The sequence below is a fragment of the Tympanuchus pallidicinctus genome, unplaced genomic scaffold (genome assembly GCF_026119805.1).
Source record: "Tympanuchus pallidicinctus isolate F22 unplaced genomic scaffold, pur_lepc_1.0 scaffold34, whole genome shotgun sequence".
NCBI classification, from domain to species: Eukaryota; Metazoa; Chordata; class Aves; order Galliformes; family Phasianidae; genus Tympanuchus; species Tympanuchus pallidicinctus.
In genome coordinates, this window is record NW_026294752.1 from 52,723 (window position 1) to 179,828 (window position 127,106).

At 40.0% G+C, this 127,106-nt stretch overlaps 1 protein-coding gene across 2 annotated transcripts; it reads right to left on the minus strand.

Annotated features, from left to right (window-relative positions):
• Positions 1-5,878: 5,878 nt before the first annotated feature.
• Positions 5,879-108,980, minus strand: AMPH (amphiphysin). 2 transcript variants are annotated; one of them, XM_052698970.1, is made up of 22 exons: positions 108,830-108,980; positions 65,551-65,631; positions 54,052-54,106; positions 47,879-47,973; positions 45,349-45,444; positions 43,935-44,042; positions 43,477-43,562; positions 41,625-41,700; positions 40,527-40,609; positions 37,610-37,748; positions 36,032-36,160; positions 33,166-33,273; positions 29,978-30,001; positions 28,436-28,459; positions 25,801-25,833; positions 24,409-24,459; positions 22,056-22,172; positions 16,694-16,750; positions 12,492-12,641; positions 11,242-11,499; positions 9,510-9,611; positions 5,879-6,938 (listed from the first exon to the last, which is right to left on the minus strand). In XM_052698970.1, exons 1-22 carry the CDS (start codon positions 108,896-108,898, stop codon positions 6,831-6,833), a joined length of 2,049 nt encoding a protein of 682 aa, XP_052554930.1. In that variant the 5' UTR covers positions 108,899-108,980; the 3' UTR covers positions 5,879-6,830. The 2 variants fall into 2 exon arrangements, with proteins under 2 accessions (XP_052554930.1, XP_052554931.1); XM_052698971.1 differs by lacking the exons at positions 16,694-16,750; positions 22,056-22,172.
• Between the last annotated feature and the right edge of the window lie 18,126 nt (positions 108,981-127,106).

The following is a 127,106-nucleotide window of genomic DNA, read 5'->3' on the forward strand; positions in this document are numbered from 1 at the left end:
TCCCTTATCCCACTGGGAAAGGGTGGTGCTTAGCCACAGGCTGTGTTAAACCATTATGCTGTGTTTGGAAAGTGATGGGGGAGAGAAGTGATGAGGAGGCGGCAGCTAGAGACATGCCCCTGTGCTCGGACATCAGTGCCCTGCTGGGTGTGGAAGCCTGATGTGCCTCTGCTGCTGCTGCTCCTCAGGAGACAGAAGCAGTGCTCCCAGCAATAAGTGCCCTGGGACTGAAAGAGCAAGAGGAGGCAGGCTCCCGAGGCCTCTGATAGAAACATGAGATTTACCAGCTGCTGGTGCTTCAGGCCTCTTTGAAAGTTTCAGGTTTTGACAGTGAGAGAAAGGGGACACACAGGCACACACAAGTGCTGAGAGGGGCACGTGACATGCCATGTCATCATGGCAAGAAACCTAAGGAGTACATGAAACCTACCTAAGCACATCCCTACACCCACCTTTACCTCCTTTTCTGTCCTTTTGAGGACACTCACAAGGACTGACTTGTTGGCTGCAGGCACTCAGCATGAAAAGACTGCTAACGCTCATTTAGTTCTGGTGTTTTAGCTGAAAGTCAAACACCACAGCACTGCGAATGCAGGGGAACAGAACTTATCCCAGTGAGGCCAGAGCTAAGCACAGGTAAATGAATGGAGAGAGATGGAGGCAGAGGATCATAGAATCATAGAAACGTTGAAAGGGACCTCGAGGATCATCAAGCTCCAGCCCCCCTGTCACAGGCAGGGCCAGCAGCCTCCATATCTCATACTAGACCAGGTTGCAAACAGGAGCAGATATGTAAGAAAATTGTGAGCGATGTTGGCTTAATAGGATCAAAGTAGTGCCAAGGATGTAGAGCATGAGACCACTTAAAGGTTTTAAAATCTTCTCATTTTTAGTAATTTGGCTGTTTATTTAAACAAGATGAACTGGGAAGTTGTTTTAAACAGAGGTAGCATAGAAAATTTCTTTCTTAACGTTGTCTTTTTGAATTAGCCAAATATCTCATAACATAGTACAGATCTTCCATGAGCACCTGCTCCAGTTTGAGCTATATTGTAAGTTTTAACATGTGTGAAACACAAAGATGAGTTAGAGCAAGAGTTAGAGAACAGCTCGGTAATGAGCTGCTCCATCTTCCTTTGCCAGCATGCTGAAGTAGCCAGTTGCTCTGTACATAAGACTCATTTCATTTGCCCTGTGTCTGCAGCTGTGAGCCAACTTTAGATAATGAGAGGTCATTGCAAAAAAAATCCTATCTGAAGACTGAATCAGATGGTATCTCCAATCGCTAAACACAAATTCTAGTGTCTGCCACCCCCTGCTGGAGTAAAGGAGTAAACTTTTTGAGCAGCTGTGCAATGAGTGCTGGCAGATGCTGAGAATTCCCATAGCATGCTGACGTTTTCAAGCAGAACAACAGTGCACCAATCCCTTTTATTTTGAAGAGCACTTTTCTAAATGGACAGGAGTATGATGCTCATTGCTGCACCAGGAGATACTCAAAGACTCAGGATTTTTATAGCTTCTCCAGTAAAACGTTTATCATACGTAGACTTTATTTTAAGTGTTCTGAACCCCTGTGAATGACTACAGGCAGTTTCTACTTTGTTATTTCTCTACAGGACCTGTGGGGTCACAGCATTTTGTCAGGTCTGGGGTCTGTCAGGTTTTGGCCACTGAGAGAATTTAGTATCACCTTCACATTCAGCAATGTGATCTTGACACACAGGTTATTCAAGATTACATGGTTATGATGGTTTCTTGTTTTGCTTTTCTTTCTTTTTTTTTTCATTCACTGATACACAGCAAACTGAATGCCAGAGCAGCACCAGAAGGGAGAGGCTCCAGTTTGTTTTCTGCTCTAAAGCCGTGCTCAGGATACATCTGGGACTTCTGTGCTTGTTGTTAGCTACAGAGAGGCAGTGCTTTGTTCCACAAGAGCCACCCAGCTTCACGTTGGGCCTATTTTTCTGACAGCTCATGGAGAACTTTTGAACCCTGTGCTATTAGGACCAGCAGTGCCCAGCAGTGTAGATGCGTGCCTTGCTTGAGCACATGGCAGATGCTGGCCTGGCACAATGGTACTTCAGCACACACACACCAGGATGGAGGAGCTTGATGCTCTCTGGCACATGTGAGTCTGACTCCTGCAGGCCGTATTTCCTATGGCTGCATGCTGCTTTGCTCTGCTCTGTACTCATTGCCTGCAGCTGGGCAGAAGTCCTGTCTGTGTGTGGAGTTGTACTTCCATTATTTTCTAAGCATTTTCTCTCAGCAAAATTTCTGTTAACTGCTACTAAGCACACTGTGCTATGAAGCACAATTGACTTTTGATTGATTTCAGCTTTGCTAGAATAATGCTAATTATGAAGTCTTCCTGTCAATTTACAGGAGGAAGTGTTTGGAAAGTGCTGTGGTTTTCCCCATGTGATGCTGATGGGTCAAAGACATCCATACAAGAGTAACACAGGTCTGTTTGAAATGTTGCTGGAGGCAGCTACATGCAAAGACAGCATCGGAGCTAAAATCAGTGGGTGCAGATCTGAGAGAGGAATGCTTGAAAAGTGGCTATCTTCTCAAGTATCTATGCATTTGGGGAGATGCTCAGTTTTAAATCACCCCCCACTTTGTATTCTCTGATTCTAGGTGTGGACTGAGATCACATTACCTCAAATTCCTCCCCCTGAATGACAACGAAGCTTTACTCTCAAAAAGCAGCTGGCTTCAGCCCCACGGGCTGCCTGCAGTCTCTGATCTGCAGCAAACATTCTGCTGCCAGAGAGCACATCAGAGCCAGCTCTGCTCATTACAGCAGATAGAAAAACATCTCCATGCTCTTTTGCACTGCTTTCAGAAATGTGACCTTAGTTAACTAGGCCAACTACTTTTTGTAGACAGGAATTGGCTTATCAAATGGTGAGTCATCACCTGTGACGTATTGTTTCAAATAAAGAAGATCTTTTAAATCTGTTTTGCAAACTGACAATAAAATCCTATTTGAGCTTTTGTACACTGGAATGGCTGCTTGTGCTCTGCCTGCCCAGTCCTGCAAACTGCACCTACACCCACCACCTCATCCACTTACCCATCATAGCAACATTGTTCAATGTCTTTTTTCCTCGAGTCAGAAAGATACTTACACACGTTCATTAAGCAAGAGCGTAATGAGACTATGATTTACTTAGTGCTTTCCTGGTGCTAGGGCATCAGTAACCAGAGCAGCGTGCAAACAAGTCCCATGCAGTTTGAGCAGGATGGTACCCACAGCACGCTTTCTCTTCTGGAGGCAGGGGCAGATGCATCCAGGTGTGAGGTAGGGAAAGGGTGGAACAAGGAGCAGGGGGGAAGGAGAGGAGGGGGAGAATGAGGAATTGGACAAAAGTGCCATTCATCTTGCACACTTTCCATTATTCGTGAAAGGTTGCAAACTGGAGAGACAAGCTGCAAATACACAATTGATCAGTTCACTCCCATGAGACGCTCCTCCATCTTCAGTTACTCTGTCTTACTTCCAAGGCCCAGCGTCCATAGCCCACAGGATCAGGACATCGGGGCCCTAAATATTCTGAGTGTTCATTCAGTGTACCAATAGAAATGATAGCTGCTGTGGGTTAGCAGTGTGTGCTGTCCTAGGCATAAATAGGTCTCTAGAGAAATCAATGCACAACGGGCTATTGCTTTACAATCACCTGGAAAGCATAAAATTTGGTAATTCACCAAGTGCAATACAGTGCGTTAAACTGAGAAATGCAAGAGTGGGAAATAGTTCTGGGCTAATAGGGCTCTGGGGAGGAGGGCATCACTTGAATGTAACAGCAACAAACAAACAAACAAACAAAAGAATAAAATAGAAAAATGTGCCTTGCTTTCCCATGAATAAGCTTATATAAATGACTAAGAAATACATTTATTTTATGCTGTGCATCTCAGGAGCTGCAGAAATAAATGTGTCTGAGAGAGAAGTCTGATTGTCTTATGAAACACGAGTAAGAAGAAATCAAATATGAGAAACAGCTCTAAATTCCAAATGATAAATCTTTCTATTTATCAGCTCCATATTTCAGAGTGAAAATTAGGACAAATAATATTTTGGCTAGTCTATCAATGTCCTTCCTTTTGCATCTATCATCTTGTTATACAAATTTTTGCAGGGACTTTTAAGGATAACATTAATAATTCTCCTCATCCTTCCCACAAGAAGCCTATTTGCTTTGTGGATCCAAGGTGTGGATGTGAGATGTAAGATGTACTTCATGCCAGCACGGTGTCATGTCCACGGTGACCCGCAGCACACCGATCACACATGCATCATGTGCAATAGCATGGCTGCAGGGACATCATCTGTACATCTTTGTACCTTCAGCAAATAATGGCAGTGCTTGCAGCGAGAGGCAGACATAAGATGGCTCTTGAAATTGTATTTTTCTTTATACTGAAGACATTTTTAGAAACACAGAATAGGAGTAAGAAGTATTGCTGAAGAGCATATCAGAGGGAAGCATGAAAATTATTTGCTGTAGATTAGGCACCTTTCCCTTCTATGTACAATCTCATGCATACCTCAAACCCCCTATCAGTGCATTTGGCACATACACCTATACCAAGGTTTTAGGAGTATCAAGGTCAAGAGTGTTAAATTCGACTTGGGTACTTCTAGCAAGAAGAGGGCACAAAGATAACAGCACACAGATATCACTGGATAAAGAGATTCCTTGGGGATCTCACACCATTCTCTGCTTCTTTAGCAATATGGCTGTAATGACAGACCTGCTTGATCGAGAAGTGACTGTGCAGATTGCACAGGGAAATGGAGGCTCCTTGTGGGTCATCTGCAGTGATCTGTAGAACAGCTATTGCTGAAAAGCAAATGTTGAGATCTAGGTAAGCAGGAAACTGTGGCCTGGAGGTTATCAGAGTTGCACCATACATGAGGTTTAACAGGTCATTATGACAACAGGGTGCACCGGAGTCTGCAATTTACTGTAATGTCAGAAACAAATGAAAAGTTGTTCCCCTGGAGAAATTCTTGGTCCTGAATCACTATCGATTTCCAAGCCTGTTAAAGGTTTGAAAAGAAAACCAAAGAGCTCTCCACATCACCCTGAGACTCCAGTTGCTCACTGTAACATTTTAAAGCCAAAATCCCAGCTACCGCAGTCGAGCCACTCCACTTCTCCACCATCAAAATTCCTCTTGAAAACTCCTGGATTCAGTAAATACCAAGAAAGCAACTTCCCTCCTCTTTCAGAGGAACAATGAAATTCTGTTTCTTCAACTGAAGTCTGACAAATTAGACTAGAAAGAACTACGCACAAAAAAAAAAGCTCACAACCAAAATATCACAAAAAATAACTGAACTGCCAGGAAAATGTGGGTGTTCCTAAATGGTTGTAGCTTCCATGCATCAGCAAACAGAGCAGAGCAGACCGATGGAGAATTTTCTTTTCACACAAGATGAATGGACGAGCAAGAAACAAATAAGAGGTCGCAGTCTGAGTGACAGCTGGGCACAGACAAGTTCCCTTGTTGCTGCTGGTGGCCAGAGCCCATTTCCAGGAGGAGCAGCCAGGAGATGTGCTGAGCTGGGAATCAGACCTGTTGGAATCTCGAGGTTGAAAGCAAGAGTTTAGATGGTGCACCAGTTGTGTGCTGTATTTCTTTGGGAAAAGAGGCATTAAATTAAAATTAGATTTCCTAATAGAACACATGAACCATGTGAAATTCATTGTGACAAAACTTCAAAAGCATCACAGATGAAACATCTTTGGATCAAAGGTTTATTTGTAATGACACAGCACTGGAAAACGTAAGTTACAGATGACTTTTTGATACAGGATACATTATATATCTTAATTTAAAAGGATTTGTGAAGGTACGCTGCATAAATACTTATTGTGAAAATATGTTTATTTCTCAGAGATTAATTTTGTTGTGTTTTTTTTTTTTTTTTTTTATTCAGCCAATTAAATAAAAAACTATAGATGAGCATCATAACAGTTCCCCTTCCAGATTATCTCACTGTAACTACTGCAGCTGGAAGAGGAAACCGAGCCATGCCTTCTCAAAGGTTTAGCAGCTTTGAAAATGATGTTATTCATCATCTCAGAATGAAAAATTCACATTACTAACACGGATACTGTTCAGTGTTTTGGCAATGGAGCAGCTAGTTTTGCTTTGGAACAAAACTGTTTCCTGTAATGCCAGACAGTGAGAGAGCAATGCATGTACCGATGACACTACACAGTCAAAGAACTACCATGAAATTGTTAAAATGCATATATACCCATATGCACTTATATATACACATCCAAGTTCCTGTGTGTATATACTATGCATGTCCAAAAGTAACACTGAAAAACGTTGCAGCAGTTAATTATCTTTTTTAAACACATGAAACTTATAATAGTTTGACCTCATTACTACAGGATTACTAATTAAATTTTCTGCAGTGCAACTCAATACAATACACTTAGTGCAGAGAAGTTAAGGTTTTGGTATCAAGGAGGCTAATTTTGGATTTCATGGGAAAAGACCAAATACAGGATCACCATAGCTCTGACAAAGCACAAACAAACCTGTTGCCACGTACATGTGAACAAATAAAGGACATTTCTGTTTTTATTTGATTTTTTTTTTCACGCACTGCTTCAGAAGTTGCTAGCTTAACTGTTTGCACTCATGCTCATTTTGATATGCTTCAGCAATCTTTGTCTGGCACCAATCTGTAAACCATTAACAGCCTGAACTACAAAAAAAGTGGGCTCCTGTGTTTCAAAGAGGTGAAGAACCCACTGACCGAGCTTCAAACCACATTCGTGTGCCTGTGAGAAGAACTATTCCAGGTGGCGTGTGAAGTTCTCTGGGAAAAGTCCTTTATAACTGTTTGCATCTCTGTACTGAAGCCACTCAGATTCCTTAATGCCTGTCAACCAGCCAGCCTCCTGAAAGAGAAAAGACAGAGCATCCTCAGTGTCAGCTCTCTCCCATTTCTTTGTACATACTCCAAGCTCAGAGAAGTTTTAGAGCCATACGGCTAAAAGAAGTGGTGATTTGTTACACAGCATACTCTGATTTTGCACAGACTGTTTTCTCTGTTCTGCCATGGTTTTGTGAGACTGTGAGCACATTAGATGGCCTTTAACCCACCTAACCTCCAACTGAACTGAAAATTGGATAATCAGCCTCTGGAGTCATCCAGTGTCACAGCAAATCTGCATTTGTGCAAATGCGTGTGGAGATGTTTTCAAAGTTCTCACAGCAGTATTGGGATACTTACACAGTAAGAGCATAGCAGTGTGCTAGAATCGTTACAGAATGCCTCAGATGAGGGGAAAAAAATCAATGTTTTCATCTGATTATTTTTTTTTTTCTGAGAGTTCTTCTCTCTCATTCCTGTACTGACAGTCAGAAGAAATAACAGTTCTTGTTTTCTCTGCCATCATAATTTCTAGAAACTAAAAGTCAGTTGATATTCAACTACCTTCTTCAAAAATTCTTGGAAACTTTAGCCTAAGCCAGATCTTGACATGCAACACTGCAATCCAAACCCTCAGCAGCACCATCAATCAAAAGGAAGATTTCTTATTGGAAAGTATTGGGTTCTCTTGAGTGCTATCCATTTCACCTGGAATAAAATCCATTCAGTATTTTTTGCAGTGATCAGCCTGTTTTCATCTCACCAAATGACTCTGTGCTTTGTTCCTTTTAAGAACAGGAGTCAGAGTAAAGTGATGATTAACAGGGAATTTCTAATGCTGATTCATTATTATTCTACTGAAAGTGCAAAAAGAGATGGAGTAACTGGCAGCACGTTTTTGAAGCTCACCTTTTGGAAAACCTGAGACAGAGGAACTGAAGTTTTCTACTATGGACAGAGTAGATTCTACTCAGGACTGAAGTTTTAATGGATAATAACTTCAACTCAATAATTATGGAAAAAAATTGAAGTCACTGGGTGGGATTGGTTGGCTTTGAACAGGGAGCACAGGCTGACAGCACCAGCCATATCAGAATGATGGTTTTTAGACAGATCAGTTTTGCAGGACAAAAAAAGAACCAAGATCAAATACTCTCTGTAAATCAGCAAAGTATCTGGTAAAAGAGAAAAATTAAGTTTTATGGTGATGTTAAACACAAAGGGCAAATATGCACTGAGTAATAAAGATGTGAGCAGAATGATCTCAGCAACACGAATACATGGAGCTTTATTTTCTCCATCACTGCACACGATTTACTCCAATTAATGCTAATGGGCTTTTTGGATGCACACCACAAGAGAAAAATAATCAATGGATTCACCAAGTAAAGGTTATATATATTTAATACAAAACATTATAAGAAAAAATAACTGAAGACAACCTGTTTTTATATCCTTAAAGTAGGTTCTGCAAATACTGACAATAAAATCAGTTGAGCAGCCCAAGAGGTGTCACGCAGCACAGTTTGAATAAGAGAATCTGTCCCTACAAAAATAATGAAGTGTCCTAGTGAAAAGGAAAATAAAAATAATCTTTTATTCAGAAACAGTAATAAAAAGGAATCAAAAACCAAAACAATTACTTGTCTCTTGTATTAAGAGAGAGTTCAGCTTAGATAATGAACAGTTTCTGGCTCTCCAAATATGCACTAGACAGTGTCTGGGCATATTTTAAGAAATGCTCTTCGTTCAGAGCAGAGCACCTGCTATCTCACTGTGCAGGATTCAGACCCCAGCCTCCCAGCCCCTTGTTCACTGGGATATTTTTCATCAACACTTGCTGCCACTGCAGCCACGAAGTGGCTCTTACTAATTGTACAAGGCGGTCTTAAAGGAGTAGTCAAAAATTAATTCACTTGACTGCAAATCAATATAGCATGTGGAATTAAGTTGTTTAAAAATCAACCTGAAACACGCTGTTAAAACAAAATAAAGTATCTTAAATGACATTGAGCTGTTGGGTTCTTGCATCAAAGACAAAGTGGTTGCTGGTGCAGCTCAAGAGCACTGCTGTGTGAGGCTCAGGTTCCAAGAGGCACACAGGACATGTAGGAACACCTCTGTGCCATTTGGCTGCAGGACAGAACTGTTTGTGCGCAGTCTCAGTGCTCTCTCTGGGCAAATGTATATTTCTCCAGATCTCCATGTAAAACTGAACATGTGGGGAATATACGATTAATTCTGACCCAGTGTTACAACAAAATGATAGAAGGATGCACAATTTGTAAGCCATCTTCTGTATTAAGCCTACATATGTATGTAAGCCTGTATAAAACTCACTACAAAGTAACATAAAAGTGCCTAGAAAAATGTACTGAAGTTGGATCCTGTTGGCAGTACATACCTGGGACTTTAGCTTAGTTAACTGTGCTGTTTGGTCACAAATTAAATCAAGTAAAAGGGCAAAATAAGAATGTTGGTGTTTTCTAACAGTAAAGAAGTTTTGAATCAACATTTCAAATTAACTATAAGCAGTGAGAAGAAGACCGAGACAAAGGGAAACATTAACAAAAGAAATAAATAATCATGTTGTTACCTGATCAGCTGTGGTCTCAGAAGGAATTACTAGTACAATATCCCCTCGTTTTAAATTAAGCTCATCACTGTTAGCTGCCTCAAAATCATGCAGAACTTCAACCTAAAGGAAGTACCAAATATATAGAAATGATCAAAACAGAGACATTGTGAAAAAAGAAAAAATGTACTCTTTCACTTGTTTCTTTATGGAAATATATGGCCATAAATACGTACATTCAAGTTGTTAATGTTCACATCAAAGTTTCTACTTATAGCTTATGAAACAGGTACAGCTTCAGTAAATCTTCCTGAAACTACTGAAAGAAACCAAACATCCTTTCCCAAGGTTGCAGAATCCCACAGGTGCTGCCTTTTGGACAAGTCCTGTTACATTATTCCTACCGTGCAAGGAAGTTGCTTTCATTTCCTACTATCATTACTAGACCTGGGGAGAGGGATGGCAGGATTTTGCTAATAAGCTTGGAAAAGAATCACAGGAAATGTTATTTCAGACCCTTGCTTATGCTGTCTGCTAGATACTATTATTGGTGTAAACATCCCTGGAAATTAGAGCGAGGGTACAACACCAGTTTCAATATAAGATAAAAGAAGTTAATAATGGGAACCATAACTCCTGTTTGTCCTGGAAAGAACTCCCATTTACTGGCAGATAGGAATGCCAAAAATATCTCTCTTTCAAAGAGGTGATTATTAAAACATTTGTGGAGTTAGTACACTGTCGTGAACAGATCAGTGTAACTAAATAGCTCTTCCTCCTGTAGAGAGATACTATCCTAGTTTTCTCAAAGGCACACACAGTTCCATGGTAACTCTGCAATAATGAAATAACACAGCATCGAGAACCAGATGGCAGTCATATATTCTGCCACTTTTTATTTATGTTTGACTCAAGGAAGCGTGACAAAAAACAGAAGATGAACTGTGGCAGCAGGGCTGCACCAAAACTGCACAATACCAGTCACTGTAACCTTAACGTTATTCTCACTGTTTGCTGAAAATCTCAACCAATGAAACTGGATCAGAAAGAATGGCATATTTATGGACTGCCATGGGACTAATTAGTCTGAAGTATGCAAATTATAGTAGGAAGCATATAAAGTTCATCTATCCTCGAGGAGCATTTCTCCCGCTCATCGATTCTGAAGTGAAAAGAACCTTGTGAACCAGGAATCTCTGTGGGTCTTACTAGCCAAGGAGAGGATTTCCCACAAGCTTCATTAAACTTTTCTGTCTGAATACCCTGTTTGTAAGTATAGTAATACTAAGGACATAAAATGACACTTCAACTTCATTACAGAGGATTGTTGAAGTCCCATAGATTTCAATAGGGCTGGAACTTCCTCTACAGATTCTCAGGCCAGAAAAATGCCTTTTTGGTATTGGTAGCAAATGATCGTATGATATTGCTGTCTAAATTGCTGGCAGTGGAATTTTACTTAAAAGATTCACTGTCAGTACTGATTTGTCGAGATGAAAGGAGACCTCTAATGATTCTTACAGCTACAGAGGGATGTAACCAACAAAATCCAAATGCAGAAAATACATTTCTCAAAATTCATGTATGGAGAAAAAACAACCTAAGGTTGGGTGAGTGTACACGCATGCAAACATATGGCTGTGAAACTAGGCGTCCTTTGGCCTCAAGAAACCATCGTCATGACTCAATTTTCAGACACATCCACAGAAGCTAGATGTGAAAAGATGTCTAAAAGAAAAACAAACAAGCAGACCTTAAAGAGAAAGCCCGGTGGCATGTCAGAAGCTGTGTCTCCTGCTGATGAAGGCTGATCTCGAGAAGGTGCAGTCTGGATTTCTTCAGCTGGTTTCTGCTCACTTCCAACTTGGGAAGTTTCACTGTCAGTGCCCTGAGTGCCCATCTCTGCTGCAGCATCTTTGGACTCGTTCATGATCACATCATGTTCTTCTCCTTCCCCTTCATTGTTCGATGCTGGCTCTATTACGACTGAAGGGATGCTGCTGACCTTTTCCTAGGAAAAGAAATAAAATACAACAAAAGCACCACAAGAGTATTTCGTACTTTATTTCAAGATGAAAAACATGTTTCTTTACTTCTGCTGAAGGTCGGATTCTTGCATCAAGACAGAGAACAATAATTGTGCAGAAAAGTAAAAGTTCTAAGAGCTTAGAGGAACACAAGGTGCAAAAGCAGAAGTGACCTGGACCTCTTTCAGGGCTGTCCCAGTGTCCAGGTGTGAAATCCATCATACACTAGAGCACCTTCAGGACTGAGGGAAATTGTTGCCTAGAGCCATGGGACACACTACTGTACAAGACTTACTATGGGATGTTTAAGGGAGAAACCAAAAGCAGTGGGTGGATTGAGGTGATTTGGGGAGGAACAAGTGTGGGACAACAAAGGCACAGATAACAGCATAAATGGGCTGCTTGCATGTAAGTAGTGGATAGTTCAAATGAATATCTGGCCACGTCCTGCACCTGATGAGTGTGGTCTGTCCTATCTTCTCATTAAGTTGCTTGCTAATTCTTTTCCAGGGTGAGGGCTGTCTTTTGTTCTTGCCCGTGTGTGCACTAGGGTCAGATCATGGATTGGAGGCCTGTGTGCCCATCTGCCAGCTACATGAGAGATCCAGGTGCCAGCCACTGGAGACATTCAGGTGAGCGGACTTGAGCGACATCAGCATATATATACAAATATATATATTCTCACTAGTAGATCTCTACCCTGCTCAGCCAGAGAGGAGAACATCATGAGGCTTCTGGTAATGCTTGTGTTTGTGTGAGAACCCTGTGTGCCTGTCTATGACTTCCACGGCTGTCTGTGTATGCACAAATATCATGTCTGTGTGTGCTCTGTGTGTGCATCATCTGAGAATACATGCTCATCCTCACTGCTTGTTGGACCCTGGGGGCATGGAGCTGCATCAGCCTTGCCTGTACTGGGAGCTGCTGGACCTGGCTGGATTCCTCTAATGCTCCCCCACACAACAACATGAGGTACCTGAGAAACATCACCCTCCTTTTCTTCTCCCTGAGGTTTGTCACCTTCAGCAGCAGCCTCCTGTTCAGTGGGAGCAGCACCCTCACCAGCTCCTGCTGCCACCACCACACTGTCTTCCGCTGCCACCGCCCCATCTGCAGCACTCACCACCTGCAGAATAAAAGGAGAAACCTTTCAGGACACGAGCTGTGAATATCAGCTGGAGATATCCTGTATTCTGTGATCTCCTTAGTTGCTGCCGGCCCCTGGCTTTGGTTTCACTGGGGTTTCTCCTGACCCAAGGGGGAAAGCAGCACTGGAAGCTGCCATCCTATACCTGAAGCACCATGTAGGGAGCACAGGGGTAGGCTTGCACAACAAAGCTGATTTACAGGCAGGAGAGGGACATTTACAAAACCTTCCTGTGAACACGCAGTAGAGTTTCAGATGGGCATTGCTAGTGCAGGAAAAATTTCTCAAGGCTCATGTGTTTTCATTGTCTCTTCTTTCTCACAACGGGCTCCATCCACTGCTCTCTGTAACAGTTATGGGACTGCATTCTCAGGGCTGATTTGCCTCCAAGCTGTTCGGTGTGAGAAATTCCCTGCAGGTTCAAGGTGAGTTGAAGCTTGGCAAACTGTCCCGAGGTCCACTGTGCTACATGAAGTCTGATCTTAGGAACAGGCTACAAGTCTTCTCCAGCTGCTGTCTCCAATCTCTAGACCTGGACTGCCTTCAAGAGCATTGCCTTAGTTAGACTCCTTTTGAACAGAGATGTGCAACTTGGGCTATATTAGCTGAAGCAAATATTACTCTACAGCTAGATAAAGGTTAGAAATATTCAGATGTCATCAGGTATTAGAAAATGTTAGCCTATAGCTAGGCCAATTTAAAAAAAGAAAGAAACGTAAATAAAGACCCAAGCAGATTTGATATGACTGAATAATTCGTCATTAGTCTGTGTTGAAAAGTCAGTATGCATTTTATTTCAGTTATTGAAAGGTGGATAGAAGAGTACCTTCCTAAAGGCCATTGTTAAATCCTTCCTCCAGCAGAGACAATTTATGTATCACCCTAACATTTGTGTTGGTATACACTGGTATTTGTTTACAGTGATATACTTGAGTTTATTGTAGATTAATCCTAAGGCTTGGATGGTGAAGGTAAATAAAAAACCCACGTTCTGTCAATTCAATTTACTTCAGGAAGTTTTTAACACTAAAGAAAAGCTATTTTCTAGGTACCAATGTCAAGCTAAGTTTAGCAGAAATTCAGCTAACAGCCTGATGCTCTGTTTTCTAGTTTGATTTTCCACCTATGAATGAGACTAATGCAGCTATCTGAGCTCAACTTGAACTGCCTGCATTTGTTCACGATCATTCTTCAGTCATTTTGTTTTAGCTATATCTACCCCTAGTGACTGATATTATCTGATGTGATAAATAAATTCTTCTGCAGTCCTTGAAAGCAGAAAATACTCCAGTGTTTTGCAGCAATCACTGGAGAAATTTTAGCTTCAACTAAAAATTCTGCTAGGGAAGGATGCTCTGTCACAAACAGAAGTAATATCAAAAGACATGGATGAATGTTGACAATTTCTCCTGTGACTTGTAAGGCATGCAAATCTGTCTCACAGAGTATTACCAATTTAGCAATCTTGACCCAGGCTAGTATTCAAATAAATGGTGGATGTGAAAGCCTTGGAAGAGACCAGTATGAAAGAAGGGGAACAGAATGCATATCAGATTGATTTTATAACATGTGCTTCTAACAGCATGCTGCAGAAATTGATCTTGCTGTCTGTTGTGATTAGGATCAACATTTGTTTTCTACTTATTGGATTTGTATGGCCAATTTTCTTTTACTGCAGAGGAGAATTGTAATTTACATGAGTCAGCTCTCAAACAGTCAGCACTGAAAGGGTGATGCTCTCAACAGCTGTAGCCGTAACTCACTGCATGTACAACGCATTCACATATGCAGAACTGGGTATTTCCTGTGTCTTAGAAATCCAAACCAAAGCAAGATAGGTAATTAAAAAATGACTTTTACAAAAGCATGTGTCCTAGTGCTGAATGAATCTCACTATTAGTATCAAATATCTTTGATTAAGAAGAAGAAAAAAAAACTAAACTAAAAAGAGGGAGGCTCAATTCCACTGAAATCAGAACAGCAAGAATCCCACACCCAGGTACAGCGGGCCACGTGCTTGCAGGTATTTCCTGTCTTCGTTTTGAGAACCTGTTTTCTGTAACATTACACAGACTAAGAGTATCCTAAACTAGCTATCTACAGAAGTGTTACTGAAATTTGCACAGCCACGCAGAAGAAGAAACGAGGGTCATCCACTATAATGAAGGCCGTGATAAAAGAGCCACACGACTTTTAGTTGCAGTAAAAGTGAATGCTTCTTTACCCAGGATGCAGCTGGTTGGATTATCCTCTAATTAACACCACTGTCAGCTCAGTGCAATGCCACAGATTCAGCAGCAGCAAGAGTGAGGCCATGAAGAGGAGGAGAGCTACCAAGTCTGCAGTTGGAGGTCTGGGAGGAGCTCACTGAGCTCTCCCTGTGTTCCAGAGCTGAAGATCTTGCTCCACGGCTTGATTTAGAAAAAGACTGGGTAATTTTTATGACAGTTAGTCATAATTATAGCTAAGCCATCTAATATAAGATCAAGAACTAATTATCATGCTTTAGTGAGCACACCAATTGCTTGAAAAGTCTTGGAAGGCTTTTGGAGTAATACTGAAGAACTGCTTACGAACGTTGCATCAGAAGGACAGTCCTCCACTGGAACCAGGATATCATCTTAGCAAACAGCTTGATCCCTGACAGCATCTCTTCTGCATTCAGTAATACTGCCCCTCTAAACAGGTTTAACTTACCAGATAAAAGTTACTTTGTGAGGGCACGTTGTTTGGAAAGCAGAGGAAAGATGCATTTCAAAGGCTTAGCCTTTGTGCTCAGGGGTTAGCAAGGCGTTCCTTGGCCCAGACTTGGTAGTGATAAAACAATGCTAGAGAAGCAGTGCAACTCATTTGCAGCACATCAACACCTGTAGCTATAGAAACTGGGTTTGATCTACCTCTCCCATCCTGTAAATTCTATTTAGTATAATTCCCCTGGCTTCTACACAGCAGGCTGTTGAGGAGTACGGCACCAGTGAGGTAGGGCTACGGGTCACAGCAAGAAAGCAGCCCATGGCAGTGGGACCTCATCCTGGCTCAGCCATGCTGCCCAGCAGGGACAGCTGCTGGCTGCAAATCTTACTTCCCTGCAACACGGGGTACCCTGGGTAGCCACAGAGCATGGACATATCCCGGATTGCAGAAGGGCTGATGCCTGTTTACATCAGTGTAACAAACCCAAGCTTGGACAGCTGAGCCTACCATGAAACCAAAACGAGCAGAACACAGTTTATAATCTGTTTGTATATGTTGTGGCACTAAGAGAAATAACATAATCAAACAGTTGGTCAGCTCTTTGATACAGATTCTAAGCAATTATCAATGAGGAGTAACAATTTCTTTCTCATTCCCTACTTCTCTTCCTGCGTTTAATATGTAGCTCTTCTTCCTGTGCTGCTCTCCATGCCCACTTGAAAACATTACAGTTTCAATTCTGTACAAAAGGATTCATAGTGTCTTGCTTTACATAAGCAAAACACAACCATACAACCCTTAGATTTCAACATGCCCACCTAAAGAGAAATTAAGTATGTCACCGAGTTTTTCAGTTGCTTTGTCATTTACCCAATTCAATGCCAGATTTGTATTTTAGAAAATGAACTTGTAGCATGATTATTTTCAGCTGTGCTAGGAGAAACAAATGATGAATCAAAATTCCTTTTCTTTTTTTAGAGATGTTTAGAGGAAGGCTAGACAAACAAATTCAAGGAAAATGTAAAAGCTACTGTGAATCTACGCAGCATATTCTCTCTTTACCACAAATATCAATTGAAACAGCATTATGCCACTTTCTGTTCATGGATCTGTATTGTTTTCTGTCCCAAAATATTTATCAGTCTGTACTGCTGCAACAGGCAGTTTCTAAGGTAGGTCTTGCAGTGAATGAGAAATGTTCTGGTACCACAGCTGGGTCACAGTCATATTGTATTGTCTGCATATTGATAACATGCAAATAACATATATATATTTTTGCCATGCTCCTCTTGAAGATATTAAGGCAAAACCATATTCCTGAGGCTGTTCATATGTACCTCGCTCTCTTTCTCAGCAATTCCAGTTGTCTCCTTATCCCCTGCCCCGATACTCTCCTGTATAAAGAGGAAATATGGTCATCATCTTACTCATGCTGAGGGAATGACTGCAGAGAAATTGGCATTAATCAAGCTTAGTGGAAGAATGGCATGTATGGGATGCAATGAAATGAATGGTGGGAACTAAATGGGATAATACAGAGTGAGTGGAAAGATTCTCGCTGCTATATATCTGAAATAAAAGTAGCTATAAGATAAAAACAGAACAAAACAAGAACACAGCAAAAATCCACGAGAAATAAAGCCTGTTAATTATATAATGATCACCACACTGGAAGTGCTAATGTCAATTTTATTTACTTTTGCTATCAGTATTCTCATAATAGCAGCAAACTGGATGAATTTTTTTATTAAGCAACAATCCAGAACACTGCTGACCTTACAGTTTTTTTCCAGCTACCTCAAATTTCTCCCACCCAAGACTCAGAATGTTTCCATCATAACCTGCTGCTGCCCCTGTAACTCACCAGTTTCCAGGAAAACTTTCTAAAACACTTCTTCCACACACGTTGGGCTGAAACACATTTAAGGGGATTGTTCAAAGAGGTGGGTCACAAGGTTCATCAGTTTCTGCAGAATCACTTTTCTCTAGGTCCATACTCAGTTGTACATGCACTGGGTGCCTGACATTTAAAACATTAGACATGTGTCAGTGGCTTTCTAAATCTGGCACCCACGAAGATGTTCAAGGGATCAATTGCTCTGAACAGTAATGGGCTCACCCCAAACAGCACTTTTGTAGCACAGATGATATCTAACACAAGGTCCTTTTCTACAGAAGCTGTAAAACTGCATGAGTTCCAGGTTTTGGAAGAGGAAAAAACGTACAATCTCCTAAATTCTGTGGCACAGTTGTGCCCTCGCTGGTTTCCAATTCTACTGCAGCATTTTGGGATTCAGTCAGCAACGTCCCTTCTGCTTGAGCTTGGATTCAGTTTTGGCTATTGCTCAGCCTAGATCAAGAGGTTCAGGTCTAGTTTAGGTCAACAAACAGTCAAAATGGCTGTAATTCATGTCTCGTTTGGAACACTTAGAAGTGCTTTTCTCTTCTGTTCAGTCTTGGCTTCCTGCAGATTGCAGGATATTTCTAAAGATGCTTTTCAAAGGAAAAGTAAATCTAAGCCCCCTTATAGAAATCTCTTTCTCTAATAAATGTTGAGGCTGCTGTGCCAACATGCATATGTCAGGTTTTTCAAAAGCCCTGTTAGGGTGAAGTCAAGTCATGCAAATCTATTTGAGTGCAGGTAGATCAGATTGCCATCTTTAGCAATTGTGATCAGGCCTCAAGTGCTCAGTCTCCAACTCACTGCCTCCACACACCTGCCACACCAAAATTCCTACAAGTTTCATCTGAAATGCTTGCATGTTATTTTGTTTAATAGAAGGATGCTGAGTTATAGCCAAACTTCACATCACTCATGTGTTTTCTAATCTAATCTTCCTGCAGTCACCTCATAAGACCCAGACATGTCCAGATGCCAGAGCAAAGCATTTGCTGACAGCAGTGTTACCATGGAAACCCCTCATAGCTTTACCCTGTTAAAATTGCAGTGTTACATAACCTTTTCTTTCATATATATAGGATTAATTCTTCTTTCAAGCTGCCAAACCGTGCTGTGAAGACCTGATTTTTACATTAATTTTAAAAGAGACTGTAGAGGGTCTTAAACAGAAAAAAATCCCACGAGCTTCAACTGCAAAATATAATTATTTCTTACTCTAGCAAAGCATGCATGCTTGCTACAGCATATTGCTCTTTTTTTTTTTTTTTAACGGGAGATGTAAACAAATATTTCTATTGCCTCATAAAAGCTATGTGTCTAATGGCAATGGCAAGTTGGTACACAAACCCTTTTCTGACTTTCAATATTAAAAAGTGCTGAATTTCTTCAATAAGCTGCATTTAGAAGTCAATTTGCCTTCAGAAACAAGCACTGTTCTATGTCAGGAATGTGTTTGTCCCTACCCTTCTCTTATCAGTAACCTGGAAACTCTCTCCCATAAGAATTCCATCAACCAAGCTTACAGCTTGGGCCTCTTTACAAAATTTGATGCATTCATACATGTACTTTTAAATGAGGGCTCTTTTCAAGCATCACTGGAAGCAGATTTTTGGGGGAAAGAGAAAGGTAAGGAGAGTTGGCTTTACTTCTTAAGGATTATTTTGTATTAGTAAAATTAGCAGCACTGATCTTTTGATTAGTTAGGAGTTGGGATGGTAAGGATGACCGACTTTTAGAAGGGAAGCACGGTAGTGCAATTCTTATTTTTATGCCACATGAGGCGTAAACGTAAGTAAATAGGATTACTGAAATAATGCCTAAGTAATGCTGCAATTCCACAAACAGAGTGCAATCTGCTTCTGCTGACTTAGAACAGAACACTATTCTACATCAGTTCTCTCCCATTTTTGAAAGAAATATTTTATCTTTAAGTGGCCTCATACTCCAACGCTATACCTGTGCTTGGCTCCATGCTCAGCTTTCAGACACAGCTGATCACTCTTCTAGATCTGAACATTTTAAAACTGCTCTCCCAGATTATATTATCTGCAATTTGGGTGCCATGGATTGTACCTACGGTGGGATTCAACCATAATTAGACATCTCTAAGCTGAAGGCTCTTTCTTGGCCTCTGTCATTGTTCAGTGTCTGAGAGAGCTTCCAGCTGTAGTTTCATATGTGCCTACACACAGCTTTGAAAATCACTGTGTTTAGCTGAGTGCCTGACTGATTTAATGAGAAAATATTAAAATCCAGGCAAGAATCAGACCCAAAGCACAAAAAGGTTCTTTCCAAACCAATGAGCATACTGGAAGTCAAAAAAGCTGATCTCTGAGTAATGCTGTGAACTCTGGGTGCAATATTTCACAGACAGGAGAACGAAATAACAAGACTTCCTATGATTTCTCTTTGTTCTGTACACCTGTCATCTTTGCCTGACTGTGAAAAATTGATGTGGTGAGAGGGATGTTATTATTTGAAACTGAAATCAATCAGTGGTTAATAAACTGCATCTTTTAGACTGCATCCTTTGGATTTTATATACTATGGAAATAAGGAAACAAAACAGTTTCTGTGGGCAAAAGTCCATGCAAGGACTTTTTACCATGGTTCACTTCAGCTTTTCTGGTGCACGTGGTGATTCTGTTCCTTTAACTGTGAAAAATTTTGTTCCCTGCAACCAAAATAAGAATCAATGGTTGTCAGCATCTAATAGAAATTTTATTTGTTCTGTGACACCGATGGATCAAGACAAGAACATGTAATAAGATTCCATGCAGCAATTAAGATGAGCCCTTGGAATGAAGTGTTTGGCAATACACTTCAGGCAGATTATGAAACTGTAAATAACAGAACCCAAAACTCCTGAGCAGGGAATTGTACCCTATTCTCTGGCCTATCCTCTCCTCAGTTTAAATGAAAGCCCTATCAGAAAATTTACTCAAAGCTCCTGCAACGGCTAATGAATGCCATACATTCTACGAATGAATGTGGTTTGACAGTAAATTCACCACAGAACAATTGTGCTGATTAGGGGCTGTCACCACAGACTTGAAATTACTAAAATCAATAAAGGATTCCTATCAGAAAGATATTAATATTTCACCACTCCACTTTTAAGTAACTCATCACTCGTAAAGTGAATGAATGCTGAACTGCTGCTGAGAAATGACATGCTTGCCTATTTTGCAACTCAGTGAAATTTCCTTAGCTTTGATCACAGTTGCTGTTAATCCTGATGTTCAGGACTCTCCTTTGCAAGTCCTGGAAAGCAATTCCTGAAATAATAGCCCCTCAGAGCCAAATGAAGAATAATTCTACTTCTGAATTTTTAAGAAATCAACACTGAGCTTATTTTCCTAGACATCTCTTCCAAATTGGTAAAGACAACTTTGTATTCTAAAGCTAACAAAAAAATGAAAATAAACCTAGTCAGAACTGCCTAACTTCTATTTAACGCCTATGATCTTCTTCCTGGATTGCCACTGACTTGCCCATCTCTCACACTGTCTTTCTCTCCCTGCTCCCAATAGCTCTGCAGCCATTTGGAGCATGAAAGAACATGGACTGAGAATGCCTCAGTGATGGTCAGGCAGCAAAAGGGGTCACAGGACAGGGCCAGTGACACAGTGAGTGACAGGACCAGACAGGATGAGTGGTGCTGCACCCCAGCCTGCCATCTAATTAGCACCTCAGACACTGAAGATTTTAGAACTCTGTCTTAGTACAAGAAAAGGAATCAGCTTTCTTTTAGAAAAAAATATTTCCATCACAATTTTTCTTTCCTTCATTAAATCCTTGCAGAAAAAACAGACTCAAACCATACAGAAACAACCTTTTAAGCTTCTTTGATATCCGTTCTTCACTTTATTTACTGCCACTCAGTAGAGTGAGTACCAGAAGAGACCTCCTGACCAATGACTGATGTCCCATCCTTTCTCTACTCACCATCCTTTCTTTCTTCTTTATTCCAAACCAACAAATGTACTCTGTCTAGCCGTGAAGGATTTCTGACAACAGTCTGTTGGAACAATGTGCTTCAGATAGACAGTTTCATTGTTTGCTTTACTATAGAGTTGACAAGTTATTACAGTGATTTATACCAACTCAAAAGAAAACACTCATAGGGGAAAAGCCTGATTCACATTTGATACCAGTTTTTAATCCAGTGACACAGTTGGAAGTATCCAGGCAAACTCATCTATCTGTCTTTGAGAAGTTCTTTAAACTACAGCTGTGCTCCAGAGCCTTCTGCTGAAGACAGTTTGTGTGGTATCATGAGTGGCTTTTGCACTGGTCCAACACCACCAGCAAACAACCAACCTGACACGGGTTGAGTAGAGCTTCAGACCATTTCCAAGCCACTCCTCGCTTCTGTCTGTATGCTTTCCTAATGCTGTTCCCCTCTGTTAATAGATGTCGCAGTCAGGCTTGCGGTGCCTGAGCCATTGCCCCTAGCAGGAATGTGAAACACAATCAGCTCCACAGAAAGATCCATGCAATGCTATTTATCTGCATATCTGATAAGCCTTTTGTTGATGCTCTTCACTGACCTCTGACTGCCTGTAAGACCATTCAGGTGAACTTCCAGCTAAAATGCCAGTCTTAAAAGCAATGACATTTTGGGACCAACAGGAGCAAATGTTGCTGGAGAGGCATGCTGTGACACAGCTGGATGCTGACAAAACCAGCCATAATGAGGGACGGAGAGGATGGCTGAAATACAGCAGGCACATTTACTGTGATGAGAGATGGCTCAGATGAGGCTGGGAGATGGACATGGGGGACAGATCACTCACCACAGCCTGTTCTGTTGGCTCATCTGGCTCAGCAGGGATGGCCTCCTTTTCCACAACAGCAGCAGCAGGGGTTTCCTCGACCCTGAGTTCCCCAGGTGGAGCTTCTTCAGCCTCAGTCTTTTGTTTTATTGATTTTTAAGTAAACAGTGGAAAATTTGTTGAGGAGCACATGATGGTGGGGAGGGAAAAAGGGAATGGGAGCTCTGCCTGGCATTACAGTGCTGCTGCACTCCTAGCAGACTCAGTGCCAATGGCTTTGCCAGGAAGAGGACAGCCTTACATTACTAATTAACATCTACAGAGCATCTTCATTCTCAGTGTCCTGTACATAAACTAAGTCAGTCCTACATCCCTCCCTTGCAAGGAAAGGGAGTGCTAGCTTCCTGAGTTACTGAAAGCAGCAGCAGAAATGGGGGAGAAGTAATCAGTTTGCTCAGAAATGCTCTGGAAAGTGAGGGCAAAGTGAGGAGTGTCCCAAATTATGATTTCAAATATGATTTTTTAGAATTATCCCCTATCCCCCTAATTCCATTAGTTCTCAGACAAAAAGATCCCTTCTCTGTTGAAAGTAAGAAACATTTTGCAGACTGTTTTCACATAGGCAAGTAGTAACTGCATGAATTCTGACAATGAAAATCATAGTATTATAGAATGGTTTGAATTGGAAGGAACCTTAAAGACCATCCAGTTCTAATCCCCCTGCTATGGACCACCCATTAGATCAGGATGTTCAGGACCCAGAGGCATTCAGAGCTTCTCTGGGCAGCCTGTTCCAGTACCTCACCACCTTCTGAGTAAAAAAAAGTCATCCCTAGTTTCTTTTTAATGCTTATTTCATCCTGAGATCTCAATCACCTACAAAAAATCACCTACATTTATCAGCCATGCTTCTGGAATTCCCACCCTCTAACATTCAGGCCTATGCTTATTCTTTAGGAAGTGTATGTAGTAAACACCATCAGTCCCGCAAGATGTTTGGTCCCGTAGCAAAATAGCTCCCAGCAAAAGTACTATTTCTGCTCGGGGCAAAAACTTGCAAACACATGCACAACTAAAGGAGAGAGCTGCAAGCTGTGCTCAGCGTATTCCATTTATAAAGATGGCTGACTCAACCAGATAAAATAACCCCAGTAGATTAATTTGCCATGAACAAATTGCTCAGCATAATATGAACCTCAAAAGCTATCCAGCTGCTTTGCAGTTGATAAGATGCAGCTGGTTAGATGGTCTTCTGTAATAAAGAGACATCTTCCATGAAATTCTTAAAAATACTAAAATCTTCTCCCTGATATTTTTCAGAAAACAACAACAAAACAAAATCAAACAGAAAAACCCACCACCAAAACAAAACATAACCTTTCAATTCTTTCCTCATATATTTCTTTAGCAGGCTTATTTTTAATGAGGCATAGAGAAGTCTGCCTAAGCACCACCTTCAGGATTTGGCAAAGAATAAAGAAACATTCATTATATTATACCACACTGTGCAGAAGTCTGTCTTGTGTGACAATACCAGTTCCATGGAATTTCACAAAGAAAAAACATGATTGTAATGAGAAACAAAAGACAGATTTATCCCAGGAAAGATGGCTAATGAGTTTCCTGGGGCTTAATACTGGAAGAAACTTTGAGGCTTAAAATCAGAGGTAACATGTTACAATGCAGATTGCACTGATGTGCTTTGAGTCACTTATGGACAAGCAGTCTTTAGACTACTTGCCACATTTGAACTACAAATAAAAATACTCAAAATGCTCTCACAGTATTCAGTAACCGAAGTCTCATTAAAAAATAGTATCACTCTTCTGCTCTTCAGTGACGGCAGCGTTCACCCAGCAGTGCTGCCACTCCATATCCTTAATTCAGGCTAACTGAGGACAGCAAGAGGAACTAAGAAACCACCAAAGTATGATCACTTTCAACAATACTCCCACCCCTTCAAAGATGGTACCTACTAAAATGTGGAAGATAGATAAAGCTGCAGTAATATTAGAGGTATGCATACCGACATTACACGTGAGCACTTCCTTGCTGTACACTGGACCACAGTACTCATTCTTGCTGCTTCTTAAGTGCAATAAATAAGCAAACTGACTGTTCCTTAAAAATTGAAACTATCTAGGGCATCCTGTTTTTCCTTTTTTGCAGTGCTATCCTTGTGAAAGACTTTCAGAAAGTAAAGGTTTACAGCTCAATGGTATACCCACCTATTCTTTCAGGTCAAGATTTAATGAATTAGAGGATGGAAAACACCCATGTTTTTGTACGAAGGAGCAAGCACTTTTCTACAAAGAATAAAACAGTACCCTTTTTTTTTAACACATTTAGAAAGGAAGCAAAATCCACCACTTACCAGAGTCTCTGTCACATTCTCATTTGACTGCGCTGTAAATGCTGCCGTATCCTACATATAGAAAATAAAAACAACGACATGGGATGTATCTAGTAAAGACCTGATTTTTTATGGCTTACTCAGGCATAACCATCAGTAACTGAGCTCAGATGGAAAAACGATAATCTAAATAGGTATGAATATCAACATTAAAGACCTTCTTTTTTCAAACGAGTTCCACGATTCTAAAATGTTTTAAGTTATTCAAATCAGTGAAGAATCCTTCGCTGAATACAAGCAAATTGCAAGGACTTTGCTTCAGGCACACTGCAGTTCTAAACAGCAAATGCCAGAGTTTTATTTTGCCAGACTGCACGTGCATGGGGAGTGCACCAGCTCTAAGTTACTTACACATCCTCTGGATTCTGGGCTTTTATTTGAATAGTGCATATACTGCTAAGTAGAGATGTGAAGCTTTATATGCATTCATAAGGCACAGAAGCTGAGAACAGATTTTCCAACGTCTTATTCAGAAACAATTCATTTGGAAGATGCTTTTGTTTGTTCCTACTGTGAGGGTGGGAAGGATCAGATTTTTGTTTCACTCCCAGGTGAACACTTTCCCTTAGAGAAAGTGGTGGCAGCTTTATATTTTAGCCCTTGTGTCTGAATACTTTACTAATGTAAAAGGCCTGTAGCAAAATCAACAAGCACTAAAGACTCATTTTCAGCCTTGCAGACACCCAGCTTTTTTTGTGTGCAAATCTCAAAAATGGTGTGCAGAGCATGCTGTGGGTAAGCCAGTCTCTGAAAGGCTGCTGGAATTTAAGAAGGCCCCACATTATCTGCATTATCACTTGGGATGGGGACCCTGGTATTTGAGAGCATAAACGTGTACTGCGCTGCTGCAGTGCCTTGTGCAGATTCTCAGCATTATGACAGCAGTAAATAAACAGTTCAGATTTAATTCCCAGACTAAAACGTCCTCTAAAACAAAATTGCAGAACCAAATAAAACTCATTTCACAAATACATGAATACATAGAGTCACTGAACAGGTGTGAAAGCTATGAGGAAGCCATGCTTTACAGGATTTTGATTGTTAGAAAAATCCCAAAATGAGAGTAACAAAAATACTAAGCCAGTTCTTTCACATAGTAAATAAGACAGTCCTGCTAAGCTAGTGGGAGTTTTCCAATTAAATTCAGTTAGGCCAAGAGGGCCAAGAACATTAGCAACCTTTTAGGAACATCCAGGAAGACTTTTTGAGGGCAGACAAGTTCAGGATTTGTGTCAGCATGACATTATTGTGCATCTGGTCTGCAGAACAGAGTTCTCAAAACTGGGCAGCCAGTCTTAACCTCTTCCCAACAAAAAAGAAAAAAAAACCTCTCAAAACTTGCTTGTTTCTTACCTGTGCAAATCCATTAAATGCCGTGCTGGATGCCTAAGTAGAAGTGAAGATCAGAACAAGTTATCGTTTGTTTACTAAACGAGAACATGGATAAAACATTCCTATTTGCAAAATAAAAACAGGCCAGACATAAAACAAAATAAATAAATAACAAAAGGAAGGGCAAGGCAGAAAGATACTTGATGACAGTGCTATTCAATAACAGATTTCACAGGCTTAAAGAGAACACCAAAACGAATAAAAAAGCGGAGCGGCTTAAGTATTTTTATAAAAAGAAAAAAGACTGGAGATGCATTTAAAATTATACATATAAAGTACAAAAGCTGTGAGACACCGTGTGCCTTCACAGTGTGAAGCTTCATTCACCTTTTTGAGATGCATTTTTGTCAGCCTGCTTCATTACACGGCTGAAGGGCACCACACTACACAGTTGCGTGACAATTTTTTGAACAAGAATTGCAAGGGCTTAGGAGGGGTAGCAGGAAACACACAGATGGATTGGTTTTAAACGACAAGGTTATGCATGACCTAAGGAACTCTTTGTCTAGACTAGGCTACACACTGGGGTAGGTACCTCTTCTTTATCAGCCTCAATTTCTTGGTACAACAATCCATATCTCCGGTTAGCAATTTCATCTTCAGATAAATCTGAGTTGTTGGTCTCATTGTCTTTAGGACTAGTTGAACTCTCGGTGCTAGCATTTCGGGAATTTCCCATTTGAAACAGAGCCAAGGGTCTAACTATCTCATTGCTAAATCCAGCATTGCCAACACTTGCCTGCTCCCCAGGCAAACCTTGTTTTATTGGTTCCTCCTGAATTTTATTGCTTGTGCTTACACTTACTTCTCCCCAGATGTTATCAGTCCCTCCCAGGTCCTGTGTAGACCACTTATCACTAATGCCTAACCAAGCATTTTCCATGTTACCTTCCTCTGAGTCTTGCTGCTTGGGGAAAAAGGGCCAATTGTCCAGTCCATTGGCTTGGCCATCTGACATATTAGAAAACCCCCAGGAATCGTTAGTAACTGTTGGATCCCAGTTTGCCAGCCAGGGGTCTGTTTCCAAGGTTTCAGGAACACCACTGCTATGAGGATGCTCTTCAGTGGCTGCTGCTGCTGCCCTACCTGTCATTTGGTCTTCTCTATTATCTAGGCAAGGATTACCACAGATTGTGCTAGCAGCATGAGGTGTTTTGGGCATCAATTCTTGTGGGCACTCTTTGTCAGCAGCAGCTTGACTTTCATTGGTAGCACTACCATTTGGGAGAATGCTGATGCTACTGTCTTCAGCTTCTTTACCAGACTCTTCTGCAGTGAATAATTCAGCATCGCAAAGAATGTTCCCAGTATTTGTATGGTTCTTTTCTGCGTGGTCAGTGACCATCACATTTATACCCTCTGTGGATGTATTCTGTCCAGTAACATTGTCAGCTTGGTTTAGGCCATCCTCAAATATTGTTTCATGGTCCTGATTCCAGATAGCAAAGACTCTCTCAGGTTCATTGCCAGTGCTTTCTGTAGTTTTACTGCTGTCCACTACTACTTTGTTCCCATCTTCCAACCCTGTGCTCAGTAATGGTTTTTCTGAATTTGTCTCCTCAATGACATTTACTCCTTTGAATTCTTTTTCCCTAGGGATTTCTAGATTATCAACACTAGCTCTTCCAGCTTCCCCACTGCTCACTTCCAACTCTACCTCAGTGCTGACTTCTGAAGTTTCACACTCTGCCTTAGCTAAGCATTTAGGAAGCTCTGCCTCATTATTTCCTTCCATATCACCACCTCGCTCTTCCATTTCCTCTGTACCTTCTACCTCTGTGTAGTTAACAGCTCCATTCTCTACCTTTTCACTTGGCTTGACACCTGCCCACAGAGATTCTTCTTCCTCATGCTTTTCCTCTTCCTTTTGCACATCACATGGGAGGGGTTTATCCAGTAAGCTATCGGTTCCCAGGACGGGTGTCTCAAAACCAGTTATGTTCTCTAAACGCTGACTGTTTGCCACATCTTCCCATGGGACATTCTTAGCATCCAACAGGTGCTCCAGCGAAGTCCTCTGGTTTTCATTTTCTGAAGCAGACCCTGGTGCAGCATCCTCCTGCTGACCTACAGCAGGCCAAACACTAGCAGGTAGAGTACCCATGGATTCGCTTGAGGTTTGCTCTGCCCCAGGGAAAAGCAAAGAACCACCTGTAGTAATTTTCTGGCTGACACTGGGTGTGCTAACATCTAGGCCCCAGTTGAGTGAACCTAGATCAGTTTGGGATCTGTTAACATCTTCTGATGACCCACTGTTTGGGATTTCCTCCATGACCAGGTTACACAGGGAAAGACTTTTTGAAGAATCAGGCTTTAAGCAGACAGAAAAGCAAAGAAAAAACACAAGATGAAAAAGATAAAGGCGGACTTGATGAGAAAACACAAGATTTATATTTTACTAGAGCAATTTTAATCTAAAGAATGAAAGTGACTAAATTAAGCAGTTAAAGGAAAAGCTATGTGGCTTGCAACATTTGGAGGCAGTAGATTGCAATCTAGAAGAGCAGCACTGATAGAACAAAAAACTATATATTAAATCACATTGATTAAAGCATGCATATAGAGCAGTTGCAATGTTGGGTGGAAGTTTGCTTACCGGCTGCACCAATTCACTTGTTGTCTGTATAGAAAAAAAACATTTAAAACACAGAAAACAAGAATACATTTTTTGTTGCTGTTGTTACTCAAGCAGCAGTTCATTAATTATCTGTTCTCTAATTAGCAGCAGTTACCAAACTGGCGTAGGGAAGCAGCAAAGAGTTCTTTCCTGCCCCTCCAGTGAAGGTAAAGACAGACTCCTGAATTTAAGCCTTCTAACCACCAGACTACATTAGAAAAGAAGTTCTACAGATACACTGAAGATTTATCACACCTTGCCTTCCTGTGACTCACTGACTTTTTTATCACAGGTACCCTCAATAGAAAGGAGGAATCATTCCATTGGACAGTGAAGAAAGAAGGAGGCAACACCAGTGGTGTCAGTGGACAGCTTTGATACTCCATCACTGTGCCATGAAGAAGCATTTATAGCCTCACACACACTATGGGATCAAACCAGACAGCCAGCTAACTACACCACCACTCTGAAGAAATACAGATACTGCAAGGAAGATCAACAACTATTCTGCATTCAAAATTATGAGAAAAACTGTAAAGGTTGAAGCCTTAGCTTCAAATATTGAGCTGTGAAGCTTTATAGTTCCTTGTTTGGTTTTAACTAGAGGAAATAGGAAAATAATTATAATGTAGAATATATATATAATATTAACTATAAGTAGTCAAGTAAACTATAAGTAAACTATACGTAAGCTATAAGTAAACCTGTGAAAGGAAGAAATTGACAGAGATATGTAATATTAATTTAAAGTTATACATTTGAAACACTTCTGGGTTATTTTAGCTGGTCTAGATTTTGGCAACCTTGAAATTTTGGTTAGACTGCACACATGACTCTTTTCTTCAGACTTCTTTTAAACCATCCCAATAGAAAGAGATGAGCACTTAATACACATCACATCTGCTGTATGTTCACAAGATAGTGCTGCAAATCTGAATGCATGAGAAGCATCCACAGATTTCTGTGCTACATGAGTTTGCAAAAAGTCAAAAAAGGGTCCTTAAGGCTTTCTGTCAAGTCAACCCAACTATTTTCATGACACAAAGGCAAAAGAAAGCTCACAAAAATTATCTGTTTTCTTCCTGCAGATTATTGTATTTGATGAGGCACCAGGAGGTGGAAGGAAGTATTTCTGCAGTTTCCTAAAGCAGCAGCAACTCCAGTCCACTGTATGCAAACTATGAAAAGAACAAGTCAAATTCTCTCTTCACTCCCAAACTGTGAAAAAACAGTTTTCCATTGGGTTAAAATCCTAGTGGTTAAAGGAACTACGTCTTCAGATAATTAAGAGAGGTAGCTAGCATACAGTCCTACACCCTAAAAACTATATAAGAATTTTGTTAGTCTAGATTTCAAACATGATTTAGGTTTTGCAGACCAAGCAACAGCGATTCTTTTTTTCTGCCTGTTTTAATAGATCCCAGGTGGCTTCATATACTTTAAAGTACTCGTTACAGTCTGTAAACTCTTTATCAGATGCACAAAAACATCCCAGTTCACAATGATAAATGTCAGTCTTACCGTCCACAGGTCCCATGGCAATGTCTGAAAAAAGGAAAAGAAAAAAGATGCTTAGAAAAATGCTGCTCATATATATTCTGTGTTTGATATGCTACATAAATAACGTGAGAGAAGAACATATAAATACACTTATCTATAATATATATATTTTATATTTGAGTGCACGTTTGCAGAATATGATTTTTGGTTAAGTAGGATGAGCAGTATGTGATGGATTGTGGTATTCTCCACTTCAAAGCAGTAGTTGTTTTCCAGTGGAAAAAACCTCATTCCATTGGGTATTTGAATAATAAATACATTCTGAACTGGTGGTTCTGTATGATGCTCAACAGGTGCAGGAGTGCCCGCAAGGTGTAAGCTTTAAGAAGATTTCATAGGTCAGCATTTTTAGGCAGTAAAGGAAACATTCTGCTATCCACTGAGAACAACTTATTCAAGTTCTTATATTCAAACACAAGGAAGGAAAACTGCATACTTTTTGGGGAGAGAAAACAAGAGTATTGATCAATGTTTTCATTTTCTTGTCCAGTCTGTTAAATATTCAGTATTAATGACTTTTCAACAGAAGAGCTGAATGGACAGATGAAAGCAGAAAACAGGCATCAGGTCTGTTTTTGAATGGTCTGAGATACTTTGAAACACATCTATTACATTTACATCTAAGTTAAAGTCCATGAAAGATAAAAACTAGTGATATTCATGAAATAAAATGTAAAATTGTTCCTGAAACATTTCCATGTGTTAAATGTCACATCTAACACTCGTTAAGAGAAAGGATTGCTGCATATACCTTGTTTTCTTGACTGTTTTTTTTAATGACTACAGATTGGCTCTCTGAACAACCTCTGCTTTCACTTTCACAAATAAAGGACACAGTAATAAATCATTACTCAGATTTACAACAAATTAACATCAACATCCATTTCTCGTTCAGTTTAAGTCCAGGTGTGTGCTTCCTCTGTGTTGATGTAATTCATAAGTGTACCTGCTTACTCTGGCATAACCTTGTGAGATGAACATTCAAACTTCAAGGCAAAAGAATAGCTCTTTTCTGATAGCCTTAACTGTTGCAAACCCCAGACATCCTACTGACTCTCAGGGAAGGAAACTGCTCATTTTCATTTCTTCACTTTTCTTTCAGTGCTCTCAAGACAAGAGGGAGGGAATATACTGAAGGAAAGGTGAAACAGACCATAGCTAGCAAAAGGAGGTGAGTGTCAGCCACGTTTAGAAAGGACACTTCTGAGGCATTCATAGAACCAGAAAGCAGTGAGGAAGGGCAGGCTAAGGCTCTCTCACTGTGATCTGATCACAGTAGCAGAGTAGTGGAGGGAAGTAGTTAAATGATCAATAGGGAAGTCAAGCCTGCCCTCCAAAGGCATCATGGCACAGACAACTCCTGCCTTCAGTTCACTGCTTCAGCACAGTTTTCTGAAGGGAAAATAACCACAAATGAGGTAAAACCAGCACACATATAGAAAGAACACTCCAGGCTGACTTTATCTCCCTGCACAGGGGTCTCCAAACAGTGCAGTCACAGACGTCAATCTGCCTGTGATCCCACTGCAATGATGCTGTCATATCCAGTGGGACTGAAACTAGATGGTAGGGCTATCCTCTCCTTGTTAAGGATGTGGTGCTCTGACTCATCCATGCATGCTTGTGGTTGTTAACCACTTTTTCTCATGTGTGTTTGTTGAAATGAAAGGTGAAAGAAGAGATGGAAGGTGCTCAGTGAATGCCTCCTGTGTACCCAGATGAAATCTTGTAATGTACTTTTCCACATTTAATTACATTCAGTATTTCAAGGCACAGATGAACTTAATGTAATTTTTTTTTTCATTAAAACAATAAACTGCAATCTCTATAGTATGATGTCAAGACAAACTGCCACAACAGTTAATTTTCTGGGAGGTTTAATTATTCCACTGCTCTCATCAGGTTTATTCAAGATAAGCTGAAATGGCAGAGTTAGCAAAGGCAAAGCTAGAATTTTCAGTCACTGCTGAGTACCAAGAGATCATGTTCTTTCTTTTCTTGTTTCCAGAAAACAAGAAAAATAACAAGATGCACAAAGCCTCTATTATAACTAAATACAGCAAAGAACAATGAGAAACTTCCATTGATGTTTGGAGTGCTGACAGAGCACTGTTTTTCTAACAGTGCATAACCCATGGGAGATCAGTACAGATCTCATTATATAACTAGGACTGTATACCAAATAAGAAATTAATTAACCGAGATCAAGGGCTTCCTCAGCCTTAAAGCTCCTTGTCTGCTCACTCCTTTCCTAGTGCTGCATTACTGAACAGCTTATTAGTCTTCTCATGTCTTGCAGTACAAGCTGGGTTAGTGATAGCCACAGGGATAATAGGTTTTGCTAACAGTGTGTTAATATTGCTTCCTTGTATGTGTACAACGCAGAGCTCCAGCTCTGCTGGCCAGGGAAACTGCCATAATATCAGCCCTAAGGATAGTGATTGTGAGTTCTAGATCTTAAAATAGCAGATGCCAGGTGCTTTAGGGCAAATCAAAGCAACTTTCATATGTGCTTCTTCTTCTTTTTCTTTTTTTCTTTTTTTGTATTGCAGAGAGAAACTACCATGGCAAGTATTATTGTAGAACACATAATTCTTTAACACAGCATCCTTCACTGGAACACGCTATTTCATTCTTTCACTTTCCATGAGATTAGGTCTGAAATAGATTTATGGAAGCAAAACACTCAGATCATATCCCTTGTTTGGTAAAACTTGGTAAAGAAACTCCATCACAGCAAGAAATTGCATGTTGATTCCATAAGACCTAGGTCCCCTGACATCTCTTTCCAGATATGAAATATCAAAGCTGGGTCAGACAAAAATCTCAGGAAAAAAGGCATCAGAGGATTATAATATTAGCATGAATAATTGTTCTAAGGATGGAGAGTAGCAGCATGCCAAAGACAAGGCTGATGTACCAGCAACCATTCTCACTGGCAGGCATCTTATTTCATCACCTATCTCCTTTCAGTACATTATCAAGTACAGGGTTAGTGAAGGACAAGATGGCTGACAAGAGCTCCTCAGAAGGTCAAGTGGTTCAGACACCATAGGCATACTGCTCTTTAGTACATGATGCAAACCTTTGCTAACAAACACAGGGCTTTGCATTTTTATGCTGTGCCTGTCTCAAAAGCAAAGAGATACCTGAGACATGGGTGAATGAGTTACTCCTGTTGATACAACCTCTGGTTTGAAAGGGTCGAAGTCCAGATCTAGCAAAGTTTCCTCTTTCTTAGTTTCAGGAATTTCATTCTGTTAGAAAAGAAAAAAAAAAAAAAAAACCCTCTCAAAAGTGGTCCCAGGAAATACGATATTGAAAGGTCCAAGAAAAACAAAAAGCAAGCAAACAAACAAAAAAACAAACAAATTTTCAAGCAAGGATGGGAAGAAGCTCTGAAGACTTTCCTGAACTTTTAACCTTATTTCTTATGAGCTTCATTTTTATGATGCCTTTGTTTTCTGCATAGAGGACCCTTGCCTTTTCAGGCTAAACAAATTTTAGCCCTCCTGAAAAAGTGCCAAGTGTTCACTGTTTGACTGTGGAGGCCATTTTAAGTGCTCTGAGTCAGACACCAAAATTAAAAAGCTGCATAAATTGTATCCAGTGTCCTTACATTTTAATACCTGAATATCTTCACAATTATAAATACTACTCATAAGTCAATACAGGAGGACTTAAATGCATTTGAATTAAATTTCAGTTCTGAACACAAATAAGAATTCAAATTTATTGGTGCAATTAGCACTAAACTGTAAGAAACATCTTATGTAACTAAATAAATCTTGGTACCTTCATCTGCTCTTACAAAACTCGATTACACAATAGAACCTTTTTTGTTTACAATTAATGAATTAACCAAGGCCTCTGAGGTCAGTGTAAATACCTATATTGGTTCAATGGACTACAGGTCTTTCCCTCTGCAAATAAGCAAATAATTTACCACGCATCAATGCAAAATATTACTTTTAATCAGGGTGAAACTATAGCTGAGATGTAATTATCACTAATGATAAATACTCTGGGCACACATCTTAGTAATAAGGCTAATTCTGCCCACTGTTGTTCAGTGTTTATTAAACAGTGAGAGAAGCTTGCCTTTGACGTATAGAATATGCAGGCCGTAATGAGCTAGAGTGCAATTATGGAAAGTGTTCAGATTGGAAATGGTATCAGTGGATACACTTTGTACACATACATCCATATGTAATCTCACAAGAGAAAGGTAACCAGAATCAGATCAAAAGGGCACACAGTCCAATCTCCTGCCCCTGACTACGGCTGAAGCGTGAAGCACTGGAAGGCTGCAAGAACAGATCAATCTATAAGAACAGCAGTGCCAAGAAATTCTCCTGTGTCTTTCATCCCATGTGTTCAGATTTCATCACAGCCGTCCTTGAGGCATTAGAATCATAGATCTGTTTTAGCTGGAGGGGACCTTAAAGATCACCCAGTCCAACTCCCCTGCAATGAGCAGAGACATCTACAGCTAGATTATGTTGCTTAGAGCCCCATCCAGCCTGACCTTGAATGTGTCCAAGGACAAGGCATCCACCACATGTCTGGGCAACCTGTTCCAGTGCCTCACCACCATTACCATTAAAACCTTTCTCCTTATATTCAATCTAAATCTCCCCCCTTTTAGTTTGAAACCATTTCCCCTTGTCCTGTCACAACAGACCCTGATGCAGAATCTGCCCCCTTCTTTCTTCTAGCCACCCTTCAGATACTGAAAGGCTGCTCTCATGTCTCCCCAGAGCTCTTCTTCAGAACAAACAGCTCCAACTCTCTCAGTCTGTCCTCACAGGGAGGTGTTCCATCCCTTGGGTCATTTTCATGGCCCCAGTGATGTTGAGGCTTATGTTGCCAACACTGGAACACCTAACACAATGATGAAACCAGACTACAGCCCCTTCCACAAGGGCCCAGCAGTGGCTGTGTATGTGCTTCTCAGTATGGCAGCTGCCATTAATTTGTTAATTGTGTGGGAATTTATTTATAAATAACTCTCTGTTCTTCCAAATATGTACCTGTGGAATAGATGGCAGTGCCTTTTTGTCCTCTCCAAATCACAAGCTCAAATTCTCTGAAATTTTTCTTTCATTGCTATGCCTACATTTTCGTGTGTTATCAAAAGAATTAGTACAAAAACAATAATTCCTGTGAAAATAAAGATTTGTAAACATTCAGCATAACATGAGTTCTAGATCTGCATATTTCTTCCTTGTCTATCAGACATAGGCTAAGATTTCTAGTTGTAATTACCATAACATAAATGGTCCATTATTAAACAACCAACAGTTACCATATCTGCATGAAGGCTGAACAACTAAATGCAAATTATACATATTTATTTTACACAACTCTGGGTCTTGTTTGTTCTATGCAATCATTTTAAATGTCCTAGTTTAAAAATAATAAAATAAAAGTAATTCTGACCACTTTTTAGTTGCGTAACTAACGTTCCTATTAATCAAAACAAATGATGTATGTAGTTGGCATAGCCTTTTACATCTGCAAAGGGTTGATTTAAAGAGCAAAGCTTTTTTTTTTTTTTTTTAAAAAAAAAAAGCACACCCCAAATATGTTTAATAATTTTTATGGAAGAAACAGAAACAGCCGAGAACATGTTTGGGATTTTAAAAAAAAGGCATCTTAGGTTAACTTTCCCTTTGTGATGAAACCTGAATTTAGTTAAACATCAACCGTAGCTGCAATTCATAACATTTTTAGTCAAATATCTCACCAGGAAATCTCATTTCTCATTTGAAAAATCTTTTTTTTTTTTCCCATATGCTAGCAATTCTATGCCTTTAGAATGGTTATTCAAGACTTCAAAGATAAAATACTACGTTTGTGAACCTTTGAAGACAGTACAAAGGGTCATTGCGTCCCTGCCTTCTTCCAGAACTCTTTGCCTCCCTCTCTGTTGAGGGCAGCCGTATACCCTTAGTATTGGAGAACTTCAGGTGACTGCAAGGTTGGACCCACACACCATCCTCTGAAGCTTACCTGTGATGGAGTTGTCACGTTGATTTCTGGGACAAAGTTGTCATCAAAGAGGTTAATGATGTTCTCCTGTTGCAACTCCTTTGTGGGTGTGAGCTTAGGCAGTGGTGGAACTGGGGGACCTTTCCTCAGCTAGGCAGACAACAAAAATATCACAGACTGGTTCAGGGATAAATGAGAGATTTAAGACAAGTCTTATAGTCTTAAGACAGCTTGAGTTAGATTTTTGTCTCTGCTGCTTCCCCTTAAATGTAGTAAAAAACACATGGCATCAAAGGAACTTTTTGGCTGCTCATCATCAAGTGCCTTGAAGGAAACACTGCATGAAAAGCAAACCAACTCTATTTTTCAAACTCAACTTTTAAGAATTCACACAAAACATTTATTAGATGAAATTTTTCTGCTCTGATGGGAATACAATGCTGTGCACTTTATTTCCTATGCAGCACACTGTTGGATGAGCAATACTGCACAGAACCAGGTCTTTTCAGCTTTTTTGCTTCTTAAAATCATTTCAGAATATCTTTGGGATTTTCTCCCTGCCTGCCTGTTGCTATCTTTCAAAGCCTACTTAATGCTAAGAATATACCACTCCTGTGAACTGCTGCACCTCAAAGTGCTTAGGTCACTAATTCCCTCTACTCTCCAGAGATTCGTGTAACTATGACAAATGTATTGCATGGATTAATACTGATCACTGGATATTTTTAAAATGATATTAAAAAAAAAAAAAGAAAGAAAATCTAAAAAAATTCCTCAGATGATGCAACATCAGTAAGACCAAATCTGAGTTTTATTCAATAAATGTTTGGTTGTGGTGTGCAAGACCAAAGAAAACAGGTGTGCTCCCATGTTTTCTAAATGCACAAAAATCAACACAGAAGCTACACCCAATTTTGAAAACATCAGCAACATCAAGTCTCATCTTCGATGTTTCCACAGGATATCACATACAGTTCTCATGGTACAGAGGATGCCCTTCATCAATTTCACTGATACTGAGAAGAACAGAAATGACTCCTGCATCATCAAACTTCTCAATTTAGTATTGGTAACAACTAATAAGCCTCTAATTATCAGTAATTATATCACAGCAGTATTTAAACTAGCTCTGTTATTTACTGTTTCAGAGGGAAATCCATGTTGGCAGACTAGTAATACTCCCTGGCTAGGTGTTTTTTTTTCCCTTTAATAAGTATGAATTTGAACAAGACTGATGGGGTATGTATTGAAATGCATTGAAATTCATGGGAGTTTGGAAATGGATTTTTCAAGTTATCGTTTCTGGGTCTTTAGAGACTATGCAAGTTTTTGAAATGTGTTTTGCTTAGGCACAACAAACGCCTCCAGTTCACCTGCTACCTTAAATTTTCCTCATTCTCCTTTATTAAAAAAAACCCCTTTTCTACCCATGCTTGAGACACAGAGATGAACACCCACCCAATGACCCATATAGAGCACAGTGGAGCAAGTGGTCTCCCCACTGTATGTCAGTCCATGCCTAGACTGAAAACATCACTGCATACATTATCTCAGCTTACTTCACAACAGGCCAGTCTCCTTTGCTGAGTTTCCACTTACCTGTGTGGGTGACTTAGGCCGGGCTGGTGCTGGAGATGCTGGTGCCAGCATGTGATTGGGACTAGCAGTAGGGCTAGGAAGGGGAGAGACCTCCTCTGGTGGTGATGGTGTTTTTGCAATGCGGAGTGGACCTGAATCACTGGGCAAGAATCAAAGTAATAGTCAGGATATACATATCATGCTAATTTATTACCTTGACAATTTGAATAGTTGAAAGCCAGTGACCACAAAAGGCAATATACAGTGGAGATGAACCAAATCATTATATAATCACTAAAACTAAAACTGCAATTATATGTAATCAAAATTCAGTGATCTATAGTTTCAAACGACATTTTAATTTTTGAGGGACCTTTATTTTTGGAACATCTGCTGCATCTGTTTACCTGATCGTTATAACTTCATGGAAACTCAATTCCTGCATTTTTCTTTTTTTTTTTCCTTTTCCTGAATTTGAAATGATGTTTTATGTATAAGTTTGTAACCATCATAAAATGGGAGCTGGAATTACTGCCTTCATTTCACACAGTTCTCAAAATAAAAGGCTTTAAAGATAAAAAATCCCAGAAGATGATACGCCAGTGAATAATGCAAATAACATTAAAAGCTCAGCAACTTCAGGAAGGTTTCAATAAACCAAAACACAAACAAGATTATGATATAGCTGTAACTATTTAGATGGGCAACTCACCACAACTATAAACAAGCAGTAGTCAAGAGACTTCAGCAGAGCTCTGCTGATACTAAGAAAAGATCTGATGAAGTCCTGTCCTGTAAAAGGATTTGTTCTTTCTGTGAAAGGACCTGGTGCAAACACTGGGACATACTCAGCTACTTAGAAATGCTGAAAGCTTACAACTCAGGGAGGCTATAATCTACAGCATTCAACAGTCACAGTACTTGGTAAGAGAAGAGCGAGTCCTACACATATTTAGCAAGATCAGAAGCACTACGTGATGGAGGGAACCACACCATAAACATGTTCCTAACACAGGTGCAAGAAAAGATAATTCCTTGGAAAGTTCACACTCACCACCTCTTTCTGTGGAAATATTAAAGAAGAAAAAATAAGCAGTTATTAAGAAATTTCTTTCCTAGGTTCAATATTTGTCTTCAAGATAGAATATTCAGTAGCATATAAATTTTTAAGCTGGTACTCTATTTTTATATGGTACTCTAAAGGAAAGATAATGCACTTGTCTAGTATCTATTTCTCACATATTTAAAAAGGAAAACTCTTTCATCTCAAAAAGGCTCATTCCTGAGTAATGTTGTAAGCACTATAAAAATAATAAAACTCAAAATTTGTCTTGAATTCCAAGTAAGGCTCTGTGAACAGTATACCAAAAATACTACACTGTGTATGAGCTGTTAATCTTACAGAAGTCTGAAGCAAAAAAAGCAAACGCAACAAACCACCACTTAGAGCTGATGACCTATAGCTACAACTTTCTCACTTGGGATGCAGCAGAGCTCAAATAAAAGAGTAACACAGTAAGTAAAAATATTTTTAAAAAGCATTTTTAAATAAGGACATCACAAAGCATTAAACTACGCCTTGTCTTTTGCAGCTAGAATCCTATTATTTTTCTCTCACTTATGGGAAGAAAAATTCAGTAGTAACAAGAATGTGTGCATGCTGGGCACAGCCTAAGAGACACATGTGGCCAAATACTTGTTTATTACTAAAACTACTTTAAGTTTTCCAATAGTATATTATTTATTATCCCATAACAGTGTTTTATGAATGCCCTATGGGAAATGTAGCCATCCTACAGGGACTGGAAATGGTGCTAAATGAGTTGTCAGCTCAGGGAGTGTGTATGATCACAGATTAACACTGCACTAATCCAACACGAAAATTTTGGACACATTCTTAATATCATAGTTCTAAATTTTGCAGTAGTTTGGAAGCTCAAATATTTTTTGTCCTTTTAAAATGAGATCAAAAGAAATATGGAAATGTCAGCCATACGTTTGAGGCAGATGTTGTGCTGTTGGATAGTCTTAATTGTTGCTAATGTGAGCCTGGCTTCAGGGCAAATTCACAGTAGCCATAACATTGTTCTGACTGCTTCTGGATGAGCTAGGGTTGGCTTGAAATTTGGGACTTATGCATTTGCTCTAATTATCACTATGTTTTGACAAGCGCCACTTTTATAATTACAATCTTTTCTGCCTATCATTATTGCAGTACTGAGATCAAATTCTGGCAGAAAGGCTTTGTTCTTCGCAAGTTAAAAAATCAGAAATAGTGCACTGGCTTCCAATGACCTTCAGAAAACACTGATTTTAAGCTTTCTTGGTTTTGTTTTTATTTTAAGGCAAGATTGCTCTTGGAAGCCATTAAAAATATGGCATTTTGTGACATTCATTTTACTTTGGCTTTCCAGCTTTTATGATATACTCAGATCATATTTCCTGACTTTTCGCCATGAGCAGAGGAGATAGAGCATTACATGGAAAGGTCAAGATTCTCACCTAATCACATGCCTTTAGGTCCTAAAAACACATCTAATACTTCAAGGCCTTAAAAATATTCTGACAGTTAAACTCAGAATATTACTCAGAATAAACTCACTGAAGACTAAACACTTAAGAGTAAATGAGCTACATACTAAGCTGGTGCAAACTGGTATTCTGTGCTACAATGAAATGGGGTAAATTGCAACAGCAGGAAGTATTGCCCTTTTTCTTTTTTAGAATGGAAAATAAGTAGGCAATGAAGAAAGTTCTGCAGCTTCACTTATGTTGGAAGCAGCAACAACCAAGGGTACTTTCATCTACCCTCTTGAAAGAAGAAACCCAGTAACTGGGTTGTATGGCAAACACTATATATTATGCAGGTGCTTACTTCAGTGCTGAAATCCACAAATCTTACTGCAATGCAATTCACTAAAATAAGAAACAAAGTCACCTTGGTGCCCCTTGAATGGTGAAGGCCTTGTCTGCATGCTGATCTCCCAGCTTCGTCATCACTTCATACAGTTTGTGACATAGCTGAGAAAATAAAACACTTGTCAGAGTTTAGGTGAAGCACTATGGCTGTGATTAAAAACATAGCTGACAAATCTGGTCTGGTTACTGCTCTGATTTCCTTAAAATTGTAAATAGTTCCTTCCAAAAAATAAGCAGCGCTATACGTAACAAAAGTGGAAACCTTTAGAAATACATAGAAGTGTTCTCAAAGATAATGGTTTTTCAAAAAAGCTGATGTTCAGAGAACAAGTCTATAAATGTGACTTAGTGCTGTCAGCTTTCTGATAGAGAAACGTGTAGCAGAGATGATTCCTGCTCTCCCCTCAAAAGTCTGATCTCAACTCGCATGGGACTTTGGGTCAAACAATTTTTCCATGCTACGTGGCTTCCTAACTAAGTTAATTGGTTACTATAGGTAATACACTACCAATTAGTAAGGTATTTAATGCATTCAAAAGATCCTCATTGAAATTGCTGTATTTGCCTGATAGTGACAGATATAATGTTGTATTTCTGACGATGTATGTAATGGTCCTGAAGGGTATAATTGACACATTTCTCATGCACGGATGAAAGCAATGAGATGCTTAGCAATTGGGCATGGAAAAATGCTGTAGGCAAAGTGTGCTAGGAAGAATGGAGAAGATGTTAAAATAAAATTGTATTTTAATGTTGCAGCAATAGCATTATCGTTGCTACTATATTATGGACCATTTTCTGAGATTGCGTGGGTTCTTAAGGAGAGTACAAAAAAGGCAAGTAGGAACCAATACGAAGAATATAGTACAAATCTGGACTAGGGCAACTTTTGATCTGTGCTGCTGCTGGTTTTTTATTGCTGTGTTACGTTTGTTTGCTGTCATGGGAAAGGCTGGATGTTGTGTTGAGGGACATGGTTTAGTAGGAGCTATTGGGAATAGGTGAACGGTTGGACTGGATGAGCTTTTAGGTCTTTTCCAACCTTGGTGATTCTATGATTCTATGATTCTATGCATAGCACATACTCCATTATACATGAGACATTCATTTTACTTACTAAAGCTATTTCCTTGTGAAACTTGGCTTCAAGGCTGGATACATTTTTGAAGGTGTTCACATAAAAGCCAACTCGCCTATGGAGGATGGCACAGGGAAAGGAGAAAGAGAATAAAGAATGGGGATAGCAGAGACACAAAAGAAAGTGAATGATTTTTTTTCCAGACCGCAGGCAGAATCCTTGACTACTATTGTCAGCAAAGCATAACACTGGGTTGAACATCAAAACTTCCAACTTATTTGTGCCTTACTATTTCTGTTTGTGTTTCACACTGCACAGAGCAATCAAGTTGCAAGTAGCCCACAGCAGGGGACTTCAGTTTGTTTAAGTGCATCGAGGTGATGCTGGGTGTGTTCTGGGACAGCTATAGGGTACACTGCCCAGGGGTAAATGTCTCATGCTCAGTCCACCCTAATGAAACCAATCCTGAAATATATGCAAATGAAAGAAATTAATTGCTAATACAGACATTTTCCCACATGCATTCAAAAATCTGCCTTCTCAGAGTGAGTGTTTGTATGTCCCCCATACATTTTAAAAGTAAGAGATGCTGTCTTAGGTTATGGATTATTCTTTCTCCTATTTAAAACTTATAAGCACAATTTCTCCAAGTTTTTACTAGTCCAAATTGTCTTTGGCATAAGAATAAGCTTGCAGTATGTCAACACAATGAATCTTTTTCTTCCTGAGTTACTGTGATATCTAAAAATAGGACCATGAAAGCATTTGCTACCTAAAGCACAGTTTCTAAACTATGCATATTACTCAAATTAAATTTTATCTTTCTCTGAGACAAGTTAGTGAGCAACAGATATTGAAATAAGAGGGCCCTTACTAAATAAATAATAGTTACTAAATAACATGCAGTTTTATTGTTCACAAGCCCATAAAACAAGCATCTCAAAGTGCAAAGAAGTTTTTCAGCCTGAACTAGGCAGAAACACAGTAGGAGAACTCTCTAGTCATCACAAATTGAACAGGAATTAATTTAGAAGGCAGAGAAATAAAAGTATACTTCAGCAATTCACCAGATACTTTCATTCCAGACTGCCATTTGTTAAACAAAGCAGTGCACTAATGAGATGCTTATTTCCATACTGTCTTTGTCCTCCTGCTCATTTTGTGTGCAATTTCTGTATAAATGCAGTCCATAGGTACACATCCCAAACGAATGATCAATCCCATCCAGTGCCTTTACATCAAGAACATATTCAGTGTAAAACTATGAAGTGAGTATTCTGAAGTAATTATAATTAAATTTTATTTTTCCTTTCTTACATTGCTTTGGTAGTTTATAGGAGACTGAAAACAGTTGCCATTCAATCTTTACACCTTTGTAAATCTCTTTGCTTTGACACATTTTACAGAGAAAATGACCTATAAAAAGACCGACTGCAAATCTTCTGGAACAGTGTGTGACTGCTCTATATGGTTGCTCTTAAGAGTGGGTATATTTGATCCTTTATCAACTAATGGCTCTTTTTTTGTTGTTTCTTGAAAGGATCAGGTATCTAGCATCACGGTTTCTGAGAAGGGTGATGGAAGCAGTGGGTTTTGAGTCGTGATGCCATTTTGTGCTCTCTGCCACAGTTCTTTATCCAGAGAAAATGAAACATTTTTGCACCTCATAACAAAACGCGACGAAAAATTTTAAGTACTGAGATATACTGAAAGAAATAAGCATAAATACATTTACAATAAATACAGTAATTTTCAATCATTATAAGGCATTTTCCCTGTAACAATTTCAAAAGATGACAGATAGGATTTCAAAGACTTTCTAGCAACCTGTTAAAATCCCCTCATTCCATTTCTTAGTCTCCCTTTAGCCTCAAAGGCAATATCTGCTTACCGTGACCACAGAGATGGCAATTCTTCTTGCAAATCAGTGTTAAACTCTTCAAACACTTTCTGTGCTTTTTGAAACTCTTCTTCTGCCTAAAAAAAAAACAAAACAAAACCTGGAAAAACTGTTCCTGTCACAAGGTGGGATATTTTATTTTTATTTTTTCATTTTTTTGTGACTCAATTTGAATTTTTATTGACAAAGTACGTGACTTAGTCGTAAACCACAAAGGCCAACACAGGGCTTGCTGTCTCCTAAATCACATCAAAAGATAAAGCTAGAGCTCAAACAGGACTCACTCCTAAAATCGGCTGTATTCCCTCCCCATCCACCAAAATACTTAAAATGCTTCTATCCTTAAGGGTAACCTCTAATTCTGAAAGAGGAAAAAGAAGAGAAACTTTGTGAAAAGTCTCTGCACAGAACTGGAGTTCTCAAAGTCATCAGCCAGCATCCTTTCCTACCTTGGTAATCCTGCCTTCGTCTTTTCTTTTGGAGCTCTGCAGGGCTTCTAGATGATGCCTTGCACTGTCGTAGTCCACCAGCTTTCTGCTTCGCTTTGCAATACGTGTCTGTACAGAGGTAAGAATGAAAGTCAGTGCAACTTACTTCTTTAAGTTATTTTATCTATGTAGTCATTTAACATGTTTGTACCCTCCTTCATCTGCCATTCAATACCAGCTTACTATAATGTCACTGAAGAACACTGGCATGCAAAAAGAGAGAAACTAACAGTCTTATTTTAAATAAGAAATATGTATGCAGATGGTTTGAAAGGCTGTTCTGTGGGTGTGGTGAGGTAACAATGTTATGCAAGATTTATCTCATTCTCCAGAATAAGTGGACCTGTTAAACTCATGGTAACACTGTCCTTTTACCTTACATATAGTGTGCAAATTTAATGAATAGTTAACACAGTGTTTTTAGAGTAGGAAAAATGCTTAAAATGTAGTTCTCAATACAGTTGCTATGATACAGCAGTTAGATACAATATAGCAGGAACTTTTAACATATAATAGGAATTTTAATTTAACTGCTGTAATTCTCTTGCAAATAAGCAAATGTCCTCCATTATAAGCTGACTTTACAAAGTTCTATAGTACAAGTGAATTCTACAGGCTGAGAAGACACTAAGCATAGTTTGATGTAGCAGCAAGTGTGAAACTGAGCATCAGTAATACAGGGATCTTTTTTTTCCTGATGTAAATGGCAAAGGAGATGGCTGTAGGATAACTGATTGATTCTAAATCCCCACAAAGAATTTCCAGTTTTGTCCATACAGTGACATGAAATGCTTCTGCCTCACACTTTTAATGAGCCTTTATCCTCATTTAACAACCATCTCCTTGAACTGCACACTGGGAATGATTGGTTTGAAGCTGGAATCCGCATTAACAGAGTCTCCTCACATGTACCACAAAATCTTACTGCAACTAATCACAAGCCAGGAACCATAATGTAGTTAAGAGAAAGATACTTAGATACCCACAGGTGTATCCAGTCAATAACAAAAGGCCTGCTTTTCAGCTTATAATTTGTCTGGCATTTTAACAACTGAAGAACGTGATTTGTCCTTGTGAAAGTCAGGGAGAATTGTCTCATAGCAAATAAAAATGGAGCAGGGAAAAAACATTCTAAATTTTTGTTTGTACAAAGCCTAATTTACATACAAGTACTACAGCATGAAAATTATCTTGGAAAATCAGTGCAGCCTGATGCCAAAGATCAGCTAACACAACAAGACTGTGTTCACTGCAGAAACAAATGACCCTCCCCATGTTTTGTGTGTGTGTAAAATCTAATTCTATGTTTATTTGATGACGCTACAGGGACTGGTGGTATTTACAAATTCTCCTTTGTAGGTAAGCATTACTGTACTTTGATATCAGGGAATTGTCCTAGATATGTATCCAAAGTCAACAACGACCCATCCACAAGTTTTTGATGGAAGTCCTCCCAAAGTTCATCACATTTCTGTAAAGACAGATCGAAAGAGAAAAAAAAATGCACTTAATAGTTTAGCTCACTTCAAAACCAGGGGAGATACACACATAAATGGTAAATATTAATAGTTCTGAAGTTTTAAAGTGTTCTTTCTATGGCAATTCTTCAGAATGCAGCTATAAATTAAATAAAAAATTGCACCTTCGTATTGCAAGCTTTAATTGATAACAAAAAAGAAGTGTTAGTTCAAAAATTAGGGTTTCTTTCCCTCTTTTTTTTTTTTTCAGATAGTAAATGTTTTCTGAAAATAAGAGTATCATGTATTCAAGGTCTTCCTCAGGATTTCAGATTCCTTAGGATTACCACTGCTGAATCTGAAGTGGCTGCAGCATTGACTGTGCTCACTGATCATAAATTTTCCTTACAGAGAAAGGAAGGACAGCTACAAAGTAAATAAAGGAAAAACAAAAAAAGAGATTCTGATCAACAAGTTTTTGTAAGCTCAGTTTGGGGTTTGAAATTTGGGTTGTCCTGTATGGAGCAGGGAGATGGACTCAGTGATCCTTGGGGGTCCCTTTCAACTTAGGATACTCTATGATTTTTAAAATGAAACTTGTGGAGATTCACCCTAAGGAAGGTCCATTCTTCTACCCCATAACTTTTGTGCCATTAAGGTGCATCTGATGAAATCTCTGGTTTACAGGCTAAACTCTACCTCCCACTGCTAGAAAACTGGGATTACAGATCTGAAACTTACCAATAAGCAGAACAAACAAATCAATCCCAGAAGCTATAGCAATTTTTCCCAGTCCTCTCTGCAGCTTCTGGGCAGTTCCCCTTGGTAGCTTTCAGTTTATTAAGAACATGTTAATGCAGCTGATGTGACAAGGAGCCCAGGGACTGTTGGGTGCAATTCCTTGCCCAAAGCAAAATCCTATTACATAGTTACAAAGGTCTCCAGGTCCTGGATTCTCAGTTAAGCAAGTCATTAGCATGTGTTAAACATCTTGTTCCCCTTCTCTCTTTGCACATTTCAAAATGACTGAATTTCCCTTTGATGGCAGGGAGGCTAAAGGGGGCAATTATCCTCAAGTCAAGTCCAAAAACTATTCCCTGGTGTTTACTTTATTGTGAGCCACTACAGGGCACACTGCAAATGCTGCGTGATGTCAGCATTCTGTTTATTCATTTTCTACCCTAATAGAGTCTCTAAGGGATTATCCCAATCTATTAATCATACTTATAAAATACCTCATTTATTTAAGGCAACATTCATGGTGGTCTACAGAGCAGCACAGCATTAGATTGTAGAAAGCAACGGCAAGTGCTGTGCTTTTGCATCTTATTGATATGCATGTTAGACATATTAGGATCATGGAGGTTTTCTAAAAGCTAATGGGACCAAAAACATGGCTCAAGAGCCCTTTAAGCCATCATCTTTCCTGCCAGGCACTTTGATGGAACCCTCTTTGAATAATCATTTATATCTCACAAATAATCCATTCTTATTCCAGGTTGAGAGATGCATAAATTTACACTTGTGACCATACTGGGAGAAAACCAGAGGCAACAATTTTGTAATATTGCCCGCATGAGTCCCTTGTTAAGATGATACATCCGTCATTTATCCTTATGCTTATTAGAGACAACACAAAATTTTGGTCTTTGCATGTGCAATTACAAATTTCCAAGTGCAAAATCTAATAGTCTGCAGGCACACAGTGAAGAGCTACAGCAAGATGCAGCAGCAAATCATCCAGCCATTTAACCTAAGAGGACATAAATGGCGTGGTATCTCTTTTTACACGTTTGGACTTTGAGTGCTTTTAAAATAAAAAATATGTCATGTTTTCAGCAGCAGGGAAAGGTAGAAGAAGGCAGCCACAGAGAAGAAAGCAAACGTTCAGCTGATTTGGGAAGACTGCTTTATCTTCCAGTTTCTTGTTTATCATATTATCCAGCAGGCCTTGCACACCTGAACATCACCTGATTTAAAGTTACGTTGGTAATGTTTAGCACTTTCTTGTCACCACCAGCACTTCTGCTGGCAGAATTCCCTCAGAATTAAGGATTTTTACTTAAGCAATCGAGAGTACTTCAAGTTAGACTCTGCCATGTCTTCTAGAAAAGAAGCATTTCTCTAATCACTGGAGGAAGCTAGACAAGGCTATAGAGAGTGGCACAAACTGGTCCATCAGATGCTCTGAGGACCAATTCTGGTCAAAGTAATGCTGATCTCAGAAGGAGCTTATGCCAACTACTTTGTAAAACAGGCAATGCAAATAGGGCTCCTAGTCAGCAGGAGGTACACTTCACAAGACCAATAATTTCTATGCTTAGAAAATTTGATTTCTCACACAATATAGAAGTAAGGGAAATTTCAGCTGTATTCTTCTCCTTGATAGCTCAGACGAATCGATTTGCAGTCGAAATACTACTTCTTTCATCTTTCTACATATCTTACCTCACCAATCATTTTCACATCTTCTCGTCCGTACCAGTCTGGCTCATACACTTCATGGAGAGACTCGGTAAGCTTTTTTGAGGCATCTTGCATCCCTGTAATTAAACAGAAAAATGAATATGTAGGTGCAAACTACAGGAAATAGTTGATAAATAGCTTCATTTTAATCTATGTGTACTCACTATTGCCTCTGGCTTGTTTAGAATGCAATTTTCAAGAGCTGAAACAAAGCCTTTATGATCAATCAGCTCACCCAGGCTAGTGAGAAATCTCCTTCATACCAGAATTATCCCATATTAATGCATGAAAAAAATCCTATTAGATTAGGAATTTCATTTGCTGTTCTACAATAAATCTATTGGAACATGAAAACAACACAGAGGGTTGTCCTGTCCCTAAAGACATTTAATACCTACTTAAAAGACCACAGAGAAGCCAAACAAATAGCAGCATGTCTGATTATTCTCAGCTCTTCCATCCTACAGGATAGTTTCCTAGCTTATCCACAATGAGTCCATGCCTGCTTGCGTGCAAGATGAAGCATTTCCAGGGTTAGGTGATTAAATGGTAGAGATTCATGGGAACTGCTGTATCTGATTTCATATGAGACACTAAGTTCAGGATCAGTAACTTCAAAATGACATTTTTTTTTCACCTTCTTTGCAAAATCTAAACAGTGGCTACTATACATTTTTCACAGAATCACAGAACATCAGGGTTTGGAAGGGACCTCAAAAGATCATCTAGTCCAGTCCCCCTGCTGGAGCAGGAACACCAAGATTAGGTCATCCAGGAACGTGTCCAGCTGGGTTTTGAATGTCTCCATTCAAAGACCCCACAACCTCTCTGGGCAGCCTGTAAATTTTCATCTTGGCATTACCTATAACCAAAAACTAATTACTCAAAGTCTGTATGGTGCAGCACATCTGTGCTTTCTTGAAAATATCTCTAGTGTGATTCATACAATTGCTCGCTCAGGTTGGGAAAGAACTTAAAGATCATCAAGTCCAACTGCAACAGCAGTTTTTTAATCCGATTTTCAGATTAAACTGCTAAGTGGCAAGATTTAGCATCAATAGCTCTGCTTTCTTCATGAATAAATATTTAGGAGCAGAAGATAATTCACTTTGGACTTGTATGTCTAGAGGAGCAGTTTTGACACTGTCAGTTGCTATTCCAACAAGCACTCCAAAAGACACATTCAAGATATGAGAGGAAAGTAAATGCAAGACTGCACACTTCCTAATGTAGAAATGGTAGGAAAAAAGAGTATGGGAAAAGTTGCAAGTAAACAGCTGTCCCTCAAGAGAGGGGAGGGGAGAGAATACTTACAACGAAAGGGAACCGTGAGTTCAGACGGTACAGATTTTAACCGCTTGATCAAATGGTGCTCTGCCAAACTGGAATATCTAATTTTTTTCAGGGGTTTTGGTGGGGGTGCTTCTGAATGACAGAACTTAGCTTGAAGAATGTACAGCATGAGGGTTTAAGACACATTTCTCCCTTCTCTTCTTTGTGGTAAACATTAAGAATAATTTGTCACGTGCTCAGAAAGAATTACTGAATAGAGGTGGTTTTTTTGGTTTGCATGTTTGTTTGTTTTTTTTCTCTTTGGTATGGCAGATTACACTAAAATACAGATGACATATTTTTTTGCAGGGAGCACTCAAAATTTTTTCTTTAATGTCACTAGGAATTAACCAATTCAGGAGGTAAGGCCAAACCAGCACAGTATCGCCATACTTAGGAGGGCTGTGCTCTGTCCACTCAGGGCAAACACACAAACTAGGAAGGTCTGCACATCCCTGCTCACACCTGATCCTTTCTGATGCCTGAACTTCTGCCCTTCAGGACGCTGCACTCTAAATCTGCAGCTTACATTCTGGTGGCAGCCTGCTAGCACAGCTTTCCCCTAATCTCTTCTGCAATCTGCATTCAGCTCAGTCATGGGTTTGCCTTGCGTAGAGCACCTGTACATACACAGACGTTGTTAAATACTTCATTATTTGTTCAATACTACAGAACTGGAGCATGTATCTCTTAAGAGAGCAAGTAAAAGACAGTTAACAGCCCTTTCTTGAGGGACATCAGCTTACACCAACTTCTATATTTCCTTCACTTCTGGGAATTTGCAGTCTTTCAGTCAAGCATATTCCCTGCAAAAAGCATCAGACAAACCCAGCTGCACTGTGAAGAAGATGCACATAATAACATTTGGCTCCCTTGGTCAGAAAGCTTCAGTATGAAATTCCCAAAGGACAAAACCACCCAGGCTACTATTTTCCTACTAAATCTATACTATGCTTACTGCTGTATCTCAAAGGAATGCAGGGATAAGTACTAACTCAGTGCCTTCTCATTCTGTTTTGGTGCCTACAGGTATAAACCTACAATGTTCAAAGATTTTTTCATTTTGGCTGACTTTCACATTGAATATTTCTTACACACAGATACCTTTTATGTATTAATCACCACTAAAGTTAAGAGGATTAGTGTCATCCATAGACTGCAGGCTGTCTCTCTCTGCTGTTTTCAGCTGCTGTCACTGACAAAGATAAATTGTTTAGAGCAAGTCATGAAGGCACTATGAAATGTGAAAATATTTTTTACTGCTGGTGAACATTTGGAATTTTATACTTAATATCAACTGTTTCATTAAGTACCACTTCTTGATAATTAAATCACTTAATAACCAGAAATAATTGAATCATTCAGGAAGAAATGATGCTAAATAATTCCATTACTGAAGTTTGAGACACTCGTGTGAAATATTCTCTCTTTCTTTGGGAAAGAGCCTCTGTTCCTGGACTCCTAGAGGCACGATATGCAGTAGGGATGCTCAGAGGATGTATGTATAGGTGTTCCCATCACAGTGCCCTAGGGGTGGAAGAGAACAGGTGACTTTCCTATCACAGTTCCAAGGTACTCAAGCTCCCATGAAAACTGAGATTGGCCTGGAACCCATGCTAATTTCAGGACCTATATACTGTGTTATCTCCTCATGTCCTGGCAGGGAAATCTAGGCAGAATTAAGGAGAAAATTCCATTTTCCTAACTAAACAAAGCACCTTATTCTGGCTTTATATTTTAATATTTTATTGTTTGAGTGGAGAAGAGAACTTCATGTAAGGTTCTCCAAGGAAATGGTCTTGCCACATGAGTTGCGTTCATTTTTGCCCATTTCTTATTATAATTTTTTCTAGAACAACTCAATCACTTCATAATTCATTGCTAAACGTCGCAGAAAGATGATGAATTGTTTTACTGCTTCTCAGGAAAAAAAAGTGATTTTAAGATTTATTTGTCTGAAGGATATCTGTGATTCTGTCAGCCACAGACTGACAACTAGGCAGTAAAATTGCTTACAGCCCTTCAGAATCTCCACTTCTCTTCCTATGAACCTGTTACTACTTTGCACTACATCAAGCTACTTGAAAAATACTCTATTTTATGAAGCAGGATTCCTTTCCCCCTCTGTCAGCTTGTTCCCTTCAGGCAAATCCCGGGATATATCTACTCATCTGTGCTTGTACTGGCAAAGAGCTTATGGTAGAAACTGGGAGGCTGATTTAGGGTTTCTTTAACTACAGGCCTGTAAAACCTTTTAAATCTCCTACAGCTCTAAAAAGCACAAAAAAGTATCATGGTAGAGAATCCAGATGCACGTTGCCAAGGAGATAGGAAGAGGCAAAGACTGAGGCATGAGATGGCTACAGCTATGGGAGGTAGCACACGGCTTTGTCAGTACAAACACAACTGATGCGCAGCAGACATGAAACTACCATGCAGGTTAAATAAAGTAGCACATATAAACCATTCAGATTCACAACAGCTTCATTATATGCTTCCACTGGGTCCCTAAGTAACAAGTAGCAAAGGCAAGACTGAACTGAGGCTAAGAAGCACATCAGAATTAGGGATGGAGTCTGAATACAGCAAAAATTCTCTTTAAGAATGTGTGCTAATAAACCTCAGAAAATGTTTGCTATATTAGAACAAAGGGGTAAAGGGCTCTAAGAAGGCTCCTTTGCTTAAATTTTGGACAGATCTTATACTTTCAGCTTCCAATATTCACTCAAAAGTCGTGCTGCAAAATGGCAATTTTTACTAGAGCTGACAACATTCCAGCTTCATAAAATGCATTTAATTGCAGAAAGGTTAGCTATTTTGCCATTCCTTGAAACACTCTAAAACGAACCCTATAAAGTGAGCTTTTCTTCCATCTGTAAGAACACAAAGATATCAAAGGCATTTATATAATCAACCTTCTTACCTGCAAAATGAACTCCCAAACACAGTGTACTTTCAAAGCCCAGATGTCCTTTATACTGAAATGCCACTCAGAACCTGAATATCTGTAGTGGAGGTTCCTAAGCTTTTCTGATGGTGTCTATACTAGAAAGAATAGCAATTGTAGACATTTTCTGATGATCTCTGCCACCCAAAATCTGGAGGGGTTTTCACCACTGCTGAGCTCATCAGCTTTGAGGACGCCTCAGAGCTGTGTATCAAGGAGTGCTGCCCTGAGCTGTTGTCCCAGTTTCCAGCATACATGCCAAAGATGATCACCAGTGGCTTCTTGGTTTTGGAGAAAAATATTTTTAGGCTGTTATGAGCTGCTTATGACTGGGTCTTTTTTAGGACAGAAAGATAACAAGGCGTTAGCAAACACTTTACGTTCCCAGGGAGAAAGGCATTTTTAAATATGGACTTACAGGCTGCGAAAAGAGAAAGATGGGGAACAGAAAAGCACAGATAAAAAGGCAAAATTTGCACAGTGAAAAACTGCACATGAAGTTCAAAGTAAAACTCAGTGGAAAGAATAGCCCACTTGATAGTAAGCCAGCAAAAGGGTCACTAATGCACAAAGTGTGAGGATAAGAAGAGAGTCAGAGGGAAAGAAAATGAAACATGGGGAGAAGGGTTGTTGTCACCAACACGGAAATCAAAGCAGCATGTAAACAGTCAGCCTACATGACAGAGAAGCCATCTGGCCAAACAGCCTCATCACACTGCTTCTGGCTATGCATACATCTGATAATGTGTGTGGGGAATGGAATGACAGAAAAATTAGAAAATAAAGTCAGTGTCCAACGGGTCCCAAATAAATGAAGAATGTTGAAATTCCTTTCAACCTCCTTCCACCAAAAAAACCCCAAGCACTGTGCAAATCCCTACAAGGAGAATTACCTCTTGTCTGGTACAGGATTTCCCTTTTCCAGACCATACAGTAAGTAATAGAAAATCAAAGATTTAAGCTACTGCTTTGCTCTCCTTCACTTCCCATCGAAAGGAGTTCTCTGCTTGTTAATGGCTTTCAGAGATGTCAGAACTGGTTTATAACATTTTTCCTGCAGGACAGGAGTCAGGCTAAAAATATGTATGCATACAGATTTTCTTTATTTATCTCAAGAAGTTGTTATTGATGAATCTACAATTATTAATGAATCTACAAATGTCACAAACTCTTATTCCCTTTCATTTAGGACCTTGCCTCCATCTCCTCTGAAAATTAGTGGGATGACAGAGAATAATTGCTGTATATAGTACTAAATTGAGTATGCTGGATTTATGAGCATCCACTAGGATTTAAACAGCTCTTTACATATTCTCTGATATTTAATCACTGAGCTTCTGCTACTTGGATCTTTGTTATTAAGGGATCATATCCTATTTTCAATTAAAAAATTATTTTGAAAAAAAAAATAAATAGATCCATCATTCAGAAGCTAACAAGAAATCACAACATCTTAGAGAACACGATTTCAGAAAGAGAAGACCTATCATCCAAATAGTAACACCAGGAAATGTAAGGAAACCTGGAAACCTGCGAGGGATCTCTTGCCTTGCATGGAGTATTTTGTATTATAGCATTTAAAAGATGAGTAATGCACAGATTTTGTTGGGGCTCTGGGCAGCAGATTTGCACACAGAGGACAGTTGAGGGTAAGCCATGCGTGCAAGGCTATGTATGCACATGAGTTGTCATCAGAAGGAGCAGAAACTCTATCAACAGATTAAACAGCCCATGCCAGATCCAAAACAGAAAAGTAGATTATTAATGACTAAAGCAGCTGTACTTGTCCTTGTCTTTGTACATTTTAAATAAGAATATTTATCTCACTTTTTATCAAATTTGCTTTATGAAAATGACATAGAACATAAAAAATCACCTTTGATGGCTGCTAAATATCCTCTCAGCTCTCTTTGGAGCCTAGAACCCTCCGCCTGGAAAAGAAAACAAACAGACAAGAAAGACAACTAGTAAGTAAAAAAGACATTACAGTTATGTTATTGCAAACAAGTTTCAGTTACATTTTACACACATACAGACTTACCAAAAAAGAGCAATTCCATGAGCTTCCTGATGAATGGTGTTACATGATGTAAGCATGTAAGATCAACTAACAGACCACAAAATGTACTCTCTATGCTAAAATTTCTGGTTTGGTTTTATCAGTCACTTGGATGGAGAAGAAATCCAATCAAAGAACAGCAGATACATTTTACAGCTACAGTCTAGTTCATGTCAACCTGGCTAATGTCCTCAGAAGGACAAAGAAGTATAACCACGAATACTGTACTCCCTTTTGAAGCCACTCAAAATGAGGCCACACTAGATGTATAGAAAGTCCATGCCCTTCCATGCATTGCTTATTATTTTTTGAACAGTATTCCAAATGCTGTAATACTTTGCAAGTGTATATCTCCTAAAAAAGCCAGTAGTGCTAGTAATTACGTTTAGTTTGGCTACAGCAGTTTGCTGTGAAGTCTCAACTGTTCCTTTGGTAAATGCATCAAAAGGCTCTTTCTTTATCTTATAGCAACAGTCCTTTAAAAACTCAAGACTAAAGGGGAGGAAACAAACTGCTTTACTTTATCTCTAACTGTATCACAATTTGGACTTCACAACTCATAGGATTTACAGTAAAATCTGTACTAAACTATTGCACATAACTTCATTGCTACAAAGCTGCACTCCAGGACACTCAATAGCCTGACGATTTTGGAAACCCTCTGTGCTTATTACCTACCAATATCCTTAAAAGTGCTCATTTAAGTGCTCGGAATCTATAAGAACATCATCCCTCACATTTTCTCACATACAGCTACACCATATGGAATCAGCTGCAAAATATGAGCGATGGTTTGGGAAATTTTCTCATGTTTTTCATGTGAGAGTTAGACCTCAAAAGGATGTGTGTGTGAATACATCAGGAGGCAGAGTCTCAACTGGTATGAACTGTTGCAACTCCACTGACGCCAAAGGATCTCTGATGTCAGTAAAGGAATTATAGCAATGGTCAGGGCATTCGGAGGCAGAGAATCATAACAAACTCAGATTGAAAGAGATCATCTTGGTCTCAGTCAAAAAATACTCACTCGCACAGACTGCACACACATTGCAACACACAGGTTATATGTGCCAAACTCACTTGCCTGTCCCTGTCTGCAGGGAATTGAAGGCCTTTATATCTGAGAATCAAATGTCCCTAGCATGCATTATACCAGAAGAAGAGAGCACGTTTTACAGCCTTGGAAATACTAGATCAGAAAAAGGCACTTATGGATTTTAAGAAATGAAGGCAGCTTTCACACTAATTTTATCTCTAGCAAAACTTTTTAAGCCTAAATTTATTAATCAGTTAAATTCCGAACATGGGAAAAGACCCATCAGGATGATGTTAGAGAAGATGTAGAGTGATGGTAAAAGCACAGGAGTGCCTAGCCCACTCATCTCCCTTTGGTTTAGGACTACTTTCAGTGCTTCAAGGAAAGGCAAACCCTTCCCTTGCTTCAGGACTGGAGTTTCACATCAAGGAAGGGGTCAGACAGGTACCAGTTGCACTAATCAGGGAATTAAGCCTCAGATTTAATGGTTTACAACACAACAAAGAGTAAGTTTTAAGAGCAGTGGTATCTTGATATGGTGTCCCTTATGAAAACATACACACATACATCTTCATCTTGGTTAGTAAAAAGTACCATCCTCACAAGTAGCAGCACACTTTATTGTCCTATGTAACACTGTAACATCCTACCGCACTGCGGAGGCAATCTTTTCTCTACTTTCCATGCTAAAAAGGGAGGCAGAGAGGTGGCAGAATTCAACACTGACAGGGAAGAAAGGAGATGACTAAGTTTCTCATGGGAAGATCTGAAGATTGGTATCTGCAAGCACACAACAGAAAGAAGAAGCAGCTTTCCTTTCATACATGTCATTCTCCTTCTGGGAAGATACTTGTGCTCTGGAGTCATGCAAAGGTACAGAAATTATCTTTCCAATTTGTATGTTCTCTAGCATCAATGCTTTTATAGCCTCTTAACTTGTGAAGAGAATTGGAAGTAGGTTCAGCAACTAGATTCTTCATCATGGCTCAGCTGAACATGAACATTCTGAACTCTTGTCTGCCTTTAATTCTGTTATCTGCCTTTAATTCTGTTGCCTGCCTTTAATTCCATTAAAAGCCTTGTACTTACTCATACACACTTGTATCACTAAGAGTTATTCTATAGTAAGCATAGTTTACAACAAATGGCATGCAATGGCCACAGATTACTCAAACACTGCTTATATTCTACTCCTGCTGTCCTAAATCACTGTGAGATCCTTTGGGCTTTGCTAGTGTTACGAGTCATCAGCAACCACTGCTTGGGAGAATGCTGAAGAAGAAGTCAAGAAGCAGTAAAACGTGATGCAAATATTGTGCAATAAGTGCTGCTGCAAATTCTGGCAATTGATTCAAAAGAATGATCTTGAACATGGGTCTCCATAAGCCTTATTAATTCTTATTAATAAGTCACAAAGCTGTTCAAATATATAGGCTACACTGAGCCACATGAAATTTCCTTCATCAGCAAATATTGTATGACGCATGATATGAAAGCACCCACAGACAATGGCCAGCTTTCATTGAATTAGAAAGCAAACCTCTCAATTGCAGTGGTAACAAAATTACGCCTTTCTATTAACAACAACAACAACAAGTAAGCAAATACAAATTTCCATAAGAAATCTCAGGTCCTGAGAATCCTGCAAAACGTGCTTCTGCTCTGCACATTTTGCAACAGTAAGCTCCCCATTAGTAAAGGTCATGTACTTTTATCACCTAACAGAATAACTATTGATCACAGAATGAAAATCCTGCATTGATGGCTTTGCATCCCTTGCAAACCATCACATACAGCTCATAAAAACCACTGATTTTAAGATTGTGCATATTCAATGCAATTTCTAAGTTTCCTACACATTTAATTTTCCTCCTTACTGATACAATCTTTCCCCTTTTTTGGTCTATCAGATGAAGGCATGTGGTGGCTCTGAAACCACAGCCTGAAATTTCTTCATTAAAGCCATCACTTTCATCAATAGAGATGAAGCATTGTGAAGGAGAATGAAAAATAGATGTCATTTTGCAGATGTTGTATTCCTCTGAAATGAGATTTCCAAAGGCAGCACTGCAGCTTCACTTATTACTTCATAATTTGTTTTATTTGTTTTACATGATGCAGTAAAATGAGTCAGAGTATCATAATATGCAAGAAAAGTCCAGGGAGGTATCTTGATAGTGTACATAATAGCAAATTTCTCATGGTCTGGTTGTTTGAGAACAGCAGACGTTTCTCACCAGATGCCAGCAACAGAAGTCAAGAGTTCCTGGCTCACCTGGCCAAACTCAATATGCAGATTCCCCAAAGTCTGTCAAGCAATCCAGGCAGTCTTTACATATGAGTGGTGGGGTGTGCTGACCACCTAAAACATCTCTTACTAGAAAAATCAGCAGAGCTCTCTCCAAGCAACAAATTCTTATTTTGAACATTATAGCACAGAGTCAGTGCTGCTTGTCAGATGCTCTTTTCTACTGTCTGCTCTTACTATGTGCTCAGTACTATGTAGCTGGTAGAGACATGGGTACCCAGTGAGATAAGGAGACTCAGTTTTTCAGGAGCATCTGCTGTCTGCAGTCACAGCCCTTACAGACGTTCACGGAAGCATTAAGCATTTTCAGCAACACTGATTCTCAGAATATACATTTTTGGTCTTATTTTATTAAAGAACAGTACTTAGGTATGTCTTAGTACTGGACTTAAGACATTTATAGCACAGTCACCATAGGTTGAAAGAGTTAAAAAACCTGTTAAAACTTTCAAATACTAACACCAGACAAAACAAGGTTTGTGTCTTTACTAGCTTATGCATCAGAAAAATTGTTTCCACTCAGAAATTAATGGCCATGTCTGCACATAAGCTGGAATCGGACGACCTATTGGGAGGCTCATTCATTCACAGCTTTCCAGGCAGAACAGAAGAGTATGATTTTTCCATCATGTCACATACAGTATATAAACACAATACATCTTTAATAGAAAGGTCAAAACAGTGTGTGCTTGATACCAAAATCAAATAAATCCCTCCGCTTCAGCAGAAAGCTGATGCTGAGGCTGGAGCACTAACTTGTCCCATAGAAATGCAGAACAGGTAATTATTAATGCAGCTCAGAGTCTAATACTGGAATTCCAGCTCTAACACACCGGGGAAACTGTTCATATGGAAGCATTATCTGTATCACCTGTCAGGGACCCTCTAATGTAACGTGCAGTTATTAGCTGCAACATACAGCATGGCTGTCACTCCTTCTGCAAACAGATAAGTAGTATTGACTTGATGGGTCTTATAGAGAAAAGTATAAACGCAAAGGTCTGTGTAATTAAGTGAAGCTTGACAACAAGAGACTACTTAGATGCTTCCATAATTCAGTATGAAATGGAACTGTGTACCATTGTACCCTATTTAATTGTTTTTCTCCCCTCTGTAGTTCCTAGAACTGTCTTCCAAGTTTAAGCTTTTTTTTTTCTCAAGTAAATATATTTCTTCTTTTCTCTTTCTACCATCTGTGAAAGAACTGGCATTTGAACTACTTGCCTAGTGCACTGAAAATGGAGTATTTTTGTTATACCAGGACAGCATCAAATTTGTGGTCACCCACCAAGTAGGTTCAAGATAAGAATTTAATCATTCCAGTAATGAAGTGACAACATGAGTCAAAGGAAACATGAGTCAAATCAATCATGCTTCTCAAAGAGCTTGGACTAATCAAAAAAATATCAACTTCACAGATAAATGCCAACATCTCCTGCCTCACAATAGCAGTGGTACCCAACAGACCAAGTAAGAAAACTCACTGCCTGCTGCAATGCTCTAACTACCATTTTAACTTTGACTCCTGCTGCTAATACCAATTCTCACTGCTTCAGATGAAGACAGAGCAATGATGAAGAGATGAAGACAGAAGAATGATGCAGAGATGAAGACAGAGAATTCTTGGTGCCCTCCCTAAAGAAAAACCCAAACCTTTTGCTTTCTATTTCCAGTGCCTCACAACTAAACATCTCCCTTCCCAAGCTAGGATTCTGTCTTCATATCTACTACATCACCTTACAGTCATACTCATATTCCTTAATTACAGTTCAAACTAACGTTTTCAGTGGATATTTTGGGCATGCAAGGTCAGCAAGTGTAGTCCACAAGAATATGGATAGAAGTATTGCATTCATACAGACTTTCTGTTTAAAGATTTTCTGTACATACACATATTTTCTGAAAACAGTACTTTCAGAATAGATTGCAGCCCAAAGATGCATATTAATAACTGTATTTACAAATGACATATATAAGCTATGTATTAACAGAACTAGTAGAAAACTGTTCAGAACCATTTACAGTCCACTGGATTGTGCTCTGTTGGTGCACTGAATTACAGAGCTCAGCTATGTCAACTTTCTCCAGGGCCAGTTATTTCAAAGAGTTCCCAAAAAAACATACACCAGCCTGCTTCAAAAATGTAAAGAACTTGATCATTCAACCTCACATCCCGGAGGAAAACGATTCTCACATTTACCACAGCTGCAGAGGCATAACTGGTTAAATCCAAGGGGCAATCGGAAGCAGCCCAGTGTGACTGCAGTTTAGACTTTAGATCTGGAGCTGTCAATAGGCAGAATTGAAAAAGCGTAACATCAAATCAGCCACTCTGTCCTTTCAAGTGAAGAATTACTTGGACAGGATCTGAGCCGCTCCTGCAGAGATAATTTTGTAGCATAGAACGGAGTGCTTCACCTTCCTGAGAATCCTGTCTGACTGGAAATTAGTGAGGTTGAGATATAACTGCACGCTATCTCTCTTTTTGTGCTGCGAAAAATACCCTTTTGTTTGTAAGATTATTATTAAACATGCATTTTAGAAAGAAATAGTAATCAGCGTAGAACATCCTCCCACAGGCCCAGAATAATCTGCACATCGTTCTGATGGTATCTGGCTTTGTGATCATCTAGTATCTGGACCTTAGGATGGCCCCTGAAAAGATGTCAGTCAGATGAAGTCCCTCAGAACACAGTTTGCAAATACTTCTAGGCTTACAAAAACAAAAGCTCCCTTCTGCTAGTGCAGATGGAGTTTTCATGTGTCCTGTTTATTTTGGGGGGTCAGGGACATCATTTGGAATCAACTTTGTTTAGCAATGGAGCCTCCCAGGGAGAGAGGTGTACTGATCCACCTTAAGTTGTAGTTTAGCAGATTTTAAAAATCCCCTTCAGCTTAGTGTGGGACCCCACAGACAACTAAGGAAACCTGCATATGAGCCGAGGGAAAACGGACTCTTCCAGTGAGAGTGAATTTAAAACTTGCACTTTTCATATATTGCCCAGATGATTTTTCCTATAGCCTATGCACAAGATCAGTAAAATGAGGGGTTTGAAGGGTAGACATGAAGTGCATAAGACAATTAATAGCTATATGGGATGCATATAGCTTCCAAAAGAAAGAAGGGTTTGCAGAACATGTTGAATTTCTTGTGAAATGTTTTCATCGTGCCCTTCATTCAACCCCAGATCAAAACATCTGCGACTGCCTACACATGACTTGAGTGCCTCTCCTCCTCTTAGAGCTAATGCAGATCTCTTTGGTGCAGTCTATGGAGTCAGAAGGAGAACTAAATCCTAAAGTCAAGACCACTCACTCAGCACAGCTGCCTAGTCTCTTTTGGAACACCTTGCAACACATCCACAAACACAAATGATCCTAAAGGAGACTCCTAGCTTTGTGGGATGGTGCTGGGGAGCCAAGAAGGGGCGTCACAGATGGCAGTGGGTGCTAACATTTAGAGAACTGACTCACACTCCTCATGGCAACCACGAAGAGGGCTACACCAGGAGCCACAAGTGAAATGAGGGTTCAATAACGTACCTCCAACCAAGAAGGGGATGTGTCAGATCCAGATGCTGCCTAGGAGATCCAGCTGGCAGCAGCAGGACACACAGCTGGGATGTATGTCCAGAGTCCTTGTGGGAAGCAGGACTGGGGACTGCATTTCTATAATATGGCTCAGGGATATGAGCTAAAATAGGACTTCTGGGCACAAGTGAAGGGCTGTGTGTCCTGAGTGGGACTGATTAGGGCCATTAGGGCTGTGGGTGCCCCCAGAAACACTATGCATTGCTATTTTGGCCCTTCTGATGACATTGCCTGGTTCAACACAAATGAAGTCAAATACAGATACCTACATTCAAGTATTGCAGTCTGAGAATGGGCGAGCCTCCAGTGACGGAGTTCAGCTACCAAAACATGTCCCTGGAGATGCCAAGGTGTGCTTGAGAGGACCACAGAGGCACGTCTAATGCCTGTGTGCAGGCCATGAATGTCATCTTTGCTGTCTTAGGTCACAAAATCACAGCATCACAGAATGGCCAGGGTTGGAAGGGACCTCAAGGATCATGAATCTCCAACCCCCTGCCACATGCAGGGCCATCAATCTCCCCATTTAACACTAGACTGGATTGCCCAGACTCCCATCCAATCTGGCCTGGAACACCTGTAGAGACAGGGCATCCACAGCCTCTTTGGGCATTATAAAAAATTAGTGATATGTCTGACATGAAAAGAATACTTCAGCATCTGCTGACTGCCCTGCCAAACAGCAACCATAAACCGCCAACAGCAACACTCAACATTTTGCTTTATTCTGACAATATTTCATGCACAGATGCTTTTTTTATAGCAGCAACTGGTGTATCTCTGCGTGTACATATACAATATATAATGCTAATAGTTTAAACACTAAAACATTTTTAACTGTAGTCTATAAAATAAAAGAAATCTCATAACTATGTAGGGAAAAATGGTGAGAGTAAATATTCACAGATGTGAAAGAGAATATTGATGCTTTACAAGTGCTGAGTCATTAAAATATAGTAGAGAATAAGAAAATTCCTACTGAACTTTCTGACAAAAAAAAAGTGTAAGATGCAGTTGCTTGAATGCTGATATCTATAGTTATATAGAGAGAGAAATTTTGGACTTGATGATATTTTCACAGAGTAGAGAATTTTGCAGGAACTGTCTTTTTTTTTTTTCCCTGAACTTCAAGGTCAGTTGAGGGGCTGAGAACATCCACAATTAGCTGTGGAGAAAGAAACATGTAAGTCCCAAGTACATTCTTGCAATATACTGAAAATCTGTGCCACACAAGTTTATATAAGGTCCACAAGTTTTGTTTTAAAGTGACAATTTCCTGTTCACAACTTAAGTGGAAGGTGAAGTGGAAGCAGTTTTACTCACTGCTAAAAATCCAATCTTTTTGGTGTTTTTGTTTTTTTTTAGCTGCAGCAGCTTACTGCTTCTGACAGGAAAATCTGGAGGCTCTCTAGAGCCACTGTTCTCTCCAGACATGGGATGACTCAGTTTCTCCATGGTGACTCATCTGGTAATTCAGCTCTGAGTCTCATGCCAAATGGGGATCTCTCATCCAGCTGTACTCAAACAGAGGTGGGAAATGGACCTCAGGGCAGCTTAAATTATGCTATCCTAAATAAAGTTATATTGATCTTCTGGATGTACCCTTATACTGAGCATCCTGCTGAGCATGGTAAATACTTACCATCCATCCTGCTCTTCAGGCAAAGAACTGCTTATTAAGATCTCAGTTTTTGCATTATCTGTTTCCTGGATAATAAGTGCTTTGCTCTTTTTCTGTCCTTTCCCTGAGCTAAACTGGGAGTCCTTATTTATTATCCTTGGAGAGTATCAAAACAGGATAATTCTATCCATAAAACCAGTTGACCTCCCAAGTGACATCAGGTCAGTGAGGTGGAGAATTAAGACAAATAGTCCATTTCAACACCTTTCAATTTACCCAGAGCCCACATATCACTAGCTGTGACAGCCTTCCTCAAAACCAAATGTAGGAAAGTGAGATAGCCAGGACATGGAGCCAAATCACTGTTAAATGAGATTGCAAGAAACTAAGTTTAGCCTGAACTTTCTCTCAAGCTGCCCCTGTCACAGGAAGGACTACTATAACAAACAACCATTGTAGAGAAAAATAATCCTGAAGAGAACTGGAAAAGATGGTGCAGTCTCCAGTAGGGGGTGGCCCTCCTTGGAAGCCCACATTTCTGTCCACTATTCCGTGGATCTCAACACAATGATCCATCACCTCATCTGCCTTTTAACTCTTTAATACCTCGAGTATGATTTTTCTTTTTCTAAGGGCTCTAGAATTGCAGAGGTAACCTTGAAAGCAGGATTGAATGTAAAACAAGAAGAGATGGCTGCTTGAGTCCACAGAGGACAGCAGTTCTGTAAAGTGCTGATCACTAAGAGTGATAATTCAGGTGCACAATGTAATCCTTTGAATCTTTGCATTCCCAGTCAGTTGGATATCAAAGCATAGGTAAAACTATGAAAACTTAAGCAATTTATTTGGGGTACCTGGTAGAAACAGTGTTCTTACAGCATTTTTTTCCCCTTTGTATTTGAGGAATAGAGCAAAACAGGATTATTTGAGAGCAAGACTAGCAGAACACAGCAGCATGCATGATTAGGTTAATAAATGTACACACGATCTTTCATTTGTTATGCCACTGAATCTAACCTTTACTGCATGTGTCACTCAGTTGAGTTGTAGTATTTCCTTCAGCACTCATTCCTTGCCCATTTCCTACCGTGGCCCCAAGTCATATCTGCATTCAGATTTAACATCAATTCAGCTCCTATGGAGTCCTTGACTGCTTATTCCTGTCTCTCAGTACTTCAAAGAAGGAGGAAATAAAAATGAAGAAATGCTAAGTTCCTCCTTAGCCCTTGGCAAGAGTTTCAGCTGAAAAACAACATTACAGAAAATTCTTGGTAGAGAATAGAAGAAACACACACTTGAAACATAATTTTGCTGATAATGACTTTTTTTCCTCTTTCATCTCTTCTTTTTTAATTGACTCAGAAGCTGCATCTAAAAATACAACCCACAGAATTCTATTTTTTTCATGGGGATACTCCAGCTGCTCCTCTCCAATCCAGTAAGAGCCTTACAGATGCACCTTATTTCTAATAACACAGTTACTAGCTGTGCAAACATCTGTGTTATTGAAAACAATGATAAGCCACAAGATGAGAAAAATCAGAAAGAAAGAAAGAAATCCTCTATTGATATCTCAGCAGATTTGGAAAAGAGGAAGGTGAAGAAAAGGGAAAATACAGGGCTTCAAAGCTTCTGAATGCTTTTTCAGCCTTATTAAATCCCAGTATCTACCTGACCTTAGCAAAACTGAGGAAAGAACCACTCTCCTCAGAGAAACAGCTTCTTTTACTTCCCAGTATCATCATTTCAGAGGAAGAATGAGCTACATAGTCCAGTTAGTCCTCGAGCCTCCCTGTCCTTCTAGAGATTGGAAAATAACTGTAAGTCACTGTAAGATGCAGAAGGGTTAATCAGAGTCTGAGCAGAGAGATTTCAGGATTTGTCTTTATACAAAAAAGGACAGAAAGGCATGTGGTAGATTGGACTGAGTCAGTGTAGAAATTGCAAACACTACTATGAACCAACTTTTATGTCATGTAATTTTTGTGGGAGTAGTTCTCTCACTCTTCGATGGTTTTTACATATGAGCTCTGAAAGATAGCTCATGAAGGCTACTGATACCTCTGTACATACTTGCATAACAAGATTATTTTCTTGCTGACATTAACACCCTGGAGCTAAAAACCCCATCCAAAAAAGTGAGGAGCAATTGAAGTTAGACTTCAGGACTGCATTGGGAGTATATAATGAACTGTTCAGGGAAACTCAATTAGTATGTATGTATTTACAACATTAAGAGCAGTCCTGCTGCCCTGTAGTGCATCATCAACACTGCCACCACAGCTCTCACCATCCCTCCACTAGTGGGGAGTATGACAACACACAGCAGTCTACAACTGTTCAGCTATTCGCTTAATATAATACCAGTTTTACTACACTACACCACTGATGAAAACAATCCACAACATGAAACCAAGGAAACAAATCATTTTCTTTGTCAGAAGGCAACTACAAAGCAGTATCAAATTGAGGTTAGGTTCTGTTCTAAATCACACTGTTGAAAACATGCTGACACTCCAATGAATCCCGATGGCATGATGGGATTATGAATTATTAGAATATGCTTATCTAATATGAATGTATTACATGTTTGTATGCAGAAATGCAACTAATTTTTTTTTTTTTTTTAAATTTCAGAACAAAATCTTACACTCATGATTGAAAGCATTTTCTTTCACCTGTTACCCTTCACCATCTTCTTCAAAATCAGCAAGTTAAAATACACTGCATCCTTCTTAAGAAACCAAGGAAGTAACTGACCTCTTGTCGTTTGAAATTTTGAACGTATTCTTCAAACTGTTCATCCTTTGTTTCATCTGCTTTTCCTAGTTTTTGAAGTACCTACGTTGGGAAAGACAAAAACAGATCAGTATTAGTGTCACAAAACAAAAATGCTGTTACATTCAACACTTTTGTTCCTTCTGTGAGGCTGAAATTGCGTTTCACTTTGTTGAAGTGCTGCACGCACCACTGTTTACAAAGTTTACCTGAGAAACCAAAAATCAAAAATGGTGACTACAGGCAAAGCAAAATATGTTGTGTGCACGAGCAGAAATATACTTGGTGAGGGCAGGTATGTGTTACTATACTTCAAAGTATGGAGTTTCTTGGAGGAGGGTGTATGTTGGTTTTGTTTCTTTCCTTTTCCTTTATTATTATTATTTTGTTCTAAATAAACCTACTTTTCCTTCAGCAAAAAATCCCAGGGTCTCAAAGCAAGAAAAAATTAGATAAATTTGCTGTCACTTCAAGTTCTCTTCCCGTGCAGTTAGACTAAAAAATCAAGTCATATTTTTTGACTGTTTATGGCTCATTACGTCCAATGGTACTAACGCTATCCTTAGCTGCATGATTTTCAGCATTAAATGAGAATAAAGAATTGTGAGGCATGTTTAAAACTTCTATTGTTTCATATTTACCATCCTCATTAATTCAGGAGTTGACTGTCATCTGTTAAATAATGAATACATTGCAGTATGTCAGCAACAAAGGTTATTCATGTGATAGCAATCTCAAAAATAAATTGAACCGCTAAACTTTATACAGTGCTAAACTACAAAAAATATATTATGATATTAAATCACACCATTGCAAAGCCATTTTAACACTGAAGATTTGCATATAAAGGAAAATAGATTTTACCCTTGTTAAAAAAAAGCACCCAAGCTTCATAGAACACTGCCAGAGGAATAAACCATCTCAGAGAGTGATATTGAGTTTGCTCTCCCAAGACAAAGCAACCAACTTTTCTATTTTCACAGAAAAGGCAAGCAAACAAACAAACAAAACAAATCAAACAACAACAATCAACGTAAAAAATCCACACTAGCTGATACCATGAATAAACATATAAACAGCCCCAGTCCTGGCATACTTTGTGTCATTTCATTTGAATTTAAACTCCAGTCTGCCTGGAGCCGTAAAAGCCAGAATGCACAAAGGTGCAGAGAGCATTGCTATCATGGAAACCAGAGTTAAAGATGATCAAAAAGCTGATGCAATGTGACCTGTGCACCCAGCATGTGGGACTTCAAGGGAGTTTTGACGTTTGTACAGCAGAAAGAAAGAATGAAATCAGAAAAAGAAAAAAAAAAAAAAGATTTTTTCTGACCATAGTCATGTTTTAAGTTTTCATTCCCATGGCTCATTTGGGCATTTTGGCTTGCTTTTAAGTCCCCAAGATCTCACGTGTTCTCATCACCAACCCTTTTATAAAACAAGTATAACAGTCAGCTTTACAGAGGAATCATTTAATTTAACATTTCAAATAATCACAGAAGTACCCATTGCTCGCTGTCACCAGTGAGTCCAACAGTATGCCCCCAGCTGCAGCGTGGCTTTGATCTGCACCAAATGGCTCCCTGACAATTGCATGTTTGCTTTCAAAGTGCTGGCTGCCAGGTAAACCCCCTCACTGAATCAAGACATTCAAGCTGTGTGCACAGGAACAAGTAGTGGGCACATTAATTAGAGTCAGAGAGATTCATAGCATATGTAACAAACCAGGGCAAAAAAACTTGTCGTGATAAATTCTTTTATCTTTATATTCACAGCACACATTTATGTCTCCAAATGGATGCTCGGGCCCAATAGCACAAGGCTTAAACAACCAACCCCTTACAGAATTTCTGCGTTGTTTTACTCTCATCTCTGAATTTTAAATTCTTCCTATTTTCAGCTACGTAGATGAAAGTAAGCTGGAGTAAGAGATGGTGTTAGAAGCTGGCTTCTGCAAACAAGCAGAAGAACCAAAGCTGTTGCTGAGAATCTCATGGCCCAGAAGGGCTAGAATGAGACATGGACTCAGAGAGTCCAGGATAGGTAGCTAGTGCACTTTTTTTCTTAGCATGCCCACACAGAGAAAGAATGTTTAGGACTAGGTTTCAGAACACCCATCAATGAACAGCCTATATTATTGAAAAGTATATAGAGAAAAATAAAAGTTGAAGAAGCAGATGTGAACTGGAGATGTTGTACCGAGGGACATGGGTTAGTAGGAAATATCAGTGATAGATGGGCGGTTGGACTGGATGATCTTAGAGGTCTTTTCCAACCTTGGTGGTCCTATGATTCTGTGAATCTCATGAAACATTCTACAGTCAACTGTTCTGTAGTTTTCTGAAGAACGCTTAAAATATTTGGTAAACTTGACCTCCGTATCTAAAAAGAAAATAGGCAAAAATGTTGCACACATTTCATTTAATTAGCAGAACTTGAAACAGTTGCTCTGTTTTTTCCTGATTTAACTGTAATTTACAAATGTGATACTATACGGTCCACACGATGCACTGAACTGTGCTAGGGATCTAAAATGTATTAGTATTGGTATTGAGAATGAAGGCAAAAGCTAAATTTGGTCTGATGGTAAACCTTGATTCTGTTGAATGAATACATGTACTGATTAGTGGTCTGGTAATACGGTATTGAGACAGATAAATGACAGATTCAATACACATAATTTGTGTAAGTACATCAACCATATCTGATGCCATTTATTAATATTTTCATTTGCATATTTCCATGTGAGGACGTTGCAACTTCAGTTACCATTTTGGAAAACATGAGACTTGACAATTTCCATTTTAAGTCATTTAAGCACTTTCATATACCAAAATCAATAAATTTCAGATCTATGAAGATCTGAACTGCTAGGAAAAAAAAGCGGCAATAATTGGCTGATCTTGAATTAAAATGATGAATTCTGTAAGGACTGTGAAGTAAATATTGCTAAGTGTCTCCAACATGTCAAAGAAAGGACATTAATATAATAGAAAAACTTACTGATAGGATTGAGTACACTTGATTATATTGAAATCTCATATCTTGTGGCAAGGATGACAGTGTTATAATAGCTGCTGAGGCAGTCATTCTGAAGGGCTTATCCATCCTTCTTTACAGAAGTTTCCCAAACTATGGTACTGCAGGGAAGGGGAGGGAAATAGTGATTTTCAGATCTGAACCAACGCTAATAAGGAGCTGTGATACTCTTAAAGAACAACCAACATGTTCCAAACCACTTAAGGTGTAAAGACAGGTTTGCTCAGATAGGAATACCCAAGACAAGTCTTCATCAGAAATTCTCAGGACTTAAAAGCTTGAAAACATTAAGATAATCTAACTTGCCAAAAGTACTCTTAAGTAAGGATATTACAGAACAACCCCAGCAAAACAAACACTTTTGACTTAAAGACCAAAAGTCACTGCCTTACATCTTTTGAGAGCAGCAAATGGCTCAGGACCTCAGCAGAAGCAAACTCATGCACCTACATCACAGTTCTACAGCACTGCTTTAAACTTAACATTTTTCTCTTCTACAACCTGTAAAAGAAACACCAAGGCAAATGGACAAATAGTACATGCCATAGCAAAGAATGCCCTCCTAATACCCGAGTTAAATCTCCTCTCTTTCAGTTTAAACCCAATGCCCCTTGCCCTGTTTCTACCTTCTTTGATAAAGAATCTTTCCTTTAGGCTCCTTTATGTACCAGAGGGCCACAATGAGCTCTCCCCTGAGCCTTCTCCATACAGAACAATCCTCACCCTTCTTTGATCACTCTCTCTTCTTCCTCCGTTACCTGCAGTCTGGATCATTATCATTACTTACTGTAAGAAATGATGACATGATGACACTTAGTTCAGGTTTTCAGGTCAATGCTAGCTGATCTGTAGTTATCACTCTATTTGTCCCTGCATACTTACAGTATTTATGATGCAGAGAGAATTCCTGATCATTCAACATTCTGCAGTCAATTCTCATTGCTGTGCAATGTATGTTGTATCTCTATTATTGTATTTCCATTTGTTTCCCTGTCCCCTGTTAGGGCTTGTCTTATACCGGGTATAATAGCCCTTATTTACCCACCACCTCCAGTTAAATTTTACTGCTGAAGTCTGGATGTGGTGGATCACGTAGTAGAAGATAAGCCTCAAAGCAAACTGCAATTTGGGAAAATATATTTAGTGGAGGAATGCAACTTCACCACTGCTGTCCTAATAGATGACAATTTCTGCTGCATGGAGACAAAAAGAAAAGTCATATACTGAACGTCACTAATACATGAGATATGGCCTAAGAGATGGAAGTGGAACCAAGTGCTCACCAGGATGGAAGAGCACGAAAAGTACTCTACAGGTCAGACTAAGTACCTGTATGACCTACCAACCCCTCTCCGGCCTTCCCAGGAGAAGATACTTAGGGAGGATACAAAGCAATTGTGCAGTGGCAATTCTGAACATCCTTGCAGAACCTAGCAAACTGTTTCAATCATCTTCTGGTGTGGTGTCTTCAGGTTTTAAATCCCTGCTGGATTTTTCCTAATGACAGTCCTGTCCTTGTTAAAGTCAGGTTAGGGATTTGCTGTTTGCATGAATATCCACTTTCTCATGGCAGCTTTTCTTTTGCTAATTTTACGTCAGATTTTGTTTGCTGGTGCTTTGAGTGCTGTAAAATACTACAATATATAGAAGTAATTATGTAACAAATGGGAAGAATGCTAAATAATAACCAGACAAGCCTAAAATGCTATGATATGTTCTCTGAAATGAAATTGAAAGAGGGAAATGTGATATTTCTACACAGCCTGAATGACAAATGTGAACATTATGCTATGAGAAGTGATTATAACAACTTTTCTGCAAATTACAGAATCTAACTGTACATCATTGACCAGATCATGTTAAAAAGCTCTAGAGAGGGCTGCAAAATAAACACCATAATTCTTTTCACAGTAACACCACAGACAGACTTCTACATCAGCCCTCAGTCATTATGGTTAAAGCCAGAAAGTGCTCTACAGAGAGCACAGACCTGCACATTGCAGTGCAGCACAGTGCTAGACCGTTTCTCACTAATCGTTCCTTCTTGCACTCAGAAAACTTGCTGTACTGTAACTATGCACCTTTGCAACATTTAACATGATGGGTGGCTATTGTTCTGCCTAAGTGGATTGTGTGAGGTTGAGCAGTACAGCTTAGCTGGTCCGTAGGAATTTAAGGAGACTGAAAGACAAACTTTGGAGTTCTGGAGGCTTGTTTTGCTGGTGAGAAAAGAAGAAATGTTAAGAGCAGTGGCAAAGCGTTGCTAAGGACTTTTTCCTGCTTGTCTCTGGGGACTTGCATGGAGTTTAATGCTATAAACCCTCCCAGCTGGAAGGGTGGCTCATCACTCTCCATATGTGTTCTGAAAGGTATGCATACCTACTGAAAGTGAAAGCCAAGCACAGCACACCTGCAGTGTACTTAAAAGGTTAAACTCTGGAGAGGCAAGCCATGGAACTAGTTTTCCTGTGTGCTCCATGCAACCAGCCTAACAGGGAAGGGCATCCAGGTAGAGAACGTGGGAAGGGGCATGGTGGATGAGCTTCATGGGAGGCAGTTTAAAGAGAAAAACAAAATAGAAAGAAAGGTTAGAAAAAAAAAAAGCGGGAGAAAAAAAAGTAAGAAACCAAATGAGGAATTAAAAGGAAAGCATTACATCAAAGGTAACCTATAACAGAAAAATGAACATTGAGAAGCTGTGAGTTTGATATTTCATTTATTGCTCACTTTACCACTGAGGAACTGAAGTACAGTAAGAGCAAGTAACTTCTTCACCAACTTCAGAGAAAGTTAGTTACAGAAGGGTAGCAAATGCAGACAAGCATCTTAACTTCTTGGCCTTCCTCCTATGAGGAGGAGTTTCTTACTACAGAAATTTGCTGTGTTTAGACCTGTACAGAATAAAAGAGGAAGAGAGAACAAAAAGACAATATGTATGCCCTTCTCCAGCTATTGATGTTTGTATTTCTTGAAAAGATTGATCACTTCTTTGGTTGAACAGGAGCTAAATTTAACTGTCTGCACAATTAGCAATAAAGTCCTTGGCTGAATTTCCACATCCTTTACTGCATCCCACATAAATAAAAGTACTGCTCTGCTGAATTAATAAAGCATCCTGTCAGTTGCTATTACTTCTGCCTAAACTTACTCATCTAGTTGAAAGTACTTGGACAAGTATTTCAGACCTGTAGGTCCTATCTGTACATCCAGGCCATGGACATTTTATTTCCCTCTTCCTTACCAGCTCCTTCACTTCCCTGTTCCCTTATGTTTTATCCTCTACACCTTCTATTGAGCAGGTATTTTCCTTTAGTGCACACTCTACAATAAGTACTAACAAGAAACACTTCCCACTCTGACAACCATTCACTCAGCTCATGTTATAACTTCATTTTATCAGTCCTCTATTCACTTTTTCCCCTATTTGGGCTGCAAACTTTTCAAAGCAGAGAGTATCTGACACTTTCCTTTCACTGTACTGAAGACAAGGCAGTACTTATCTTGATTTGCTTGAAGATCCTACACAAAACCCCATGATTTTACAACTTATCTTCCAATTTAAATTTACCCAGTGACCAGCTAGTTATTTCACTATTTACTTGAAAATTCTGGTCCTCAGAAACTATGAGAAAAAAGTTAAAGCAGCCATTCAGAACTTTTTTTCATCGGATTTTCAAAGCATAAGAAGTAGCATCAAACCAGCTGTAGAAGAATTACTATTCACAACAATTTAATGATCCAAATATGTTAAAAAAAAAAAAAGGAGTAGAATGCCTATAAACAACTTTCTTTTTTCCCCAAAACTAATTTTTGAGCTCCTGCAAATAGAACATTGAAATCAACTACAGTGACATTCAGTGAAAAATTATTTATTCTGGAAAAAGCTGCAATACAACTAAAAAACCTGTCTTCTGTACAACAGTGCTACTGAAGCTCACCCTTGCACATGGAAATTTGTTTACCCTACTGTAGTCCTTAGCAGCAGCATTCTGTTATCTCTAAACTAATTAAGCTTTTCCTGGGTCCAGAAGAAAGATTTCAAAGATAAAATTGCAATTTATCTGTGGTTAGCTCAATTCTGCTTTCATATTTATGCACTTAAATTCTACCTTGAAAAAGACAACTTTGTCCTTTACAGACTCAGAATTGTTGCTCTGGATTCATTGCAGCCAGTATTTAATGATGTTTTATCTGTCTGTCTAATGGCAGTCAAATAAAAAATAATCAAGCAAAAAGCTTTTCAGTAACAAAGCCAAAATAAAGATCACGTTCAATACGACAGACCTTGAATTTAAAAACGCACAGGCATTCTTCCCCTGTCTAGTTCAACTGGATATATATATAGCAGATTCCTATTTTATTCTTTTTAGCTCTGATGGTATGCTTTCAGTGGATCAAAGAATTCATAAAGAAACTTGCCTTCCACTTTAAGTAATGATGCTCTTCAGGTTATTTCCCATTATACTTGCATTGCAGTACCTGATTTTCTGTACTTATTTCCAAGAGTCAAGAACAACAATTTCTACTGGTTTTGATTAAACTCACCGAACAGAACCAACTTATAACAAGAGAAATGGATTTTGACATTAAATAGATAAAGTTAGTATTAAAACATAATGTCTCCACAGCAGGTTTATATTAAATCTGTAAATTCCATTCAATAACTTTACAGGCATCTCCAGGTTAATTCCAATTAAAAAAAAAGGCAAATAAAGGTCAATTTACAAGAGAACGTGACTTCTAAAATCTGGACAAAGGACCAGAGAAAAAGTTTCAAAAATTAATAAATTTTCTGCAAAGGGAAAGGCAAAAAAAATGCTTAAGAGAGATATTTCATTTTGACACAATGTGCTTTTCTATCCGCTGTCTGCAAGATCAGGAGAAATGGCTCCATTTCCCACTCTGCAGTAAGATTCAATCCACATTCCTAGGCCTCGAATGACAAAAACATCCGTGACCACAGCCATGATGGCAGAAGCAAAAGCTCAGCCATTCTGACATGGGTAATAATGGAGCTCACAGGTTTCTCATTGTGCAGCTAGTTAACAGGTGAACTTACTTTCCTTTCATTGTTACATATGCAAGGCTAGTCATGTTTTTGTATCTTACCCCTTTGGCTGCTAAATTAATCCATATGCTGAATGCAGCAATACAGCTGCCTAAACCTGACTGCCTCCTCCAGTCTGAGCTGTGGCACTTTCACAGATATTCTTACTCCTTGATAAAGGAGTTGTCTGAGGCTAAACAAAATGCTAACCTTTGGTCCAGCACAGAAGTGCAGTTATTGTCTACCCAGAGGCTCCTTGATGCCCAGTCAAGACAGGATTTCCTTGTTGAAGGCTCAGAGCAATCTTCACTACAGGACTGAGAGTAAAACCCTTGGAAGCAAAATCAAGAGTTCCCACCACTGTTTGGTGGCTTGCCAGCAGAATATCTCACCACCTGTTAGATAGTTTCATGTCATGCCACACATAGCAATGAAGAACACGAAGAACATTTCACCTCATACTTTGCAAAACATTTGCCAGGTTGATGCTCATCTGTGGAGGAATTCACTGTTTCTTCATGAAGCACGAATACATTGCAAGCTAATTGCAATTTTAGCAAGCTAAATACCAGTGAAGTGCCTGACAGGGCAGCATTTGCTAATGAGTTACTTTTCATCTTGTGCCAAAGCTTTCTGCTCCATCCTCATCCAAAGCAAGAGGAAGTGACCTGATACTTCCAGGTGAATTCACTCCCCTGTAGGTGGAATGATAATTAGGTCTCCATTCCCAATAATTGAGAAAATTATGTCCCAGGTATATGAAAAACTAGATAAATCCCATAGACTTATTCTTGAAACTTGAAAACTCAGGAAATCATTTATGTTACCCAGGCATTTCTTTCATTCGTTTTTTCAAAACAGCTTTTTCAAAAACTCACTGATTCATGAGAGAATTATTTTACTTATTGAAAGAACCTGAGGGCATTTCATAACAATCACAAATTCCCCAAGACAAGCTTTATAAAAATTACAACTAACCTAGCATAACGTGGTAGCTTTGACTAGCACAATACTAGTAAATACTTCCGAAAAGTTACCAGCTTCTCCCATCTCATGGTATTTTAGAGTTATTCAACATTTTTGCATTACTCATGGTCAAAAAACCTAAAGTATTCTGAAGGAGCTCATCTTACATAGCATTTTTGTACATTTCTCATTGATAGCAGCTAAGGATAAGCTTGTTCTCAGGAGTTTATGTGCATCATTTCTTCATGCTCATCCCAAGTCATGGTCACCGGGTACTTGAAATGATTTAGACATTATTTCAGAACCAAGGAAGAAAATAACCACACTGATGCAGATAACTGAGGTTGGAGAAATAGTACAAATTAAACTGGACTTTAAAATGACAGGCAAAAGTTAAAGAAGGCTCTAAATTAATGCCAGTGTTAGCAAGGTCTACAAGCCACGGTAGCATAAAATGCTCACATTTTGACATCTAGATTTTGCTTGAGATGCTGCAAGCAAACACGGCCCCACTCTCTCCTGCAAGATTTAGGGATGAGACCCCAGAATTAGCCCTTTCCCTGGCAACTCCCCTGGACATAGCTCAGAGCTGCTGAGCATGGAAACTGGTGTGTTTTGCTTGGATCCACAGCACACAGAGCACAGTTAGGCCCACTTTGCAATGAAGTTCTTTCTTTGCCAAGCAAACAGCAGTCCTGTTCTATTCTACTTGGCAAAATCAACAGATTTAAGAGCTCCCTAATAGATACAGTTTCCATGCAAAAAGTTGTCAGGAAAAGTCAGCATATCTCCGAATGACAGAGAAGAAATGGCAGAAAAGAACACTACTTTTCCAAAGCCCTCACAGTGAGAGGTGCTCCTGAAGTCCCCACTCAACTGCAGTCACATTCTTATATCTTTTAGTGGTCTTTATTTGTATAAACAACGAGCCAGAGGACAATGCCAGCATGATCAACGTGAATGAACTCAGAATTTGGTAAAAATACATTTTCAATACATTGAGAGGGATAAAAAAAAAAAATCACAAAGTGATAGGAAATATAGAAAATTACACTTCCAGAGCTCCCATGAATATAATTCTCCCTCAGCAACAACAACTGAACTAAAGAACTAGAAAAGCATGTGTGAGAGAGTACAAATACATGTAAGGGGCCAATCTTGATTATTACACTGGTGTGATTAGACTTGGGAATCTGAATATGTGAGAGAAAGAGGTAGGATTAGTTTCTCTCTCACTTCCAGAAATAAAATGATGCATATGGCAGTGACTGCTTAATACTGTCTATCATAGCTACTCAAGCTGTCACAGTTCTTATAGCAAGAAATTAAAATTCAGTTTAAAGATCCTGGAGCAAAATAAGGAAATCAGAACTTGCTGTGGATAATTCTGTAAGTGTGTGGCATGATTAGATTTATTGATTCATTTCTTAATCAAATACTATCCTTGAAATTTTCAGCTGTGTAAAATAGCTTCTGCAGTGTGTAATTTCTTAACAAAGACATTTTTAAAATGATTTTTCTTACATTATTTCATAAGGAATGCTTTTCACAAATTGAACCATAACGGCAAGCAGAACTATAGGCATTTATAAATACAAACGTAACCTCTGGCTGCAGCTAACAGATGAGAAATGCACCACATCCATACCATTTTGTTCAGGTATACAAAGAGTATGTCTAGGAATGCAGATGTATTAATCACCCAAAGGTAATGAAAGAGGCTACAAGTACTTCAGGAAACACATAATACTCTTGGTTGTCTTTAAAAAAATCCTGGTTTTTTATTTAAATGTTTAGAGACATAGTTTATGACTAAGGAAGATCAGTCCATGCATAGTAATAGCAGAGGAGCTTGTTTAATGCAGTAACTGAAATTGTAAGGCCAAATATCTCACAGGCTGCTGAGATATATATTTCAGATAACTTCAAGGTTCACCTGACTGAGCAAGATCATAGTTTTAATCACACAGTACCCTTCAGTGTCTGTGGGATTAACAGTAGAAGACATTGAATATGGGCTGCCAAGCTACACTGAAGAGATGGCTATAAAAAGACAAAAAAGAGAGGACTTGCACCTGTCCTATGTTGGGCAAATTATTTTTCTGCACGTGATGCTAAATTATTATAATAAAGGAGCATTATAGACCTCCTCCTGATCCAAAATACCTATATAAGTACCTGTGCTTCCATCCATGTCTCAGCTCTTTCTTGAAGCTGAATTCTACTGTCCAGCTTATTTCATGCAAGATGTACTTGAAGAGAGCAGCTCCCAGGAAGACTATGGTTTCCAGGGAAATAAATGATCATATTAAGAACGTTCTCATCTACTATTGCAGTAAAATAATACGCTAACTGATTTAATACACTCCACAGCACAAGGTCCAAAACAGCTGACAATTACAAGCCGTGAAAGTTGTTCAATGTTTTCCTCTTTTACAGTTTACCTGAGCAAAATTATAAAATTCATACCAAATTGTGTACTGTAAGATTCAGTCTATTAAATTTTTCCTAATGCTCATCTCAGAGTACAGACAATGAGATTGATAAGAGTGTTAAAAAAAACCAGTGTGTTGTGGGGATTAGGGGAGGAAAAGAAAATAAAAAAAATAATGCTATGAGTCAAAGGGATCGTGACATACCCTTTATCCAATTGTGTTTAAGGGGCAAAGTCCCTTCTTGTACTTGGAAACTTGCAAGTTGCTTATTCTGCAGCTGGTTTGTATCCTTAAACTGTGGAGAAGAGATTTTAAGAAGCTGTCAGTTAAGCTTTTTCTCCATGAGGGAAAATGTACTCAATCGTTAGTGTTATAATTAGTTTGGGCTTCACCAAATTAACTAATCCCGACCTTGTTCATGAATTGTAACTACTGCTGCAGTTCTCTGGCTCCCACTTTCCTTCTAAATAAGCAGCAGCATCTGCTGCCTTTCGGCAGAGAATGTCTTTTCCACTCAGAAGAACAACAAGTATTCTAGCAGTAATAAAATGTTTGTCTTTGCAAATATTGGAGTGGAGCCACTGTACTGACTTCCAGTCACAGGAGAAGTTTATCATTAAACAGCTTACTTTTACAAGATTAAACTGTACTGTAAGTCATCATTCTAGAGCAAGATATTTGTATCACCACTTTTCTACCTCGCATGCCTATGATGCTCACTTTAACTGCAGTGCTGCAAGCCTGCACAAGGAATGCAGGGAATGAGGCATCCATGGACAATATACCTACACAGACACAAAAATATGTATATATATTTGGGTGTGTATGTATAATTTTGTAAATATAGAAATACATGTACATGCACGGTATATATGTAGCTGAGACCAGGACAGCATTTGTGCAGTAGATCTCCCAATCAACTCCACTGATGGTGCTTGTGGATGAAACAAAACTGTGGGAGTGCTCTGGGAGCACAACTCCCAGCCTCACACAGGTGTTCAATTCATGGGATTAGAGTTAACCTAAATTTAAAACAAACCAACAAGAACTCCAGACCTCTTCCTCCCCGCTCCCTTAAAAAACTCAAACCAAACCAAAGCAACACAAAACAAACAGAGCGGAGTGCCGGGTCGTCCACACTTGCTGTTTTGATCCAGAAACACATCCTTATCAGTTCTCATTCCTCTCGTGTTAGCCTCAAGGAAACTGATAAAGCCAAATTGACTGCACTGTATGCCAGCTTATTCCAAATGGGAGAGTTCTGTGGTCTCTTCAAGAGTCAGTGTCTCCCACATCTGAGTGGTTTGTCATAAATTAATATCAGTTGATGTAGTACATCTGATTGAAGATTTGATCCCCTGAGTCTCATGTACTTCAGGAATATCTAACCTTATGGGATTTGTTAGTTAGCTTATTTTAATCTTAAGACTCCTTGAAAAATATTTTTACTTCAAAAATTTTCCACCAATGCAATCATAAAGTACCAGTCAATCCATTAAACTAAGCAAAAAGGGTTTTGTTGTTTTTTTTTTTAATCTACCTAAATTTTCCAAGTTTAATCAGACTTTCACAATGTGAAGAACTCAGTTTGGACTGAGATCTGAGCCATGATATTAAGGAAATCATTATCATGTACCACACACAAACCTCTTCTGACTTCATAAATGTTGCAGGAAAATAAAGCAGGAAAAGCTTTATTTGATACATATTATATACTCAAGCAATCAGCTGTCTTAATTCATAATAACTATCCCAGAGGCAAGAGAGAAACACCTTGAATTATTTTATGATCTATCCTGTTGCCACTGAAGTTAAAAAGCACAGAATATCCTGAGTTGGAAGGGATCTACAAGGATCATCAAGTACAGCTCCTGGGTCCACAATGGAACACCCAAAACTCAAATCCTTTGTCTGAGAGTGTTGCTCAAACGCTCCTTGAGCTCCAGCAGCTCAGGGCCATAATCACTGCAATGCACACCTCCCCTGGCACAGCTCCATGCCATTCCCTCTGCCCTGTTGCTGTCACACAGAGCAGAGCTGCAGCCACCATCAGGCCTCCCATCAGCTCCTCTGCTCTGGGCTGAGCAAAGCAAGGCACCTTAGGTGCTCCTTGCCCTCCAGACCCTTTCCTATCATGCAGACCTCCTATGGACGCTCTCTATGTTGGATGTTGCTTGCCAACTGGCAGGGCAAAGACATGCAGAAGTGTCTCTGCATGAGAACTTCCACCAAACTGAAAAAAGAGAAATTAAAATTGAGCCACCTGGATCAGAAATGTCTTCTGCTTCTGATCTAGAGGAGCTTGTTGAGCCCTCAGGCTCCCCTTCTGCTGTTCCCCCAGGATAGCATCAAGGAACAGCTTGGGATGATGCTGCAGCAGCATGGATAAAGGAAGAAAAGGATTCTCTAACTTTTTCTGATGAAGAGGAAATCAAACTTTTACCTCATACTTCTTCTGAAAAGACCAAAGACAAAGCCAGCATCTTCTCAGCCCTCAGCTTTCCAGAGAAACTCTATGACTGGTTGAAAGCGACCAATTTAAGATGATTTTGTGGGGTCACAGTGGAATCTGCGTCATCCTCAATGAAGAAATGCTGAAGGTACAAGTACTGGGAAGGAAAGGACCTTTGAGAGTTTTTCAGTCTGAAAACACGAAAAGCTTAATTAGTCAGCTTAATCTGTATGGATTCCCCCTGTACTGCCCCAGTTGCACCAGCAGTTCTCCCCAGGCACACGCAGGGGATGGACCAGCACCCTAGAATGGGATGCACTGCAGACAGCAGGGGCAGCAGCACCAGTTACAGCTTCATAAATTGAGAGGTCATAGATAGATAGTCTGGAAGGATGTTTGAGGAATAAACATTTTCTGTTGTCAGGTCCTTTTACTTATTTAACAATTCTGCAAATAAAGTGTTTGAATAATAAACTAGGCAGATGTAATGTGGCATGATAAAGTTTTAGCAAAAAGAAGATGTCTGTATGAGTGTTCCTGGTCTTCTAATGCCCCCTCCATTGTAATGTCTATGTGACTCATACTAATTCATCCATGTGATGTTCATTACTGTTATGATTCCTACAGCACTGCAGGAAAGGTGAAGAAAATGAAAGGAAGTGGTTTTTTGAGGCATTTCCAGGCTGTGAAACAGTGCTAAGGCAAAGAAAGCTCATGAAATGAACCTAAATGAAAGGTTGCCTAAATAATGATGCTACTCCTATCAGGATAACTCTTTTGTTAGGTAGCCCACTTGCTTCTGTTTGTGAAGACTAAAGGCTCTACAAGAAAACTTCATAATACGCGAATTAATAAGAGGACAGAGGAAATATTAAAAGGAACAAAGCTAGGAATAAAAATTATGTATGTCTTTGAATGTTGAATTTGATGCACTATATATATATATATATTACATATACTGTGATTGATAACTGCAATGGAAATCCTGGATGCTGCAAGAAACTGTATTAGCTATTCAGTAGATGCCATTGTTTCCTCAAATTTAAATTAATCCCAGTACTTCAGCTGGTTGCTAGGAGCCCATTGGAGATGCTACATTTTCACACAAGTACCAAAGCTAAATCTTGTTAGTCCCAGGCACTGATCACAGCATGTTTTTTCCTAGGAGGAAGAATAATCTCAAGTTCTTACATTCTACCTTTCTTAACTTCCTTCTCCATTTACCAGTTGATATATTCTTCTCTCCCCGTTCTCAGCTGTTGTCAGTGTTGCTACGCACTGGGAAACACTTGCTACATCCCTCAAAAGGAAACTGCATTTCAGTAGTGCCTGACATGGATTCTGCATGAAACACAGTGGTCCTCATGGATGATAAAAGAATGTAAATGCAGAGTTACGCGATTAATGTGAAACTGTGTGATTAAGTGCAAGCCAGTGTGATTAACAGAGCTGCAACACATCAGTCCTCTGCTTTCTCTTTCCATAATTAACTTAATTGATTCTAAATTTGTTTCAAAATTAGGATGACACTATTTAAAGCATTTTTCAGACTCAAAGTACCGTGTTGGTACAGCATTTCTTTTTCTAATCTCCAGCTATTTACTATTTTGCTTCAAAATAAATATGCACCCATGAATGCTTAAAGATCTCTCACAGTGACACAGTAGCTGATTCCAGGGGAAAACGCTGCATGTGGGTTACAACATTTGGCTAAATATAGATGCTTCAGAGATTCTGGGGTCACGTTAAGAGAAAAATTAGATTTACCAGAGTGATACAACATTCCTTATGAATATGGACGAGGAAGGATTTTTATTATCCAGTATGACAGTGGCATTTGTAAGCACATGAAATGCATTAAAAATCTGCAAAACGGATGAAAAAAATTCTCAAACCCTGGAGCAGATGGGAAAGAATCCAGCTTGGTTGCTCAGAAATCAAGTAGTTAGACTTGCTCTGCTCAGAGAAAAAAAACCTCTAAAAATCACTTATCCTGAGGAAGAGTCAGGCCCAAAGCACTGTTTCTTATAGCCACCTTCCTCTGTTCATCAGTGGGAAAGCATGGGCAGGTCACAAAAAGGTTACATGGCTGCTGCAGGCAATAGAGAGCACAGCCCTGCCTTCCTCACTCACGCAGCTTGAGTCAGAGCTCGCTCTGTTTCTCAAAACCACTGCAGGCTCCAGCCGTTGTGTAACAGCCCCAGCAACCTTCCTGTGCAGCAACCCGCTCCTCTGAATGGCAGCACCTGAGGATGAATATTAACGGCCTGAAACAACAGATAGAGAGTGGAGTTTTCAGTGGAGAAAACACCAGAAATAAAAGGGAGATCTCAAGAGCTGTCTTGTTATTTATTTATTTTAAACAATGTCAGACTCTTGAAAAATGAAGGACTCATGACCGTGCAACTGCACAGCATCTCAACAAGTAAATCACAGCAATGAAAGACATGCAGGTGAGAACAATTTACTGCAGAATGGAAGAGCTTGCTTCCTTGGCAGCATCAAGAGGCCTTAAATGTATGAGGAGTCACAGCAAGATTTTGCAAAAATGCAAGCTTTACCACAAGAATGTGCGCTTCAATTAAAGCAGAATTAATTTACAACTTCCTGAAGGGAGGTTGTGATGAAAAAGGGTCTGGCCTCTTCTCCCAAATAGTAGGACCCAAGGAAATGGCCAGAAGTTGTACCAGAGGAGGTTTAGGTTGGACATTAGGAGAAACTTTTTCTCTCAAAGGGTGGTCAGGCACTGGAATGGCTGCCCAGGGAGGTGGTGGAGTCGCCGTCCCTGGCAGTGTTCAAGAGGTGCCTGGATGAGGAGCTGCGAGAGGTGGCTTAGTGCTTGTGGTACTGGGAATGGGAGGGTGGCTGGACTGGATGATCTTGCAGGTCGTTTCCAACCTTGCGATTCTATGATTCTATGATTCAAAGATTTTCATAATTATAGATAGTCTTTGCATTTGGGTACACAACCGCTGCAAGACTGGACCCTGTCCCCAGAGGATCCCCTTCTGGAAGAAACAGTTCCCATGCTGTCCTACCTGCAGGGCAGCTGCTGGCCATGTGCTGCTGTGAAGTGCAGTGCATGTGCAAGGATGTGCTGAACAACCCCTGGGAAATCTGCTAGTCTTTGCTCAGGGCGGATTCCCCATGACTCCCACATCTCCACATGAAAAAAAGTTAAACAGAGTTGGATTTTCAAAGCTTGAAGTCCATCAGTTCTTTTAAAGAACAAGATCAATAATAATAACAATCTCAAAAATAATTGTGTGTAAACTTTGATTAAAAAAAACCACAATTAATTTCTAGCATAGACTGGAGCCTGGAAAAGTCAGGAATAACTGACTGTAAGTCAGGATAACTTAAAAAGCCATCAGAGTAAAATCAAATGGTTATCAGAAAGGAATCAATCAAGTAATCAAGAAACAAAAATGCAGCATCTAACTCCCCTGCCAGGATAACTTAGATGAGAATTTGAGTCAGCCATAGGGGAATTTTTCCTGTTGCACAGGAAGGAGTCTTACACAAATTCAAGAGAAGCATGTTTTCCATTATAAAATAATAATTTTATAATGGAAATGGTGCATAAAATACATAGCATTAACTTTACAACATTCTACCCACAAATCTAAGAAATATAATTTCTACCCACACAATCATACAATTAGAACCCGTTAATTACACTGAAATTATTTATCTTCTGAGCAGATATTACATTCCAAAAAGATGCCAGTAAAGATGACAAAAGAAAGAGATGAACTCTGGAAGACAAACAGGTGCTCACAGAGCCAAGGCTTAATGGCTCAAAGTTAAGTTGCAGTAATAAATATTTAGGAATGAAATTGAGCACCACACAGATGAAAGTGCCTGGGTATAGGAAGGAAAACTCACCTTTGGATAAGCTGGAATCCTTTATCAAATCCAAAACCTATAAAACCTTTTGCCAGTTTCCTAGGCCACGAGATAAATTACCCTCAAAAGGATTTCGGAATCTGCTGCAGTAAGATTTACTGGAGCTAACCAAACACACCGACAAAAATGAATAAATAAATAGCCTCGAGCACAGAGATGTTGAAAAGATTGGTCTGAACCCAGCAAACCCATCATGTCCATTTAAACACCTCCTTCTGAAACAAACAAACAAACACAAATGTTCTACTGTGAGAAACCATCTTTCCTCTGCATCATATCACAACAAGCTAGGAATCTCATACACAGCTTTCATGTCGATGAACAGCCTTAGCAACCTCTGTGATATGAAAGGTAATCAGAATTCAGCTTTTCCAAGTTAATGCTTCATACCCTGCATAACTTGAAGACTTAGATTTTCCCAAATATTGCAGATAAGCTGTGTATCAGGAGAAGGTGGTGCATTTGTGTGGCAAGGGACACATCACCAGAACCTCTGGCTCCCACTTTCTACATGCACAGCGCTGAGATTTCTCACTTGCTTGCAGGTCCTAGTTTTCCTTTTGCAGTCATAGTTCCCCATTTCTCATTTTGTGAAGGACTACTGAGTACCACAGATCAACTATAAATACACTATCCCTTATAAGGGAAATAATAGCAAAAAAATAAATTCCCCTTCCCTAAAACACAAGGATGAAGCAGTTTTCATTAATTGAAGAGACACAATGGACGTGGTTCTGCCCTGCAGTTCCAACCCACATTGCTTCAGTGCAGTTATTACTCATCTTTTTTCTGCAGGATCCAGAGAGTCTGATCGCTGTGTGCTGCACAAAGAGGTCATTCCATTGGCATCTTCAAATTTTAGCTGGAAATTGAGGTGAGAGCTGAGTAATTCCAGGATGAAGATTTTCTGAGAAGAACTAATCTGCTCAGCTCTCCATTTTTATGCACATTTTAATGCAAGAAACTGAGCAAGAAGTTCCTACAACCAAGGAAAATCAAAATTCACCAATCAAACCCAGGGATGATTTTTTTCTTGTCTGTCTAAAATGATGGCTCTTTTGAAAACCAATTCCGCGTGAGCTGACCTTCTATTCAGTAAATCTTGCTACCATGTGATTAAAGCCCATTATAAAAATATTTATCCTTATTTAGCAGAACAATTTCCGACGCATTTCAAGAAGGGAGTCTATTTATGTCGAGCTTTAGAACACAATTATTATACCTCCCTTTGTTAGATTTGCTGCGCCAAGGGAATTGGGTTATATTTTACATTAAGGTTACCCATAGACTTTAAGAAAGAGATCCTGTCTGAAAAATCTGTTCTATCATCAATGACAGCACGAACTTGTTTTAATTCTTACATTTTGGGTTGCGTATGCCAAGCTATCAGACCAGGGATTTTTTTTTTTTTTTTTTTTTTTGATTGTAAATTGAAAAGCTTTATTCGTGAGAAGTCTGGCAAACAACTGTGCATCTGTTCAGTTGTTTTTCCCTGTTGAACAAAAAGGGCTTTTAGTAAATGAATATTTTTCACAAGCAAGGGTTTGCAGCTTTGCTTCTGTTCCTCTGCAAGATACTTTGCTGACTCACCAAGTCCCTGAGCAAGGTGAGTCCTGCCAGAGCCAGCTCAAGGAATGGCTGAGCATGAGAATGAAAATGCTTGTTTGTTGTCATTGCTTGAGGAAACTGTGGGAAGCAGCATGCTGCCAGAAAGTAAATGTATGAGCAGCTGAGTTTAGCTGAATGCCCCCACTGGAGGTCACCTGCTTCTTAGTTTTAGTACAGCTCAGGGGAGCACCAGGAAACACCTCTATGCAGAGCCTCCACACACATATGTACCCCAGTGACCTACAGGGTGGAACAAGTACGCTGGTTTTTGGCAAGAACACAGAGTATTTTCTTCCTGGGGCGGGGGGGAAAAGTACAGACAGTACTGTTAGCATATGCAGTATTCCATTTATGCTCACCCATTATCTGAGTGCTGGGTCTTCGTATTTTAAAAAATAATAAAATAAACCCTCCTAAATTCATTTTTGCTATTGCAAGGCCAGATTGGTGCAGAAAATTACAATCCAAGAATATCTCAATTTTGAAAAACCTTCATATAGTTTGATATTTTAATTATCATGCTGTCAAATGTCTAAACTTGTTTGACTTAAAGGATCTGGAAGCTGTTGCAGCAAGGGAAGGAGGCAGATACAAAAGCTAAATGAATGCCAGATGGTTTATCACAAAACATAAGTGTAGGGGTGTGCAGAGACACCAGGCTGGGTGGGTTTGCGTAGCTTTGCAAGAGCAGCAGCTCCATCCTAGTAAAATCTCAGCTCTGGTGGGCATGCTCCCATGGCCCCATGGCTCTTGGAGCTGTACCTTTGGTACCTCTATGTAGTGCTGTGTCTTTTTTCCCCACAAAGGTACAATTGATAACCAATTTGGTTGAATATTGGCTATAGAAGCACTTGAAGAAATGAAGGGCGATTTTGAAAACAGAGGAAACCTTAGCCAGATACAAACTACATGGGGAAACTCATGGTGGCTTTTTCTGCTGTAGCAGGATTGAGGAAATAATGATGGGCTTTTAGCTAAGTAACCTTTGCTAAGGCAGGAAGTCATCTTTCAGAAAGCCCTTAAGGGTAAAATGCAGTCAGATTTCTTCTGTGCATCATGCTTTTAGTGCTGGAAATCCCACTGATAACAAACAGGCAGTGTGCAGAGTTACATCAGGATTTTCCGTCCTATTATAAATACTCCCGAGCAAAACTGCATCAAGTCCCCGAGGTAAATCATGAGAGAAAACAACAAAATTAGTCAGCATTTTTGAAACAAGTTTTTCTCCCAAATTAAACACACATATCGACACTAGTGAGCAACGTGCAAACACGCTGTTCAGCTCTGCTCAGTTTCCTTTCAGTCTCTTTTGTTTGTCTGTTATTCTGTCACAGCATCTCCATGATTTTTGGCCCTTAGTCCAACTCTTTCTTTCCTGTCTCTCTATTGAGTTTTCTCCCTAGCTCACCACCTTGGTCATCTTTTCTACCTCCACCTGAAACCTTACCACACAGTCTTGACACTTTGCTCAGGACTAAATGCTCCATTTTTTATCTCTTATACTTGGTTTAAATTCGAAGGAAAATTTCATCAATATTGAATATATAAATATTCTGCTTTTTACTAATAATTTATTTAAATTACAGGATAATTATTTTTATACCTATCATAGAATCACCAAGGTTGGAAAAGACCTAAAAGATCATCCAGTCCAACCATTCACCTATTACCAATAGCTCCCACCAAACCATGTCCCTCAACACAACATCCAGTCTTTGTGACTGGATAGTCACCTGTGTGACTATTTCAAGTATTTTTAAAACAAAAAAGTAAATCAGTTTTAAAGCTCTGGTTATGGACAAGCTAGTAAGTGACCAAGTAATAAATAACTTGAAGGAATTGAAATCTGTTCAAAATCACAATGCAAGAAGATAATCAGATCACATTCAGAAACATGATTGCCATCAGAATAGTTAATTTCACTGTAATCAGACACCTGCTCACATTTTGGTGTTGCCATTCCCACCCACTCAGGGAGCTCCTTACAGTCACAGCAGTGCCCATCAGCCTCTTAGAACTGGGAATTGCTCCTGTGCTTATGCAGCAGAGGTACGTTGGTTCATATTCATAAGCCTTTCCTGCAAATAAATACCAGGAAGCTCTTATTTTTGCAAGAATAATGTTCAATCTGGTTTACTTTCAGAAGGAAGATAGAGTTTTACTGCTTCTCTTGCTGTGCATCTCTCGCCATAGGGCCAAACAACCCCTACATTTTTGGACAAAATGATGAAAGCAACTATAAAAGAAAATGGCTTCAGTGCCTCCACACTGTACACAGTATTCTTGATATTGCTAACAGCAGCAAATAATAGTGATAAATCTGGAAATTGCTTTAAAAACTGTGATGAAAAATTTCAACAAAAATCTGCATTACTTTTTTATTTCATACATCATTCCCTTTTTTTCCCCAGCTCTGATTAAATAAGATCATATCTCAGAGCTCTCTATCTGAACTAATCAGACCTCAAAAGGTCATGTCTGCCTGTTTATTGCACTTCCAAATCCTCAGTAGCAACATACAGCTTCTACTCTTCATTAACAAGTTATGAAGCACTAATTGCTAGTTAGCCATGTGAAATGCTTATTAGTAGTATACAAATCAATAGCAGCTAGGAAAAAAAAAACAAAAACACTCATTTAAAAATGCTTTGATTTACTTGTATCAGATATTGTCTATCTCAAGATTTTATTACCTCTCCATTTAATAGCATAAATTGGTCCTCAAAAAACATTTTTTCCTTAAATATAACTGCAACATAAATACATAAGAACATCTAAGCCTGTTCAGAGTAAACTATAAAAATACTGCTGTTCTTTTAAGTTTGGACTATGAACAGTTTGTATTAATTAACATTTTACATATAATTACATTTACAATATGAGAAATGAATCTTTTATGAGTAATTTATATGCAGTTCCTTCACATGCTTACTCCATGTAAGCAAAAATTATTCAACAGGAGCACAGCAAGGTGAGAAGAATTCTTCATAGGGCACTGCATCTCAACTCTGAAGATGCAAGATAGCATGGAGAAGAGGGTACAGAAAGCAATCCAACCTATCATTCACATTTACGTAATTTCAGATAATTGCTTTTCTCTCTTGAGAATTTATGGACACTGTGAGCCAATAGTATAAAAATGCAAGCTTTTTCTCAGTAGAGAAGCATTATACTAACCAGAATCATCAAAAACCAACACAACTCAGGACTGATCTGTTCAATCCCACACTGGAAGAAGCTTTCAAAAAGAGGAATTTCAGTTTGTGTTTTCTTACTTGCCTAACGGCAGTTTTCCTCAGTGTGAACAAAGGATACAGCTATCACAGAATGGCCAGGATTGGAGGGGACCTCAAGGAGGGTGAATCTCCAACCCCCCGCCTCATGCAGGGCCACCAACCTCCCCTTTAATAACAGCTCAGGCTGCCCAGGGCCCCATCCAACCTGGCCTTGAACACCTCCAGGGATGGATGGGACATCCACAGCCTCTCTGGGCAGCTGTTCCAGCACCTCACCACTCTCTGTAAAGAATTTACCCCTGACATGCAATCAGGCACAATGCAGAGGCATGCAGAGCTACTTCAGCAAGCCCACAGACGAGAAGCGTGGAGCCCCATCACCACAGCTTATGGCCAACTCAAATATCACCCTTTTTGGAATGAGAAACAAAACAAAAGAAACAAAACTGAAATGCAAACCCAAGTAGATAGTAAGAAGGTGTTCCTGGAAATACCGCCCTTGGACTCCTGTGCTTGCTGTGCACAAGGTCACCAAGAACCACCCATTCTTCTGAAAACAAGTAAGCACGAGACTACTGAACATTAAATTATGCCATGAAATTATCTGAAGAGAGTTACAAAAAGTGTATTTATAATATAAACCTGCTAGGGATTCCTCAATGCATGCAGAACATTGGATGCTTGAAAGCACTTGGAAAAACACTGATGGCAAGGGGCCAGATGATTCAGTGTTGTGATGCCAGGTAGAGAGAGCATATGACATGGAGAAGGCTTGGAAGGTGACCCTCTCCTCTTCTGTTTGTCTCCACAGACAACCAGCTGGTGTTTTATACTCCTGGTTTCAGACACCAGAGAGCCACAACAACACAGGTAGAGCCGAATACCTGAGTTACCACTCACTGAATGGCTGTGCTGATACAATATCTGTACGTTAAAAAGGATCTATTCCTCCTGTTTCTACTGACACCTGAACAGTTTTGGCTAAGAATGGAAAGAAAACACAGATGAACCAAATTAATAAATATCTGAAACATCTGAACAGAAATACAGTATTCCCCAAACTTCTGGCAAATTCTCATCACTTAGCAGAGAAAGAATCTGAGAGAGAAAGAATCTGAGAGAATGTGCTATTCTGATCATAACAAATCTTAATTTGAAAATATCCATATACATGGTTGTTTCAAGATTTCTATTATTCATCTTGTTTAAATTCCTTTTGATATTAAGAAGAAAAGAGCTGAAGAGAAAGCAAGAAGTGCTGTATTCTGTGTTGTAAATTAACACTTCTGATTAGGTTTCACTCCACAGCAACACAAGACTCAGTGCTTCCATACAAACCGTTGCTTTATACCTACACTACTCAGAGTGATTTTTCTAGTTATGTTAACTATTTCCATCTGATTTTTATCATGGCATTTTTATTCAATCTCATTTCCCATTCAGGAAGATGTCAATAGAATTACAGGAATGACAGAAGGATTTCATAATAGGTATGTGGGAATTGAACCTCACTCAGAGGGTGCATGAATTAGCAAGACCATAAGGGAGTCAGCAGTTAGCATACCAAGTCCATAAACAAGCTGGAACTGGGAAAACGTTTTAGTTCAATGCTGGAGCAGTTTTGCTAGTGGAGATCACAGATGCTCACCATCTTCCAGCATGAAGTTTGCTAGGCTGGTCACCTGTAACCACATAACTCCACTCTGGTTCAACAGAGAGGCGTAGGTATTTCAGAGCAATGTGAGGCTCATTGCAGGCGTGTGTTTAGTTACCCATCAGAGTTCTCCTCAGTTTGTTTCATGGCCTTTACAACAAGGGCAGTATTTGATCAGTAGATGTCTCACTCAGCTGTCTGTGTCTACAGCTCACACTAGTAGGTGCATCCTGTTCCTGATGACTACACATCTGGATTCATCAAAACTAAAATGTGTTCCCTGGGTTCCTAACTTCACAACTGAGGATTAAGAACAACACTGTGAGCAATCAACAATTAATTCATTCCAGCCTTGGCAGAAGATGATAGTTTTCAATACTGAAAGTCGAGAAAAAAATTATGCTCAAAATAAATAATTAAGAACTCTCTTGGGCTTCTGAGGTGGAGCCTGACTCTAGAAACAATTCCTGGATGCACCACCACGCCTGGTGCCTTCTGCACATTCAAAGGACAGTTAGAGCAGGGCAGTACAATATCAGGCTTGAAGTAATTTCTTTCCATTTGTCTCCCCTTGCAATTAAGCCACAGCTAGAATCTGACTCACAGTCCAGATACTGCAAACAGATTGCTACTAGCAGAGCAACACTTGCTTTGCTTTGTGAAAAAAGGAATCTAACTGCATGACACCTACAAACTCCTCAGCCTGGCTTGTAACTGGAGAGATTGCTTCTAGCATATAACATCTTCAGGCTGGAAATTTCCTTTTGGAACCTCCCAGTGCCCTGAAGAGGTTCTGAAAGTCAAATCTTGAGACCAGTGTTTTTTGCTGTGCCACAACAGATCAACTTCTCTAGCTTGCATAGTGACAAGTACTGAGACACATTAATACTGTTAACAGAGCAAAATCTGTTAAGAAATACATTACTAAACTGTCTCCAAATGACAGAGATCCTAAATGACAGACTATTTTATGTTCTATTTTTTCCATTTTTTTTTTCCATAGAAGAGAAAGCTACAGTCTCCCCATTGTTGTTCACAAATCTGCACTAACAGGAGACAACAAAAGAAATACTGTAAGCTCAGAAAAAGCCAGACAAGTTAAAAAATATTTAACTAAGTTTCCAGTAGGCATTAATGATTCCAGTGGCTCACATTTTATCTAAAATAGCAAAAATCACAAATATATAAATATTTATGGACCAGCTTTTGCAACTTGTCATGTTCTAGTACAGACCTTCATTAACCAACCACAACAGAGGTTTAAGGAAAGAAAAAAACAAAGCTGCAGAAAAACAGAAGATACAACAGTCCCCTTTCCATGCTCTATTGTGCATTTTATATATGCCCAAATAGCAGGATTTTATTTCTTTCCATATAATATCATCTTAGAGAATTCAAATCATATCTAGATACCCTTCAAGTCAAATCACACCTCGTGAACGAAAATTTTCGAGTTGTGTGACAGTGAAATTTTACATATATGCTCTCAAGGAATTGACAGTGTAGAAAAGAGTTCCCATCAGTTAAACAGATCCCAATCTGGTAATGGTAAATAGTTTCACATAGAAGACATCACCCCTCCACTTAGAGTTTTCTGTTCCGTACTAAGGAAAGTCAACTTCCTCAAATACTTTGTTGCATTCCATTTTTTCCTCCTTGATCTCTGTATATTTCCTACTCACCTCTCAAGTAATTCTTACCCAAAACTACACAAGTCATCAACTGAACTGTTAACATCAGTGGCTTGGATATTTTTTTTTACCCTTTGCCTTTTCATAAATGTGACTCCACTAGCTCTGATCACTCCTAAGTAAAGTTCTTTGACTGGCCTTGTACTGTTGACATTTGTTCATTTTTACCAAATTTCAGCTTTTTGGTTCTGTTTGTCAAATTAATTTGGACTATCATTTCATTTGCCATTCTGCCTAGGGCTGCTGCACAGTCTGAAGTCAGTCAAATACATCATCTATTCCATTCCATCAAGCAGTAATACTTGCAGGGCCAACTTTGTGTGACGATGGGGACATTTGCCATAAACTTTTCTACCTGCACCTTATCACAAGTGATAATTTTAAGGGCAAACAATCCTTTCTGTATATGAATGTGTGTATATATTTATATATGCATAAAGACACCCTCTACTTGATTCTGCTCAATCCGTCTCCACTAAAAACAAGATCTGCTGACATACCTGGATTTAGTCTCCTCCCGCTAACGCATTTGACATAGAGATGTCTTCTCTACAAGTATTTACACAAACTCAAATTCTTAGTAAGCTGTTTTGATAAGTTTCCAACACTTCTATACTTCCATATTCTGAGCTGTCCAGAGATACTGCACAGACTATTTAAATGCTGTTCCCTACCACCATCCCACCTGTCTTCGCAGCAACTCAAACTTGAAGTCATTTAAAGCTGTCTTCTGGTCGTTCATGACAGACACCCTCTAGAAATATGTGTATTTGCCCTAAGATATATGCTCAAAGATATATGCCATTCAACTCAGCACACATTAAATCATTTCTCTAATTTGCTATGCTGCAGCTCAGCATTTGGTTAATATCTTTTTTTTTTTTTGCTTGAAACATTTGCATCATATCTACAGTTTTTGTGAAGTTTCCTGGAGGTTCAAGCTGCACTCGTCCATAGGACATCTATGATGAACAAGTTTTCTGTCTGAACACAATTACATAAAATCACCTCCAAAGCTAAGCACTCCACCCTACCATCTCCTCCCTTCCCCCCTTCCCCCTTCTCCCGCTCCCAGAAACAAAAAAGCAAGAAAAATAATGAAATCAGTAGGTTCAGAATTGCAGGCCAATTTCACAGTATCATCTGAGACTGCAAAGAAAAGATCTACTTATTTTCTGATGCTGTCCGATGCTGTGCTTCTACCACATTTAGAATATTTATCTTATTAAAATAAAAAAAAGGGCTTTTCCCAAAAACTAACTTAATAAAGAAAGTCTTTTCATCAGTTTTGAATATAGCTGTTTTTCTGGTTGTATGGCAATTAACACTGACAAAGTATTTTGCTTAATTCATACAAGTTAAATGGAAAATGAACTTCTAGCAGGAAAGTTTTATGATAGTGAAGAAAATTAGATGACCTGACTTCATGCTGAAGTCTCTAACATTTTAAGAAGCTTTTGGAATGGTAATAGCAAGAAGTAATTGTTTTGTTTTGTTATGAATTAAAAGAAAACAATTTAAAGCCATAACAAAAGTATGTCTTTAAATTATTAACAAACAAGACACACTCAGTGTTTAACACACTAAGAGGCATTTTTCAGTAGGAACTTCTCAGCTCAGGGAAGAATTTCAGTGGGAAAACTCTTGCCAGCTGTAATAAGTGTATTCATTTTCTTCATAATTTATACCAGAGGAATCACTTACACAATATTTAAATTGCTTTGTCACTGTGCTTTGATTTGCAGATGCAATTAAAAACAATAAACAGGTAAGTCTCCCACACTCTCAAAAATGACCCAGCAGAACACTGCAAAAAAAGGCTCAATACTAGAAAAATCTGAGAAGTGTTAAGATGAAAATCTTTTTAAAGTTGATGAGATTTAAAGATTTCTTGACATCATTCCACTCTAAGGGCAAAACTGCTGGCACGAGCTTTCTATCATTTGGGCTCTTTCAGGTTAATTGAATTCTGTAGCCCCTTTTGTTCTGTCCACAGAGAAAAACAATGACCTCTGATGAAAAATGCATGCATGCACTCTGTATCAGAGGTATTTTCTGTCACTGGACTCAACCTGAGCTTATCAAATCAAGTTTCAGTGAAGTATTGATGGCATTACATAACAGAAGAGATGAAAGAAATCTGAAACATTGTGTTCTGAGCTGCCCAGGCATTAACAGTCTTCTGCCCACACCTTTCCCATTCTCTCCCATCCCTACATAATTCAAGGGTGAGAAGTGGGGGATGTTTCTTAAAAGTAGAAAAAAAAACTTTTTTTTTTCTTCCTAAAGAGTATGACCTGTCAAGAAAAAGAAAATGCATGCTACATTCTGCTTTGTGCTTTAAGCAAAGGAGGGACAAAAGACAATCAAATCCACTTTGTATGGCAAAATACACCAGCACTTCACAAATCTTAGGAATGGCTTCAGAGATGATGCAGATGTTTTATTTATCCATTTCCAAAAGATGAAAGGATGCTACACAGTGCAAAATGTAGATTTCTAGATCTGTAGTCCCTAACAAAACAGAGTTTTATCACTGGATTTACATTTGCTCTGCATTTCGGCTTTCAGGATGCCAACTGCACGTTAAACACAGACTGGAAACTAGAAAATAAACACTGCCTGCAAAATCAGGTAGCAAAAAAAAAAATCAGGTGTTAGGTATAGGATATTAGAGGTCTAACTCCTTCTCCAAAGCTTCTGCTTTATCAGAAAAGTTAAAATAAAGGAATACAACAGAACTGAGAGCAAAACAGGTTGCAGAATTATGAATATATTCAAAATTTAAATATATACATAGTTGAAAATCTATGAAGAGCTGTTTAACAGGAAATTACAGTTTTTGGCAAAGGGGAATGGTGGAAGCAATGTTGCAGGTTCTGCTGCCCTTAGCAAACCCTCCAAAAACACAAATACCGGTAGCCATAGAGTCTTGATCCAGACAAAGACTCAGGGTGGCACAAAGTTTTCCATAGCAAGGACATTAAAATTAATGCAGGTAGAATCACCAGATGTCAGCCAGATTTTCATCTGGCATTAAAATCAGTGAAGTCAGCAGGCTGATGTGAGCTGATACAGCACCTGAGAATATAGCCCTGTATTTCTACTGCAGAGAGCAATAGGTTATCTTCAGATTAGTTGTTTTGATACATATCAAACACAAGATGTTTCCATACCATGGACATGGCACCACCACAGGTAATGTGAAGATGTGAAGGAACACTCCTATTCCTTCCAGGACTTCCAGTTTCAAGGCAGAAAGGTGTATGTACTCCTGCACTGACTGCATTGTGTGCACTTATGAAACAACCATACAGCACACAGGCAAAACACACTAGCCTGAGACTATTTCTACACAGTAAATGCATCCAGGAAATGCCAAATGAAATGCAAAGAATCTCAAACCCTCTACATGAAGAGTATCTACATGGATAAAGGGGTCTGTCTGTGAGAGTCTTTCCTCTCTGCAATGAGAAATAAGAACAGTCCCACCTGGTGCATCATGTGCAGAACGATGATATTTATTGTTATTGGACTCCACAGGAGCATTACAGGAACAAATTAACAGCAAGGCACAGATACCACAAAGCTGTTAGGTTCTGCAGCTATGAGGCTGCCCAGGGAGGTGGGGGAGTCTCCTGCTCTGGAGATGTCCAAGACCTGCCTGGATGCCGACCTGTGCGACCTACTGTAGGGAACTGCTTTGGCAGGGGGTTGGACTCGATGAGCTCTGGAGGTCCCTTCCAACCCCTACAATTCTGTGATTCTGTGATTCTGTGAAGTTATGATATTTTTGATGCTGCTGTACTCATGAAGTTTACTGAAACATAATGAAACTCTAAGATTATTGCATAGATAGTATGGAGTTAAATATCCATGAAGTAGGGCTTCCTTTACCCACTCCCTATGGTCCCTTCCAGTGAAATCAGGGATTTCATTCATAGGCTAACTAATAGGCCATCTGGGCCTGAATCTTGAACTTCTGCACAGAGACACTGCCATTCTTTTTCAAGGCCATCAAGTAAAGTAATAAGGAGCACTTCAAGTCTTGATTAAGCAAAAACATTTGTGGAGATGAATCAACATGTTTTTTGTTGTTTTTGTTTTGTTTTTAAATGCTCTCAGCTGCGCCAGATGCATTTCCATTGATTCTAGAGAACTCACCTACACGAGCCAAAGGCTGGCTGTGATTCAGAGTCTAACTGATCCATGTGCAGTGAACGCCTACATTATTTTAGAGGCTGGTTTCCACTTCAGGGCAGGCAGTACCTCGCTCCTGCCACACTCAACACAACTCCCTGTCTCTGTACAGCACTGAGCAACCTGACCCAGCTTTGAGGATGTCTCTGCCTTGAGCTGGAGATGGACTACATGGCACCCACAGGTCTCTTCCAACCTAAATTATTCTACGCTTCTAAATTCAAACTTACATGAAGTCTGACACATTGTCCTGACGGAAACAGAGAAAGAAGCAGTGATGGGTACTGTGAGGGCTGTGCATGTGATTAAAAATTAAAGTGAAAAACGCTAATCAAAGGGAATGAGGGGAATAATTATTTGCTCCCATTTTCAGTAAATTCATGCTATGCCCTTAGTAAGATGAAAGGGAACACAGAAATTCCTATTATTCTTCCAAGTATGAAGAATACAGCTTGTCACTGTCCTTCCCTGTTGGTTTATTTCTTTTTTCACTGTTTTGAACAGAACAACAAAATGTTGGAATTTACTCTGCAAAAGCAAAGGAGGTGATGAAAAACCATCTTTCAGGTCAAAAATTCTTTGGGTTCAGATTAAACATTTTGCACCTTCAGGCCTCAAATGAAGTGAAACAAAACACACTGTTGGTGTGTACAAAATGAAAAGGGAGCAATCAAACTGCGTGTACACTCCAACTGATGGGTACAAATAGGCAAGGAAAAATTAGCAGGATTAAAAACAGTGACAGACGGTCCCAGACTCTTCTATTAAGTCCTCTGTATTTGTGTGTAGGCGTTTGATGCAGAGGTAGCAAGCAAAAGGCTTGAGGGAGTGAACATGCATATTCCCTTGCTAAATCTTAGCACAAAGTCAATGTCAGGCATTTTCTCTGTTGGACACTGTAGGTGTCCTGAAGTAGTTACAATCAGCCACAAAACTGGCAGTATCAGCAAAACAGAACTATCAACTTGTGCAGACAACAGCTGGGTCAGCCAGGAATTTTATAGAATCATAGAATCTAGGAATTTTATGATCACAGGTCAGATTTGTTGCTGGCAGAGCCAGCTGGATTCCCTCAAAACAAGGAGAAAAACGGCTTCTGATACTGAAGTAAAAGTTCCTCTTACATCAGGATATATGTATACATATGACCAGCTGTCATTTGCAGAAAATCATGCAACTAGATATGGCTAAATTCAGTCCCATGCAGAGCCAGTACAGAGACCACGTAGCATTAAATCTTCTGCTAGCATGTTGAAGTGGATTACATTTTACCAGCAGAGCCATATTCTGCTGCCAGTAAAATCAACACAAGCAGGAAAACTTACGTATGACATCTGTTTAGAGTCATTTGATAACAAGTTCATCACAATTTGTAATAGAAATAAAGGTTAAATACTATGATGGGTGTAATGTCTGTTTCTCAATGTGTGGCTCTGATCTGAATTCTGTCATACAGACTGAACTCCTACATGATTCAACTCAAGATCAGGTTTTGTATTAAAACAAATCAAAACATTAAAAAAATAAATAAAAAAGACAATGGGAGTAAACGTAACCCAGGTGGGAAGATAACTGACACTGATTGGTGTACATTTCTTTCTGCTGTATAGCAGCCCACCACATGTCAGTGAGATTACTAATAGAGTAAAATAACTCTTGGTATGTGTATGCATCCCATAAATGCTTGTGCTGGGGAGGGACCTTTCCCCTGGTCTATCCAATGCATCTAAATCACTGCCTTTTCTGATGCAGGCGGCGAGAAAGGAAGAATTCTGCTATTCCTACGCTTGTCAAAGACTAAAGGATCAGTAAGATCCCAGGTGGGAGTAGAGGCATTTTCATGTGTCTCTGGTAAAATTAGCTACTGCAGAATTATGGACCAAGCAATAATATGCATTTACATGTCCTGAATTAGAAAACAACCCATTGTTTTGAAATTAAAGCTCTTTACTGCAAGTCAGGTTTACGTGACGCAAATAGATGGATTTTATATCTGACAGCACGCATGCTCCTCTAACAGATACGAGATATTAATTGTAAATCCTAGACATTTGTCATTTTTGTAATACTTCTATAAAAAGTTGTATAACTGAGTGTTGATTTTTTTCCTTATTTGAACCCTTATTCTTTTCTTATTTTTCAGTACATGCAAAGAAATTAAGAAGTTATTGATTTCCCCTTTAATTCTAAATAGGTAAACCCACTGAAAGTCAAATTCTCATCTAGAAGAGCTGACCTTAATCAACTATAGCATCACTTCAGTCTTATACCAGCATTATCTCATGGGTATTGGACCCAGCTACTTCACTGTTTACTAAAATGCCAGTGCTTTAAGACTGAGCTATTTAATTTTCATGGAATCATAGATTATATAAAAGTAACGCAGCCATCTGTTTGGGTTCAATTTATATTAACACGGGTGTGTTTTCTCACCTTATTGACATGAAGTTATGACAAAATTCTCTTCAGACTGCATATGTGAATGATGTTTTGCTAACATTTGCATTTCATTGTGAAAAAACATCCATGAAGAACATCTACATGTACTCCATTTTGGACAGATAGACTCCTACAGCAAATGTAGTAAAGCAAAGGAACTTAGCTGGCACTTTTTTTATTTTGAACAAACACTGGTTGTCTATCAGATTTCCATTATACCAGCATCCCATTGCATTCAGATGTTCAATTAAGTGAATGCAAGGTTTCCCACTGATTATTCTCAGTCTCTGCAACGGATGCTCAGTCTGAGCGTGTGTCATTGTCAAGTGAATGTCTTTCACATGTCTCTATTTTAGAACTGTTCAACAACTCTGCTGATGTGCATCAGACTAGTCTGATGTTAAATTTTTCTTCTTCCCTTTTATGCATAAAAGCATCAGAATAGAGATTAAAAAAAAACAAACAATCAATGCGTTCTCCCTGTTTATTTTGCTAATACTGTAAGTACCAGACAAACTATGCTTAGGATTCAGACCCCATTTTTTCCTGGGCCACTGTAAGCACAAATGCAATCTTTCTTTTCTGCAATGCACAGAGATGTGCCCCTGCCCAGTGGAAGGCTTTACACTTTGCATTGTGCCTCACCAAGTAAGGGCTTGGAGAGTTCTTATTTTACTGCAGCTGACATTGGATGAAGATGCAGACAACACCCTGAGTCTTCATGAAGTAATCTACAAGGTTACTCTCAGTTCCTGCCTGGAGTCTCAATTCTAGGCAGCTGAGGAGTGCTGAGCAGAAACCTTCTACACCACAGTCAGCCAAGCATTAGCTGCACAGAAAGGGTACTTCAGGAGTAAGGAATTCAGAACCAACAGCCCTAAATAAAATGAGGAAAGGGGCAAAGACCTTGAATGAAACGCGGTGTTTATTTAACACTTCTCAGTAGTACAGCAGCTGATTTGGCTGCATAGGATAGCATTTGTTCACTGCTGCTACAGATGAAGCTGGTTTAGATGAAGACGTAACCTGTTAGTATTTAGTCAACACTTGGTTTTACTGATGTCCTACACTGCAGAACACGAGGGAGTTTGTGACACTTTTCAGAAAACCTTTCCTCACTTTTTTGCTATTTCCACTTATTTTAGCTCTTCAGATTTGTAAAAGCTAATTAAAAAAAAAAAAAAAAAAAGGCAGAAATTCATTCACAACCCCCCAGAGGTGGCTCTTTTTTTTTTTTTTTTGTCAACACTTAATGATAATAGCTTGCCAGAAGTGGAACTGAAAATACCCTGAATTGCAGAGAGAGAAAAGGGGGAAATTAAGTGATCTGCTTGCAAGACTGATTTTTTAATGCCTCTTTTCCAGATCCATTAAATGTGCAAATATTCCAAGACTCATTAATCTGTAATAAAGTTTGCTTGATTGGTGACTGTTTTCATGCAAGTAAAGAATCTTTCTATATAAAGTGTAAAAAAAAAAACCAAAAAACAAACACAAACCAACAACTAAATCCTTTCAGCAAGTGGAGGGAGCAAGTCTATGCAGGGTTTATATTAAAACTTCAATCGTACAAACACTTCTGATACCACACATTAAAGAGCAATCCGACAACATTATTAAACAGCATATGTCAGCATAAGCCTTTGGCAGGATGGGCAAGCAGCAGTGGACACTGACAAACGGATGCTGGTACAAAAGCTTTGAGTCAAACTTGAAATTGGATTGTAGGAGGGGGAAGACACCCCACAATTTGCTGCTCACGAAAATAGATCTTTCTGAACAGCAGCTTAGCAGCCTTGATACTGCATAGGGAATCCTTTAAAATATACTTTTCAGTGGGGTATAATTTCTTAAATTATTCTTCAGAGCGGCCCTCTCAGTAGAAGCCAGATCTAAACATCACAATTCAAGTTGAAACACTGATGAAAATACTCCATACTCAAGTTTGCCACTCTTACAGCAGTCTGCAAACACGTGCTCTTGACTCCAGGTATTTCTCAGAGTTCCCCCCCTCTGTCCTGCCTATTGCTCTTCTGACTCCTGGAGATGTGACTAGGTAAGACAACACACAAAAGGCAGGAGCTTGTTAGCTCACAGTTGTTTTAATGCCCTCCCAGTTTGTTTTTCAGTTTAGCTGTCAAATCAACCTAGATTTTTGACCAATCTGTGAATTACCATTTATTTTTACCCTAGAATGTAACTTAGCACAAAAGATCTGGCACTCTGCTTCAAACAAATAGAATCTTGGATTGGTGCTAGAAGCAAACATAACACCAGGGTGGTGTTAAGAATAATTCTTCAGCTCTGCAAAACATCAGCAAGGCTTGCCTTCTCTGAAACATGCTTTTCAGATCCTTGAGATGCAGCTATCACAGGAAGTTTTTCTGTTGTTTTGTGTTTGTTTTTAATATAAATAGGAGCAGAGAGCAGAAGCAGGTTCCAAAGCGCTAGGATACACACAGCACCTTGACTTCACTGCATTGGGAGTAACAGCACTGCTGGGCTACATTCTAAGGCAATCATTTAGGTGAAATTCCTGTGGATCTAGCTGGAGCTTCCTATAAAAATAATGCTTGTGAGCGTAGCCCACTGCAGAATGCTTCAGCTGACATTTGGTTTTTATGCACTGGCATCTTTAACTAGTAGATAAATGTACTGCCTATGTGGTATTCTGTCACTTTATTCTCGGCTTCCTATCAATGGGAGGGCCTTGCTCTGCCCGTCAGACCCTAAATTAATAGCCAGGTTCCATCTGACCCACCTCTAATGCGGAACAGAAGGCAAATTAAAAGCAAGGAAAGGATGATGGGGGGAAAAAAACAAACAAACAAACAAACAAACAAGGAAGATGGAAGGTGAAAAAAACATGAAAGATAAAGCAACTGTTCTGATAGGATGAATTCTGCCCACGTTTTTGCTGAGAATTAAGTAGGGCAACGCTTAGAGATGAGCTATCAACGAGACACATTTTAGCAGTCTGCAAGGCTGTCACATCATAAGGAATACGTTCACTTCTTTACTAATTAATCCAAAAGATTCCACGGAACAGAGAGGAAAGAGTGAAGTATTTTTTAAATTCAGAGGAACTCCCTTGCACTGTTATACACTGTTATCCAAATTCCATACATTTTGAATTCCTATCACAACACATCAGATTCGTTTTTGGATCTCATCCAGACATCTCACCTGAAAATTGACCTCGTTCTTTCGTGGTTGTTTCTCTCTTGCCATTTCTCATATAATGAATCTGCTCCTTTAATGCTTCCTAAACGTGGTCCCCAGTGACAGTGCTGTGGTTGCAGCATCTTGCTGTGCCTGCCCTGGACTTCCTTTTGTCTTGCATCATGCGCTTTTCTCCCTGTGTGCTTCTCCCCTTACCAAGGTCAGCTTTGGAGACCACTGCCCTCAGCCAGCACTACACCAACCTGCTTCTGAACTGAGCCCTGCTCCTTTCCTCTCTTCAGGCCTGAGTCTAACATAATTTTTTTCTTTTTCCTTTGATCCTAGTATTTCTGTAGTTCTTGTGATACCAGTGCGCTTAGTAGAGATTTGAGTAACGTGAAACAATCAGTTTTGTCCTCAATTAGCCTCATTAATCTTTCCTTATCCTAATATTTGCCCCATACCCAAAATTACTGATAATTTTATTTTGGCAAAATGATTTCATGCTCTCAGCATACACTTCATGTATTTAAAAAATCACCCATAGCATGCAGACCAGCGTGAAAAGATGAAACTGTTTCATCCACGTAAAACTATGTGGAAGGGTATTTATCTGATAATGGCACCCACACAGAGCTCTACGAGTGCAATAAACATATCACATCTTTATTTACTCCTCTACATGCCCTACATGGAAACAAAATATTAACTCTCTCTGAATCTAAATCTAACATATGCATTTGATGTGAAAAAAACATCTTCTCTCAGATCTCAAGTACTGATTATTTTCCATGGAAAATGCAGTCTCTATTCAGTTAGACTTATCTGAATGAAGCTTTTTATCTGATTGCACTTTGTGCTTATGCACACTGATCCTCATGCAGGGGGATCACTTCTGATGCAACTGTGCTCCTCTAGCACTGCACACCATCATCTACCTCTGCCACACACCACCAAACCATTCTACTTCTGTAAAAGCAAATGTTTGCTGATGCCCTAGAAAAGAAAGTCACATTCTGTGTTCCTAAGGTAATTTTTATTTCTTCAAATAGAATTTTGCTAAAAAGCAAAAACAAACCCCACAATGACACCACGCTATTCTTATAGTGTTACTCAATTTGAAACCTAAATAGGGGGAAAATAGGATTGCAGCTCTTCTCAGCCTCTGTGTTAGATGTGCGTGTGTGCACTGTAACGATGGCATTTTTTTGAGATGTTTCTGGAAAAAATAAGGGTTTCTGTTTGTTAACTTAGGCTATAAATTATGTTTCAAATGGCTTGTTTTAGTGACAATCCAAGACTTTGGCAAGCCTCCTCTCCTCTTTTGTATCATAGATAAAGAGAATTGATTGCAGCTCATGGACTGCAGCACTGGGCTCTGTATCACTATAAACGACAGATTCAACAGATGTAAGTCTTCTAGGTGGAAAAAAAAAAAAAGGTGAAAGAGACTCCAAGCTCAGAACTCAAGTAAGCATCAAAAGAATTAATCAGCTACAGAGGCAAGGAGAATGAAACAGGGGAACCTATCTGAGAGGACTAGGAGTAAGCAGGAGCTTCTTTTATCAGAAAAAAAAAATAGAAGGTGGTTTGAAGAAAAACAAGAGACAACTGAGAAGTAGCAGCAGGGCACAGGGAATTAGAGACTTGAAAAGTGGTCCAGCCCCTTACTTCTCTCTGTCTCTGCCCAAAGAAAGGCCTCTGAACTCTCCCACTGCCCTACCCCCATTCTTAGCTGGTACAGTGCTGTTTAGATGTTTTCCAAGTGTTTGTCCTCACCAGTCCTCAATTCCACAGTGTCTTAAAGATGTTGCTCTTCTACAGATACAGAAGAAGATTACTGAGAAAACAAAGAAAGGTAGAGCAGCCAAAAAGAGGGATAGGCTACTTCCCACATTAGCTTTCTTGTTGCACAAATGGAACTTGAGAAATATGCTACACGTATCTTTATCATAGGACTCTGTTTTATGCAACACTCAGATGGATAAACTCCAATTAGCATTACAAAATTGTTCATCTGCTTTTCCAAGTCAGCCATTGGTTTAAGATTCTGGCAACTGTTGACTAACCAGCTATTCATCAGGTCAGGATCAAATAAGCTCATACTCAATAACAGCATAGGCTCAGCACCACACAGCATGGATGCTGAAGACTTTTCCCTAACCTCTCCAGAACCCCAGTGTTTGAAACATTCAGGACTGGAAATTCCACGCAGCTGATCTTGCAGCTGAGCCCAATGAATTAAACCAGGAAAAAGTTCCCCAAGGAAAATACTCTCCATCCTGAAGTAGTAGAGCCATCTGCTACCCTTCTCCCCCACTGCTCTTCAATCCCTGAAGAGAGTAGAAGGGCTGGCATAGCAATCAGTGACTTCTGCAATAGATTTTGGTAGGGGGTGAACCCCACTGTGTGTATTTTAGGCAGGTGGAAGAATCCACTTGCTATCTCCAAGTGAGTTCAGAGAGCCACAGCTGTCTTCCTGGAGGGAGCTGCATGGATGAATTGGAAGCTTCAAACCTATTTGGTGCTTGGAAACACAGCAAAACAGACCCTCATTTCTTTGCAAGATTAGTAGAAGGAGATGCCAAAGCTACTTGGAACCAAGTTGCTGATAGCCCAATATCTCTCCTGTACACACCGTTTAAGTCTCACTTTCAGTTGTGTCACAGTATGACGGCAGCACTGTGCTGCAGAGCAGCTGTGGACCACTCATGGTAGCCCCACCAAACACCAGTCACGAGCAGACCTTGGTTCAGGAGCATTAGTTCTTTGATGATACAAAAAGGATCTGCTTTCCAAGAGAAAGGAGGGCAAGACATAGTAAAGAAAGAGTTGAGTTCCAAGCCCAAAAAGCAGCAACAGATATTTTTTTCCTTTTACTTCTCAGTGAAATGTATGAAGAGACAGACAGATCTCAGGAAACCACTTTCACAGATAATAGTTGAGAAACAGGCATGCGACCAAGAACTAAGAAAGGAGATAGGCAAAAAAATAAAAGTGAGAAGATGAAGCCATCAAGCAAGAACAGAGGAACAGGTCACCTTGGTATTGATGATATTTTGGTCAGTGAATGTGGCAATATTGATTCCCATAAAACTTAGAAAACAGCACTTCTATGCTGTTTTTGATGATTTGATGGAAGCTGAAGGGAAAGACATGGTGACTTACAGCATCATGGCTGTTATTGTATATGGGGAGAAAACTGGAAATGAGGAAACCAATTTCCTTGCTCCATGTAACAAAAAAATCTTCATAAAGGAATAAAAGGAAGGAGCTCTGGCCATTTCCTCTTCCAATTCTTACACATTTCGCAGCCAGACTACTGCAATCTACCTCCATGTTTTACACGTCATATTAGAAAGCAAAAGGATCAAAAGCAATAAATATTTTAAAAGCAGCTACTCTTTGGGCTGGTTGGAAGGGTCATGCTGTAGCTTCAGTCAGATCAAAGGGCATACAGACAGTATGTGTCTGAATATCACTTGTAAATTTTGAGGCAAAAAGAGAACACACCCTCAATATCAAGGAAAGATGGGGAATAAGGGGCTTAAAATGCAAACAATGACATTTTTATTAAGTGAGAATAGAACTTTCTGACTGGAGATATATAAGCAACGGCACAGATCACTTTAGGGTAAATGCAAAATCTCCAACATCAGCTATTTTCAAAAGCAGGCAAGAAAAGCATTGCTATGGAATTATTTAAGTACAGCTGATTCTGCTTTGCTTAGAAAAAGGGGCCAGATGACCACTTGTGCTCCCTCTTTTCTGCAATTTCTGTGACAGAAAGAAAAAAAAAGGTAAATAAGTTTTTATACTGCACCCTGAATCAGGGCTGCAGAGCTTAGACATTGCATTCACATAAGAATTTAGGACTTCTGGTTAGTTTTGTTTGCCAGCAAACAAATAGCTTAGCAAACAGCTCTTTGCAAATGGAAGCCCCTCTTCCTTGCATGTGCCTGTGCCAGTAAATATTCAGATGTTGGAGTCTGTCATAACACTTCCATGGGTTCAGTGTGCTACATTTTATAACATATGAGGGGCCAAAGTTTTATACCACTAGACAGTAATTTTCTTTCAAGAGCCTGAGGTTTCTAGAGCTACACCATCACACTTGCAGGCAGGCGGAATACACATTACATGTCTGTCATGAATGCATTCCAAATGCAGATCCCCATTCAGTTCTTCAGAGCCATTGTTTCAGTGACAGCAGAGCACGTGGTGGGCCTAGAATTGTCAAATTGCCTTCTTGGGAGTTATCTTTCAATTTATGGCAGCTCCTCCTTTGCAGTAAAACTTCACTCACTAGTTTCTCTTCCAAAAGTCCTAAAGCATTTACGACTTTAACTTCTGGTGTAACCATACAGCCAGCTAACAGGAAGCTGAACATCTAATAGCACACCAGTTGGAATTTCAAAAGCTACTTCAGCTCCCAGGAGCGGGCCTTATCGAATTCAGATGTGTTGTGACAACTCTCAGTCTGTGCAGCTAAAGGTGTCAGGTATGATGGGGAGGTATGAGTGGTAACCACTGCTTCAAATTGGGTTGGCAGTTTTAGTTCAAGCTTTCAGAGGAATCCAGGGACACAAACTCAGTGTTTTCATCCAAGTCAGCTTGTCCTCAGGATTGACTGAGCCAGCTTCGGTTACAAACACATCTGTTCAGTTTTCAGTGTAAGCAGACATTTAAACACATCAGTGTTTCATTTACTTTTATGACTAGCATGTAGGCTCCTGAATTGCTCTGATGCTTTTAGAACTCTAAACCAGATCCTTCAGCTGACTGTTGGCAGCAGCCAGCAGGTGCTGCAAGCTCAGCACGTCTATGCTACCCAAACAGTGGGGAAAAAGTCATTCAAGAAAGGCAGGGGAGAACAGTGTAGTGTAGAACTACGAAAGTACGGGGGGCATTCTTGCATAAAAATAATGCTGCCATGGCACACATGCTGCTGGAAATACTGCATTCCAGTTGACACGGGAAAAAAAAAAAAATGGAGTGACCAATAACTATTTCTGGTTTTTCAAATCCTGTCCTTTTTTGAGAACTAGCCTGGTCCAGCCCAGCGTGAGCAATCACCTTCTTCCTCTCATTAGCTCATGACTTCATTCTTTCTTTAATCTAGGCTATTTTGTAATGTCAGTAACATATCAAGACATTGCTGCATTTATCTCACTCATTTCCACAGTGTAAAGGAATCTACAAAGTTTCTGGAACCTTACAAGGAAAGAAGAACATTACTGATATTACCAAGTCTAATATAAAAAAACACCACATCTGCTGTATCACAGATGATTAGTACTTGTTTTTGTAACTAGGAAAACAACATCAAATGACACAACTGTGGAACTGTCAGATTAAGCACTGCTAATGCAAGACAGCTAGACTTGTCCAATAGGATTTGTTTCTCCATCAGTTATTTAGCTTTTCTCATGTAAATAGTAAGCAGTTATATATACAGGTATGTACACTACCTACACCACACTACTAAAATTCCTCCTAGATGACAAAGAAATGAAGATAATGGGTGCATCATTACAAAAACAGTTTTCATAAATAAAGGCTCACATGTTGTAGCCACTCCATATCTTTAATATAGCTGCCACACAATAACAAATAACAGATACTATTTATAAGTGCGTTATAAACCCAGGTGATTGTAAGAACACATTAAGAAAACTGCAGGTGCTCAAATCCAATATAAGTAACAAGATAAAACAACTCAGAGTGTGTTTAAAATCTCTTTAAGCCAGCACGGTATTACGTATTCATCACAGAGCCATCCTGTTCACACCATCAAATAGCAGACTTTTAATTCCTAGACTTCTAAGTCCTGAAATTTAATCTATCCAATAACAAGTTACTCTCTATATAAACATATTTTTTTTAAAGGGGGGAGGGAGTAATGGAAAGGGACAGAATACGAGCTGAATTTGCCACAACACCAGAACCTCAGGTATTCAAGTCAAGATGTGCTTTGTATGTTTCTACAGATGTCCTGTGGCAGAACAGACACACCTGGGAGCAGAACGTATGATTTTAAGACCTACACCTATGATTTACCAGATACAGCAACAACACCAGCAAACGACACCGACAAAGCCTGCAGGAAACAAATGGCATTTGCAGATCTCTGCTCCAACTACTGACCCAGCTGAGCTTACATAATAAAATCTCCAAATCTGATCAAAAAAATTAAAGAATTTGTGTTTTATCTGAAAACAGACACAGTTGATACCTTCAAGAAAGACAGTGCATCACAGCTTCGGTATTGAAAAGTACTTTATGACCTTGTGAGCTAGGCAGAAGCATTGGGAAGAGAAAGTTCATTACCTGACTGTAACAGTCTCAACAATTATGTTCATAAATAACGATGTGACTATATAGGAGTCTTTTAACATATAAATTGTGATTTGTATTCCCTTAGAGCACCTCAGAGCTCAGTGCACAGCACAGAGGCAGCAAGCGATTTCTAGGCAGGGAGATATGAAAAACATTGGTCATAAAGTAATCTCTTCTAATTCTGCAGAGCCCTGTAACAGCGACACACAACAACAACACAGAACGCCGGCTAGAGGGGCGCCGAGGCTTCATCAGCCCTCGGAAAGGCTGTGGCAGGCCACTCGCTGACTGCTTTGAGGCTGAGAACAGCTTCCTAACAGCCTTGCTGGTGCGGATGCTGCGCACAGTCACACCAAATGCTTTCCTGCTTGGTTTGATGCCCGTGTCCATGGTCCTGTTCTGAGGCACAGGGCAGCTGAACAGGCGTTGAAGCAGAACGCTTACAGCCTTTCATTAGCAAAGGTCTTTCCTCAGAAACTTGAACACCCTCCCGACTTGGCTTCTTGCTCGGCTCCTAGAGAGAGCGCTGCAAGAAGAACTGGCACCGCGATTCCTAAGCAATCAACCCGGTCTGGCTACCCGACACCTCGGCCAAAGCCAGAGCATTCAGAAGAGATGTCCACAACTCCAGCAATCGCTGCGGAAGGCTGCTGGCCGCCACAGCCCCTCTCCGCTCCCCACCGAACCCGCGGAGGGGCGGCCAGGCCGGGAGAGCGGGGCTTTAGCCCGAGATGAGCCGGCGTGGATATTAAAGGAAAAGCAATCCTCTTAGGCGGCGTGTCTGCGGCGGAGAGAGGAGGCGAACCTTACGTGTACCGGCGGAGGAGGGCTGCCCGCCCGGCCTGTACCCGCGGGGGGACGGCGATGCGGGCCGGGCCGAAGCGGACAGCCGCTACCCGGACCCGGTTCGGTGCCCGAGTTCCGAGCGCCGCTGCGACACGTTGGGAACCGGGCCGGTTATGTAACCGCGGTTCCGGCCGCCCGTTGCAGGGGAATACAGGAGCCTGCTCCGCTCCGCTCCGCTCCGCCCGCCCCTCGGTCAGGCTGCCTCTCCCCGGCACCCCCCTCCCTCCCCGCCCCGCACCTTCTCCTGGGCGCGGTTGAGGCGTTTCTGGACGTTTTTGGCGAAGATGCCCGTCTTCATGTCGGCCATGGCTGGCGGCGGGGGGAGCGGGGTGGGGGAAGGCGGGCGAGGCAGAGCCCGGCGGCGGAGAGCGGCGGAGAGCGGGGATGGATGGAGGAAAGGAGGGAGGGCGAGGAAGAGGAGGAGGAAGAGGAGGAGGGCCTTAAAGGCAGGGCTGGGAGAGGCGGGGCTGCCGGCGCCTCAGGTGAGCGGTGGCCCCCGGGAGGCGGCCGTTGGCCCCTCGGGATGGGCGGCATCCCCTCGTTGGGGTTTTTCCGCCAAGTAACAAAAAATACAAAGGAACGGTCCGGGGACACACCGTAGTTTCCAGAAGCAGCCCTGTGCCGCCCTGCTGGGGGACTGCCGGCATCCAAGCATTCCAGCACCCTTCTTGGGGGCGAGAGGAAGGGGCTGTGAGCCTGAGCTGGCTGTAGGTGTCCCTGCCCATGGAAAGGCAGTTGAACTAGATGGCCTTCCAACTCAAACGATTCTATGATTCTATGACAGTGGGGTGACCCACTCCCAGGGCTGGGTCAGGTGTAGCTGGCGACAGCACTCAGCTCAAAATCAGCCTTCCTAGCTCCTGCGATGCCAAATTCCCCGCTCACGGAGTTCCCTGAACCAGAGAGGAGAATGCAGACACAGGTGCTGCAAAGCAAAACACCAAGAAGCTCCAGGCTCTGAGCCTTGTGCCTGTGTTCTTCTGTAGAGAGCTGTTCTATATTTGCAATGCTTCCCATTGATCTTTCAGATGGGTGCAAAACACAAGCCAGAAGGTCGTCCCCTGTGCCCGCCAACATCTCCTATAGCCAGAAAGTCAAACTATGTTTAGTGAAACCTTGTACTTCTGATCCTGGTCCAGTCATAAACCTGCATCACACGTTTTCCTGCAATATTAGGAAGCAGAATTAACACACCAACTGCAGCAGTAACAATGTTTAGCACAAACTTGTGACCAAGGTACTTAATTCTTATGTAACTTTTAAAAAAACGTGCACAAAACAAAAGCAGAAATGCAAGGAAAACACATCACTGCAACCAAGGAAAGCTTTTTTTTCCTTTCTTTTTTCTTTTTCTTTCTTTTTTTTTTTTTTTTTTTCCCCCAAAAAGTCACAGTCTCTTACAACGTTGTTAGACTGGTGAAAGATCAAAACAAAATCCCAGCATGCCTGTGGCTCTCCAGTTCTTTGTAGTAATTTTTGACATCTTCTTGATGTCAAAAATTGACAACTGTCTGGCCAGTTTAAACTGCAAAAGGATCATAGCACTTTAATGTTAAAAAGTCCTTCAAAAGAAGTGCCTTAATTTTGTGTACTCATGTTTTTCCTCAACAAAAGATAGCCAGCATGATACGTATCACCAGCAGAGTATGTCTGGTTGCGGGGCTGCATGCAAGCTACTATGGGAATAAAGACTCTCCCATGCCTTTTAGTCGCCAGATATTTGATCTAGCAATAGTAGGTCCCACAGTGCCAAGCCCAAAAATGCTTTTTTCATGCTGGCAAACAAGGAGCATGGAGACATCAGCTGTACTCTGTCATAGATCCAGTCTTTTCCTACTTAGTCGGTCGACCTGCACTGGCTTTGCCCATTTAATGGCCTTGGACAAAAGCCAGGGATGGCTTTTTCACTGCTGTGTTTATGAATGTGCATGGTGCTCTAGATTTTGGAAAGTAATTATCTGCAGATGATCAGGCTGATAGATCCATATTCCCCGTGCTAGCAAAATCTTTGCCTGCCATGTAATGTTTATCATAAATCTCTCTTAAGAGAAAACTTCCTGTTAAGATATGTGTGAAAGCATTTTTTTTCCTCTGTATTACTTATAGCTCAATCTGAAAGAGATAATGTTCAAAAATGAGAATCACTTCCTGCAACGCACCCTGCTTGTTTTTTTCCTAATAGTTGTTATGGTGTTGTTTGTTACTGGTGTTACTTGAAAATGAGATCTTTTGTTTCAGTTTCGCCCTTGAATAGCAAAGATGGTAATCATTCCCAGGAAAATGGAGTGGCTATTTTAAAACAGAAAATCTCTGAGGTGCAGGGAGAAGATGCATGGTTTGTATTTCTTTTGCCAGGTGACAACTTCACCCAAAATGTTAGGGAACAAACCCCATGTCTTCACCTCTCCTGGCTCATCCACAATGGTTCCCAATTACATCTGTTTTTCTGAGCACTCTTCATTCATCTAAAGCAATAAAATGAGAAGATACTGGTCCATAGCAGTCAATTCTACTGTGTCAGTAAGAGAAAAAAGTTGGCAAGTCTTGCAACCGTCTCCACTGGAATGATAACTACAATATAACTATTGATAGCTTTGGAATAACAGAGCTGTACCTCAGATACTGTAGGTAAAAGACATCATCATCGTAAGCAAATCAGTTAACAGGTCAGAGCAGTGGGAAATGAAGATTTTCCAGATGAAAGTACAGGACAGCCTGGGAGCCAAAATCATTCTGTAATTGGGGATTTCAGAGAGCAGAAGGCCTGCACCCAAGTTCAACACCAGGCAGGACATACAGGTTAGAATTCATGGGAAAGCAACGTGAGAAGTTCAGTGACTTAAAATATAGTGGGCCTGCATTTAAAACATCTTTTTACAAGAAACATTACCACTATAGTATGCCAGCAGCTTAATCGGGATACAGTGAGCAGAAAAAGACCCACTACGTCATCGGGGCAGCTTCTGTATGTCTTACTGCTCTTGGGATGTGGATCACAGTGAGGAGAACTATCTGACAGAATCATAAGAACAGGAAGGAAAGGAGCACTGCCAAAAGAAAAGACAAATGCCATACCAAACTCTGTAAAAATACATGGGAAGATTTTAATAAAAGTATGAATTAGAAAAAAAAAAAGATATGTTCTATATTTAATGACTTAACCATTTGCTTTTAATTACAATTGTTATAATTAAAGCTAAATTCAAGACTTTTTTTTTTCCCCACATATTTTTTCACTGTCATAACTTTAGATTAACGCTTCTTTCTGAGTCATTAGCATGCTAACATGCATTGAACCCGCGCTTGCATTTTGGCACAGAACAGCAGTTCATCACTCGAAATCCTTTATCTGAGGGGTGCAAAAGTGCCCTTTGATTTCAGCTAGATTATTTGAATCTATCTCACTTCACAGAGCTACACACAGGTAGGTTGTGCCTGGCAATCACCTCACTTTGTTCCCCTGGAGCAAAGCCCAATCCTGCCACTAATTTCTGTCAGCAAACAGCTGGGTGCCTCCTCAGCCTTCCAAACCTCTGCACATGATCTGGACAACAGCATTAATGAGGGAGCTGCAGAGACCCCTTTCAAACTGAGCACCAGTGATGTTTCTGTAGGATTCCTGCATAGCACCCATGGTAAACAGATGCTCATGCTATACTTCAGGATGCGAGCGTTCCTTCTCCTTCCAAGTCCTCTTCCTGGGAAAAGAAGGTATTAGAGAAATGAGTCCCAAAAAGAGCACTTAATACAATGATACTGAGTGAATACTGATGCCTTGAGGAGAATCTTTCCAGGTTTGAGACAGCAGTTGGACAAGACATCCAAAATCCTTTTGGTTTAGGAGGTGGGGATAGTAAGGAATAATCACTCATTTAGTGTTAGGCATTGTTTCTTTGTACACAGTTGAAGTGTCAATAATATACACCCTTCAGGAGAAAGCTAGATGGTGAGAAGGAAAATCCTTGAGATCCATGATGAATTTCTGCATTGCTAGAGCTCCTGGGATCCACAGCTCCCTCCCCTACCAAGGGTTACAGGCAATATGGACCCCATTGCAGGAGGGGCTGCAAGACAAAATTGGTTTATATTTTGTCATTTAGACGGGAAGAGTGTCTTGATCAGCTGTAAGTACGTTGTCAGTTCAAGCTTTAGGAGCTAATTGTGAGAAGGATATTCACGGTTTAGTAGGCCTTATCCTGGTATGTCAGGTTTTAAATGAAAGAAGGAGTAGTACAGAAAAAGGATTTTGGAAAATAGTGAGTACAACTTATGAGCTCCCACACCTAAGCAGGAAAGATTCCAGAACACAAACAAACAAACAAACAAGGAAGCTGCCAATCTAAGGAGTCTTAAGATCTGTGTGATTTCTCTGAAAATACCAACCCCCCCATGCCCTAAATTCAGGCTCCCTCAGTCTGTGAACTCAGCATTCGGAAGTCACTCAAAACTGCTTTTGAAGAATCTCTGCAGAGATGTGCTTGGCACATTTCATCTTCTCCTTCGTAAGGTCACAGGCCAGAACCCGAAATATCTGCCTTTTAAGTGGCAGCTGAAAAGGACAGATAGGCTTTCTGTCAAGACACCCTTTGTATGTCTCCTGAAAGAAAAAAACAATCTTTTTGCTTAAATAGTGTGCTCCCCCATTACACACTTTCCCATAGACCTCCTGTTCTCTTTTCCATCAAATATATTTATGATATTCCTTTTTCTTTAAAGTGAGAATCTAGAAAAATCACACTTTTCATTTGTGTAACAGCAGCAATGAATATTGTGAAGTTTGATGTCTCTGTTGTTTAAAATCACTTCCACCACAGATCTTGCTTTCCCTGGTGAATCCTTCACTGGTGGGAAGTTCCTCACTTAGACTAGGCACTTGTAAAGGGGACAGCTGAGCAACATCAGTTTGATTCCCTAAATGACTCTTTGCTCATGAACTGGAGGATAATTGCATCAGGAACACCTGACAGGATCACCCATCCATTTTGTATTCCTAGCACTAGTGCACATTTACACAGTGCCATCGCCTCCACCACTCACACTATCTAAGGGGAGGAATGGCCTGACAGATTAATAATCCTAATCTTGAAAAGTTTAAAATCTGGTGTGAGGAGAAAGACAGCTAAAGAGCCATAACTATTCTGATTGCATCTGCCTTTATTCGAAAAGGCCATGAAATATAAGGGGCAAGTTCATTTTATTATGAAGATCACAGGACCTTTTTTTTTCCCAATGAAAAACACATGTATGTAAACAACTGTGGGCTAATTGTGCTGGTTCAGCATCTCACAGTGTTCTGTAAATATCAGAATATTTTTCCTCCTAGTCCCCTGCAGCCACGCTATGGAAGCTGAAAATCTCCTCTCAAGCATCGAATCTTGTTTGGACTCCCAGTGATTTCAAGGAAACAGTTAAGGAGGAGATATCTTTCCATTGCTACTAGAGTGAGACCTCCAAAAAAACGCCACATCTGGGCACAGATGTGTTCATAGAACACAGCAAGAGATCAACCCAGACTTCAAAAAGCCGTATCCCTCCCCAGGACTCAGTCAAATTCTAGCATCTGTTGCTAGAATCTGTTGTTATTTGTGCAGCTGAATTTCAGGTCGAAGGAACCACAGACTCTGAAGATCACACTGCCAGCTTTTGATTAAAAAGGATCCTTATTCACATCTTCATTCTTCTTTCTTTTTGCATAACTCGTTCTTAATTGAGCTAGTCTGGTCCTCACTTCTCTTCAGTTTCTTGTGATGAGTTGTTCCAAGGAATCCCGAATTGAATGTCATGCCTGCGTACTGCAGGCATTGAAATGAGTAATAGCAGCACGCTGGGAAGCTACAACATACATTCCTATTTGCACCAGGAAAATCTTTCATTTACAATGGCTTCCATTACCATAATTCCTCCCAAAGATCTCCTGGCCAGGCTCATGGGAAAGAAGACTTTGGGTGAGTAAAAGCAGTCCTAAGCCTGACTGGCTTAAGAGACAGTTATTTAACTGTGGCCCATGTGTTTTTCAGCATATTTGAAAAGATGAGATCCAAGTTTATTTTCTTTTTTTTTCACCCTGCAATCTATTTGTGCAGCTTTTAGAAGAGCTATAAGCAAAGAACAGGGGCTGGAAAACAGCCTACATCCAGACCATGAGCAAATCTTCTTTGGACCTTTCTCTGAAAGCCATTTCTGATCTGTGTCACCTTGTTATGGAGATGTATACAAGATAATGAAAGCTGCACTCTAAGTAACTGTGTCTGGAAGAAGGTTCTCTGAAGTATTTCAAAAACTAGATGAGAAGATAATTTATATGCTAGGAGTTGCTCTAACAGTCACTATAGGAACCAAACTGCAACTGTTGCAGGCTTCCTAGTCCTCAGCATGCCAGACAGTGATTTTTCTCACACGGTGGGGAAGTGAAAAAGTGGAAGTCTCTAGCTAATAATGTTATGCTAGTTTTATTTTAGAAGCATATTTTTGCAATTTTTTTTTTCTTTTTTTCTTTTTTGCATCTTTCATCTGTGGCAGCCTTGGTAAAAGTTTAAGTTCTACATAATCCAATTAAATTTTAACACCTTCTCCCTTGCTTTCTCCCTCCTCAGAACAGTATTGGGAAATGTTCACACATTGCTACTGTTCTCCCTGTTGTGTATGAGAAGTGACACAGCGAGAGAACAGTGCTAACTATGCAGAGATGGTATTTCATAACTCTACGTCTGTTAAAAGCCGTGTTTGCATTTTATTGTGAAAGAAAAGAAACTATAGTCATGAATTACTATTAATCAATTCAGTAAATTGATCAATTAAGTGAAAAACAAGAAGCAAAAAAAATAAAACCTGCAAATGCCTTTAGACCAGTACGCCCTGTATAATCAATAATGAATGCTTTGCTCTGTGGAGAGAGGTCGGGGACTTATTATACTGCTCTGCATTCCCAGTACACCTGTAAAACAGGCAGATGAAATACAGCCTGCCATGGTGAGGAAACTGAAGAACAGGGTCAGAGAGCAGTGCTGTGGCAGGCTGATGGTTCAGGCCCCTTGGTGCAACACCACAATAAAAAAAATTCCCCTTTTAAGGGGCTTTGCAGAAAAGGAGTAGAATCTCATGAGTATTCTTCACTGTGCACTGGTTTCTCATCACCTGAACACAGCGCTGTTAAAAAACCAGTATTTTCAGTTACCCCACTGTTTTTGTTTAAATCTGGTAAAGGGCAGGGAAATATAAGTTGAACTTCAGATAAATTTGAGTGTCAGTATTGTAAGTGCTGGTGTTTTGGAATGCCAGAGAACAGGACGCTAACCAGCTGATACCTTAACAAGGAGCTCAACAGGGCAGCTGGGAAATGGTACAGAAGCATGAGCTGGAACAGTGATGTGCACAACACTAATTACCAGTGTAGCTGACATCCACCCATGAACAAGTCTGTGAAGCCTACACTGCTTCCACACATGGAGTGCAAAAAAGGATTTTTCTGAGCCTTCCCTTCACGTCTCTCAAGAAGACTTTTTCCCCCATAAGTCAGTATCTTCTAACATGATTCTAAAATCCAAAATTGAGGTGAAAATATATGGGCATTTTCAGGGAGGAAGGAGAGGAGAATCTTTTTTTCCTGATGCAATACCTGAGAGACTGACATAGTCTCACTCTGCCTCATTGGCATTAGGGAAAGCTGAAGTGAGGTATCTTGAGCTCCACCTCGCAAGTGGGAGCACAGTTCTCCATATTAAACTGCCCTGACACTCATATTGGAGGCACTCATGGGAGAGTCCCTCAAACAAGGGCAGACACGTGGCTTTTCCCCCTGAGTTTAACTCCCAGGGCAGGAATGGGATGAAAAATCAAAAGGAGATGTCATGATATCCAAAGAATTCCTGGAGAAGTTAAAGATAAGTAGCTGGTTTTGTTTCATGAGGATCAGATCTATTAACCACTCACATCAAGTTCCCCCTCAAACGATACTTCCATCCCTTATCAAAAAAGTCTGGGGTGCCAACAGAGTCAGATCTTTCAGGCAGACCATAATATCTGAGAGAATCCAGTGTGGCCACACATTTTTGGTCCATTTTTAGGATTCCACCGGGAGCGGAGGAAAGTAAGGAACTTCTCATGCCAGGAGACCCCTTGTAGCTTCCATGGTGGCCTCATGCATAGCCTTACCCTGTGTTGCTGCAGAGCCATTCCCAAACACTACTTGGAGCAGCCCCACATGGGCAGGTGCCCATCAGAGCCAGGAAGAGCTGCTATCACTGAGCACATGATCTCTGGCCTCAGGGTCACAGCTCTCTCATGGAGAGAGAGAGGTGAATCTTTTTGTAAAGAGCAAAAAAACCAGCATCTCCCTTTGCAGAGTAGATGCTCTGAACGACAGATTCTTACTAGACAAGAGCATGGTAACAATCTCACCTCCTACCCTTCCTATCCGTAGAAGAAAACTCACGACTTAAGGCACTTAACAGCATCAGGTGCCGAGTCTCACTTTCCCAAACATGCCTCGTTACACCTACATTCACATGAGAAAAATATCCTCATCTTCAGTATTTCATTGCTGCTGGCAGAGGCATCCCTGCAGCCGGTGATGTGAGCCAAGGGCTGGCTTGGATACACACACAGCCAGGCTCAGGCTCCTGAGACAGCGGCTAAGATGTGAGGAGAAGCTGTGAGGAAGCACAGCCATGTGAAGCGTGGAAAGAAAAACTGCAGGCTGTTTTTTGAGACTGAGATAGTCAGCAGGTGGAGGATTTCAGAGGAAAAGCAGTAACACGGAAAGGTATTAAGATGTAAGGGAAGAACAAGCAGTCAGAAGAGCAATGAGAAGGTTCAGCTCTAGCAAAGAGGAACGAAGGGCAGATATAGGCCTGTCAAGTCTCACCCAGTGCATGATGGTGATGTATTAGCCCTAGTGTATCAACAGCTTGCAAGAGAGGCAATGTGTACAGTGACACACTGTGCAAACCCTGCTTTTAGTTTCCATCTACATACACCTGGTAAATGTTATCTGAACAAAATGACAGAGCCCAGATCAGGCAGTCAAGGAGACCTTGCTCCCTCTCGCTCCCCTCAGAGCTCAAGAAACTTTGGAAGCTGTCTAGATGCGCTTTGCAGTGCAGTTTAGGCTCTGCAGGACTGAGTTGCTGAGCTTAGTATGTGCATGTATGTCTCACGACCTAGGTAGGAGATGAGAGGCGACAGCAACATATGGGGTGAATAGATCAGCAGAAGCAGACTGAACCAGACTGTTGTAGCAGAGATGTGAAATGATATTTTAAGCCACGGTTTATGTTACATGACTCATCAAAATATTGCTTAACACGAAGAGTTTACATGACAAGTTTCCCACATGCATTGAGATAAAACATCGATTCAAAAGAGCAGTGATACCAATTCCTGGGTTCTAAAATTAGTCTGCAGGAGTCAGAAGGGCAATTACATGGGATCACTCAATACTGCAAGCCAACAAGACCCTTCTGTCTTAGTTGCTTTTTAAAACTCCTTTATATAAAGACTTTGGAAGTGGTAAACAGCACTAAGTAAGAGAGAAGAAAAAGTTGTCTGTGCTCTTATTGAAATGTATCACGATGCAAATGAAAAGAATCTGCTTTCCATACTGATTATCATCTTTAACACTATAACATATCTAACTTAGGTGTACCATGGAAATAGAATTCCAGAATTGCTCAGATTGGAAAAGATCTTAAAGACCATTGAGTCCAACCCAACCATCCTACCCTAACTCTAACAACCCTCTGCTAAATCACGTCCCTGAGCACCACATCCAAACGGATTTTAAATGCATCCAGGGATGGTGATTCAACCACCTCCCTGGGGAGCCTATTCCAGTGCTTAACAACACTTTCTGTAAAGAAGTTTTTCCTGATATCCAACCTAAACTTACCCTGGTGCAACGTGAGGCCATTTCCCCTCATTCTGTCATCGGTGAGAAGAGACCAGCCCCACTGGTCACTACAATCATCTTTCAGTTATTTGAAGAGATCAGTAAGGTCTCCTCTCAGCCTCCTCTTCCCCAGACTGAACAGCCCCAGTTCCTTCAGTCTCTCCTCACAGGCCATATTCTCCAAGTCCTTCCCCAGCCTTGTTGCCCTTTGGACCTGCTGCAGCACCTCCATGTCCTTTCTGTACTGAGGTGCCCAAAAGTGAGCACAGCACTCGAGGTGAGGCCTCACCACTGCCGAGTGCAGGGCAGGATGACTTCCCTGGTCCTGCTCACCACAGCATTCCTGATCCAAGCCAGGATGCCATTGGCCTTCTTGGCCACCTGGGCACACTGCTGGCTCATGTTCAGCCCACTGTCCATCACTACACCGAGGTCCCTTTCCAGCTTTCCAGCCACTCCTCCCCAAGCCTGCAGGGTTGCCTGGGGTTGTTGTGACCAAAATGCAGGACCCGATGCTTGGCCCTATTGAAACCCATACAGTAACCTCTGCCCATTGATGCAGTCTGTCCAGGTCCCTCTGCAGTGCTTTTCTCCCCTCTGGCAGATCATCTCTTCCTCCCAGCTTGGTGTTGGCTGCAAACTTACCGAGGGTGCACTCAATCCCTCATCAAGATGGTTAATAAAGATGTTAAATAGAAATGGCCCCAGTACCGAGCCCTGGGGGGCACTGCTTGTGACTGATTGCCAACTGGATTTGACTCCACTTCACTGACAACTCTTTGGGTCCAGCCATCCAGCCAGAGTGTACATCCATCTGAGCCATGGGCAGCCAGCTTCTCCACAGGGATGTTGTGGGGTCAAAGGCTTTACTGAAGTCCAGGTAGACTACATCGACGGCCTTACCTCCATTCACTAACGAAGGTCACCTCGTCATAAAATGAAACCAGGTTTGTCAAACAGGATCTACCATTGGTAAACCCATGCTGACTGGGCCTGTTTCTACAAGTTAACTACAAGTTAACCTTGTAGTGGTCCATAATGGCTCCCAAGATTATCTGTTCCATAACCTTCTCAGGCACCGAGGTGAGATTGATAGGTCTGTAGCTACCAGGATCATCTTTATGGCCCTTTTTGAAGATGGGCATCACATTTGCCAGTCTCCAATTCACTGGGACATCCCCAGTTAGCCAGTCAGCCTCCTCCTCCACCTGGGAACGAGACTATGGGATCTTACAAGCTCTGGCACGTTTCATACAGGCTCTGTACTAATGACCCCAGTTACACCCCTACCCCTCTTCGCACCTGTCCGCCCCAAGGCTCTGAAGTCCTTTTTCATAGTCTTTAGGAAAGCTCTTCCTATATCATCACTGCCTACCTGATAGAACAATAGGGGATAGTAATCTGAGGGTTGAACAAGTGAAGGAAGTTTCTTCCTTACGTCTTTAACCTGGGCTCCCAGGAGGCAACAGACCTCCCTGTGTAGAGGGTCTGGTCCACATATTGGCCCTTCTGCTCCCTTCAGCAGAGAGTCACCAATGATGATGACACGTTTTTTTCTTTGCCAACACGGTTTTGATCTTAAGTGAGGACTGGTTAGACTTCAGTAACTCCACCAAGTGGGGAGAACCATCATCCCCACCATTGTCCAGTTGTCCCTGTAGAGCACTGTACCTGTTCTGTGGGGGCAGGTGGAGAGCCAGGGGAATCTCTGGGAGGGCAAGCCTGCATTGCTGAGCAGGGGCCTTTTGTCAGTGCCCCACAGCCCCCAACTCTTCACCATCGTTGCTAGGGGAGGAGAGGACATGGGACTCATGGCAGCAGGAACACTGTCTGCATGCTGGTCACCTATTTGCAAGGCAGCAGGGGGTGATGGTCTCCATGTGGAGCCTCAGCTGGCTGCCAAGATCTTGGAGCTGATAGAGTTCGGCTCCACCAATCAATCTACCTTTCACATTCCTTTATGCTCCTCAGCCTCTCCACCTCCTCCTTCAGGTCAACCACAAGGCCGAGTAAATCTATAGTTATAGAAGAAGCTTTAGTTACTGAAGAAAGAAAAACAAAAAAAAAAGAAGGAAAAAAGACTTGGACAAAAGCTTCAGTCTTCTATGGGAGTGAGAAATAAAGGTCTACAGAAATGTAATTGTGTCAAGCCCATTGCCCAGTTCCCTCAAGCAGATCAATGCCAAAGTAGTGTAATCTGGTGTGATGAAAAAACAGCCCTTAGTAGAAGACCAGGTGGAATTCCTTGCATTTTTCATGGATTTTTAATTACAGTCATAGAGAACTACAAAGATCCTTTGAAATACTAAGTCTTCAAGGTTTGTCCTATCAAAGTCAATAAATTTTTTTTTTCTTTGACTTTAATAAGTTTGGTTTAGGATTTCTTACTCCAAAGCAGACGATGCATACATCCACATATTTTGCCTTTGCACAACACATTAATTGCAACATAGGCTTTGGTAATACCCAAGTTTCATGTGCAGTTGCCTATTAGGCTCCATCTAGAAAAATGTATGGAAGCACTTCCTCATAAAGCAAATGACAGCAATTACTTACAGCCCGCACACTAGGAACTTTACAGCTAACATTTTAGAATGGATAAAGTTTGGATTGATGAATCGAAGTCATCATCAAGAAAAGAGGCAAGGAAGATTAAAATAAAGGTCTAACCAAATAGATAAGAGATCAGTGCCTGAGAGGCCAGAGCCTGGAAAAGGGGAAGGAGAAGAGGTCAGGGTGCATATCGAGTGATGCTGCAGTATCTAGTTCAGCCAGCCTGGTTCAGACAGAAGGCTGCAATGAATATTTAAAGACGTAGCAGATAAATTGTAATGGAAGAAGAAGTGATGCTGGTGTCATCAAGAAACCATACAAAGGTTGGTAAAAGCCATCAGTTCAGAAGTTTACATTTTCTTATAATGTATTTTTCCTGTCCCACCTAACCATATCACAACATGATTTTGTTGCCATAATTTTTACATCAGTGATTTATCATGTACAGGACATTTACACTGCTGCATGCATAAATTCCAGCTGTGCATCCCTTGTGAGGCATTCATAGAAGCATTCACAATATTTTACTGTAATATCTTAATAAATCAGGCCATACACTTTATGACTCTGTGGGAACATTTGTCATGAGAGGAACATATTAGGAAGAGTCATTTATTAATCCCAAGAGATGCTGTGCATAACTCATCACAGAGCATGGAAAGGCAGCTGCCTGAGAGCTGACATAACTTGAAACCAGACAAGACAACAAAGGCCATCAAGCAGAACAGCAATACTTTTTCCTATACCTACAGAAATCCTTCTAAAGCACATAATTAAATTCATTAGGAAAATCTTCTTACTGGTCTCTGCTAACGCATCTGCCTATGGAGAAACTGAAAAGCTGAACCATCACACAGGTTTTATGTTAGCTATCTAGAATTGTGTGAATTTGGTCTAATTCAAATTCACTGAGGGCAGTGAGACTCTTTCAACTGCACTGTAGGAGCTGTGCATCAAAGTCCATAATCCAATGAGTTTTTTGAGTAATGAGCAGATAAGGACACAGAGCATGTGGTGACAAGGGCTAGTGATGAAAATATCTGTAGTGCACAGTCGCCCTCAGCCTCTGGTAGCAGAGAAGGAACTGCTAAGGACAGGATAAGCTCAAGAAAGCAGGCCCAGCTGGTAACAAACAGAGTTATCTTAAAAGAGCATGTTGCACACTCATTAATGCTAGCAGCTAAAACTGCAGAAGCTGGAAGTGTCACTTCAGAGAGGTCCTGTTTGTGTGATGCTGGAGGATCGGGGTGTCTGAGCAAGGAAATAAGGATCACAATGTGCCATGGATGTTTCCTCACATATTCCTGCCTCCCTGAGGTTAGAAATTGATTAAATGAAAAATGGATTTATGTGCAAACCAAAGCGCATCGTGTGCAAGAAGTCTTTTTCTTTCCTTTGACTCTTTTCCTCCAAGATGGTCTCTAAAAATGCAAGTGAAACTCATTCAGTTTGCAAAGCAGGATGATTGCCACAATCTGACAGAGTGCTTACCAGCAACCCGAGTCCACTGCTGACACAAAGAAGAAATCTTATTTACAAACTAATGCAACAACACGAGGAGGATGAGTAGCTGATTAAATAGCACTCTCTTGTTTCTTAAAGCACATGACTGAAAACAATCAGAATATCGGTTTAGATAAGATGACACCATTTTTTGGTGTTGTTCTTCATAGTTTACTTGGACTTAAATGCTGCATTGCAAAGAATGGTGAATGCATGAGATATTTAAAATCCCTGCCGTGATTTTGACTGCCATTGGACTGTGATTCTGCCTTGACAATTCTTGCTTTACACAGTTGATCCCAATGTAGTCCAAAATCTGAAAAAGCAAATTTGCATGCAACTCAGGCTGGGAATTGTTACTCTGTTCTCACAGAGAACAGCCCCAAGTACCAGCTACCTGCATTAGCCTTGTCATTTGGACTATTCCTGACTCATCCCCACTTGCTGGGCTTTTATTTACACCCAGAGCTGCCACTATGCTGGAAACATCCCAGCAGAGTTGATGGCAGCAGCAGGTGCGTAACTGCCAGGACCAATCTGGCTCTGCCTGAAGCAGAACAGACAGAGCATCCAGAACGCAGCACTGAAACCTCACCTATGCTCTGTTTTTTTGATTTCTACTCTTTTTTCTTTTTAAATCTATTCTTACAGTGTGATCACATGATAGAAGTATTCACAACAAATAAAAGATGCAAAGAGCTATGTTTACGTCTTTGTAAAAACCTTGTGAAAATGACATGAAAGAGGAAATTCTATGAGGACCAATTTGCATGGAGTCATTATAATCCTGGCATGATCATTTTCTGCAGCTTCTATTAAAGGCAGCAGAAGGTTTTTGTAGGAAGGAGCAGTGGAGAGAAGTGCTGGGATAAAATTGCTTACAGTTGGAAGCAATGAACACTGTAGCTAACCCCTGTCCACAGCAATTCCAGCACGCACAGCTCAACCTTTGGAACAACTATTTCTGTAGTGGGCAAGAAGTAAAAGGCAGAAGAAATAAGTTTGTAGTGGTTTGTAGTTTCTACTTGATCTCACAAGGACCTGGAGAATGTAGTGCTACTTGGAAATACATAAAGCTGGGTTGGACAGACCCATGGACAGCATCCTCGTCCTATGGGGAGGAGGCACTAAGTGACAGTGTTTCTTCATCTCTAAATGGCCGTAAGTTTTGGTAAATAAACATTATGGCCACAGACACGAGATATTTGGAAAGATGCTTCCCACATCTCCCAAAATGCCATTACAAAGAGCAAAAACTTTCCCCTGAGTTTGGAAGCTGTCACATGCTTTCCCAAAAGTATTGCCCACATTCCAATTTACTCTGCAAGCGTTTGTTTGCGTGTTCCCCAGATACTTTTTCTTTCTTTCCCTTTCCTTCATGAGCTGTGTGAAAACACTGAATGGAGCCTGAGGTCAATGAAGCCTCGTTAGAATTTGTTACGGCCTTTTGAGATGGAGGTGTTGGTTATTGGTATTTCTCGTGGAATTAAGAAGTGAAGAAGCCAAGGAAATGCAGACCTTTCTGCTAATGCAGTAGGCTATTCCTAAAAATCCCCAAAAGCTGCTTGACTTTTGACTGCCACCAGTTGTTGTGGTGCCATGGTTAAACACAGTGGCTCTATCCTCAGTCACAATATCTGATTTAAAATTCTTCATTGTCCTTGCATTTTTATTTTCTCCTGTGTTAAAGAACTCAGGTGACAATTAACTAAAATATTGCCCAGTCTCTGAACAAGATCCGGTAGGACAGTCAGCTTTAAGCTTTTATTCTGGATTGCTAACAAATATTTTTCTTTTCCCCTTTTCCAGACCACCGCTAATTATGTTGAAAAGATGGAGTCCTGGTGCTTATCCCTGTGGATAAAGATCATCCAACATCAGTTCTCAGTTCTAAACAGACATTTCATTAGAAACCCTTCGGTTCTCAGCTCAAGGTGATATTTTTATCTATGTTTTTTTTTTTTTAAGTACCTGCAGGAGGACTTTAAGATGAGCTTAATTTGTTTATCTCAAATCTAAAATCACAATTACCATCTGAATCAGTTATTGACAGGTTAATCACATGCTTCTAGAAACTCAGATAAACATGAGGTGTAACTTCCATCTCCATAGTTTGTGCTCACTTTTTCCCAGTACGTGATATAAAATGGATACCTTCATATGTCTCTATTTTAATAGCACTTGTACTGATTTATCCACTGAAGAAGTGAGATTTACTGGCCTGTTTTCCTATGGATTTCTCTTGTAGCCTTTTAGAAAATGTTAGCAGCATATTTACTGTTTTCCATTCTTCTAGCACCAGGACTTAGTTTGAAGACAGCTTACATAGTGCATTAACAATATCCTGTCTGAAGATCCATCAGAGTTTTTGGTGAATGCATACTGATGCTCATGCTTTCATACTATCCGTTGATTTTTTCTTACCTGTTTTATAGCTTAATTTCACAAGTTTCCCTGTTAATAAACGCTTCAGAATTCTGCTTGAGTATTTTGACAATAAATAATACTTCAAATAACTCATTTGATTTTCCTGTCTTTGCTGAAATCCTGTTCTGCTCCAGTTTTCCTATAGGTCGCCTTGTCCCTCTGCAGCTTGCTGATGTGGTTTACATTGCAGGCTCTTAGTTTCAGCACGGTGCTTCTCACTGGCTCTTGGCCCATGTGATTGTGGCTGGGTACAAGTGAGCTGCCAGAATGCAGTGCTCCTTCCCTGTCTGCCTTGACAGTGCTCTCACATTTTGAAGGAGATCTGTTCCTGTCTAAAATGTCTCTTCACTTTGCTGCCTCTCTGAACTTGCTTTGGGAAGACAGGATTCTTTTAAAAGCCAGTATCACTTATGAATGTTTTACAGCTTTAATTTGCTACTTTAATATATATTTCATTTCATTAAGTGTAAGCATTTGCTGTGACCGTTTTCTATTTTGCTTCTGCACCTTACAAGGATACTGACTTTTTTCCTACTAAGGACTCTCTTAGTAAGTGACTCTTCAGTTGGAACATTCAGGTTCTGTGCAGTTCCCGGGGCTAAAATCAGGGGTCAGTTCCCCTTTTGTGCTCTCTGATCAGGTGTTTTGAGAGGCGGTCATTTGTAGCACAGACAATGTCGTTATCTCACGATCCCTAAGCCTGACTTTCACAGAGTCAATTTGTGAATGGCTGAGGTCTGCTACTGCCGTTGCTCCTTTTGTTCTCCTCGACTCCTTGCATCCCATACTGCCACACTGGTTGTGTGGCTGTCATTGCAGAATCATAGAATCTCAGAACTGTTTGCGCTGGAAGCAGCCCTTAAAAATCATCTCGATCAACTCCCCTGCAATGAACAGGGACACTCGATCAGGTTGCTCAGTGCCCCATCCAGCCTGACCTTCAGAGTCTCCAAGGACGGGGCATCCACCAGCTCTCAGGGCAATCTGCCTTACAAGTAGGCATAACATTTCAAATCACTGATGATTCTGCATTACCTGTTGATGGTTTGCAATTATTTACCTCCTTGGATTCAATTTGTTCCTAAATACATGCGGCTTTGCCTGATAAGGTTTTCTCTGATACTTCTACAGACACTGAACTGGGCACCAAGGTGTCTCAGTAATACCTTCTCAGCAAATCCTCATGCAGAAACCTGCATTAGATGACTGAAGATCCCTTCCAAACAGCGTTTTTATGACACATGATAGGCCTTGCTCTGAATTTTAAGTTCCCTGGTTACAGCTTTCGGGGTTTCCTCCTGTTAAGACTTCTTATTTTTTTCAACAGTTTTCTACTTCAAATACATACATTAAAATGTCTTTTTGTTTTATTGAATAGCTTTTCATAACTTTATTTTTGGAGTCTTCTGGACAGAGATTAACAAACTTCCTTCTTAGGGGTATTTTAGACCAAAAACTAACTTCTTATTTCAGTGTTAGAAACTCCATTCCATATTCAGATGGAACCCATTTCTTTTTCACAACACTATTTACTTGAATGTATTTTGGGACTCTGCCTTTTTCTGCTCCCTGATTCTGTAAGACCCAATATTCCAAAGTGTTACCAGGAGGATTTTACTTTTAACACTTTAAACTGTTTACCATTCTTAGCCTAGTTTAGGTTATTTCCCTTACATGACCACATGCTGACAACAGTTATTATGAATATTCTTGAAACAATTGCTTCTGCAATCACCATGGACAAAAAAGCATATTTTTTTTTTCCACACACAAAAGAGACACTTGGAAATTTGCATTAGGCCAGAGTTAAAGAAGAGCAATGGCACAACAGAAACCTGTGGCCAGTTTGAGATTTCCATTTGCCGAGATTCAGCTTTGGCAAAATATAAAAAATCATCTCACCTCCAGCCACTGCATGGATTATAGGACATTCAGTAGCACTGATTAAGAGCTGGATGCCTTCATGAAAGAGCAGGTTGTAGTGAGACAGAGGAGGAGAGAAGAAGGATTTAATATCCAGAAAAACCAGCTTAAGAAAGCCTGATAATTTCATTTCTGTACTTAACCTCATTGTGCAACAAAACTAGACTTTCATTCTTCAGATCCCAAAGTATTTGCCTTTCCAGTATAATGCTGCAATGCAGCG

Bases quoted from the DNA above. Each gene is read 5' to 3' on its own strand.
- AMPH (XM_052698970.1), bottom strand. From the start codon at position 108,898: ATGGCCGACATGAAGACGGGCATCTTCGCCAAAAACGTCCAGAAACGC. The intron at 16,751-22,055 runs GTGAGTGATCTG...CTCTTTATACAG, and splicing joins AGCCAACAGAACAGGCTGTG to GAGAGTATCGGGGCAGGGGA. The intron at 9,612-11,241 runs GTCTGCTTGTTT...TACTTCCTTTAG, and splicing joins CACCGGGCTTTCTCTTTAAG to GTTGAAGTTCTGCATGATTT.